General features: G+C 37.5%; 1 protein-coding gene across 2 annotated transcripts; it reads right to left on the bottom strand.

Moving 5' to 3' along the window:
* Window positions 1-9,023: 9,023 nt before the first annotated feature.
* Window positions 9,024-97,856, bottom strand: RNF180 (ring finger protein 180). 2 transcript variants are annotated; one of them, XM_035309977.1, is made up of 7 exons: window positions 97,807-97,856; window positions 92,529-92,660; window positions 88,805-88,900; window positions 81,103-82,053; window positions 41,199-41,424; window positions 36,740-36,865; window positions 9,024-12,320 (listed from the first exon to the last, which is right to left on the bottom strand). In XM_035309977.1, the coding sequence occupies exons 1-7, from the start codon at window positions 97,849-97,851 to the stop codon at window positions 12,118-12,120; spliced, it is 1,779 nt and encodes a 592-aa protein (XP_035165868.1). In that variant the 5' UTR covers window positions 97,852-97,856; the 3' UTR covers window positions 9,024-12,117. The 2 variants fall into 2 exon arrangements, with proteins under 2 accessions (XP_035165868.1, XP_035165869.1); XM_035309978.1 differs by lacking the exon at window positions 97,807-97,856 and adding an exon at window positions 92,913-92,941.
* Window positions 97,857-124,534: the final 26,678 nt, after the last annotated feature.

Below are 124,534 nucleotides of genomic sequence, written 5' to 3'. Positions count from 1 at the left end.
TATTCTATTCTATTCTATTCTATTCTATTCTATTCTATTCTATTCTATTCTTTTATAATGTATATATATATATTACCTTATCACATTTTTTTTTTGAATTTACCAGAGGCTTTTGATGAAAACACAGTTAAAAGAACATCCGAAACTGCAGTGCCTGCTATAGAAGGAAGGATTTGTCATATTTCCCAGAAAATGAAAGAACACCTGTGACAACTCAGAATGGTGAGAGAGGAGGCTTTGCATATGTTCCCTATGGCTCTCAGCAAGGACTGCAACCACTCTGATTCTGACAGAAATGATAAAAGAAACACTAGGGAAAACATGGTCCCTCTCTAGATGCAAATGGCTGACCTGGCCAGCCAGGATATGGAGGAGATTTTTACAGTCCCTTTCTACCCAAATCATTCTATAATTCTATGTTTCCAACATAAACAGCCTCAAGGCCAATATAGTACATAAAAATTGCATCTTCTATAAATTGGTAATGTCAAACACTGATTTAATTTATTTATTATTATTATTATTATTATTATTATTTTTAGCACAAATATATTAGTGTTATTTTGCTTTTTTTTTTTTTAATTAAAATTGAAGTTGAAAAGTTTTGTTGTCACAGACATTTATTTGAAATACACCCTGAACATTTTTTTTTGCATTCACCATATATCTGAAAAGATAAATATATTTTCTTGCATTTCAGAGATTTTTTTTTTTTTTTTTTTTTTTTTAGAATTTGAGATAAAAATGTTCAATTATTTAATAATAAACTATTGGTCATTTTATAAAACTTTTTTTTTTTTTTTCATATTCTCACTAATTTATTATTACGGTAAATTTCAATTGATTTTGAAATCCACTACTTGAAAGTAGTAGCTTATAATAAATTTGTTTAATTTGTTTACGTTATTAGAAATTTGTTCATCAATATAAAAATAAATGAGAAATCTGCTGGTTTCAACTATAAACATAGCTAATATAACAATGCTTATCTAGGTTATAGTAATGAGTGCAGGAGGATGCTGAGACCACTGGCATAAATTGACATAGGAATGGAAACCATTTCATCAAATATTTTTCTTTGTGGCTAGTAATGTGAAAGAGAAGTATTTCCACAGTTTTAATCAGGTATTTGATATGTTAGGATTTTAGTGTGATAAAATATCTATAGCCCTCTCTATATCTATACCTTCTCTCTATAAACTATCTAAAATATCTATACCTTCTATATAAAATATCTATACCTTCTAATATAAAATATCTATACCTTCTCTCTATAAACTAGCATATACAAAAATACAATAATCTTATAAATATTAAATAATACTAAGAGTTCTTGGACAGTGGTTTTAGTTACATTTCACTCACAGAACATACCCAAAGTTGCCTCAAAAAGCTGTTGCTGCTTTTCCAATACTGAAATGGGGTATTTTTCTTAATTACAAACAACACTTGTTTTCTAAGAGCCGGATTCATGAAAGACGAGGATTAAGAGGGCTCAAGGTATTACCATACTCAGATCTTCAAATTAGGTATTTACCAACGGTACTGAAATTCAAAGTTGGACTGAGATTCCCTCTATCTACAAGAGAGATTAGATCCAGAAGGATGTGATACACTACAGTCACATGCTGAATGGGCAGAAACAGCCTCCAAAATGTGAAAGGGGTATCTAAGCTTAGTATTTGCCACTTTTCCTCTTCTCACACATACTCTCAGCTAAAGCATGTATCTTAAACATTGAATTTCTGTGAAAGAGGAACATAGAAATCCCATCTACTGGACTTAATAATGTATGTAAATACAGATATTAATATCTTTCTTTCATTTGACAATAAAGCATTGCTACAACATCATGTGCCTCCATAATCACTTAGTGGTTAGGGCATTTGGTCTGGAAAAGGGAAGCTTTGGTTCCAGAAGGATGTGTTTAAATACTTTTCCTTGAAGTACTCTGGCCAATAAACTGTAGAAAAAAGAATACTGTGATCAGTGATAAGTACATATAGTAGATATTGCTATTAGGGGAGTTAGGTGCCAAGAACCTTCGGAGGATCAAAGTCTAATTCATTCTGCATTACAGTTCCTTCTGGGGAATAAAGGAGGAATATTTGGATAGCTGCAGCCACTGAATTCACACTTTTTGTAGCAGTCACCTCCAGTCTGTTCTGGCAGTGCATGGTCAGTTTGCAATGTCATGTGACGATGCTCCCTGCCATCTGTATGATTTCCTAATGCCAAGTGGTTCTGCATGGAGCCAGCTATGCTGGCTGTCATCCCTGTGAGGATTCCTGTGCTGAAAGGGGGGTGGAGCACAAGTATCAGGTGCAGTACGGCTGTTGCAGTGGTAGAAAAAAAAGATTAGCAAGAGATAGGATTTGTCCATAGTGGCAAGTTAAATACAAGGGCTGTTGACAACTTTTATTACCAAATCAGGACTTAATCCTTTCATTTGGAAGACTTTATTTTCTAGGACTTGACATTTTCTTACTCAGCTTCTTGAATTTAGGTTCACTCTGACTCCTGTTACTGTGTTTTATCTTTCAGGAAGAAACATACAGGAATCGTTGTTGCATCTGAAGATGTAAAAAACAAAACAAAACAAAACAAAAGCATCAATTCCCTTCATTATGTTTGAAATAATGCTACCCTGCTTTTGAAATCTACCCACTCCTAATCTCTAAAAAAGTGAGTCATTTCAATACATTTAAAACATTTTTTTTTTTTTTGTATTCAATTCATATCTCAGTTGCACTGTCTTTCTAAAATAATGCAGTTTTATGCTTATTATGTTTTTCAAAGAAACAGCTCAACAGTATTTACAAGCATTCTTTTGTACAAAAAAAGAATTTTATGGCTGCTATGATCACATTGCAGATCACTGATGATAACGATAATGGAAAGGTTGCTTGACACTGGATTGCTTTGCTATTTGATAAAAAGCCTAGATGTGAAATGAACTGATCTTTCTAGTGAGTAAAATAAAAATAATCAATCAAACAAAATGATAAATCACACTGTAATTTATATTTTGTTGCTCAGTGTAACATACTGTCTACTCCATTTGAAAATTTAGACATTTTTTCTTCTTCCTACTCAGGGTACTTGGCTAATCAATATGTGGAGGAATGCTGTTAGTGGAAATCTTCCAGAAATCTCCTCCCTACCATCATCAAAAAATCCTGATAGACTTTTAATATTAACAGTATATGCTATAAGTTTTTTTATTTTTATTTTTATTTTATTTTATTTTATTTATTTTATTTTATTTTATTTTATTTTATTTTATTTTATTTTATTTTTACTCTATAAAAGGATGTGGTTATTAACTGCATAATACATGTGTAATTGGCGGTACTTTGACTTAAGTTATGATAGTAATCATAACTAGTTACAGTTCCCCAAATATGTTAATTTGAATTTGATATCACCTTGTGCTTATAAATATGCTTTTCACTTAAGAAGCTCCAAGTGCTTTGCACGTTGAGCAATATTACTACTAAAATCCTCACTGGAAATTCTGAAGAACTTGTATTTAGAGATTTAAAATAATGAGAACTCAAGCTGTAAATCACTCTAAAAATCAGGACATTGAAATAATAGGCATTGAATATCAAAATTATAGGTAAGGAAAGTGGAGGGTATAGCAATTTATGCTATTGTTACCATTACACTGTATTTCTGTCTTAAACAGAATTAAGTAACTGTACCAGTACAGCTTTGTAATTTAATGGCATCATGATAGTTTTTATAGTTCAGAATTTAAGTTATTTCTCAGAGGGCAAACAAGAATGGGTCTGTGACTATTAACTCTTAGGTGAGTATAATGCAGATTTATCAAACAATTTTTTAGGTCACGCTATTGTTTTTAATGAAAAAATGAATTATGTTCATGTGTAATATCTGTGCTCTTTAAGACATTATGAATAATTATTAACTTCTATTTTCATTTAACTCACAAGTCTTTAGAATGATAAAAAGTGGGGTACACTTCTTTATTATGGAACCAGATAGGGCTATAAATTGCCTGTAACATTAACTTCTTGCAAACATTTTCTACTAGATAAGATATAAAAGAAAATGAACATATTCTTCCTCCCCTGAAGTCTAATTCAAATTATTTTAGAACTAGTTTAACTTCTGACAGATGAAATGCATACATTAGCTAGCTCGAGCCATCTGCAAGGCAAACACATTCTTACCTCATATGTTTCTAATTGGAACGTGTTGTCTTTCAGGCACCATCAGATGCCATACTATGACTGGTAATGTATTCTGGAATCATGTACATCCCAAAGGATTTATAATCATCAAGGATTAAGAACAGTCTTTTGTGAGTTTATTATTTTTGCACTTGGATTGCAAGTCTAAACACTATTTCTTGAATAGCAACGTAATTATTCAAGGAGTTACTATCCCCCAAACAGGGATTATTTTAGGCAGACTGAGATTACACAGGATTCTTTAAAGTATTATTTTTCACTTATTCATTGAGCAGGATCATTATGTAGATTTTTATGTCAATATCTAATATCCTTTACTTTATACTAATGTAGTGTGGCTACATGCAAAATTCCCTTCTGCTTAGTTTAAATTCACAGAATCACACAGAATCACAGAATCATCTAGGTTGGAAGAGACCTCCAAGATCAAGTCCAACCTCTGACCATCTCAGAAACAGTGGAGTACATTTCACCATTAACATTTTAATATTTTTTTTATGAAAGAGTAAAAGTAATTTTATATAATTAATTTTTAATACTTGTATCAATATCAAATGACTTACTATGATCTTTTTATTGATGGCATTTACTCTTTCTGCTTCATTCTCTTGATTGAGGATAAAAGATTACATGTGCAATATATTTTAAGTGATTGCCTGATTATATTTTAATGCCTTACCAGAAATGTAGAAAAATTTCATCTGGAGAAAATGCTTGATGGAAAATGAAATAAGACTATTCTTAAGTTAAAATAGTATCTAGTAAAGAGTCAGAATGTAATTAGTTCAGTTTTCTCATCCTAAAACCAAGCTGCAGTCTTAAGCCATCACTAATACTGGGTAGCACTGGGTAGCAGCTATCAGTGCTATATCAACTCCCATTGATTCTGTTGGAATCTATATCAATATTGCAGTTTATGATAAATAGGTGTATTTAAGGTTTAACAGGCTTACAAAGATGATCTTTAGTTTTTCTGCTTCAGATTTCTTTTGAAAGAAGGTCTTATGCTGAGAATGCCAAATTAAATAATCCAGAATTGGAAATTTGTATACAAAAACTTTACCTGTAAAAAGTCAGATTTTAGACTTTAACAAATAATAACAAAATGTCAGTTTAAATTATAAATTCTGAATATCTATTCTGACAGTAAGATGAATCATAGTGGAATAATATGACTTGATTTCTTTTGATTCTCTCCTTGTTACTCGTCTGAACTTTACCCTTAGAGAACTGCAGCAGCTACAGATTTCAGTAATTATGTGAAGAAAGATGATATCTGAAAGTTTGAACTGGTACACAAACAGAGATTGATCATATTGACTCAAGATATGAGTGAGAGAAAACAAAAGAATATCATGAGTTATTACAGCTAGAGAATTAAGGGTACAGAAAACAACATAAATGTGGGCCAAATTCTTCCAACTTCATATGTTCTACCCAGAACTGTTTCATTGATTTGTCCATTTTTGAAGGATGCAGTACTGGCCCTCAACCTTATGTAATAACTTCACAGAATTGTTCATGTGTGAGATTCTGCCCTACTTTCACCATCTTCATGGCCTGTTGTTGGACTCTCTCCAGCATGTCCCTGCTTCTCTTGCACTGGGAAGCCCAGAACTGGACAGTCCTCTAGGTGTGGCCTCACCAGAGCTGAGCTGAGGTGAAGGACCTTTCCTGAGTGGCTGGCAACACTTCTCCTAATGCAGCCCACAATACCATGAGCCTTCTTGCTGCAAGGGTGCACTGCTGGCTTATGTTCAATGTGGTGTCCACTAAGAGGACACTCAGGTCATTTTCTGCAGAGCTGCTTTCCACTTGCTCGGTCCCCAGAATGTACTGGAGCCAGGGGTTGTTTCTCACCAGGTGCAGGACTTTGCACTTCCCTTAGGTGAGCTTCATGAGGTTCCTGTTGGTCCATTTTTCTAGTCTGTCCGGGTCCTTCTAGAGAGAAGCATGACACTTTGATACATCAGCCTCCCAGTTTTGTGTCATCATCAAAATTGCTGAGGACGTGCTGGCTCATTATCTTGATCATCACTGGAGATGATGAACAGGATAGGACCTGGTACTGACACTTGGAGTACACTAATAGCTGCTCATCTCTAGGTAAACTTTGTGCCACTGACCACAACCCCATGAGCCTGGCCGTTCAGTTCACCTCATTGCCTATCAATACTGTCTGTCTTACTACTTTTTGCTAAGGGTGTGTTCAAGGAGAGCTTGTTATAATGCTCCAAATCTAGCCCAGACCAATCCACAGCATGACTTGCCTCCTTTCTATGCTGGGCTATGGGGCCGAACACCAGCAGAATACTCTCTCTGCCCTACCTTCACCTTTTCCTGTAGTCTGCATCTCCCCATGTACAGAGCTGAAATTCCCCAGAAGGACCTCTGAAACCTTTGTGGGCAGTCTTCTCTTCTTGATCAAAGCCAAATCACAGGATATTTCTATTCAGCCTGCTGTGTCTTCTCTGAAGGATATGAGACATAACCATGTAAGTAGGACCTGCTGTTTAAACCAAGAAATGGCTCCTGCTACATCTGCTACCCCTGCCAGTGCATGGTGATAGTGCTGTCATGAAGGTAGAAGTGAAACAGGAGCATCTCTGTGTTGTGGTCATAGAATTTTACTTAGGAAACCGCAGCCTTATCACTCTGAAGGCAAGAGTGCTGCATTTAGGCTCTTTCTATCTTATGTTCATACTACCCACTGTGCATTAGTGAAAACAGTCCTGCCATCTAACATAACTGGTACATCCTTGGAGGAGTGTCTTTCAGTTTCCAAAGCAATGCTAAGGTGGGTTCTGTTTTTTGCACCCACTGTAGAACCAGGAAAATAGTAAATGTGTAATTTAAGTCTTCTCTCCTTTTCCCCTCTAACCTTTCCATCTTAGAGGGATTAATGTACTAATTTCATGTACTAATTTCTAAGTTATGAAGTAGTTGGAGTTGTCAAGGACAAAAGATGCTGAATATAAATTCACAAAAGCAGTGCTATGCAATGAGACCATTATCTGTCATGATAGCTACAACAGTTACTCTTTCTCCCAGAGATTCATGTTACCAATGCTACTTTTTTAAAAATTTAAAAATTACAAAATAAAACTAAGCTCTGCTTCTTCATCATCCTTTTTGATCCCAGAATCAATAACTGTGCGGTGGTGGGTTTACATGGCAAGGTTTTGGTAGCAGGGGACCATAGGGATGGCTTCTGTGAGAAGGATCTAGAAGCTGCCCCATGTTAGGTAAGGGCCCTGCTGCTGACCAGAGCTGAGCCAATAAGTGATGTTTTGCGCCTGTGAGAACATATTTAAGACAGGAAAAAAACAAAAAACAAAAAACAAAAAACAAAACACAAACAAACCAAAAAACACCAAAAAAAGCACTGCTCCTCACAGAAGCTGGGAGAGTGAGAGGAGTGAGGAACAGCCTTGCAGGCGCCAAGGTCAGTGAAGAAGGAGGGGGAGAGGTGCTCCAGGCGCCAGAGCAGAAGTCCCCTGCGGCCTGTGGTGAGGACCATGGTGAAGCAGGCTGTCCCCCTGCAGCCCATGGAGTACCATGGTTTGGCAGGGTTCCACGCTGCAGCCCATGGAGGAGACCACGGTGGAGCAGGTGGACCTGCACTGACGGAGGCTGATTCCAGGCCGGACCTGTAGCCCATGGAGAGGAGACCACGCAGGAGCAGGTGACCTGGCAGGAGCTGCTGCCCGTGGGGGACCCAGGTTGGAGCAGTTTGCTCCTGAGGGATGGACCCCGTGGTAAGGAGCCATATCTGCAACTGTTCTTGAAGAGCTGCTGCCTGTGGGAAGCCCATGCTGGATCAGTTCAGCAAGGACTGCATCCCATGGGAGGGACCCCACAGAACAGGGGACGAGAGTGACCGAGAAGGAGCGGCAGAGAAGAAGCGCTATAGACTGACCATAACCCCCGTTCCCAAATTCCCCTGCGCCTCTTGGGGGGAGGAGGTGGAAGAGGGTGGTTGGGGGGAAGGTACTTTTGGTTTCTTTCCTTTGTTTCTCACTTCTCTGGCTTGTTACTAACAGGCAATAAATCTTACTATCTCCCTATGCTGAGTCTGTTTTGCCTGTCATGGTAATTGTTGAGTGATCTCCCTGTCCTTATCTCAACCCTTGAGCCCTTTGCATCATATTTTTCTCCCCCTTTCCCTTTGAGGAGGGGCAGTGAGAGAGTGGTTGTGGTGGAGCTTGGCCACCCACCTGAGTAAAACCACCACACTGTGGTAATACTATCACTGACATACATAAAAATTTCAGGTGTATATGCAGTGTACTGGCAAAGGTTTACCTTAGATCTCAGCTTCTGTGGGAAGGTACATGGCTGTGAAAAGATCTGTTGTGCTTCACAAGTACTACTCCCTGTGCAGATATTGTGCTGAATTTTTTTAAAAAAGCTGTGGATGACCAGGCCTTTGGCAGAGCTACAGATATACCAACTGCTAGGCAAGAAACACACACTTCTGAGTGTGTACACAGTGCCTTTGCCAGTCACAGGCAAATTTATCAGTCTTGTCCTGGATTTATCCTGCCCTCAACAGTTAATCAGTCTGGACTAAGCACCAGCACTGAATACTGTTAACAGAATACTGTTCTGTGTTACCAGAATGTGTAAAGATCCACACTTTGCCCCAAGATAATTTCTGACAAAACCTGACCATTCTCTGGAAAGTACTGAAACAAACAAAAAAAAAAGGCTGCTCGTATGAAAAAAGGTAATCATCATAATAAAAGTTCAACAGACCCCAGCTGCACCCCATATAGAACAGACAGCACAGAAAACCAGAAATTGACTGAAAAAAATATTAAAATTTAATTCCACCAAGCAAAAGCTAGTACATGGCTGCAAAATATTACAAACAACACAAATTTTATTGCAAACATTTTAATACCATTGTAGATAAGAAAGACAAGATTGCAGAGCAGTATCTACTTGACCAGAAAATTGCTTACAGAAGACCTGCTCTTTCTCCCACAGATATCAAGAACATTTTACAGGCAGACTTCAATGAAAACCAGTCTTGAACCTCTGAATTATTATTGTATTTTTACAAAAGGTATGTATCTCAAAAGAGCAGTATAAGACAAAAAATGTACCTCCTTTTGATGCAGTCTAGTTTATTTTTATTTTTATTTTTTGTCCTATGGAGGATGTCTCAAAGTTACAACAGTCTTAACTATGTGCATTAACCCTTTAAAAGTAATTATCCCCTGGAATTAACAACAAGCAATATGAAGTAAAACAGTATAGCCCAAGAAAGAGTTCACTGATTAGGTCTTAAAGAAAGGTACTGCTACACAGTTAGAAATGTCATACAAAACTGTCACTCCTATTAAATGTAGGAAAATGCAGCCACTCCTCAGTCATCAACTCTTGCTCGTACAAAAGGAGCCAATATTACCTTGGATTTTTGACTCTTCATGTTGCCTTTTTCAGAATAAATCCATGGTAACATGCTATTAAATTTTATATAAGTAACTCTTTCTTATATTATTAATTAGCATCTATATTATGTTTCTTATGTCTCAATATATTTCAAAATATTTACTTAAGGATATTTCTTTAGCAGATATCCTGGTTAAATTATTTTAATTTAATTTCAGACTATGTCAGTTAAAGTAATTTTTCATTACACATCTCTTTATTCTAGTATATTCTGAAATCAAAAGGTAGAAGTAATTTTGGCTTAGCAGGTAAATCAGTCCCTCTCTTTGCTGAGATGGGCGCACGAAGTTCGTAAGATTAGAGAGAAACCAAAAATGTAGGTAGAATCTCTGTCCTGGGATAGATGAGAAAACTCTTTAAATTACTGATAACATTAAAGCATACGGGCCTACACATTTGGATATAGCAAAACAGGAACCTACGACCAAGAAAAATCTAGCTTTTTAAAGGCTTGTTTATATCAATACAAAGGGGGAGATTTACTGGGTTCTTTACTACAACCTTAAAGCTTTTAAAATGGTATGCCTAGTGCCACCAGTAATAAAGCCAATCATTTTTAGGTAGAGATCAAACCTTAGGTTAAGATCAAACTAAGGGTACTGCAATTGTAGAAAAATTATTTCTGTGACGACCTTGTCTACATGGTGATGGTTAATTTCAACTATTGTATCTCCTTAAGCTTGCATATAGTGTAGTTAGACTTGTAATTTTTACTTCTACACACATATTCTCGAAGATATGAAGAAATTATTTTATGCATCCTGTAAGAAAACTAAACAGTAGTAGCTGTTAAAGTTTCTGGTCCTGTCAAGGTATAAACTGTAAAAGACCAAGCATGACAGCCCTGCTCCAGCAAAGATGCTTAAGTACATGCTTAATGTTAAGCACACTGATAAAACCTCTGATTTCATTCCATTCCATCACATTTGGCAGATGGCACCTTCCATAACACATTTTTCCTTGTTCTCTGCTAGAACAGGGGAGTACACCACCTACTGAAAAAAACACAGGTCTCCCACACAACTCCTGATACCAGAGCAACAATAAACATGCTTTTCAAAATCAAACTACAGTGTGCTTTGTAGACCATGCCCTTAGAAATAAGAACTTCCTTGTACCTTCCTGAAAAGAAAGCCCTTTAGCTACCTTGTACCATTCTTGGGCACTTGATTCCCACAATAGTTTATAATACCCTCCCTGTAATTTAACAGATGCTCTTTCACTTCCATTTGAAAATATTGTGTAAAGCAGCAAGTACAGAATGACTGCTGAACTCACTGTAGCTTGGTACTGAAAAACAGCAATCTCTACATGGAATAGCTATAAAGTGCTTTATAATTCTTTTACATGAAAGGTGCAAATAAATACTGTGTCCTCTTACATGGTCTCCTTGGAGACACATAGTACTGATGAGCCCACACTTAAAGAGTATCGTGAAGTTGTTACAGTCATTTAATAATGATTCAGTCACACCTGTATTGAATTACAACTGGAGAATGCTCCATTTCCATTATTTCCCCATTATTTACAGGGCATCAAAGTTAGCAGACCTGCTGCTTACCCTCAGTAATTGTCTTGCTTGATCCATATGCACTCATCTGAATGGATACAAAAGGTACTGTGTTACTCTGGGAATCTGCACAAAAAAGGTCCCTTTAATGTGCAGTAGTAGGGTTTGTTAGTCGATTTCTTCCAATTGCCATTTGCTGAAAAGATGAATTGTCAGCATGTGGTGCAGTATCATTTCTCTTTTTGGTTAATAGGCTCAAAATTTCAGGCACTGAGTACATCAGATCCCCACAGCAGAAAGCTGACAGTTCCATCAATTGTCAAAACTTTCTAGAATTTGGATTATGCCAGTGAAATTACTCCAGTAAATATCTAAATAATACATGGTGCAGCACGGCAGTGCTTATCCCCAACAGATCTGACTATAAAAGGCAAACTTTTTTTTTTTTTAATGTATATATATATATATATATAGATATACAATGAATTGAAGCACCAATGAGTGAGAAGACTTACTTATGGTTACAAAGTGTGTTAATATAGAGTCAAACCCCAAAACGACTCTGTGGATCATATTCTGTTATAGTACACAGAACTCTTCTAAGAACAAAAAGTACTGAATACTGAATATTTCTATGGTAATTATTTTATACATTAGCAGTAAAATGCTGTTCCCACCAAAATCAAGGCAAAGCTCCCACTGAATGAAGAATGATCTGGATTTCACATTATTTCTGGAACCAAATGTCTACTTTTTCACACGCAGCTTAAGTATCAAATAGCCTCTCAGCATGCTTGAAGCAGTCTATTACAGTTCTGAATGATGAAAATGCAACATCAAACAAACGTTTTGCCTTTTTCAGTTTTTTTTTCATTTCACATTACTGTGTTCACAGTTGTTGTTTTCCTTAAGTGTGATTTTTACAGACTAGAAAGGAAAAAAGAAATAACAAAGAAAACAGAACACAATAAATCCTATTACCCAGTTGACTGAATAAATGTAGATTATCACCATGTCCATATCAAACCGCCATCCACGGCTATCATCTTCAAAGTCCATGTAGTCCATCCTGTGAGCAGCATGTGGAAAATGCCTCCTTGTTACAGTATCTGAGCGTCTTTGAAAACCTGCTGAAAAATACACCATGAGATAAACATCATTATAAAAGCAACTAGATTCAGTAGGACAAAAATACTCCTGACTGGGAGTATTTGCGACTCCTTCTCCCAGTTATTTACAAATCAAATGGAAGCAGGAAACCTCACACCTCACTGCTAGGTTTTCTCACTTTGTTGGACAAGATGCTCCCCGTGGACTTGATTTTGAAAGATTTAAAAACTGACTCTTGTCTTCCATGTCTGACAAATAATATGTTTGTCTGGATTTGGTGCTCTCTACTATTGTAAGGCTCTATAGGCTTATCTCATCCAGATCTATGAATACCTCTCTTTTGGTGCCTTCTTTCACTGGCTATGATTCAGTGATCTAGAAGTGAAAGGCTCCAAACACTCTAATTCAACTTGAGTTCTCTGGAATCTCTGGATTCCTTAAGTCTACTTCTGAGAATTCTTCAGGAATCTAGACACATCCACATATGTACCCACACAGTTCAACCGTGCAAATATATTTGAATGCCAATTTCTAGTATTTGAATTTATTCTCAGAACACTCTTCAAAGAAATCCTGCCTGCTTTTATACTATGTCTCTGTATGATGCATACAAGAAACTGAGTTTTTACATTTCTGTTTGTGTCCATAGTAAAAATATAGGCGCAGATACAAATGCAGCTTTTCATGTACAATTACAATCCCCATGTGAAAACACAAAACTCAATATACTTAATAAATCTAGACACACACAGTTCTGATTTTAAACTTTTCTGTTGTGAGACCAATATATGCTAAGGAATCCACATAAAGATCAGCATCCAGTATGCCACTAGGAAACCAAACTCCTAATAATAAAATTTTAAGTAAATAAGTCATTTGATTTCATGTTTTTGAGTTAGATTAAACTGCTAAGTCATGTATAACTTTCTTTGTAACCTACACTATTTTTGTAAGCAATTATGATAACTGCACTAGCAGAACTAAAGCAGAGAGGACATCCACAATGAAAACATACAGGGACTGGTATACCACACCAGACCAGTGGTATTTTCCATCCAGGTTTTCTTTGTAACAAGTAACAAATAACACAGAAAGATGTAAAGAAACCTCTGTTCAACAGTTACACAACAATCTGATCTAATCTGCAGAAATCTAATTTGAAGAAAGTTGATTTTTATCCCCAAAACAAAAGGCTTGCTGTGTGCTCAAACAGGATTTCTGTGTAGTTACTCTTGGTTTTTAAAAAGGTTACTTTCAGATATGCAAAGCTGCAATCATAGTTTGAATTCTGTAAAGCTCTTAATGTCAAAGCTCTGAAGAATCAAGGGCTGGATGAGCAGAAAGGGCTAGTTGAGCAGAAAATGTATTTCGCCATTTAAATATTTTTTTTCCTAATATTTTTGAACTTTTTTTGAACTTTACTAAAAAGATATTAAAAACAAAAAGAAAAAAAAAAAAGGCAAGTCATCGTGGCCTATCCATTTTGCAAGTTTCATTATTTTGTCTACAGTGTCAATCACTGCAACTTTTCTCTGAAGGACTTTTCCATGTTTGATCATCTATGTTGCATGTCTCCATGAAAACCCTCAATTTCTCTCTGTAATTTTGGAGGTGTGTGATGAAATCTAAACAGCTGAGTTAGAGAGCTCCCAGTATTTCATAGGCTCCGTGATACTCCAAGAACATCTTCACTGCAGGGCCCTGTCAAATGGTCATTTCTTTCCATTCCTCCCGACTTCCCTTAGTAGTAAGAGAAATACTATTTAAGTGTATTATGTGCATACACCAAGATAAGCTGCTCATGAGGTTAAAGAAGCCTTTAACCATCTGTGTGAGACATCAGCCTGTGGCACAGAAAAGAGTCTAAGATGTGAGTTGTCAAGGCTGAAGAACTGGCCCACCTGTGAAGGACAAGGAGGCAAGGCAGCTCCTGCTTGACTTGTTCTGTTTTCAGTTTGCTCTCAATCATTATGACAGGTCTTTGCTGAGCTGCCCAAACTCTTCTCCTCTAAACAGATGTAATGGCTCTCAAAGTGAGTAGGGAGAAAGAAAATCTGTCTTCCCTTCACTGTGCACCAGTGCCCAAGAGCATGCATCAGAATGTATTCCTGTTTTACCTACTACTGTGCTGCCTTCTAGTCCAGCTTAATCAAGCCCCCTTGAAGTTCCTCATTCTTCTGCTTTGCCTAATATAAATAATTGTGTATAACTGATGTTCACATGACTGTAATTCTCATTTCATAACCTCAGACCTTTTTCAAGATAATTGAGAAATCTATTTTAAAAATGTGTTCTGATACAGAACTTTGCTGGATTTTCACGATTTTTCATTTTTCAGTAGTGGATACTGACCTTGTCTTTGTATTTTTTTTCTCAATTAATATTTTGTCCAGAATATTAGCACAATTGTTTCCACACCCTCCATACAAGAGTTCTTTATCTCTTTCCCATACTTTTTAAGATAGTTCATGACTGCTTTCAGCTCTGGAGCCCCCAGGACAAGAAGGACATGGACATATTTGAACAAGTCCTGAGGGGAGCCACGAGGTTGATCAGGGGCTGGAGCATCTCTCCTATAAAGACAGGCTGAGAGAGATGGGGTTGTTCAACCTGGAGAAGAGAATGCTCAGGGGAGTATAGCATCCTTCCAGTACCTAAAGAGGGCTTGCAGAAAAGCTGGGGAGGGACTCTTTGTTAGAGAGTGCAGGGACTGGACAAGAAGTAATGGTCTTAAACATCAGGATCTCTCTAGTTTCATTATTTTGGAGACTGTACATGAAATCTTCATGCTAGGGAAGGGAGCGATGATGTTTTATGATGATTTTCAGTGACTGCAGGTGGACTAAGATTTACCTCACAGCTAAATATGCTATCCTGATTCTTGAAAAAAATAGTTAAAAAGTGGGATTTAATTCCTAAGAATTTTAGAATACAGCAGTACTAAAATTTATGCATGCGCAAAAGCTAAACATTTGCTTAAAGAGAAGAATAACTGTGCTAGTTTTGGCTGAGATAGAGTTAATTTTCTTCCTACTAGCTGGTGTGGTGCTGTTTTGGATTTAGGATGAGAACAATGCTGAAAACACACCAACGTTCTAGTTGTTGCAGAGCAGCAGAGCCCAGGACATTTCAGCTCCTCATGCTGCCCTGCCAGTGAGGAGGTTGGGGGTGCACAAGGAGATGGGAGGGGACAAAGCCAGGACAGCTGTCCCAGGATGGCCAAAGTGATGTCCTATACCATATGGTGTCAGGATGAAGAATAAAACTGGGGCAGTTGACTGGAGGGGTGCCACTGCTTGGGGACTGCCTGGGCATTGGTCATCTGGTTGTCAGCAATTGCTTTTTGTGCATCACTTGCTCTATATATTCTTTTATCCCTATTATTATTTTACCTTCATTTTCTTTCTTATCATTTCTCTTCATAGCAACACACAAGTTTTATAATTTTAGTGATTCTTTCCCCCATCCCACTCTGGGGGAGTGAGTGTATGACTGTGTGGTGCTTAGATGCCTGCTGGCTTAAACCACAACAGTCCTTTTGGCACCCTATGTGGGGCATGAACAATTGAGATAATGACATATCTGACCAAAGAGTATTAAAACAAAATTTTTATGAACATTGCATTAGTTTAATAATTTCTGGTCACAATGTTGATCTTTTCACTCTCAGAATTGTGTTTGTTCTCAGAGTTGTTTTGTGTAATACCTTACTTGCTGAACTTGTTCCCTGTTGTGCTGTTTATCATCTCTGGGGCTTAGATTAAGGTTATCATTTTGCTATACTGTGTAACGCTGGCTTATGATACGATAAAAGTACCAGTTGTGAGACTAATCTGGTATTTGTACTCAGCATTGCTGTCATCTCTGTACTTCAGGAACTATCTCTTGGAAATTATTGACAATTACACTCTTTACCTTTTCTCCTCAGGGAACCAATCTATGGGGGAAGGGAAGGGTGATACTTTCCTCCACTTCTTTCCCTTCTCTTCCCTTTCTTCTTCCCCTTCCCCTTCTTCACAAGGCTAGTTACAGTATTTCTGCAGAATTTTGAATATAATTGGGATGTTCAAAACAACATGTTCCTATTGCTATCTCCTGAATGTGTTTCAGGTTTTGTTTAAGATTAACAAACTATTTAAGAATATTACCTAGAAATCTGCCCTTACTCAGGATAATTATGAGTGGGAGGGAGTGTGGGAGGATATAGACAGGCATCTAGAACAGTGGGCACCTCCAATGGTTTAGAACTTCACTGAACAAGTGCAGAACTCTGAAAATCTGGTAAAATGTTTGAAAGAGATACGCCATCACCCTGCCAATTGCAAAGAGACATGAAGCACTGCAACATGTTGGGGCCTGGCCTATGCCTACCAAATCACACTCAATACTAAATCAACCCTCCACAACAAGCACTTTGGCTAACCCAACCCCTGTGACAGGCCCTGCAGGTGAATCAGAGAAGCAACCCATGCAGATATCAGTCATCCCTATCCACAAGAAGAAACAATGGATGCATTACTTGTATGACCATGGACAGGACATGAGGAATTGGAATGGAAAATCTACCTCAATCCTAGAGGCACAGGTATGTGTGCTGCAAAGAAAAATAATCGCCAAAGAGGATTCTTCTGGGAAAATTCCTACTTCAGTTTCCAGGGGGCAGTTCTCCAGAGAGAGCAGATGGGTGGATCTTCCTTCTGATCTCAACAAAAGGATGTCTGATTCACATTTATATTAGTGAATAATGAATGCAATGATCAGGACTAGAGGGGCCTTACCTCCAGGCAGGTGGAGGAAAGGTACAACTGGTTTTATTGGACTGTGTAGATTTGATGGCCTGGCGTACCAGACCCATAGGAGTATAAAGCTCTAGTGGATCTGGTGCACAGTGTACCCTAATTCCATCAAGCTGTAACAGGGCAGAATTCATCTGTACTTCTGGAGTGGAAGCGGGATCCCAACAGCTAACAGTATTGGAGGTTGAAGTGAGCCTAACTGGGAATGAGTGGCAAAAGCATCCCATTGTGACTGGCCTGGAAGCTCCGTGCATTCTTGGCATAGACTGCCTCAGGAGAAGGTACTTCAACGACCCAGAAGGGTACAGGTGGGCTTTTGGCATAGCTGCCTTGGAGACAAAGGACATTAAACAGCTGTCTACCTTGCCCAGTCCCTTGGAGGAGTCTTCTGTTGTGGGGTTGCTGAGGGTCAAAGAACAGCAGATGCCAATCATTACCATAATAAGGCACTGTGAGCAACATTGCCCCATCCAAGACTCCCTGATTCCCACCTATAAGTTGATTCATTGACTGGAGAGCCAAGGAGTCTTCAGCAAGACTTTCTTACCCTTCAACAGTCCCTTAAGGCCAGTGCAAAAGTCTAATGGAGGGTGGAGATGAACAGTGGACTATCATGGCCTGAACAGAGTCATGCCACCACTGAGTGCTGCCATGCTGGACATACTAGAACTTCAATACTAACTGGAGTCAAAGGTATCCAGGTGGTATACCACAACTGATATTGCTATTGTGTTTTTCTCCATCCTTTTGGCAGCAAAGGACAGGCTACGGATTGCTTTCACTTGGAGAGATGTCCAGTACAAGTGGAATCAACTGTTCTGCAGGCAGAAACACAGCCCTAACATTTACCATGGAATGGAACAGAGTGAAGCTCCTGAACATCTGCAATATATTGATGACATCATCATGTGAGGCAATACAGAAGTTTTTGGGAAAGAAAAGCAAATAGTCCAAATTCTTTCAAAAGATGGTTTTGCCATGACATAAAGGACTGTTATGACAGACGGATCCCAAAGTCATGAACTAAGTGTACTCAGAAAACATTTTAGAGGGATAGCCCATATTCCCAGACTAAGGGGATGATATCTGTGTGTATATATCAAAGGAAAGGAAGGGTGGTGATTAATTGGGACGTATTATAAAGCATGAGACCTGGGTATGTAATGCCCTTGCATTACATAGATGGTATGGAATAAGGGGTGGATATCGTCCTGGTTTCAGATGGGATTGAGTTAATTTTCTTCCTAGTGGCTGGTACGGTGCCGTTTTGGATTTAGGATGAGAATAATGCTGACAACACACTGATGCTCCAGTGGTTGCAAAGCAGTGCTGAAAAGTCAAGGACTTTTCTGTTTCTTATACTGCCTTGCCAGGGAGGAGACTGGGGATGCACAAGGAGCTGGGAGGGGACACAGCCAGGACAGTTGGCCAAGGGGATGTCCTATACCATACGGTGTCATGATGAAGAACAGAACTGGGGCTGTTGGCTGGGGGGGAGTAAGTGGATGGCTGTGTGGTACTTACCTGTCTACCAGGTTAAACCACAACAGTGTTATAAAATTCCTTGTTTTTTTAATGTTATGATGTAGATTATGTTAATTTCAAATTATGTTAATTTGAAATAATATCTTTGATTACTTAAAAATAATATCAGTAATTCAGTAATTGAATTCTGAAAATGTTAGTCTTCTTTAATTATCTACCAAGATGTAATTCACTTGAAAAATACTCATTAAAAAAACTGTCTTGATTTCAGTTTTCCTTAACTTCTTTTCTCACACTCGTTAAAAATTATTGTAAAATACAAATGCGGATTTATGTTGTTCTATTTTTTTAAATATAATTTGCAAATGACATTAAATTTTAACACTAATGCCTCATCATTCGCTTTCCCTTTTATACATCAATTTTAGTGTATACTGTCCTCTCTGGAGGGTCTTAGTCAAGACTGCTACCCATGATTTCTTTTTATTTATTTCTATACTTACTGTAAAGATAACATAAAATGCTGGAGGCTGTTTTTGGATCAACAGTTTGGGAACATCTACTGATCAGGGAAATTATGTAAACATGTAGCTGCATTAGTTTTGATGAGATATTCCTCACCTTCTAGAGGATTTAAACAAACATTATCCTTGATTTGTATGTCTGTGCAATTCACCTTAAGCAAACATGCCCTTTATGCATGATTTATGCATGAGTTTATCATGGATTAGACTTTGTAATGTAATTATTCTACGTTCAAGAACAGCAGTTTCAGTCTAGGAAACTAACTATTCTCTAATTGCTCTTGCTATAGAAAGCCACAGAAAAACTACTGGTGCTGTAATAAAGATATGTATACAGTCAGGAGCTGCTTAGTGTACAAGATGTGTAATCTCTGCGGTTTCCCTAATTGTGAGTAAAGCTATTGAACGTTGAAGCTGGTTATATGGATAGATTTTAAATCCATTTACCATCTGTTAATTGATTAAACTTCAGGTGAAAATGTAAATAGTACAACTCTTCTGTAAACTGAATTCTTGAACTTAACAGAGGCTAACAAAGGACAAGAACTGTTTCTTTATCCTGAACTCTATTACAAAAAAAAAACACCTTAGGTACAGTACTGGAGCAGGTAAAATTTAGAAACCCTACATGATCAAGTTTACTGCAGACACTATGATCCATACTGTGACTACTGTCTTCAGTAAGTTGTGACACGAAAATTACCTTCAAATGTCTCTCTCCAGCTAGAGTTGAAATATGCTGTTTCTGCATCTCATTCTAGCTATCTGCAGATAAAAACTGAGAGCTGTAAAGTTTCTTATAAACTGTATAGCAACATCTAGTATGGGGTTGAATTAGGAAGCAGAAGAGCTGATAGAGCTCCAAAACACTCCTAACATATTTTCTTCTTTTTTAAAAAGCAAACTCTACCTTATTTGGCAATTACATTCCCTAAATCATTTCTATATAGGCATATGTTTGTTAAAACATATACCTTACTTAGTTTTTTTGTGCATGCCTGTGTTGCTATACCCTGAACAAGAATGTCCAGTCAAATCACGTGCATATGCATGCACAGTGTCAGCAGAGTCTGACAGACTGATAGTGGAAACCTGTTGCTGGATAACAAAAGCAACATTGTGTGCACATCACACTTTTATAATGAAAGTGTGCATATCAAAAAGGATTTTCACCAGAGCATGAACACGCACATCTGTTGCATGTGTCACTGCCAAAGTTTTTGCAGCCTCCTGTTGAGGTACTAGCTCAAAATAAGGCTGCAAACAGTTTAAAATATCCTCCTGATTTTATAAGTTGGCAGAACTCAATTTGCTATGACTGAAGAAGGTAAGATGTGAGAAGGAAAAATTTACTTTAAAAAGTGCATTTATAACCTGCAAGTTACATTAACCATTTATCTTGTAAGTGCTCATATAAGATTAAATTACCTGAGAACAAATGTATCAAATACCAAAGTCATTTTAACCCAGTCTCCTATTTCTGATATAACCAGCAGCAAACAGACAGATCTTCCGATAGGCTAAGAAAAAAGGCAAGAATGGATTGACACCTTCCCCTGGGCATCCTTACAGAAACCAGCAGCTTAGGGCTCCAGTACTTTGGAAGCTGTGCTCAGAGCAATGCATTAAAATATCATTGACAGAACTTTCTTTCCTGAAATGCCTGAAAGCATATGAGTACTTTTCAACCAGATCTCGCATTGACCCCACTTACTGCACATTTTGTCACTTAGTAGAGTAATCTCAGAGCAAGTAATTTGATTTCACTTTGGGTGAAAGTAAACCAGAAGATGAGCTCCAGGAGCTCTGATATGCACCAGTAATGTGCTCCAACCACTAATGGGCATTCATTCCATGGGATCAGAAGTAAGCAATTCCTCTCTTCCCTAAAATGCAAATGTAGATGTATGGTCCTCAGTGACAACTGTTTTGCCCTATCTATTGTGGCTGATTTAATTGCAAATGTAAGAACACTTCTGAGACAGTGAACAAGCTTTCCTAAAACATCTTTATGCCATTCATAATTTTAGAGACCTCTTGAACATTTTCTGTAATATCTTTTCCAAATGAAAAAGTTGAAGACTTCCTCTGCATGGAAAAAGCTTTCAAAATTCAGTGCGTTCTTTCTGTATTACGCCTCACTCTGCATTATCCTTCAAGATAATGGAATTCAAAATTATATCCAAAATTAGAGATGTGGGATCACCACAAATCTAGGTAACAGCACGCTGTTTTCCATTTTGTTATGAATGCAATAATTCCTATTTGCTTTCTGACTATGGCTATGCATTGAATGTTTTCAGAAAACTAACCACAACATTAACCAGATCTCTTAAAAGGCAATACTTTATTTACAGCTCAAGAGACTGCATAGCCTCTGCAGGCAGTTGCTCCACCACTCAAATGTCCTCCTAGTGAAAACATTTGTCTTAATTGCAGTCTGAACTTCTCATGTCCTCATCCTTCTGTCATGCACCACTCTGAAGAGGTGGCTCTGTCCTCATGCTGGCCTTCTTAAAGGTATGGCAGTGTTGCCTTGACATAGCCATGAAAGCCCTCCCTTTTCCAAACTAAACAAGCCCAGTACCCTCAGCATCTCCTTACGGGGCAGGTTGCTCCAGCCCCCTGAACAACCTGGTGTCCCTTTGCTAAGTCTGCTCTAATTCATCAACTTCCTTCCAAGGAAGGTTTTGTGCCCAACTGGGGGCACCAAAATTGCAGTATTGTAGGTGTGGCCTGTTTAATAGCAGGGGATAACAACTTCCCTCATCTATTGGCTATGCTCCTATTAATATAGCTCAGGGTACTGTTGGGCTTCTTTGCTGCTAGGGCACACTGCCAGCTGCTGCTCAGCTTGCTCTCTGACAGGATGACCAGGTCCTTTCCAGAGCACAGCTCCCCAGTGAGTACCCAACCTGTCTCACTGCGAGGGGCTCCTCCCTCGCAGGTGAAGGACAATGCTCTTGTTGAATTTTGCAAGGTTTCTTTCAGCCCATTCCTCCAGCCCATCTAAGTCTCTCTGGATGGCAGCCCTGCCTTTGAATCTGTCAAATGGTCCTTCAATTTACTGTCATATGCAGACCTGAAGACAGGGCATTCTGCTGCCTCCTCCAAGTCACTGATAGAGAAAACTCTTATAAGTCAAGTTCCTCTTTACTTCATTGGTGAACTACACAATTTTGTATCACAAGTAAACTTTATCAATTCACTCTGTATCCATTTTCAAAATCACCGATGAATGTCCTGAACAAACTGCTGTGGGATTCCAACCATCTAGTGCAGTTTGATACACTCTTTTACAGCATATTTTTCATGTTCTGTCTTGCTCTGTTTTCCTTTCTGTGTGTTCTGCCTGAAAGAGGACTTTATTTCATGAAGCATCTGCTTCTCCTTCACCGTTTCCCACATGAAATTTCTCAGTGTTTGCCTTGTACTTTTTTTTTTAAAGGATGCCGTATTGGCATGCCGTACTGGTTATAGCTAGTATAATAGCTAAATTGTAAGAACTACTACTTAACATAAGTGATGACTTCTGTATTTCCAATAAAGAAAATAGCGTGTATTGCTAGAGAGATTTATGAGAAGATGGCAGCCATCCTGTGTAAATGCCCACGTGTCCCACTGACTCCCAATCTCATCTCTCAGACTCTAAGTCAGTCAAACTCAACACAGCATTTAGTTCCTTCTCCAAACCAAGGCCACTCACCTTAATCATCATACTTCTCAGATCCAGAGTTTTAGATTTTTCTGCATGAAAATCTTGAACTTCCATACCTTTCTGCCTCAGATATTTCAGCTCTACACACCTGTTGTCTCAGAGGTCAAAATATCATTATTTTCTACAGCAAGCCCTTGAATTCCAAACTCCTTGTGCCCTAGGATGCACAATGGAACTTTTGACTTCTTACACTGAAATTTCTACCATCCTTCTTCATGGTCTTTTTCACTGCTAAGTCAAATTATCTTCCCCAAACTCATCCCAATCTTACTCCTACCTTCCTCTCACCTTTTATTTGCTGTCTTTTAATACTTCACTGCTCTTGTCCTTCTAATTTCACCTGTGGGCTCTCACTGGCTTCTGCACCTTATGCCTATGTGTGACTGAAATTATATGATGGCCTAAACATCCTGAATCAATCCTGTTCCTCAAAAACCAGGTCCTACTTTCTGCTAGCATCTGGGCGTTAAAAACCTGGACATAAGCTGTACTTAAGCTGGACATAATCCTTATCTGAAACCATTTTTATATTCACTATGATGTCTGTCTAACTGGCTGTAGGGCTTTTATAGAGCTTTTGGTTTAAATGCTGAAATCTGTGACAGTCCTAGACAGATAAATTGTGTGTAAGCAGTTATTTGCACATCCATAAAAGCTGATTTATTGAACTCACTTTGTATGTGATGCACAGTCCTTCTGTTCACAAACAAATCAGCAGCATACAGGCAATTTAGCAGGCAGTATACAGTAACTACTTTTGAAGATGTCCAAAATCTTTGTCTGCCAAGGGTATGGAAAAGCATCCAATTACTATGAAAGTTCAAAAAAGCTGTGGCCTTTCACAAGGGACATAAGATTTCATTGTATACTGAACACTCCTTTTTATAAGTCTGAGTGGTTAGGAACCACTGTTATCTCTCCACTGTTGTAACTAGATTTTTTTTTTTTTTTTTTTCTTGTGACTTTCAAAGTCATTTAGTATAAGAAAAAGAACACCATGTACAGAAAAATTGTGCAGAAATCCCAAGATTATCTGTTGGAGCAAGACATTTATATAAACTGTTGTCCTACAGAATCAATGTCTAGTCAAATAGACTTCTTGCTGATCAGTTACCAATGTAACTACTGACACTGCTATCTAAGAATCATTTGTACTCTCTTAAAACTTTGTAAATCCTACATGGATCTGGAAAAAGAATATACACAAATGAACCCGACATTAGTTAGCACTTAGAAGGAAAAAAAAAAAAAATTATAGAAGTTCTTGTAGCAGTTACATTTCTTATGAGTATTTATTTCATGCTGTTACACCTTGCATTTTTTTTTTTCAAAATTAAAAATATCATAATTTATTCCTTTTTTTTTTCTTTTTTTTTTTTTTTAGCTATTGTCTGACTTTTTATACGGATATATGTAATCTAGATAAATTAGGCTCTAGATAAACCTAGGCTCTAAGCTTGTATACTGCATATTAATTCTCAGAAGCCCTGCTTGAATTCAGCATTTCGTTGGACCATTTATTGTTAATCACTGCAGGTAACACCTCTCAGGCCTGTTGGACAGAAAGGAAGAAATATCTCATTTGGAGTATTTTTTGGGTTTGAAATACTGTAAGTTTCATTCAATCAAAAATTACAAATATTTACACCTCACAAAGAGATCTTACTCTGGATAGGAGTAGGAGAGGAGATTTTTTATTTTATTTTTATTTTTATTTTTATTTTTTTTCTCATTGGAATTTGGTGGAGATTATTTACATTTAAAGTTTTTTTGCATAGCTACTGTTCATACCATTAATTTGAGCTGACATATATAAATATAGTGCCTGTGTCATAAATTAACATAAATATTCTCAACCAAATAAAAAGTCATGAAGACAGTTACCTCTTACTATCTCATAGATAAAGAATTCAGCTCTTACCAATTAAAACACAAACCATAAAGCTAGCTATTATATCTCATCAAATAATCAAGTCATTGGAAAATAAAACAAGAAAAAGCTCTAAAAACTAATAAGAAAATCCATAAAGCCACAATAAATGAAGGCAAACACATTTTCACATTGAGTATTATGCACAAGTAAGATTTTTGTTAATTTATTAATTTATTCTATTTACCAAATTCATGTAAAATATTCAACAACTACTGTGCCCAGTCACTCTCCTAAAAACAAAGCTAGAATAACTTGCATTTTCTATCTTGAGGTGTTTATTTTCCTGGAAGTAAATGAATTAAGAAGCAAGAAGATGGTGGAATGATCTTAGAAAATATAGTCTGTCTCTGTTCAGACATCTGTGATTATTCAGTAATTACCAATACTCACAAATACAAGCTAATTGGCTAGTCTAAGTGCTGGGATGCATACTAAAACAGTGGCAATTGATCTCACACTTCACAATATAAAAGTCATTTGACTGTGAGTTGTGAAGAAATTTTGATAGCCAGTCTGCAAGCAGATTTTTTTTAGTCAATAAATGCTTTATTTACTTGCTTTTTTCCCTTCCCCTAAACCATAACACACTAAGTACCAAACTGGTAGGACATCATACAAACAACAGCTTTTTAAAATGATTTACAGAAAACCCACACTCTTACTTTAAGAACACTTTACTTCAAAATTCAATTAAGGGCAATGCAATAAAAGTAATATGCAGTAATTGAAATGTATGTCCTTGTTTTTCAAGGTGCAACCAAGCTCTGTAAAATGAATCATTGGCTTCTTTAACTCACTTTCCCTTCACCATCCTGGTACTTCTAACTGCAATCCATGCAGTCTTTGTAACCAATACCAAGGAATGAGGGTGCACACTGTCTCTGTGAGATGATGTTATGGATCTAGATACACAGTTTACATATATTCTGGACCAAAACCAACACCTTCCTTTAATTTTAACGGGCACATTTTCAATGTAAGCTTATATGTATAGTTTTAACGTACATATGATAGTCATTGTACTTTTTATATATTTGCCTTTAAGATGGGTATTCTTAATTTTATTTATTTTTTATTTTATTTTATTTTTATTTTTTAATTTTCATGTAAACAAACTGTATCTTAACAGGGAGTTTAACTTGTGGAATGTCAAACAGCAATTTGTAACATTTAATCTTCTGAGCGTATGTATCAGTAAACAATATAAGAAATTTATTAGAAAAAATCAGAATATTCTGATTCAGTATAAATTTTCTTATAAATTCCCTTGTATCTGTTGTTCATTTCTCTTCCCCTGTCTTTTCACAGTCCCAAATGCTGTTCATTGTTGGCACCTTTTTGCACTGCTCCTACTTTCTTATCACTGAACAGCTCTAAAAATCATGTTGCAATTTTTTATTTTATTTTATTTTATTTTATTTTATTTTATTTTATTTTATTTTATTTTATTTTATTTTAATTTAATTTAATTTAATTTATTTTTTTTTTTTCCACTTTTGTCATCTCCCCAACTGATAAAATACTATATTTCAGATATCATCAACTCTTGCTAAATTATTATAAGACTCTTCAACCTTTTACATCATGTTGCTGTAATGACATAACCTTCTGCTAGTTGTATTCCTCTTTCCTCATTAGATATAATACTAAAGATCATTTAATAAAAACTTTGAAAAATTTTGTTACATACTGCTGTCCACAGGCTTTTCAGTGCTTAAGGCTTCAATGTTTTAAGCCAATTTTATTGGAAGACAATGAGGTAACAGTAATGCAAATACTTTCTCAACACAAGTTAATGAATTGGCTCTACTTGTCTAAAGACAGGGTTAATCTGACAGCAAAGGCCAAAGGCAACATAGAGTGTAGGTATTCTGGAGCCTCACCAAACCCTGCTTTAAGACAAAGCTTATATTTATGCAAAGCCTTTAGTTTATGTTTGCAAATCTAGCTGTCTGGCAGCTTGCCTCCCATAATTCCTTCAGACAAACTGGTGAATGACCTATCTTGGAGCCATGCCATTGCCTTGAAACAGATTTATATTCAGTTTTATAGCCAATGTCAATTCAGAAGATTCCTAATTCTCATTTGAGCAAACAAAAGAAATACTAATTTCTACTGAGAAGGAAAACTACACAACACAAGATCATATCTTGAGAAAGCTGGCATAGTTTTCTGGAACTGAAAGTGTTCTGATACTGGCATTACTTAACCATTTTTTAGAAAGCTGGCCAAGGTTTTAAAGAACTAGCTGTCTGAAAAGCCACCATATTTATTCACTGGAAGACTAAAAAAAAATTTTCACAAAGAGAAGTTACCCAAAAGATTATCAAGAAAGAAACTATTTAAATTTAAAACAGATAAACTGTTTATGAACTGTTGAAAAATTCTTCCTTTAATCCTTCACTAAATGTGCAATGGTAGTTATCTCTGACTTTTTCTGATGCCATTTCAAATATCTATCCTTATCTACTCAGAAAAAGTATCTATCATCCTTATCTACTCTATCATCCTTACCTATTCTACATCCTTATCTACTCAGGCTCACCAAAAGTTTCGGAGATATCCCGACTTTACTCTTGCTCCTTCAAGAAGCCACTTATCCCAGCTCTGATATAATCTAAATATGATCACTTTTTTTTCTTTTTTTTTTTTTTTTTTTTTTTTGCTTATTATTCTCACATCACCTTGATTATTTTTGTGTTTCCTCTTTTGTACCTTCAACAAATTCAAACCTCAGCTTTTGTTTTCACTTTTAGGGATCTACAAAACTCTGCCTATCCAAAAACATTTTGTTTCACTTCATATAGTTATGCTATGCAAACACCAAATTCCCCCAGAAATCTTAACAGCTTTCTACCCAGTAAGTGCTCTAGGATCAATTTGAACTCATATTCATGTCCAAATTTTGGAATAGAGTGGAACTGTCTGTCCCACTGTTAGAGATGCATAAAAAAGAAATCAAGAGCATGTTAGGTAGCAGAAAAAGGTACATGTTCATCTTCCTTTGTTCTCTGATAACTGAATGGAACAGGTTGCCCTGAGAAGCTGTGGGTGCCCCATCCCTGGAAGTATTCAAAGTTAGGCTGGATGGGGCTTTGAGCGACCTGGTCTAGTGCAAGCTGTCCCTCTCCATGGCAGGGATTTGGACTACATGATCCTTCAGGGTTCCTTCCAACCCAAAACATTTTGTGAAGCCATTCTTTTGTCAGCCACAAATTCTTCTTTACTCTTTAAATAAACGGGATTTCTGTGTGGTATCAAATCAAAGCTCTGAACAGTGAGCAAACATAACTTTCAAGATGTGTTTACACCAGCAGATCTTAGACTCTTTAGGAGCTACTTCATTACAAACTGCTCTACTATGCAGTACATTTTAGTGCTAACTGAACTAGGGGAATATAGTGGGGAAGCATGTTTGACATAACCGCTACTAAACATAATTAGTTCACAGTTAATTTTGAAGAAAACTAATTTTACTGGTCATTGTTCAGTCGTAACTATTTTTTATCATTCTACAAGGCATGGCTGGCCAGGATCATTCTCCACTTCCAGTAAAATGCACATAAAGATACTCGCTAACTCCTGTTGGTGATGAAGACAGAAGGCATCTTTGGTTGCACTTGTTCACAGAGGCCAGTCATAAACTGAACTGGTCTCAGCAGACTGCTATGCAAGGCATGAAAAATAAGCCCATGAAATATATTATACTCTAAACAGGCTCTGTGATGAAAGAAAACCACTGCAAAAAGCTAGTAGTTCCAAGTTTGGCTAGGGTGGTTTAACCAGGATTATGTACTGTTCTCAATTGTCTTTAAAAGACAAATATTAAATATTTATGTAAACTTATTTGACAAATACATGAAATCATTTTATGACACCTAAATTAAAATTGTAACTGAAGATCCCATTGTCAGCAAATTATAAGATATCTCATAAGAATAGGTGTCCTGGAATAGAATAAAGTTCTATCCTCCTATTATTGTTTCTCTGACTAGGTCAAACTATGAGGAATTAATGAATAGTGATGAAAGAGTATTAGAACAGGGCAAGAATATTGATGCACTTTCCTGGTATATTCTCTCAGCATCCATGGAACTGTGGTTCGATGATCTCTGTGGGCAAATGTGTTATCTTTGAGCTTAATTGACTTTACCGGATTTTTCTTCCAATAATTTGACGTTATTTAAACATACTCTGTTTATTCACTTTTTATGTGGCAACCTGGAACAGTAAGTTCCATTGTCTGATTACAAGTCTATAAGATTATAAGTCTAAAGATTTCCTTGACTTTAAATATGCCACATGATAATTTTATTTAACGTTTCCTAGTTCTTTTATTATGAGACAGTGAATAATAGCAGCCCATTCACTTCTGCCATGTCTCCCATGATTTTAATTCATTCTATTTTTCACAGAATCACAGAATAGTCTAGGTTGGAAGAGACCTCCAAGATCACCGAGTCCAACCTCTGACCTAACACTAACAAGTCCTCCACTAAACCATATCCCTAAGCTCTACATCTAAATGTCTTTTAAAGACCTCCAGGGATGGTGACTCAACCACTTCCCTGGGCAGCCTATTCCAGTGACTAACAACCCGTTCAGTAAAGAAGTTCTTCCTAATATCCAACCTAAACCTCCCCTGGCGCAACTTTAACTCATTCCCCCTCGTCCTGTCACCAGGCACGTGGGAGAATAGACCAACCCCCACCTCACTACAGCCTCCTTTCAGGTACCTGTAGAGTGCAATAAGGTCACCCCTGAGCCCCCTCTTCTCCAGGGTAAACAGTCCCAGCTCCCTCAGCCGCTCCTCGTAAGACTTGTTCTCCAGACCCTTCACCAGCTTCGTTGCCCTTCTCTGGACTCGCTCGAGCACCTCCATGTCCTTCTTGTAGCGGGGGGCCGTAAACTGAATGCAGCACTCGAGGTGCGGCCTCACCAGAACCGAGTACAGGGGGACAATCACTTCCCTGGACCTGCTGGCCACGCTGTTTCTAATGCAAGCCAGGATGCTGCTGGCCTTCTTGGCCACCTGAGCACACTGCTGGCTCATATTCTGCCATCTATCAATCAATACTCCCTGGTCCTTTTCTGCCAGGCAGCTTTCTAACCACACATCTCCCAGCCTCTAGCTCTGCTTGGGGTTGTTGTGCCCCAGGTGCAGGACCTGGCACTTGGCCTTTTTGAACTTCATACCGTTGGCCTCGGCCCATCACTCCAGCCTATCCAGATCCTCCTGCAGAGCCTTCCTACCCTCGAGCAGATCAACACACGCACCTAACTTGGTGTCGTCTGCAAACTTGCTGAGGGTGCACTCGATCCCCTCGTCCAGATCATCGATGAAGATGTTAAAGAGGACTGGTCCCAGTACCAAGCCCTGGGGGACTCCACTAGTGACCGGCCTCCAACTGGATTTGACTCCATTCACCACAACTCTCTGGGCCCGGCCATCCAGCCAGCTCTTAACCCAACAAAGTGTGCACCAGTCCAAGCCATGAGCAGCCAGTTTCCTGAGGAGAATGCTGTGGGGGATGGTGTCAAATGCCTTACTGAAGTCAAGGTAGACCACGTCCACAGCCTTTCCCTCATCCACTAAGCGTGTCACCTTGTCATAGAAGGAGATCAGGTTCGTCAAGCAGGACCTGCCCTTCGTAAACCCATGCTGACTAGGCCTGATCGCCTGCTTGCCCTGCAACTGCCACATGATGACACCCAAGATAATCTGCTCCATGAGCTTCCCTGGCACTGATGTTAAACTAACAGGCCTGTAGTTCCCCGGGTCTACCCTCCGGCCCTTCTTGTAGATGGGCATCACGTTTGCTAGCCGCCAGTCAAGTGGGACCTCCCCCAGTAGCCAGGACTGCCGATAAATGATGGAAAGCGGCTTGGCCAGCTCCTCTGCCAGTTCTCTCAGCACCCTCGGGTGGATCCCATCCGGCCCCATCGACTTGCATACATCGAAATGCTGTAGCAGGTTGCCAACCATTTCCTCGTGGATTGTGGGGGCGACATTCTGCTCCCCATCCCCTTCCACAAGCTCAGGGTACTGGGCGTCCAGAGAACAACTGGTTTTGCTGTTCAAGACTGAGGCAAAGAAGGCGTTAGGAACCTCAGCTTTTTCCTCATCTCTGATTACTAAGTTTCCCCCCACATCCAGTAGAGGGTGGAGATTCTCCTTAGTCCTCCTTTTTGTGTTGATGTATTTATAAAAACATTTTTTGTTGTCCTTAACAGCAGTGGCCAGATTGAGCTCCAGATGAGCTTTGTCTTTCTGATTTTGTCCCTGCACTGCCTCACAGCATCCTTGTAGTCCCCCTGAGTGGCCCACCCTCTTTTCCAAAGATTGTAAACCCTCTCTTTTCTCCTAAGCTCGAGCCAGAGACAACATCTTCAGAACATCTTCAAACATCTTCAAACATCTTCAGAAAAAATCTTACTCATTGTTTGACCTAGTCAGAAAAACAATAGAAGGATAGAACTTCAGTCTATTCCAGTACACCTATTCTTATGAGGTATCTTATAATTTGCTGACAATGGGATTTTCAGTTACAATTTTAATTTAGGTATCATAAAGTGATTTTATGTATTTATCAAATAAATGTAGATAAAGTCTTTTGGAAGTTAAGAGCTGCAAGGTGAAAATCATGATGCCTCTAACTTCATATGAGTTCATCTGGGTACCTCCATTGCAGCTGTGGGACCACAACTGGATAAGACGTCTAACTTCTTAGTTTGTCTTACAGGTGAGTAGAAATACTTGATTTCCTATGCAAAGCCACTCTAACACCCATTCAGAGACATGCCAAGAAATATACGAGGAAAACTAAGGTACGGGATTGTGTTACAGCCATTCTATCACAGTCCTTGGTGTAGAATTATAGCTATCGATATTTCTGGCACAGCAGTCTTTCAATACCCTGGTTATAGGTAAACAAGCAACTCTGATGACACATACAGATGACTTAGAGTTTGATTCTCTTTAATACACTAAGACACCCTCAACCAGCAATGCTTGGATCCTGTGTTTTCTTTCTTGGTGTACTCTAGGCATAGCAGAGGCTCAAAGACAACACTTCCAGTAACATGTGTCTCCTTAAGACAGAAAATTCACTTGCTGTGAAGACTGTACATTGTAAATTCATCTGGTGAGAAATGCATGTATGCAAATTGGCCTTCTGTAATTCCACAAGCTATACTGAAGAATCCGATGGATCCTGGCTAGAAAAGGCAAGCCTTCTGGTCAGGAAGCATTGCATGTTCCCACAGCTGCAGTCGTGAGTAGTATGACAAAGGAACAAACAACTTTAGGAAATGAGGAAGGAAGGGAATTAACAGAAAGAAAACAGTACATTAAGGAAGGACACAGTAGTATGACTGGGGGAAAAATAGCTTCTACGGTTAAGAGGAACAAAGGATTGTATAAGCTGTGCTATCAGACCAGAATAACTCTACAGAGACTACTGAAGTCTAGAATGACAGCATGTTAAAAGCCATCAAAATGAGAATGGATGTGTGATCATTGCTTAAAAACAGAATATACTTTCCTGTCCTGTCCTGTTCTCTCCAGTCCTGTCCTCTCCTCTCCTTTCTGTACTTCAGCAGCAAAGGCAAATAGTTTATGAAAGTCTGAATAGTAATATAAGAATTATTCTAAGATACTTATACTCCAACATTATTATTTCTGGCTAAAATAAATGCTGCACCTCCTATTTTCAATAACATCTATTTTGTTTCTATTCTCTGTAGATATCACAGAATCAGTAACTTGAAAAACAGTATCAATTTTTTCTTCTTCACTTTAAACAGAGAAATATGATGAATTTAAAACCTAGCTGATATAATTTGATGGACATACATTTTTACAGCTGTTTAACATCCTTCCTTTATCGTCTAACTGAAATCACAGTAAGAACCTTGAATCAAGAAAGTAGCTTTTAAAGCATTGTACTCCAGTGTACAGTTTTAAAGATAGAGATAAAAAAAAATCTACCGATAGGTATTATTAAAATATTTCACAATATTTCTATTTTTTTTTTTAAACTACATAGGAAATTGAGCGTCCTTTTCTTTAGAGAATGATTATGTAAGAGGACATGGTAGATGTGACCTGCTGTGGCAATAGGGATTTCCATTGGTATCAGAAGGAGCTGAAAACCTGCTTGATGCAGAAGCTAATAGCTTTTATTATGTTACTGAACAAACTGAGACTAGTAAGGAGATAGCACAGATTTCACTGTACGCAGCACTGGGGGAATATTTTCTAGATTAAGCATTCAAAAATATATTTCTAAATCGGCTTTCCAATTTAATGATTATATTTTAAATAAAAATCTTAGCACAATAACACTTAGAAGGAATTTCCTATTACCTTGGCAAAACCTGTATCTTGAAATAGTCATCAAAGGCTGTAACTTCAGTGGTTTTCTAATTTCCATCTCTCATTCTGAACACTATGTGTGTTCATCTTCATGCTTATCAAAAATATTTTTCTCTAAGCAGGCAGCTTTCATCATTTTACAACATTATCATCACTGTCTTGCTTATATCCTATTTCTCTGGTTTCACTAATGTACTTCTATCTCAGTTCTATGCCAAAGCTTTTGAAATAACCCTTTTAGGCCCCATGCACTAAGTGTCTCAGTCTGATTTTAATATACCTGCTCTTGGCTACAGCAAATTCCCTATGTCGGATTTTCATATCCTCAATTTAAATGAACTTTCTTGCTGATTTTTTAATTCACACTTCTGGAATCAAATTACTTTTGAAGATTTACTAAGTTTAGTTTATAGAGTGAAACTCCAGTTTGGCATTGCCTGCCAAAGGCTGAACTCATGATGCTACTAAACCCTAAGTGTTAGAAAACAAACTCCAGTGAGGCATATTTGCTATCTAACTATCCTATCCAAAATACACCATGTATTTTAAAAGCTATTTAAGGAAACTAATATTTTCAGATGTTATTTTTATTGTGCAATTGCATTTTTATTGTTACCAATATTCAAAATAATAAGTGATGTTTGTTTATTTCATAAAAAAGAAAAGACATTTTACAGGCAGACTTTAAATTGACTTGTTAACTGTCACATATATTAAGTATCTGAAAGGTAAAAGATGATTGGCTTTCATTCTTGAATAGCATGTCTGTTTTATCATTAATGTATCCTTGACCAAACAGAGCAATGAAAAGCAATGGCAAGGTAACATTTATGAAGCAAACGGGCATTCTGCTACTGATTATAATTGTGGAAAAGGAAAAAAAAAAAAAAAAAAAAAGGATAAGCTATTCTGAATTACTTTTCATCAACTGAAAGCAAAGAAGTGCTACTGTGCTGTGGGTTCTTCTTTTCTTTATAAAAACTCAGAAGCTCTGGATTTCTTTTTCTTTTTTTCTTTTTTTTTTTTTTTTTCTTTAATTAGAAGAAAATATTAAATTCCTTGTGGCAATTTTCATAAGAGAGAAGACTCATATTGATTAGAAAATCTGTCTTGAAGAATCAATTTGGAAAGAAATTAAGGAAAAAGAAAAGATGCTTGACTTTATCTAGCAGTCCTACAATATTCAGAAAGACTTACAAATCTTCTAAATAATCTAAGCTTTTCAACAACCATCTTTCTCTGCTTGCATCCAACCTAATTCTGAATTCTAATTTTATCAGGTCTCACACTTCTAATGAGTGGTTTTCATGTTCAATATCTACCATTTTTATGCACAGAATGTTAAAAACAATATTCTGGAAATGTTTTTTTCATGTGGAAAACTTGAATCATATGAAATTTGAAAACACCTATCAGATTCTTAGTGACCACTACACCTGCTGGATATGAACCGGATAAAAGTGGATATGCATTTCTGATAGGGTCATTTTTTTTTTTTTTTTCATTGAAAAAATACGTTATAAAAAAGCAGTTATCCTCACATTTGAAAATTATGTGTTTTCATAACTTTCTAAACACTGTAATAATGCTCTTTTCTCTCCAGTCACTCCATTCATGTCACCTACCTTTTCAGTTCTGTTCTTTCTGTGTAGTATTTTTTGCCTTCAACTCTCATGTTTTACTATGCTGCCACTTTCCTCATGAAGTAAAAATTAATCTAAGTAAGCTCTTTTCCCCTAAGGCTCTCAGTGATGTTAGGGTTTCCAGTTAAAATGGCATCTATTATGGTCTCAGCAGGCTTTTGCTGCCAGTATGCTCAGCTTTCTAAGGCTGTAAAGTCCCCAGGAGCCTCCTGAGGCAGGGATCACAAGCAAAGTTAAGAATACCAAATATGGAGCTTTAGATAGTGCCAAGCAAAATTTAGATGCAAGACCAAAAAAGCTATCCAGTGAGAAAGTATTAGACACTTACTTTTTGAACTAACACAAACCTTGCAGTAGCTTTTAGTCAAATAAAAAGTCAGAGGAAAGCCGTGGTTGTGACAATTGTATTTAAGAAGGCAAAGAAAGTTTCAGAAAGCTACGTGATTTGGGTTTCCTATTAACTAGATCTAACTGTGTTCCTGTTCAGTGTGTGGGATTTCTGGTCTGTCCTTTGGAGACACCTAATTCCAAGCACTCTAAACTACCTCTGTGGAACAAAATGCCTTACATGCAGATAGTACCATATTTAAGCTGTATGACCTCTCCAGATTTTCCTTTTATTTTAAATTATTTTTATTTTGTACAAAGCTCATCACAGTAGCTTTTCACAAATATGAAAGACATAATTCATAGGATGTTATGGCATACGTATCAACTACATCACATATATAAGGGAATACTACAATAAAGCAATAAGTTCAACATGAACATCCAAACTATTTTAACTGCCATTAGAGAAAGCAAACATTGGCTTTTGTTATTTTTCTGCCAGAAACTTCAATTTCTGAATAATATCAAAGATGATCTGCCAGTCCTCAAACTTCTCAAGTCTGATAATTTTGATAGCTGGGAGTATTTATTATTTTCAGCATCAAACTATCACCATGTGTGACCCAGTTTTATAACTGAAGGACATATCAAATTTGACCCACAGAAAGGCCTGAGTAGACTCATAAAAGGAATATAAAAAGAATGTCCTGTTTTATTTTTTATTTTTTCCACGTACTTGTAGAAACAATCCATATTGTTTTAATAAACAGGAAAAATACATGTTATCAAGATGCAGGACTACAGAAAATTCCTATGTAAGTAAACATAGAGGGGCTTAGTGAAAAAAGGCCATTAGATTGAAAACAGTGAAACCTGAGTAAACAGTGAATCCCACATTTGCGTGCTCTAACTTAAACGTTTTTCAGTTAATGATCAGATAATAGCCATAGAAACACTTAAGTCATAAACTATCAAGAATAGGACTAAGCTTCCTTCCTATAATAAACAGAAAATAAAGGAAAGGTAAAAAACCCTCCTTTACTGAATTTTGCATATATAAAGCAAGCAATACATAATAATATATAATATTTTTCAATTTTTCCAACTTTTATATGACTTTATCCATAAAAGGCTGATTCTTTTTTTTTTGTTTTGTTTTTGTTTTGTTTTTTTTTTTTGTTTTTTTTGAGGGGGTGGGAGGGAAGTCTTTATTAACAAGATTCAGAACTGGGAAACTTTTTTTCTAGTCATTTTCTTTCTTCAGCTTTTCAGACACGCACACATATATATATTATTTTTTTTTCTAAACAGTAATATACATGGAATTATCCTGATCATGTGCACAAAATTAAAGACTTGAGTATAAATAAAAAGGTATACACATAAACTGCTTTTTTACAATTTTCAGTTTATGTTTAGATTCAGAGCACTGTGTATGAATCATACAAGGAGAATTTTACTATCTTTTACTCCAATAATCATCCAACTCTGATATCCCATGACATGGACTACCTAGAGACTAGTGTTCTCGAGTACTCAAGATAGAATAAAGTTTAGGAAAAATTTCAATAAATACAAATAATTAAGTCTGAAAATTATTCTTGTCCAAAATATACATAAGTGATTTTCTTACCTTCAAATACTCTGAAAGCTTTCTTGCAGCTTGGTAGAGGCCATTTTGCAGTATTTGATTTTTGAAAACTTTCTTGTAACTTGAAATATTCCGTAGGGAAAAAAGACTTGGTAGAGTTGTTCAATTCTACAATAATTAATGGGAAAGAATGTTTGCATATAATTTGCATATGGCTATACTACTAAATATAGTGCCTATCTACTATACAACACATTTTCTGATTAGAACACCTCTTAATGATTTTTAAAATCACATGAAAATAATCTTTTCCAGATATAGCAAGAACAAGTCTTAAACATGCTCTTTTGATTTTACTCAGAAATAAAGCATTTAGAAAAGATGATGTCAAATGCTAACAAAATGAAGTGCACTATAAATCAGGCTATTTAATTTACAAGCCTGTAATGACCTCTATGAACGAAACAACATCTATCAGTCTGACTGTGGAATTAATTCCAAGTTCATGTTGTTTTTTGTTTTAACACTGTCACTCAATAGAGATAGGAAAAGTCTGACAATTATTTTGGAGTATTTTTTTATACCGTGGATTAACTGGCTTTAAGAACGCATTCATAGAATGATGAATGATAGATTGCAGGAGTTGATAATAACCTATAAATCACAAGAACTCATTAACTCCTCCGGATATAATTTGGGGACATATCTGCATGGACAGCTACTCAAAACTGGGAAAATTAACCTGTCCATAGCAATACAACAATGGCAAACAGAGCTTAAAAGTAACTATATTTTCCTACCACGGAAAAGAATTGATTTGATGGTAACAGGCAGAGTAGCCTAGTTAGCAGTTAGCATGGGAAACTTCAGAAACCCCAGTTTTGCTTGCTTAATAGATTCTTCCTTCTAATTGTCATGGCTCCAGATAAATACTAATAATGTCAGCTGCTACTGCAATTACTTGTATACTTTAAAAGAAAGAAAGAAACCTTCACAGACCTTTGAATAGGTTTAGGTATTATTACTTTACTTGTTTCACTGCAATTTTACATACTTTTTCCATGATCTGGATTTTATGAAAGGGACAAATCTTTTTCTCCAACAAATTTGAGAAAATTCACTTTATATAAAAAATCTCCAGAAGGAAAAAAAAAATGCAAATGCTCTTTGGTTGCTCTATCTTTTTCTGTGTAACAGGAAGACATTAGCAGATTTGAAGTAAAAAAAAAAAAAATATGTTGGCCTCATTCTAAAAAACTATTGGGTGCTTTTTTGTATTTCACCATGTCAGAATGCAGGTGGAAGTAGTCTACAAAAGACATACAAAGCACAGAAATCCCCAAATCCTTTTGTCTCTTGTGAGAACAACACTAATATACCAATAACCCTCTGTTAGTGAATGGAAAAATCTATTTTTTCTCCTAAATGTAAAATGAACAAATTTTGTATTTTTCACTCATGTTTTTTAAGTTTTACCGAAGAACTTCATAAGCTATTGAGCATATTTTGATTAAGTACTGTTTGTATTCAGAAAATAACCTCTGGCCTCTGACATTATCAACAGAGAGTATTTTAGTTTTAGTTTCCTTCTACAGGCCTAAAACTAAACTTGACTCAGCTCTTTCAACTTTATTGTTCAAATTTAAACACTGAATCCTCTGGCATTTATTTATTTATTTATTTATTTTTCTTTCTTTCCTGAAGAAAAGGCAGATGGGAGAAGGTGAGAAGGGCTTTCAAGAGTCTTCAAGAAGGATGGGAAGTTCACTCTCGAGGTAACCAATAGAAAAGGCTCACTTGATACGGGCAACAGGACAGAATAAGTATCCTTGTGGATTATGTTTTGATATATTTTGACATATCCTTTGTGGATAGTTGATCTGTTTGCCTTCATCATTTTTGAGATGTTATGTGGATCCTTCTATTGCAGTTAGGTTCAGTTTGCAAAACTGTACAAACTAAAATGTTATCTTCTTAAATGTTTTGTTTTTCAGATATCCATGTAAAATAAAATGCAATTATACAAAAGGAACATTGCAGAAAGCATACAGAATAAATTAATGAGGGAAATGAGACATCCAGGCTGTAGCTATTAGAGAAGTAAATATAGAATACTAGCAATTCTGCTTCCTTAGCTACCCAAACCTATAACAACAGTGACTTTTGCATAACTTTTAAAAGGATTAATAATCCTCCTTGGTAAAAAAATATTCACTACTTCTTATATTGGTCCAGCATAATCCATCTTCCCTAATGTGTTAATTTTATTAATTTAAGGATAAATTAAGGATTAATTTCAGGATACAGTTAAGGATATGGTATCATCATAGTCGGTGACATTGGTAGTAGGGTGATGGTTGGACCAGATGATCTTGAAGGTCTTTTCTAACCTCAATTACTTTATGATCATCAATATTTCTTGGTTGACTTAAAAGCAGCCTGACATGTTAGGCACTGGGAAATTACAAAATATTTTTCTTAGTATATAGTTAATACTAAACACATCTCATATACTGTTATTACTACTTACATTAGACTCTCTTTGTATAACACTGTATTTACGCTTCAGCTGCACAAATCCATTTCCTCAATAAAACTAATTAAATATTTTGACAGAATGGGTTAGGTTGGAAATCACATCTTGAGATCAACTAGTCCAACCCAACTGCTCAAGAAGGGTCAGCTACAGCAGGTTGCCCAGGTGTGTCTAGTTGGGTTTTGATTCTTTAGGTGGAGTTTCCACAAACTCTCTGAGCAACCTGTTCCAGTGCTTGGTCACCCTCACAGTGGAAAAGTGTTTTCTTGCATTCAGATGGAATTTTATGTGTTTAAGTTTGTGTCCATTGCCTTCTGTCCTGTTGGTGGGCGCTACTGAGAAGAGTCTATTGGTCTCTGCTTTGCTCCCTCCCATCACGTATTTATACACATTGTACATTAAGAACTCAAAGACTATAAATAATCCTTAAATATTTCACTTAAACAAAAATACTTCAAAGATGTTTAAAAGTTTTCCAAATACATTTTAGCAAGTGTCCATTTCGCTCTTTGCACTCTCCCAGTAATATTTTACTGCAGCAGCTCTGTTAAATAGCTTTTCTTAAAATCTCCTCAATAACTAAAAACAATTATCTATTGGTGAAACACAGTTTATCTCTAAATCAATTCCAAAGGACCATAAAACATGCAAGCAAATTAAATGAAATCAGCCTGAAACCTCGGAACACCAGCTAGGCATTTTCTTTTCCCATCTTCTTCTCTGCTGCAGTGCTGGCTTAGTCAGTCCTTATCCATGGCCACCACCAACTCACCAGTGAACTATCTTGTGGCAACTAGTTCATCTGAAAAAATGTCTCCTTCCCATCCAAATAACTTTTTATTGATTTATTTTTCCTTTTTAGTCCAGACAGTTCCTCAAACTCATCTGTCATCAAATTATATAAAATTGTGCCTGTGCAGTGGAGGATTTTGTGTACAACCAGAAATACAAGCTGGGCAGCTCTGCAGATCAATGGAAAATCTCTCTTTAATCTACATCCCAAACCTGTCATCATCACAGCACTCACTCAATTTAAACAGAATAGCTGTGTGATCTCTGAAGCACAGAAACAGTTCTGCATGGCTGAGCTATTTCCATTATTTTGTGACCAGTATATGCACAGTTTTAAGGGCTGTGAAGGGCCTAGCTCCAGTCATCAGTCATATCATAGTGGAATTTTATTGTAGTGGAATTTTATCCATATGGATATCAATATCAATTCAAAATTTTATGAATTTACTTTTTATAGTTCCGGGTATAAAAGACTGACTCATGCTATTCTAGGTAAAACACCTGTGGCACTCTCTCCAATTCCTATATAATTTCTGACATCAAAAAACACTTACAGACCATGTATTCCTACTGCTTAAAGTCAGGAACACTACAGATGAGGGTGGAAGAGGCCAGGAAATGAGAATTTAAAAATAAGATTGGTTAGCAGAATTCTATAGTACTGACAACCTTATTTTCAATTGTAGCTGAATTAAAGTCACAAACCCAAAAGGTTTATTTTTTGCTAATTAAGTTAGCCATTTAAAAAATGCTGTTCTGGTGAGATATTTTGAGAAAATGTATGTTTATAATACTTGGGATTTGTAATTGTTTAGCAAGAGAAAACCAAAAAAAGTACAAAATATCAGAACCTCACTCCAAATATCAAAAAGTTTAAAAGTACTTTCTCAGAATAGTTTCTTACCACTTAAGAAAGCTTGTGTGGCACAGTCCTAGAAAGACTCCTGGCAAAGAATTCCTCACAATGGATAACAAGGCTAAATTTTAATCTCTATGGATATTTGATGTACTTGTTGTACAGTATTATTTCTTGTGAAAAGAAACTAATTTTATGACTGTATTTGATCAGCATGGATTTACTATAGTTTTAACTACATATTTATTCAGAGCAGAAATACAGGAATGAAAAACTAGAAAAAAATGTCTATATTGTAAAAACTTTAATTTTTATACCTGCTTGGAAAAAGACTCTGGCTATTGTAGTACGACATAGTGGACATGGAGTGCTGGCTGGATTGTCTTTGGCAAGCATCCTTAAACAAGGTTCACAAAAGATGTGGTGGCATGGATAGCACATGTAAGGATTGAAATAAACATCCAGGCATACAGCACAGAGATAGCTTTCTTTATCTCCTCTGTGTTCAGGATCATCTTCTGTATGCAGGTTATCATTTGCAGTCTGCAAGAAGAAAAAGAAAAAATCTCTTTACAGTTCACAACAATTTTGGATAAAACAGTATATAGGAAGGTGTTTTAAAATAACACGTAAGTCAGTACACACTGGTGATATTAATTTTTAATACAGGTTACTTTTAATGAGATGATGAAACATACAGGTAAGAGAAGAATGCCACAACAAGCATGGGAAGGAGAACAAATATCATATGAGACAGCAAAAGAAAGAAATAACAAAACCAAAAGAAAGAAATAACAAAACCAAAAAGGTTGATTAAAATGGTACTCTGGTCACAGTTCTTAAAATAAACTTTACAATTTATTTGTAACTTTGTTACCAAAATAACTGGTTACTTTCCTATGAAATGCAGAAGATAATAGCAATCCCTAAAAATAACCTGTGGATTGTTCTTCCTTTGAAAGGTCATTAGTGAAGTACATGTTTCAGCATGAATAATGATTCACAATTTGAAACAAACCACAACTTTATTACAATAATGCAGAACCTTAACCTTAAAGTAGACAGTCTAGGAAATCCTAACACTTTTGGAAAGTGCTTGATTTTGCCAGCATGCATGCTTTGAATTTCTTTGCACTCATATATTTGTAGGAGGATGTAGCTGGACTTCCTGTATGGTGTTCATGCCACATGAACATAAGAATCGGGTTATATTGCCAGGTTCCTGACTTGCTCTTGTAGGATGACTAAAACTTTCCATGCAATCTGAAGATTTTATATGAAAAGCAGCTAGTGTTTTCAGCGTAAAGAAAAAAGTATTCTTTTCATCTCTATGAGAGCCACACAAGACACATTGGCCTTGCTGTAGTTCCTCTATCCCTGCTGTTTCACAGCTAAAAATCAAAACCCAACATATACCAAAATCCAAGAGACCCATCAGTTAAGAACCAAGAAAGAGGAGGGCGTCAAACACTGCTGAGTGACAAACTCTTCCCTTATGCCCGTTGTTCTGAACTCCCAGTCCTTGCCTAATGATCCTAATTTAAGCATCTTATTTCTAAGCTCTTTAGTAGTATCAGTGACTTCTGGCAGGATCCAGCATCCATATTTACTGCCTCTTGCTCAACCACTGCTCTGTATATACCTCCTTGCTAGCCCTGCACAAGTCCTTACATGTTGACATTAAGCAAACCTCATGATGCATTTCTACCCCATAAATACTACTTGTGCTAGAGCAGCTGCTTGATTTGCATATAATTTGCATGACTACCTATATAAGATATATGACTTGTATGTATGTTATGCAGGACATTTTTGACACTTGTAGGCCATGGCAGACAATGACTGCCTGATGCTGGTATGCCAAACATTAATTATAATGTTACTTTGTGCCTACTGTAGAGATGGAAGTCTCTACATCTGTTTCAGGGATTATTACATTTCTAGCATCCTGGCTTGGATTTCTGTTGTCTCTTATTAGTATTAGTCTGCTGCTGCCTGGGATACTAAACACTGCAAATAATGAATAAGCCTTAATATGATAGGTATGGAATGCATTTAAAAACACAGAGCAGAAATATCTTTCCAGAATTTAACGTTTCTGTATCAATGCTTGTCCCACCAGCCTATCTCAGCCCCAGTATCACACTTTCCAGTTGCCAAAAGGGCTTACAGATTCTGGCCTGCTGTGACTCAGGTGCATGCAGACAGCTTGGGTTTAGCACTGTGTCCAAACACAAGCTCTTGTGCAACCCAGATTGTCAATACCTATGTGGCTCTTGTAGCACTTACCTCAGCAGTTTTTACTCCAGCTCAGTTTTCTCCATGCCAGATCTGAGATAAGTCCAGAAAGCTTCAGTGTGTACAGAAATTTATTGCAGAGACATCTAGCTTGTCCTGACACACAGTCAATGTAGTCTGCCTGGGACTAGGAGCTTGTAGCTCCATGCTTCAGGAAAGCAACCATGTAATTTTTTGGGGCAAGCTTGCCCGGGAAAGAGTGTTAGAGCAGCACTGGATTGCAACAGATCAATAATTCTCTTTAATGCTTTCATGCACTGTCTCTACACCTATGGAACAGATAACCCACACCAGCACAACGTGGTAAAAGGTCGCTGGGAGTTGACCTAGGTAACTGTAGGATGAAGGAAGCCTCAAAAAACAAAGAAACAAACAAACAACAACAAAAAAACCTGCACCTGCACAGAAAGCAAGGAAAGTAGTCAGAGCTTGATACATGACTTCAGCAGAAACAGCCAAACCCTACGTTGTAACAAAAACTTCCTCTGCCCCCACCACGCACAACTCAACCATGTAAGGACAAAATCATAATTTAAAAGCCAGCATAAAACCAAAAGACACTGGGTTCAAGCAAGTATTTGCTGACTGGTTTTGATGAGCACTGACTATAAAGAAAATACCTAATGTGCACAGAGGAGCTGCCTCTCTTTCTGGCTGCAAGTTAAACATTTTTCATGAGCCAATTAAGCAAATGAGGGAGCTAGAGGCAAAATGGCTGAGAACTCAAGAGTAATTGTTAGTTCTGAGGTAGGTTTGTAATCAGGATAAGATGAACATACAGGACAATCTCAGAGCCATTTGCAATTAGAAAGTAGATCAAAATTATTCTAATGTGCCAACTAGACTCCAGTTAGGAGTAATTTGATTAGTGGATCAGAGAAAGGCCTGTCATTTCTACAGCTTTGCACCCCTCCTCAAAAGACCTATCTGTGCACACTTCATCATTTAGTACTACAAAGCTGATATCAGTGCAATTCCCTTATGCAATAAGCTAATGCAAAAGATCTTAAACGGGTATTATTTTTCATCTGCAATTAAGCAGTGCCTGAATATTCCAATCAGAAGCAGAGTTTCAGTGCTTCAGAGCTTTACAAACATAAAACAGACTGTTCCTCTTGAAGAATTATAGTACAGACAAAATTGAGAAAGGCCATGCAGACATTGAGGACAGTGACAGGAGAAAAAAATTGTCAAAAACGAACAGCAAAATCTTGAAAGCAAAGCTATACTATTATTACTATGAAATGAAAGAAAGCTGGAGAGTCCTCACAAGGTTTCATCTTTTGAAATCACTTGGAAACTGCTAAAACTGACTTTATCACCTGACTGTAATCACTGATATTTCACTGGGTAGGTGGCAGAAGGATGTTATCAAAACCAACCAACCAACCAAAAAAACAACAAAAACCCAGCACATCAGGGGAACAAAGGATCAACTTTTGCTTGAAAAGTCTATGAATAATGTTAACTAACATAAGGAGTCTAGCGTAGTTTGGCCGGACTACATTAAAGTATTTAATTCAGTTTCGCATTCAGAGAGATCACAGGCACCAATGAATAATATGGCATTTACTATAAGATTTACCTTACGTTATAAATATGTAAAATATCTCAAACTAGTAGATGCAGACATTAACAAGAAAACTTCCATATGCGTACTACAAGTAAAAACAAGTTCAGAGGAAGATCTCGGAGTGTGATCAGAACGGCACACCTAAGATGTGCACCAAGATGCCAAACTATGAAAAAGCCTTGCCAAAAACTTCATGTTAAACTCACCAATTCAAAATGCTTTCTAAGTTGAAAAATGTCCACAATTAGAGGGTTTGATAACCAAGAAAATACCAGTTCTGTAATTCATAAGATTATCTTGCGAAGATAGCTGCCCTGAAAGAAAACTGTACTTCATAGAAATATTAAGCCAGCAAAGTTTAATGATCAAAGGTGGATTTTTTTTTTTTTTGAAGTGCCCTGAAGTTAAGTTAATATTAGAGAATGTTTTCCATATATTTCACTTTTTAATCAGAAGAATGAAAACATAAAGGTACCCGCGTATGCTTTCAGAATGCAAACATAATTCCAAGTTAATTAGTAGCTGACTTATTATTAGGGCATGATAATTGTATCAATACTTTGCCCTGAAATAAGAGCAGAATATGACAATAAATGCCTCATATGGCTGCATTCTCTAAGTCTTCCAGCCAGGTCTTGAAACAGAAGAATGCTGTGGACTCTGCTTTGCAATCTAAATGGAATTGGTGTGAAGGCAGAACCAGGGGTAAGCCGTTCAGCCTTGACATGCCTTTATCAGACAAGTGCTTTGCAGTGCTGCATTGCTAATAATGAGAAATAATTTGTATATGGGATGTAATACACAGCATAGTGCTGTGCAATATGGAGGACTAGAGAAACACCTAGCAGTGTAAAGTGCTGACTTGAGTCTTAGCAATGTGCACTATGAAATAGCTGGGCATTAAACACTGCATGAGATGGTATAGGAAATTGTGTATGAGTGATGGAGAGCCCTGTGGAACAGAGACTGGGAAAATACTACATGTACATTAACACTTTGTGGTCCCTCAAATACATCCAAAAGTTCTTGTGAGTGCTTAAAATGAGAAACATTCTTCATCCTTGCCATAAAACTCTAAAGACCCCATTCCAGACTGCATTTGTAATATAATGGTGCTCGACTGGATAATGATAATCTTTTTCAGTTATTCCTTACTAAAAGATATTGGCATATATGCTGATCAGAATACATATTCTCTTAGATGCTACACAGATTGACTAGGAGGGGAAAAATCTCTTTCTCATCTTGAATGCTTAATGTAAGATCGGATAAACTACTGTCTTTGCAGTCAACACCTTCACTGCTCTTACATGAACAGTACCTCAAACAGCACCTAAAAATTTGAGCAGTGGTGTAGGAGGCTCAAGAATACATAAAGCCACATTTTCACCCTGACAAACCAGGAGGAAGATGTGATTTGCTGCGCATTTGGGTACCTCACATTATGAAAGGGCGCAGTATGCATATTCTCCTTTTTTCTCCTGGAAGCTGCCCCTTGGTAGTCTGTTCCATGCTATTCACAAGCTGTACATAAATGATAGAAAAATTGATTCACAGCTCTAAAATAGAATTTAAGCCTTCACTTATATTATATAGACAGAACCATACACTACAGGTCTGAAATTTTTGAAAGAATGAATACAGATCCTGTTTTGTACAGACATGGATCAGGAAGACATAAGACGTACTTCCTGTTTGCTGCTGGAAAATATCATCAGTGGTTTGAGCCTTATTTCCTTCAGAAATGCAGCTTGTGAGATTGCCATGCCTATCCATCTGTCAGGTGGTCCCACAACAGCTTTGGAACCCATTATTCAATTGTAAACATATCCAACAGGATGGTTGAGAGAATTATATTGGCTTCCTGAAAAATTCATAAAAATTGACAGTTAGATTGAGTAGAGAGACTGAAGTGAGTGCCATCTCTTTAAAACTATTAGAGAGTGTCCAAAGGAGGGCAACAAAGATGGTGAAGGGTCTAAAGGGCAAGACCTATAAAGACCAGCTAGGGTCCCTTGGTTTGCTCATCCCAGAGCAGAGCAGGCCGAGGGGAGGCCTCATGGCAACCTGCAGCTCCCTCACGAGGGGAGCGGAGGGGCAGGCACTGAGCTCTGCTCTCTGGGGACAGCGACAGGACCCGAGGGAACAGCATGGAGCTGGGACAGGGGAGGGTCAGGCTGGGGGTTAGGGAAAAGTTCTGCACCCAGAGGGTGGTCGGGCACTGGGACAGGCTGCCCAGGGCAGTCAGTGGTCATGGCACCGAGCCTGTTGGAATTCCAGAAGCATTTGTACAATGCTCCCAGACATCTGATTTGATTTTGGAGTGGTGCTGTGTGGAGCCAGGAGCTGGACTAGATGATCCTTGTGGGTCCCTTCAAATTCAGGATATTCTGATTCTATAATCACTATGGGAACGTCTGCAGGACTTGGAAGAGGAAACTGGGGATAAGTGGAGTACTGTATGAAACTTTAACATTTTTAAATAACAGCTGGGACAATCAGTGGTAAGGAAAGTAAAGAATGAGAAGAAAATCATAGAATAGGCATATATATGGTAGTTATATGATAGGAAAAAATAGAAAAGCAGGGTCTACTTACTTGCATAAAAACTTTTAGTAATTTTATTTTTCCTTCAGGTTAGTGATACTGATAACTACTGATGATAACAGTAGTAGTATGTTGTTGCTTTGATCAGAAATTATCTAGCCTGATTTCTGCAGACTAAGTTGGTGACTTCTGGAGTTTTACAAGCAAACAGAAAACAAAGTAATGTACAATTTTAAAATGCAGTACAAAAAATCCCAAATCTTTGCTAACTAATCTAGAAGCTTACCCAAATCAGGACATAGGGTCCACTGGGCTTTGTATGCCTTTAAGCACTCTGGTTTTGTTGACTGATACGATGAATGCAAAAGGATTTATTTTCAGGCTTCTGGCAAACCTAAGCTTGAAACATATAAATCATAATACAGCATTGGCACCAATGCCCATGGATTAAATATTTGTACAAATCAATAATTCACTCTGAACTACCTGCACTCTAAATTTCTCTCTATACAACATTTCAAAAAAATCCAAAAGCAATCTAAAAACTAAAAGGCATAGCAAAGCAACTTAAGCAGCTCTCTGGAGCTACCTACTGCTAGGAGCCATGTCCTCCCTTCAGAACCTCTCTGCTGCACTTGGGTTAGATAAATTGCTCAAGGGAAAAACAACTGAAGGACATTTTCTTCCACAGAGAACCTTTGTTTAAAGAGAACAGTGTATTTATTTTTATTTTGTGTCATTTGAGGTAGCTTTAGGCAATAGAGTTATTCAGCTTCTGCGATAAAGTGCTTTGAAGACCACAGCTTCTAAGGCTAGGTACTGATGAGACACCTGTACTTTTACTATATGAGGCTCTAAAGGGACAACAAATGAATAAGCAATAAAAGTGAAAATTAGAATATTCTGAACAGATATTTGCACTCTAACCTCCTGTTATACTCATCCATGTTCCAGAGAAAATAAATTACGTATCTTTCTTCTTTTCAGAAAATATATTCTTCTTACCACCCAAATTCCCCTTCTCTCTCTATTTGTTTTTCTGCGGTTATGTTTATTCATGAAGGCTACTACTATACCGACCTGAAAAGACATTTTGACTCTCCATTTTTTTTGCCATGTTCTAGCAGACTGCCTAATCAAATATGCTTCATTTGATTTGTCTAATCAAATATATGTACACATAAGAACTTTGTCAATCTCAAATTGTTTGTATCTTCAGCTAATGATGACTACAACAGTAGTCATCAAACTTTTCTTATTCATGAATGATCTCATATAGAAAAACACAGGAAAATTAAATTACTTACCTAGTTGAAGTTCACTGAATTATTATGCACAGACTGTGGCTAAGAAACTAAAATATCAGATTTTTAATGCTTACTGTATCCACACTTTATACATCTACAAATAGATCCATGTCAGTAAGTCTAAGTTTTCACTGACATTATCATACCCCTGCCCATGACAATAACCAGTCCAATATTTTGGTACCTGAGTACTTCACCAGTGCAACTCATGAAAGATTGTATGTTTAGCTGAAATTACTTTCTCTAATATGCTTTAACAGTTTTTGTACTTGTTTATTGTGACTTTGAACTATTGTCAGCCTACTCAGCTATGACAAATTCCTGAAGTTCTGCATAGCATTGTTTGGACTTGATCAGGTGACTACCTTTGCACAGGTCACTGGTGAATCTTTGAAAGGTCCAAGTCTGTTAGCCACAAATTAAAACACAAGATGAAAAACTGGATACTGCCCAGAAAAGAAATGGGAGATTAAATCAGGATAGCAGCTTGATGAGCTGTTCCTAGAGAGCAAGTAATATTTGCTAGTTAAGAACCCTAACACATGAGCTGGCACTGGTACACCTCTGCTCAGGTGTACAGTATGACACAATTAGGAGCAAGGATCAAAGGTGCTGACAGGGCTCTGCACAGCGAACAGCTCTTTGAGACATACTCTGAGTTCACTTCTCTTTTCTTGAGTTCAAAGAAGGTCTATTGTGCACCCTGAAATCCAAGTAAGTCTTCTCATATGCTGACCAGGAAACTTGCTATGGTTATAATCTTGCTGGCGTTAGAGAGATGTGGTGTGGAGGTCAGGGGCAGCCTTGGCTGCAGTGAACATGAAATGGTGCTGTTCAGGATCCTGAGGGCATAAAGGATAGAGCATAGCAAGCTTGCTACCCTAGACTTTAGGAGAGCAGACTTAGGCCTCTTGAGGGATCTGCTTGGTAGAGTACCATGGCCCATGAAGACGGGTCCCAATAAAGCTAGTTAATATTGAAGGATCACCTCCTCCAAGCTCAGGAGTGATGCATCCCAACAAAGAAGAAGTCAGCCAAAAATGCCTGGAACCCTGCATGGAAGATCAAGGAGATCCTGGCCAAACTCAGGAAGAAAAAGGCCTACATGGGGTGGAAGCAAGGACAGATAAGCTGGGAGGTATACAGAAAAATTGTACAAGCAGACAGGGATTAGGTTAGGACAGCTGAAGCTCTATAAGAATTAAATTTGACCGGGGATGTCAAGGACAACAAGAAATGCTTCTATAGGTACATTGGTGGTAAAAGGAAGACCAGGAAAATTGGGGCCTTTGCCAGAAGGAAAGAGGAGACCTGGTTACCTGATTTTTTTTTTTTTTTTTTTTTTTTCATCAGTTTTCCATGACAAGAGCTATGGCCACATAGACCAGGTCCCAGAAGGCAGGAACCAGGAGAATGAAGAACTGCTGTAGGAAAAGATCAGCTTTGAGACCAGCTAAGGATCCTAAAGGTGCACAGGTCCATAGAACCTCATGACATGCATACAAGGGTCCTGAAGGAACTGGTGGATGCAGCTGCAAAGCCACTGTCTATCATGAGGTCATGGCAGTCCAGTGAAGTTTGCATTGACTAGAAGAGGGTAAACATAAGCCCCATTTTTAAAAAGGGAAAAAAGGAAGGCCTAGGGATCCACAGGCCAGTCAGTCACACATCTGTGCCTGGCACCCCAGAGCAGATGCCATGGAGCAGATCCTCCAGAAAACTATGCTAAGGAATGTGGACATAAGGAAGTGATTATTGACAGCCATCGTGGCTTCACTAAGGGCTGATTGTGCTTGACAAAACTGGTGGCCTTCTATGATGAGTTTACTTTGGTGGTGGATAGGGTGGATAGGGGAAGAGCTACTGACATCATCTACCTGGACTTGTGCAAAGCATTTGACACTGTCCTTCATGATATCCTTGTCTTTAAATTGGAGAGGTAAGGATTGGTGGGTAACGAATTGGCTGGATGGTCACACTCGACGTGTTGCGGTCAATGATTCAATCAATGTCCAAGTGGAGATCAGTAATGAGTGGTGTTCTTCAGGAGTTGGTATTGGGAATGGTGTTATTTTACATCTTTATCAGCGACATGGACAGAAGGATTGAGTGCACCCTCAGCAAGTTTGCTGATCATGACAAGCTGTGTGGTGCTGTTGACATGCTGGAAGGAAGGGATGCCATCCTGAGGGACCTTTGCAAGTTTGAGAGGTGGCCTATGTGAACCTCATGAAGTTCAACAAGGTCACATGCAAGGTCCTACATCTGGGCTAAGGTAATCCCAAGCATAGATACAGGTTGGACAGAAAATGGATTGAGAGCAGCCCTGAAGAGAAAGACTAGAGCATGTTGGTTGATGAGGAGCTCATTGTGAGCCAGCAGCATATACTTGCAGCCTAGTAAGCCAACTGTAACCTGGGGTTCATCAAAAGAAGCATGGTCAGCAGATCAAGTGAGGCAATTCTTCCCATTTGCTCTTCTCTTGTGAGATCCCGCGTTAAGTAATGTGTTCAGCTCTAGGGCTCCCAGCACAAGAAAGAGGTGGAACTATTAAAATGAGGCCAGAGGAGGGCCACAAAGATGATCAAGGGGCTGGAGCACCTCTCCTATGAAGACAGGCTGAAGGTGTTGGGTTTGTTCAGCCTGGAGAAGAGAAGGCTCTGGAGAAATCTTACAGTGGCCTTCCAGTACCTAAAGTGGGCCTGCAGGAAAGTAGGAGAGGGACTCTTTATCAGGGAGTGTAGAGATAAGAGAAGGAGCAATGGCTTTAAAGTAAAACGAGGGAGATTTAAATTAGATTAAGGAAAAAAAATCATTACTTGGAGGATGGTGAGGCACTGGCAATTCCTACTGACAGTAGGGTTGGAACCAGACAATCTTTAAGGTCCCTACCAACTCAAACCATTCTACGATTTTATGAAAATTCTTCAATTATTTATTGAATATAAGGATGCCTTCATACCTACAGGATAAATGTGCATATAGAAAACTATTTGAAGAAAATAGCTTGTACCTACCCAAAAGGAGTGTCTTCTCTTGTTCCTTACACAAATTGATTTTAAAGGCTCTCCTGAAATTTAGTACAGGTTGTTACTGAGACCTCTTCTGGAATATAATAGCTAAGTCTAAGCATCTACAATTTAAAATTGACATTGAAAACCATAGAGGGCACAACATATCCATTTAACAGCCTAAAATACATTTTACAACAGAAGGCAAAGGAATTCAACCAACCTGAATTTTTAAAATCTACCGTAAGAAGGAATAAATGAGATACCACATCTTATAGATGCAATTAACACCTCAAAGTTAAAATAAAACATAAATTTTAAATGAGAACAGTAACAATTTGAATGAATTATCAACATGTCATTAAACTCTTCTCCAGTTACAGGCTTCATACATGGACTATTTTTTTCCAAAATGGCTAAACTCATGGCCTATAAATTGATGAAGTAAGAATATGACATATCGAGTGCAAAGCTTCTAAGAGGCTGTTTTTCAGTGGATGAACTACAGCCCAGCTGCATTCAGAAGTTAACTAAGAGATAATGCTTGCACTGTAATTAATGGATTAATTCAGCACTCTATGGAACATCAAGCCCATTTACTACAGTCTAAGTAAGTTCAGTCTGCATTTTTCTTTTCTGGAGAAGCAGTTATCTTCAAAAAATATCAAGGTGATCTGGGAGTATCTTGAAGGATGTTGATCATTTAGAACAGATCCAGAGGAGGACCACAAAGATGATCACAGGGCTGGAGCACCTCTCATATGAAGAAAAGTTGAGAGAGCTGAGACTGTTCTCTAGAAACACTCAAGAAAAACTCAAGAAAACAGGGCTTTGGGGGACCTCATTGCAGCTTTTCTGTGCTTAGAGGGTTCTTATAAAAAGATGGAGAGCAACTTTTTGCTCGAGCAGATAATGACAGGGCAAGGGGGACTGGTTTTAAACTAAAAGAGGAGAGATCTGAATTAGAGGTTAGGAGGAAATTCTTCACTCAGGGTTGTGAGGCATTGTCACAGGTTGCCCAGAGATGTTGTGGATGCCCCATCCCTGGAGTTGGTCAAAACCTGGTTGGATGAGGCCCTGGGCAACCTGGTCTAGTGGGTGGCATCCCTGCCCATGGCAGAGGGATGGAACTAGATAATAAGGTCCCTTCCAACCTGAGTGATTCTATGTTTCTGTAATTCTATGTGACTTTCATAGACTTAAAACCATTAGGAAAAAAAACACACAAACCAAACCAAACCAACCAACTAAACAAACAAAAACAACAACAAAAAATCCATGGCTGACCCAGAATAAATTTGAAGTTTTAGAGGGTGTATTTATCTATTCTGATTGTTCAAGGAACTGTGTCCATGTCATTAAATCTTACACTTTCTACCAAAGTAATTAATGAACATTATTTAGACCTTTTAAAAAACTTCAGGTTAGAAATCTGTTTAGAGTTACAGAACCTTAATAACCTCAGTATCTTCTTAATGACAAACATTATGTAATGTTACATAAATGATCTGTGATTTCTTTTAAGTAAAAGAACAATCTGAGGACATGACTAGATTATATTAAGAGAAATAAATTTATAAAATGGCTTGATATGTGAAAAGTTAACCAGTTCGTCTAATTGAAATATTTTTACTTCAGCAGATAATTAGTCTTATTAATATCAGGAGATAGAGGATTATTTTTTGGAAGAAGCGAAAAAAAACCCACCTCACAAATATAGATAAAGGAGGAGAAAAGGATGCAATACCTTCACTTTTTATTCCCGCAAACACCTCACAGAACTAGTAAAGTTATGAATATTTTAATGTATTACTGATTCATACTGTTTTCATCAGGTTGCAGCAAGCCGCACAGGACAGAATAACCCTTGTGCTAGATACTGTGCGTAGATACAGTATACATCTCCCCTTTTTTATCAAACATCATATATATTTCAGTTGCCTGTTATGATGGAATTGAAATTGTTTACACATCTTTTATTAAGCAGCTTGGATGATTTCTACAGTTCTTTTTATGGAATAATTGGGCTGTTAAGCTTTTGGAATATAGATCTACATTGGCAGCTCTAGATATTATTACCCTCTTGGAAATTTCTCCTAGAAGAATCCCATTTATTGTTAAAGGAACACCTGCAAACACAGCTTTTATGAAGATCTCTTGAAGATGATAGCAACTACTTCATTCAAAAAGATTTTTTTCTACTACAATAATTTAATTTCCAAGATGAATTCAGAGATAGACCATGGGAATAAATATTACTCAAAGTACTTGAATGACAATCACTTTAATGCTTGAATATTTATACTCACCCCTGAACTAGTAGAGAAGAAATGTGTTATGTTGCAAGTCTATCTTCATTTTTACTTTGATTTTGCATCTAATGAAATACACACATTACCAATTCAAGCATTTAAGTAAAGAGAATAATGTAGGCATTACAGATAAACTGGCAAACGAAGCTTCACAGCAAAAATTAATATACAGAGAACATCCAGGCACAGCTATTAGTTAGGCTACACCTAACAATAAAGCAAATTTTAATAATAATTCATCATTATAACAGCCAGTATTTCAAACAATAAGGGGGAAAATTAATTCCCAGAGGTCTGCAAAAGCTTCTGTGCATTTCCTAGAGCCTTGATGCAATGAATAAATTACAGATAAAAGATTGGGCTGGACCTTCTGGTATGAATTCCATGCAGAGAAAACACAGACTTTTTTTTTTTTTTTTTTTTTTAACTTTTTACAGAATCCCTTTGCACTTTGAAAATTAAAAAGATACAGAACTGGCAGTAACACGTGCTAAACCTACTGTTGAGGTTTACAGATGCATTTTTGCTGAAAGGTTAAATGATAGACCTGAAACAGTAAAAAGACTGTAAGCACTAAGACTGACTTCTGCTAGATCAAAGCAATCACTATTTACATCTGAAAAGTTCTCCTCTGCTGGTAGTGTTTGTTCTGAAACATGATGAAGAGTCCCATTAATTCACATGTATAAAGAACTAGAACATCAATAAACTATTTTTGTTGATATATTGTTATTCCTGTAAAAACTGTTCTTTTAATAGATTTGCAGCACTGAAAGAACAGACAATTGTATGTGTTTATTCTTCCATTTTAATGGAAGGCTTTGTGGGAATGCATATAGTACTACCCTTTCAGGGAATATGCTCTTAACAAAATGCCTATAAAGGGATGTCCGGAGCAGTGCTGCTATATTTTGACAGTTTTGAATAAATATAATCATTGTATATAAAATAATTCATCTGAAATTCTTCTTCAGCATAAATCTAAAGCAGTTTATTGTGAAGCATGACACAATCCCAGTTTATAGTGTACAAAAGGCCCTTTTCTTCACAACTCCTATTGCTGTCATTAAAGTAGGTCTCTTCTCCAGCGCTGTATGGCAGAACATGGAGAAGACAACATGGAAAGGGATCTGTCTGGATACAGAGTTCCACTTCTGTTCTGAACAGGATTTACAAACTGTTTTTATCTCCAATGTATCTCCACTTTTGGGACATAGCTTTATAAAAAAAAATCAACTGATAGATTTTAGTTTCCTACCAATGTTTCACTGTTCATGGGATTTGTCAGCTCCAAGTGGCCTACGTAGTTGTCTACAGCCTGTAGTCTTTCTCTCTCTCTCTCTAGACTATATATTTTACTGCTTATATAATCTACAGCAACTGCAGAATTGTCTGGAAACAGCTATCAAAATAACAACACAAAGCTACACATATTTTCTGGCTTGTTTATATATAATGTTCACATATATATTAATATATTATATAATGACAGATATTACATGATATATTATATAGAATATATAATATACATTATACAATACATATATATGAATACATGTGATATGGATATAGAAGGCTTACTGAAGTTTTGGTCAGAAAGATGGGTTTGATAAACTTAATTCTCATCACAAGCTCTTTTAACGAATTATTTTAAATAAATTTTACAGAAATTCTACAGTATTTTCATTCTTTTACATAAGCAGGACCTTCCCTTCAGTCATTAATTGCAGTGTCTCTAATTTTATTGTTACAATGATAACACAGACTTCCAACACAGACCAGGGATGGGAGTGAGAAAGTTCTTGCATATAATTAATCAGAGAGAAAGTAATTTAGGTAAGAACCATCACAACACCGACTTGAAATAGAAATTTAACCAATGTACATTAATCCGTGCCTCTGCCTGCATTTACCTGGATGTGCATTATGGTATGCCCCAACCATAACCAGCTGGGCACCTGTTGAAATGTCACATGCTTCCAACTGGGGTGGTAGCCCAGGGTGTCCTTTCCATTGGGCTGGGATATATCTACCTCTCACCCCAAAAGCAAGATACAAACAGGACACCTAGATTTATTTATGTATCTACTAGTACCATTGGTTTCCACAGTCAAGGCATAGCTTGTGACATATTACAGTAAAAGAAAGATTTGCTGAGTGAGATGAATTGATTTAAAATATGTCATCCTAAAATTAGGAACCTATATTTAGACAATTAAATGACTGTTCCAGTTTTCAAATGTTTCCTTACCTGGATGGAGGAACTGGCGATCATTTTGCTTAGAACAATCAGGCCACCTATTTAAAGTGTCTTGCCCGAGTTTCTTAAACTGAATTTAATTATTTATTATATAAATAGATTCCATCTGCAAACAGCGTTTAAAGTAAAACATTCACTTACACTGAGGAAAAATAAAGGCAAGTGAAGCATTTTGTAAAAGACTATATTTAAGAAACTTAGGTGAAATTTAATCAGCTTTCATCACTCTTGGTTAATCCTTTATGCACAGGAAGATCACTACTTTATAATCCTAACTTTAGTAGCCTCGAATCTTTGAATTCACTTCTCATAGTTCAGGAACGAATTGACAAAATTATAAAGAGTTTTTACTTAAAATGCAAACAAACAAATAACTGAAATATAAAAAATATGTTTTTACTTCAACAACATCAGGAAAATTAAGGTAGGTACTCCATTACAGAGCAAGGTCCATATTTATTTGGTCCGGTTATATGCAAGGTCCGTTTATATGCAAGGTCAAATCTCTGTGATTTCCTGCAGACCTTGTATTGCCTTCATGAGATTTTCAGTTGTAAATCATACTTTGAAAAGCATAGTGATTTAGGATTAAGATACTAGGACTCAAAACCAACAAACATACCTTTAAACAGGCCAAGTTTTTAGTTATTTAGTTATCTTTTAGCTATTCCAACTCAGTAAAATTTGAAGTTTATAATCCATCTGAAGTAGACATTTCAATGAAAAATGAAGACAATAAACCACCAAAAATATAAAAGTGTTTTAGATGTCTTCATGTATCAATTTAAAAAAAAAAACACCTCCCTTTTGTTTTTTCTTTTCAAGCATCCTTCTAAGTGACACTGAAATTTGATCCTGCTCTTAAAAAAAAAAAGAAAAAAAAAGATCTAGCTTGATCTGCAGTAACAAAATGCAAATCAAATATTCCATTTATTTCTTTTCTGAAAAATTGAGATCTAGATATTCAGTCTGGTTAACCAATCTCAACTGATTTTTATATAGTATTTGATCAGAAAATGTAAATTATGGCTCTGTGATGGCAGCTGTCAGCAATAAGCACGGTATTTATTCCTTGGAATTTTATTCAGTCATATCCAAAGTCATCCAAACTGTGCAAAAGCTTGATTAACTGTTAAATGTCCCAGTTTGAAAATGATGAACATGGATATCTTTAAAGGGGTCAGTTGTCAGTATGCTGGTACTTAAATAAATCCTCTTTTTAATAAATAAATACTCTATTTAAACAGCTGCTATCCAAATCTTTTCTGTCTGATAAACAGAGCAGAAATTATTGCCTATTTTAATTTCTCAGTATAACTGGAAAATCTTGTATACATTTATGCACATTTCTTGTAATAATTAGTAATTTAATACACAGTTCCATACAGAGGAAACTACACTTCCTGTACAGGTATTACAACATTCATACTTTATTTTATGTAAAGGTGAATCATCTGTGTTGTATAATCAGCATGTTGCATCCTACTTCATTTTCCCCGTAAGTTATTTATAATGATGATAAGAACATTTTATATTTTAGGGTGACAACTCTTCTCTTCTTGTAAGCCTTCCTTCAAAAGCCTTGAGGGGACTGAATAACACACTGTAACAATTTCAATCTTCTCTCTTTGCTGTGATTTAACATTGCAGATTTTTCTTCTAGTGATGTCTCTCACAAAGCTTCTCAGAAACCAAATAGGAAGATCTGCCTTCTCATCCCCCCTCCAGAGAAAAATCTCAGAATTTAAAGCTCTGCTTTGGAGTGACAGAATGATGAAACAGAAAAATGGAGCTGAACATCTGCTATTTCACTATTAATGTTGGTGCAACATACTCATAAACAGAAGGATTTAAGAGTTACTGTGCTAAAGTGTATAACTGACTATAAATAGGATTAGTAGCAAAAAGAAAGTACTACTAGCAACCTCAAAGTAGTTGATAACTATATGAGAGCCTACAGTTAAAAAAAAAAATAATCCAAATAATTTACCTGTGGCCATCTTTTCTCAAGTACCATTTCCTTTACCATAACTTCTTTAAAACATAAACTATACAAAAGGTCTAGCTAGTCCACAAATAGTAGCTTTCCGAATTTTAAGAAAGAGACTGATGACAAGGAGATCTTATAACAAGCACTGCCAGCTGTCCACCTCTCTTGTAGAGATCTCTTCACCTCTCTGCAGTGGGCTAGGCATAACATGCGTCACTTCTGTAACTGGCAAAAAGATGTTACGTGCAGTTTTATTTATGATAAATATGCTACTCTGCTAATTGTCATGTTTTAAGTTTCTGTTTAAACAACACATTGCTACAAGACTGGGAAAGGAAAGTAGCAAAGGAAACAAGCACTTGACTATAGTTGCACAGGAATTATTATTATTATTTTTTTTTAAATCAACATTTCTCTTGACTTAGTGTAAAGGAAACATGGCCCTGAATATGACACAGACATGGCAGAAAAGGTCTTTCAAAGAACCAGATGAATGAAGAAACACAAAAACTTGCCTTGGCTCAACTTTTCAGGGAGGCACTGACAGGCAGTATTTAGGAGGCAGGAGGAGACCTTGCTGTGCTTAGGAGATCTTGAACAGTCAGCTGTGATACAGCTCTTTCAACATAAGTTTCAGTCTTGACAAGATCCACATCTGCAATTCCAGTGACCAAACATAGTTCTTTTTCCCTAAGTCACAGGATATGGAAGAAGCCATTTGGCCCAAGATACGCTCCCAAGTCTCTATCTTCAGAGGGGATGTGATGCACAAAGACATGAGGGTGGAAAAGTAACCAGTGACCACTGCTATTGCAACGCTCAACAAAATTACGTTTCTGGTGGTCTTTTTGTCTAAACAACACTACCTTGCATTCTGATCAGCTGCAGAGGACAGTGGTAAGAAATGTTTATTTATTTTTGAGAAAGTGAGATTAGTGTTAAGTTATGATTCTGCAACCATGTGTGTTCTTTCAATCAGATGCATTTTCTGTCCTTCCTGTAACATTTACACTCTTACTGCACACTAATCTGGAATATCTCTTTCCATTATTAACAAAATATAAAACAGCAGTGCATGTTTTTATTAAAGGAATCTATACAGAAATGCTCCATGTTCTCATTTTGACCTATAAGTTACTTTTTTGATAGTGTAATGAAAGAAAATACAGCTGATACAAAATAGTAATAGACAGAATTTGAAAACAATGCTTGTACTTTTGGCTGTCACAGACAGAGAATTAAAGAAAATAATTTGGTTATTCAGCTAACCAATTATCTAGAATCTACAGAATTTGTTAGTCAAATGAAACTAGCAGCCACACAGAAACTAAGTTAAAAAAATGGAATTATCTTTGGGAAAAACAAACAAAAACCTTCATGGTAGCTATTGCTAAATATAACACCCTTTCCTCTTTCCCGCACCCTCTCAAAGCCCATTAAAAAACAAACAACAACAACAACAACAAAACAAGCAACAAAACAAACAAACAAAACCCAGAAAAGTCAAGTTTCTTTCCACTGCAGAGTGCCCTAATTTGGTCTTCCATATGGAAATGGTAATTAAGGAGCCCAAAGCAGTAATCCATGTTAGCACCCTGCTGCGTACAAACTAATGAACTTTTCCTCTCAACGGAGATAATTAGTGTGGGCAAAAGGCAGTACTAGTACGGCTAGAATAATTGCTGTTCCACAGATAATTTGTGTGTATCTACACTATCCTCCATCATGAATTGCAGTCACAGTCAATGACATTTGCTTATGGTAGCTCCATGAACATTTTTCAAGAACTTTGTAATACAGAAGAAGCTTTTCTTATGTAAGTGAACAGGAATTTAACATAGAAGACTGTATTCAGGCTTTAATAGAAAGCAAACTGCTACAGAAAGTTTCTATCAAATTTTGTAGATTTTTCGCAGCAGTAGAAAAGTTGAGTAATTAGGCATAATATCCCTATTCTTTTTAATTTTTTTAAATTCAGCTTCAGTGGGCCTAGAAATTTGATGAAATCCATTTTAACTGGACAGCTTCTATGATTCAATGGGAGCTAAAGTCAAGTGCAATGGTGACTGTAACTGTCCTGATCAAGAACTCTGACACCAACTTAAAAAATAATTACTGCCAGTCACTCTTATGCCTTGGCTTCTTGTAAAGTCAGCATCTCTAAAGATGCAAGGGACACTCAACAGTGGGAATTTGCTCTGACTTTCTATACTGGTAAAATGATGATACGAAAATGCTGAAAATGCTGTGAAAGTACAGAAAAGTTTGTGTACCAAAAAAAAAAAACAGAGAAAAATACTGTAAGGTGTTTCAATAATAATTTAAAATTACTCCTGTTCTTTCATGAGAATTTAACCTACATCACTGCAGAAAACAGGCAATGACGAGCCACTGCCTGAGAAAGGGATACAATTCACTCTACTGCTGACATTCATTTCACACTTTTATTCTTGTTTGTTTTGTTTTGTTTGTTTTTGTTAATGAATTTACTGGTCTAAAAGCACTTTTTTAGGAATATTCAAAAAATCAGACAATCTCTTAGAGGAAGAATCCACTTCAGAGCCATGTTACAAATGAACATTTTCATAGTTAAGAAGCAGATACCATCCATTGGGATTTTTTACTAATTGCCTATCTTTCAGGGCCCGAGAGGATATGAAGGAAATAATTTATTAGAACAGAAAAAAAAAATCTTTTATTGCAAAATTGAAATGCAATTTAGAATGAGACTACCGGAGACAAAATGATTTAACTCCACCAAACAGCAAACAAGCTCTTCTGTAGTTATAACGATGCATTTTAAAGCCATGATACTTTCGGCACTTTGGTGCCAATAGGGTGAAACCACCTGGACAGGTCTAGGATTTTGTTCTGCTGCATTAGTTAAGATGACATTACCATGAGTTTATTGCAGCAGTATAGTTTGCATAAATTTGGAACTAGTACAAAAATGTGCATTTATAAACATATAGGTAAAAATTTATTATATAGACAGAGGCACACAGTAAGCCTTAGCAGTTAGTGATCTTTTGAAAAAGCAGAATTTTAACATAAAAAATATTTGTGATCATTAGATGCAGGCTACGACTCTTGTTTAAGGATTACAATTTTGCAGAAAGTAGTCCAAGAAAAAACACATTAAACATGACCATCTTCTTTCATCTAGAATGGATCACAAGCTTTTGAAGTTATTTCAGCAGCAGTAAACCTTATCCACAAAGCTTAAATTGTCATGCAGCAACCCCCCCAAATATATATTCACTAAGAGCCTCAAGATATTTGGATTTACAGAAGCGAACACATTGCCCTACAATTCACATATTTGACTCAGCTTAGATATATGACAAAATAGACAGATCTGACTATGGCAGACAATATACAAAACAATTCATCATTAGTAGGCAAGGCATGTCAAAAATTCACTGCTGCCAGGCTAAAATGTTCTTGCCAGACTAACACTAAGAAGGTAAAAGAGAATTTGGAAATTTGTAGAAATATAAACAAACAAAGTAGAAAACAGAGCTTTCAAAATTTTTATTAGAAGAAAATTTCAAAATATGCTCAAGGAAAAAAAAGGAACATCAGAAAGGGTTACTTATGAATCATTGCTATAAATTATACAAAATGAACTTTTATTTTTTTTCTGCAAAGCACTTTATTTTAGTTTGAAATCAGAATACACATAATCCTTTTTGAAAAATTCAATAGATTTCAAATTTGAATGTGATAATCTAATACTGCCCACTAGTATTGACATTAGGTGAAGATGGTTTTATTTTTAATTATCTATACTGAAATGAAGAAGTGACTCTGTTACCTACCTTGCATCTTGTAAAACAGTGGGGTGAAAAGAGAAACAATCAAAATAATCTCATTAAACTTCAGCAGAGGACAGATCTCATGTAAGAGCATCCCACATTATTCAGGACTCTCAAGAGAGGTCTTGCAAACTTTTTAATTTTAGCTAAATATGAGCACTGAGCAGTGTCCCAGGATATATCATGGTTGCCTAGTTATTTTGGATATGACTGCTGTGACACAGCACACTGGGACCTACTACCCACCTCACCCTTCCCCATGTAAGACCCTAAAAATGAGCAATGAAAGAGAACTCTCTGGTGACCAAAAGAGGCATTCAGCTTCAGAAGCAAGGCTTTCACTTAAATAGAAATACCAGGCTCCTGCCTGAGGTATATTTGCTTTTTTTTTTTTTTTTTTTTTTTTGATGAGTAGATGTGTTCAGAGTCTTGGTAGCTGAATGAGACAGGGCTTCCTTTGCTGGGAAAAATCACTCGTTGATGCTGAGGTTAATGCATAAAGTGAACCCGTCTTTACTTTAGCATATTTTAAATATTTTAAATGTTTCTTAAGCCTCCTAGATTTGATACACAAATGTTCTAATTTTTTCTACAGAATACTTTGACTTATGTCATTAATGCAGGCAGCATCCTGTGACCTAGTTTAGTAGAATGGAAGAAATCTTTCCTGGTAAGGAAATGTAACAGTCAAAGACAAAAGACTCAGTACAGCAAAGAACACAAAGTAAACCAATGCCATTTAGTTTGATTGTGATAGGTTGGTTGCCTCCTTAATGTAACTTTGTGACTGATAAACTGTGATCATTTTTAGATGGATTATTATGTCAGTTCCTCAGGCAAAACCAGGGCATGTTTGGAGCAATGAAGTTCACTTTTATATTGTTCAAAGACTCGGCTATCTTGAAAGAATAAAACATGGTAAGCTACATTTTATTTTATGGCTTTCACAGTGAATTCAGTCGGAGGCTGGTACTTTATTTTGGGTTCTTAAAAGCCCTCCAGCAGAAGATCCAACACAAAGCCTTTGTGAAGGGTACAACGAGCATGAATACTTAGACTGCACAGGACAAACTGAAATCCTCTAGCACCCAGTGTTTTGTTACTAAAAAGTAGTTCCTACCCTTGTTCTGCAGAAAAACCTTCAAAAATAATAAAATTTAACTGGTGGAGACAACCTGAAAGAAAAACTCAGTGATGCGAACTCTGCCTCTCTTAAGCCTGACTGCAGTATTAGCTCTGAAGTCCATCAATGTCAACTTAAGTCACTTAATGACTGAAGTATGGGGTATGAAATAGTAACAAATCAGACTCAGATCTCAATTGGAGTTGCTGCTGGGAAGAAAATGCAGAGAAAAGCACAAAGGTGTGTCAAACTACCAATTAGAGAAAAAATGAACTCTCTCTTTCCCCTCTATTGCATTTAGGTTGGGTGTGAGTTTGAGCCTGGGAGAAGACGTAGCCAAAAGAGATGATCCATACCAAAGGTATATTCCACGTTACAAGACATTACCCTTAGTAACAATAGCTCAGGGAGAGGATGAGAAAGTAGTGACATGCATAGTTCTGGCATTTGTTTTTGACAGCAACCATTGTAAGTCCTGAGACCCTGTTTTCCGGGCAGTAGATGGACATCTGCCTGATGATCAGAATTAGTGAGTGAATTCCTCTTCTGCTTTGCTTACATTTGCAGCTTTTATTTCCCTAATTAAACTGGCATTATCTGGTTCTGTACTGGGTCTGGCTGGGATGTTACTTTCCCTGCAGCAGCCCATACAGTGCTGCGCTCTGCACTTGTAGCTAGAACAGCAGTGGTATCACACCGGTGTTGTGTCTGCTGCTGAGCAGTGCTGGCACAGCATCAGGACTCTCTCTGACCCTCCTAGGGGGTGGGCAAAAAGTGAGAAAGAAACATCAGCAGGGCAGCTGACCTAAACCACCCAAAGGGATATTCCATACCATATGATGTCACACTCAGCAATAAAAGGTGGAAAAAGGAAGAAGAGGGGAGGGCTGGGCTCTCGTTGTGAAAACGTCTGCCCTCCTCCCGAACACCGGCTATGTGCGTTGAGGCCCCGCTTCAAGGACGTGGTCAAGCATCGCTCATTTGTGGGAAGTAGAGAGTAATTTCTTTCCTCTGCACTTCCACATAGCCTTTACTTGTTTTGTTTTGTTATTCCCTTTCCCCCTCCCTCTTCCCCTTTCCCTTTTTCCCCTTTAGTTGAATTGTTTAATTAATAATAATATTTCCTTAATAACATATATATATATGTATAAATATTTTTTCTTTTTTCTCTCTTTAATTAAATCATCCTTATCTCAACCTGTGAGTTGCTCTTTCCTTTACTTCTTCCCCTCCTCATCTGAGGAGGGGGAGTGAGAGAGCGGTTGTAGTGTTCAACTGCCTAGCACGGTAAAACCACCACAGGTTCCACGAGTCTTCTTGACTTCCTTGTATTTTCTCCCTGGAGAGGGGAGTGAGAGAGAGGCTATGTGGGTGTTTGGCTTTTGACCAGGGTCAGCCCAAAGTAGCCCTGAAAGTACTAAACAGGTATTACCAAGTAAATATTTAATTATTCTTCCAATGGCAGTACCCTGTCAGGATCAGGAAAGCCTAAAGATCATAAAAAATATATTTAAATATATGTATATATCTATATATACATATATATAAAATCAAACAAAAACATGGCACATTACATAACTGTGGAGGATAACCATACAGAAGATGAGAAGATAAGAAAGCACTATAAATACCACTTTCACACACTGAACCTTACATTACTCTATGCACAGTTCAAGTTTCATCAGATATTTTTTAAATACCAGAAGAGACCACTTAGTATTATGGACAAATGACTTTAAAATATTATTTCAAAAGGTCTTGTAAGAGGCCCAAACAAATCCTAAGATGAAATAAATATAAGCTTTATGCAAAATATTACTGTGAGCTCCCCTCAAATGCTGTTCTTAATTCAGTATCTCATAAACATAATCATCCACCTTTAAAAACTACAAGAAACTGTGAAACCAATTCTTTTGTAGTACCTTTGCACAGCTGCAGCAGAAAACTACAGAGTTAAACTACTTTCACATTCAGGGAAAGGCTGCCAGAAGTGACATACTGTATACTGCTAAAGTAATTTTCCTAAGTGGTAGAAAGCAGTATTTGTTAACTCCTAAGTATAAAGAATGCTTTATTGATTTTCAAGTATTTCTAAAAAAAATATTCGGAGTAGTTAAAACTATACAGCATCTGAATCCTAGTTTGTTAGGGAATACCATACAAATGAAGTCTGTATAGCAGCTCACTTTATACATCCTGTGCTTCCATTTCAAAACACACAAGCTCACTCTGTAAGACTTTATACAGAAATAATCAACATATAATGACTGCATAAAGTTGCCAAACAAAGAAAAAAAAAAAGAAAAAAAATAGACAGCAATTAAGATAGTTAATTGCAAATATGCAAAATTAGTTTAATTCGAAAAATCAGGATATAATAATTTATAATACCGAATGTATTACTTACATATTACCAGTCCTAAAAAGCTCAAATGTTATGGTATCTTCATGTGACAAGTGTTTAGGAGCAGTACATTCTGAATATATATATTAATGATGCCAGAATTAACTTATAGGTAAATAAACAAAAAGCAAATTGCAGGAAAAAAGGTAGTATATTGGGAAGGAGAGAAAGATACACCTTCCTTTACATAATTTAAGGTTTTGCATCCCATATGCTCAGGTCTTACTCTTAGCTATGCACTACCTACTCACAGTTTGATGTTGTAAAAACCACTGCACTGATACGCTGTAGAATCTGTAGTCCTTATATCAGTTCGGAGACTTTGAACTGATTGCATCTTCAGACTGTGGTGCAGCAGTTGGTTCTCTGACCCAGAGCCAAGCGATTTATAGGAAGGACAAGACTAGCATTCCCTGGGAGAAACAAACTCTAAGCAGAGAACACAGGACCATGGCTTTCAGGCTTCACATGCACATTTCCTAAACCACATTTCAATATCCAGAGACAAATTTTACTGAAAGGCAAAAAAAGCACCACCAATGACCAAGCAAACTAAGAAGAAGGAAATCAATGACAGATATAACTGGGCAGTATAAACTTGTCCAGAGATCTATATATACACCTGCATTCACCAGTTCAACATGTGAAATTTTTTTTCCTGGCACCAAATCTAGTGATTAGGTTTACTCCTGAGAATACAAACAGCATGTCAACCAAACATCTGAGAAAAATGCCAAAACACTCTGTTTACATCACCTCTAGCTGTGGCAAGCAATGCTTGGTGACCTTCTAAGAGTCTAAGTCTTATACAAACAAAAGCTAAAATCCAGCGGTATAAAAATTAAATTGTGCAGAATGGTTCTTTCCTACCGCTGCTACGGTAAGAATGATAGTCTGAAAAGACAGGTTAGAATGGTTAGAAGGACCTCAGACATTGCCTTTGATAAAAGGTTTATTTAGCATACAAGATGACTTTACTCTTATTTTTCACTTCACGAATGTTTGATTTTCTGTGTTTACAAGAAAAGCACATAACCTGACATTCTGAATGACACAATATTCTTGCTTTGTATTTCAAAAGGACAATCTTGTAGAAGAGTGAAAGGCACGCACACTAACTTGAAGCAGATGCTAGTGTTTCATTTTTCTTCTTACAGAAAATTACCCTTTTAGAGCACAAATACCACAATTTAGTGCTTTACTTGTTATATCAAAGGAGATTTGAGAGCAAGATCCTGAACATTTTAATGGAAAATAACCCTGAACTATTGGTTTCACAAAATGTGTAGCTGTATACATTATAATTGCTTGAATGGCAATTTAATATATTTCCTTGTAATAGGGCTGTAATTCTTTTGAAAATCCAAAGGCTAACATGATTCTTAAATTAACTATAACCTAAAATTTCTGCTAAAATTGCAACAATTTTTAGAAGGCATCAAGATATTCTGGTCAAAAATCCAGGAAGAGTCTTCAGAGAACACAATAATTACCTCTATTCTCCCAACGACCTGTTTTAACCTCAGTTTTCAGTACAGCAAGAGAAATGTACTTTACCAACAGAAATTGCTTTTCTAGAAAACTGCCGTAAACTGTGAATCTATTTTAACCACCTTGGAAAAGGTTCATTATTTTTCAGTTAGTTAAAGCTTTGTATGTATCTACTTATCCCAAAAATCTGCATCAGAACAATTCACCTCACAATCTCAACTCCATTACCCGAACCAGAGCTCTTAACTACTTCTGATTTTTATGTCAGTTTTCAGACAACTGTCCTTTTGTCAAGCAGGCATTTTGCGTTTCAGATTATGCTCTGTTTTCAAGCATACTGCTTTATTCAGACTTAACATTAAATATTCATTATAATATTTAAAACACAGATAACAGCTCTGTAAAAGCATGTATCACCTTTTATAACAAAATCAATTAAGAACTATTTTACCTGCCAAATGAAAAACAATTAATAATTCAGACTGCTCCATAATACCACAATCAATACAAACAAGCTTTTGACTCAACTTAGAAAAATATAAGACTGTGATCTGTTATATCGGAGATGATCTGTGGTTTGTAACAGGCATACACATGTATATGTATATATATACACATACTTTCACATGTAAAATTTTTGCAATTAGGAAAGATAGTCATGTAAGAAAACAAGAATTACCCACATGCCTTGCAAAGCAAACATGTAACTACTCTATGAAATTTAACCTTTTGTAATATTCTAACACTGGAAATACCTCATGAAAAATCACTTGCCACTGTTTGCTGCCATTCTCATATGGGCTAATCTTGCATTCTGCACTGGCAACCATCTGTTTCTGGAATGTCTGTCTGGGTTGTGATTAATCGTCATCAGTGCAAAGACAACTGGCTCTTTGCACATTCATTTGTATGCAGCAGGTCTCATAGGACGCATCAAGAATCACATGAAAGGTTATCTTAAGCTTTCAGGGCCAATTACACATATGAGCAGTCTAACCACTTTCATATGGTGTGAAGAAATAAAAATAGTATACCAGAAATGTTGTGTGCAGTGTTAGCTCAAATACTTCTGCTCAAAAGTCCCAGAAACAGGAAGGTACGATGAAGAAACGTATGAAGAAACTTAGATGTTCCCATCACATGCACTTTCTTGACAGTGCAAAGTCATGGCATCAACTTGTATGTAGCCCTCACTGCATTCATGCTAATTGTCCTGTGATACAGGAAAGGACAGTAAAGGAACTGAGGAACACTTGCAAAATTCAGCTTGCTCCTGAACAGGCTAACTTCTCCATACTGGAAAAAGTGACATGCTTAGTTTTGCATCAGATTCTATGAAAATCTGAAGGCATGGGGAAGCTCTGACTGCCCCTAGTACACCTAGCCCCATGTATTGTATCCCACAACAGCTGGTTTGTCAGTGTTTCTAGCCTGAACATAGGATGTCTTTTTTTTCACCCACAGGTCTATAAACACTATAAAACACCGCAACCTCCACAAATTATCTAACCATTAATCACCGTAGCACCTACTTCAGCCACAGTAACTAAAGAAAAAACAATTTATTTCTAATGTTGTTAGCTAAATTAATTTGGTCATGTGCTTCTTGATATGCTAGGTTTTTCTGAGAATTTCATTTTATTTCTCCAATTTTCATTTTTTACTTAATCTGATCTTCAGCCTTCTAGCTAACTCTTCCACTGAATCATTTCTGAAGGTAAACTGCACGCCCTTGAGGCAGGGATTATTGATTTTACCTACAATGAAAAGTATCTAACACTTCTCTGAAACAAATAAAGATGTTAGGATACTCCACCTCCTAAAGCCTTTGTTAAAAAATGCTGCAAATCAATTCAATGGAAATGCTACACAACTAAATGGATGTTGTTTACCAACCAAATGATTTAGTATGAACTTAGCAATATTAAAAGTAAATGGTATAGCAGTTCTTACACTTGTAGTCTCTGTAAATGTATATTTAGAATGACTGCACACTGTACACTGGTAAATTTCTACATTTAACTTCATTTCTATCCTTCCAGAATGCAAATTTTCCAGTTTGTAAGAAGCAAATGCATGCTTATGGACCTCAAGAAGCAATGAATTTTGTAGGATACAAATCATGTGTGATGACAGCTAGTGTTTAGATATAGAGCAGTCTTTTCCAAAACACCACTATTGAAAAAAAGAATATGAAATAATTTTATAGTCTTTGGAAAGAATATATAATGCAGTATGAAGAAGCTAAACTAAGACAGGTCCTCCTTATGGAGAGAATGAATCAAGCACACGAATAAGCCTTAATGTACTGGCAAACTTTTTACTTTCAATGGTGTAACTATTGGTATCCATATATTTGGCATCATTATAATTTGACATAATTGCTAGAGCAATATTCTGTGAAAACTATGCTCTATTGAAATAAGTGCTGTATATTTTTTACTAATCTATTAACATTCGTACTGCAGTGGATGATTTTTTTTTTTAATGTGATATTCCTAAGAAGAAAAAACAACAGCAGGAAAAACATTCTTACTGCTTCATATATACAGAATGCTACTATGCAACATAATTAATGAGGCAGTGCAACAGCTGAAGTTACGCTAGTATTCCCAGAACACATTTGTACTTTCAGAGCATATATTTCTTTTTTTGAGATTCCTACATGGCATAAAAAATCTCCTAGAGATAAAACTAAAATGACACTAACTGAATTCCTCTACAACATGTATGGAGTTTTTTTTTTTTCTGTTATCAAATGACCAAAATATAACTCTTGTAATTTCAGGGCCGTTTTACAAATATTGTTAGCAAGTAGTTGATTGTAACTATGTTTATGATGTACTGTCTTATCGAGTCAGGCTACATGTAGCTATCAATATTAATAAGGCCGTGTTTTCATGTTATAGCTCAGCTGACCTACTGGCTACCATTTCTTTACCTCTAACTACACAGTTCTACCTGTCCTCTTATGTTGGCTGTAGCAATCCGCTGAATCCAGTGTGAGCTGACACTGCAGAAAGATCAACAAAGAACCACTCAGTTTTTGTTTTGTTTTCCACTCTGAATAGGGACACTGTAGAATCAGATGAGACAAGAGAAGTAGACAGTTGTGTGCAGAATCATAGGGGGATTCCTTTTCATCCACTGCAACAACTAAGCACTAAGTTGCCAAATCACACTAGCATTTAAAATAAAGATAATTAGATACTGGAATATATTGGTACTGGCATGTGGTTCTTTGTTTGTGTTTTGTACAGAGAACTGTGCAAATTGCCCAGAAAATCATTCATAAAATTATGTGTCAATAGTATATCACTGACATGGTGATTCATATACCTTCCTTGCTGCTCATGCTTGGAAAAAGGAAAGCATGAAAAAAAACTGTAAAATTATGGTTCAGTCACCAATCCAGTATGTCAATCCAGCAGTTCTGACAGGCTGGCGTTCGTAAAACAGACTAAACAAAATCAATAGTAGGAGACCTGCTGAAAGGCATATGACTCCATATTGTACAAGTGTCATACCTTTTGCTTTGTCTTGTGCCAAAAATCTAGCTCAGTTTGTAAGATTGACAAAGGGGCAATCCTATAAAGTAGCAGGTACCTTGAACTCCTAGCAAGTTTCCAGCAGAACATGCTAGAGAAGAGAAGCTGCATCATGCATCAACAGGGTCTAAATCAGGAAAGGTAAACTACTGGCATTGATAAAAAGTTAGAACATCAACAAAAATTTTTGTTGAAACAGTATTTCAACATTGTTGAAATGATATTTCAAACCACCGTGTATGTTTCTCTGAATAAGTCAGGCACCAAATAATAATAAAAAATGTTCAACATTACTGCATTACACTGGATTAGAGGTACTTCTTTAATGAAACTCCTAAGATCATATGAAAATATAAAAGATGTTCTTGTATACACCTTGGAAATTGTTGCAATTTGCTTTTTAACTATATGTCTTAACTCTTTCTTAAAAAGAGAAATGCAAAGGCAAATTAATAAAAATGCTCTCCATTTTGTGTGTTCCACATCCTTATAATCTGCCCTCCTCTACCTCCCCAATTCTTTGCACCTTTCTTCAACATTCAAATTACAAGCATGAGTTGAGAGGCATGGTGAAGGGCCTGGAACATGATGGTGAAGGGCCTGGAACACAAGTCCTATGGGGAGTGGCTGAGGGAACTGGGGTTGTTTAGTCTGGAGGAGAGGAGGCTCAGGGGAGACCTTATTGCTCTCTACAGCTACCTGAAAGGAAGGTGTGGGGAGCTGGGGGTTGGCCTCTTCTTGCAGATAACTAGTGCTAGGACTAGAGGGAATTGCCTCAAGTTGCACCAGGGGAGGTTTAGGTTGGAAATGAGGGGACATTTCTTCTCAGAAAGAGGTCAGGCATTGGAACGGGTTGCCCAAGTGGTGGAGTCACTGTCCCTGGGGGTGTTTAAGGAAACGTTGGATGTGGTGCTTAGGGACATGGTCTAGTGGGTGGCATCAGTAGTAGGGTGATGGTTGGATCAGATCTTGAAGGTCTTTTCCAACTGTAATGATCCTATGACTTTATTTTCTATTTACATTTCACTTCTATGTGTCTATAGAAATAGCCTATAGCATAACAGAAGCAGAGATGTGCATTTGCACTTCAGCTCCATCACCTTTTCTTATGCTTCTCTCACCTCCAGTTACAGTCCTATCCACTAACATGATGAGACAACTGAAGAATAAAACAAAACTTGTATTTTGCCTGCTCTCTTAGAGTAAACAGTTTCTCTCTTGGACTCAAGATTCATAGTCTGTCAGAAGTTCTCACTACACACCAGCCAACTGAGTTGTGCCTGGTCTGTGCCAGGTTTCTTTCCTTTCCATACAAAAAGGGTCCTTACATATTAGTATCTGAGGCACACAGGAGTGCAGAAATCTAGTCATGGGCCACTCCATAGCATGTTTAGTGCATATTCCATTTGTCTAGGTGTATACTGACAAACATTTCTTACACTGTTAATTCCCAAGTTTACCAAATGTTTTCTTCTAATGTGCTCAGAATCCCACTTTCTGCCTGCTTTTCATGAGGAATTACTTGACAGTTGAACTTGCAATACATGATGATAAAAAGCATATAGCATATAAAAATATAGCACGTCTGTTCTCAAAAGACATGCACACCTCTATTTGAAAAGTGAAAAAGACTGATAGAAGATAAATAGGAAAAAATATTTTAGGGTGATGATATGATGATGAGAAAATGCACATGAGAATTCATAAAAAGAACTGTAAAAATCCCAAACCTTTTGATTTGGTAACACGTGGAAGGGCAGAAGAGGCAAAATGCTGTCAAAAGCCCAGGGAAAAGATGAGGTAGAGAAACTTGGGACAGATAAATGGGTAATCTGAATCTCCATCTAACTGGAGCACCGGATTTGTAGAGATTCAAAATGCTGAGCAAACACTGCATTACATGAAAAACGTGTCTTTATAGCTGAAGGTGACGAAAAAGTGGTACAAATGAAGTTAAAAAGAGATCTTGTACAACATGCTGCTAGAGATCAAATCCAGTAATACATTTCATTGCTATTGCCCAAGACAGGCTTAAAAGAAGTAAAGTCATAGACTCATACAATATCCTGACTTGGAAAGGACCCACAAGGATCACCGAGTCCAACTTCTGGTTCCACACAGGTATACTCCAAAATCAAACCAGATGTCTGAGAGCATTGTACAAATGCATCTGGAACTCCAACAGGCTTAGTGCTGTGCCCACTGCCCTGGGGAGCCTGTACCAGTGCCTGACCACCTGCTGGGTGCAGAACCTTTCCCTAACCCCCAGCCTGACCCTCCCCTGTCCCAGCTCCATGCCGTTCCCTGGGGTCCTGTCGCTGTCCCCAGAGAGCAGAGCTCAGCGCCTGCCCCTCCGCTCCCCTCGTGAGGGAGCTGCAGGCCGCCATGAGGCCTCCCCTCGGCCTGCTCTGCTCGGGGCTGAGCAAACCAAGTGATTTGGGGAGAAAAAGTGAAGAACAACTGTGAACCTATCCATAGGAGCCTGTTTGAGCAATTGCCTTCTGCATCAGTTCTTCATTGAAAAGTGAGACTATGCATAGCGTAGTGACAATACCATTACTCCCAGAGACCCCCATCATATTCTTTCCCCACTGTCACAGGTCACATATTGTACTTTCCAGCATACCTCTCTAAAATTCAGTTCTGCTCATATAATTGTATAAAAATAGTTTCAGTCAATGCTACATTTATATTTAAACTAAAGAGAAATAGGATATTTTTAGAACAAAAGAAATACTGAAGACAGACATCTACACAGTGGTTAATACCATCCTAAATATGGATATATATTCCATAGATTAACAGATTTCAATCCAGAAAGATTCATCTAGCAGTAATTCAAATGTATTATTTATATCCTCATAAAACAGCTTACTGTTAGAAACCAGATTGGTCTGTTGTGCTGGAAACAACAACATATTATCACAGTGACTGCAAAAATGATGTTCTGCTTTTCAGTTTAGTGGTTCCCTGTACAAGAGCTTTGATCATCCAGGAAAAGCCTGTTTCTGTTCACTGTTTCTTTTAGTGCATAGAACCAATATTCACTTTGCTAATATGCCAAGATGAGAATTTCTTTTTATTGTAACAAAATTAACATTCTCACTTCGATCTAGATTTTGGACCCACCTCAAGGGGCCATTGCTTAATTGATGTGTCATTATACAGCCAAGAGCAACTACCATGTCTGCCTGTATCTAATCTTCAAATAGTCTCTCTGTATATTTTCACACACGCTTGCTTTTCCTGTAATAAATGAGACTGAACACTGAACCCATTCAAAAACAGGAAAAAAAATAAAAATAAGAATTACATACAATTGCCAATATGCACTGTTACGTTTTTTATCGCCTATTCCAGAAACCTACTTTTCCAATGTTAAATGGACAAAAGATATTAAGGAAATATGCCAAAATGAAAAATGTAAGTTTTGTTTCTATATGAATGATTGGCACACAGTTTTCACCTTTTTCCAGAATCTCAGGTCTAATATTATTTTCTAAACACCTTTTTATTTGTTTTATTTATTTATTTATTTTTTACAACAAACCTTCTGTTACTTCCAACTGGAAAACATTCAGAATGCTCCAAAATAATTTACTTCTGCCAATTCTGGGAACCCACTGAATGTAATACTCCACATTGCATGCTTTCTTTCACTATTCAGTATTTTTTCTTCCCCCACCATGGCTGCAGTCATGCCCTTTTTAGTATTTCAATGAGTATTTTTTGCTCTGATCCTTATGAAATCAGTAGCTTTCTGTTTTTTCTGTTTTATTTATTTATTTATTTATTTTATTTAACAAAGGATTCCTTTGTATGAAAATTAACATGACAAGAATGATAGTGGAGTAAGTATGCAGTTGGAGTTTTGTTTTTCCAGTAAAATGCATTTCAGAGCTGCACTGTATTTTTAACTCTCCTCTTCCTGAGATACACTAATTTTAATCTGCAAATGGAAGCTGACATATTTTAAATCAGATCTAAATTGGATCTACTCCTCATTTTACATTTTGAAAAACTCCACTGAATTGTTTTTTATTTATTTTTTAAATATTTTTTCATCTTCTATACAGCTTTCACCAAAGGATGAATTAGAAATTTTACCTTTATGGAAGAGGTTAAATTAGAAAGGTGAAATACTTAAAATGTAGAAAACTAAATTAAAAAAAAAAAAAAAAAACACCTTAAATTTAGAAAACTTCTTCAACTGTAAAGTAGATGCCATCTTTCCTTACATTTATTTCTGAAATGCAGCTACCAAAAACCATCTCTTCAGTACTATATATAACAATTAATTTCGCTATTTTTACTTTAATTCTTCTATTTCTTAATAAAATCACTGAGAGCTTATCAATTCCAGAAATAGTGAGGTTGTATTAAATCTTTTCTGCTCTATTCTACTTGTGTGATATCTTTGTGATGCTTAGAGTGACTTCCCAGTGCATGCCTACAGTTTTACCTAAAATAGTTGAAAAACTGTAGAAAAAAAAAAATCAGATAACATTATTTTCTTCCAAATTGAGATATGTGAAAAACAAGAACAAAACAAACAAGCAAACAAACAACCCACTTAGGTGCTAGATAGCATAAAATTGAAGAGGGGTTTTGAATGAGAAAAATTCATCGATACCTTGACCACTACATAGCATGAAGCATTAGATCTTTTAAAAACAAGCTAACAAGCAATTTTATAATAATAAAAAGCAAGCAAACAAACAAACAAACAAAAAACAACTGTATGGAGATTTAATATTCCCAGATGTGAGGAACTTCTTTCCTGAAAAAAAATATTTCTGCATTTCTAGACCTAAGCCCTGCTCTCTACTGAAAAATTCTACTTAAAAATGCAAGCCTCTATTTAAATTTGCCTCCATTTATATGTATAACATTTAGTAACATTTATATGTTACCATGTGTTATGTTATATGTGTTTATATGTTAACATATGTTATATGTTATATTGTTTATATGTTATTAACATTTATATGTTATACATTTATATGTATAACATTAGTAACATTTTCATGTTACTAAACTCTCTGAGAGAGTTTAGTAACATGAAAACCAATTAGAAATACAAAACTGACTCAAATGCATAGTCAGCAAGTCATTACCAGAACAATTTGTAGAAGTGAAGGATTACAGGTCTAGGGCACAAATAACAATTCATTCTTTTCCAATACAAAAACTAATCTTAAACTCTCTCCTTACTGTGCATGTGATATGGTCCTTCTGGTAATCCACAGTAAATCTCATAAATATGAAAGTACTCCTATGTTCTTGTTCATACCATTGTTGAACTCTGATAAGTAATTTTATACAGAGAGCACAACTGCAATTTAAAGAAGGGAAGTTACAGATTTTGGCATGAATCCAACATTGTCAATATGTCCTTGTTACTCCGGTTTATAATCTGTGACAGAATAAAACTCCTAATTACAAAAATCACCAGATAACAGTTACAACCAAATCAAAAGCAAAGATAGACACGCTTTGGCTCAGAAGCTACTCAGGTCTAAAATTTCCTAGCTAAATAAAGATATCGCCTCATGCTTAAAACCATGTAGCCCTGTAACACAGTATTGTCACTGTTAGAAACAGACCATCAGCTTTACACTTAACCTGCAAGGCCTCAGGGCTGAGGCTTGCTCTGCCTGAACTTTTCTTGACCTGCCTGCAGCTTTCCTGTACTTGGTTTAGCAATTTCTCTAACTGACCAGGTATCTGCAGCCCAATATGATTTTTTTTTTTTTTTTTTAACCTTTGTTATCTTTTATATTTTTTTGTTATCTTTGTATGGTGCCATCACAGATAGCCATAACAAGCAGTTATTCAAAGAATCACAGAATCACAGAATAGTCTAGGTTGGAAGAGACCTCCAAGATCACCGAGTCCAACCTCTGACCTAACACTAACAAGTCCTCCACTAAACCATATCCCTAAGCTCTACATCTAAACGTCTTTTAAAGACCTCCAGGGATGGTGACTCAACCACTTCCCTGGGCAGCCTATTCCAGTGACTAACAACCCTTTCAGTAAAGAAGTTCTTCCTAATTTCCAACCTAAACCTCCCCTGGCGCAATTTTAGCCCATTCCCCCTTGTACTGTTACCAGGCATGTGGGAGAATAAGCCAACCCCCACCTCGCTACAGCCTCCTTTCAGGTACCTGTAGAGTACAATAAGGTCACCCCTGAGCCTCCTCTTCTCCAGGCTAAACAGTCCCAGCTCCCTCAGCCGCTCCTCGTTAGACTTGTTCTCCAGACCCTTCACCAGCTTTGTAGCCCTTCTCTGGACTCGCTCAAGCACCTTGATGTCCTTCTTGTAGCGAGGGGCCCAAAACTGAATTCAGTACTCAAGGTACGGCCTCACCAGAGCCGAGTACAGGGGGACAATCACTTCCCTGGACCTGCTGGCCACGCTGTTTCTTACGCAAGCCAGGATGCTGCTGGCCTTCTTGGCCACCTGAGCACACTGCTGGCTCATATTCAGCCAACTGTCAACCAACACTCCCAGGTCCTTCTCTGCCAGGCAGCTTTCTAACCACACACCTCCCAGTTTCACACATTTCTATTCCATAGAAAATGTGATATTTACATTAAATTACAGTTGTAGTGTAAAGAAATACAAGCCTGGTAAGATAGCAGAGACCTTGAGAAAGAGACATATAATGCAGTTGGGATGCCCAGTAGTATGTTTTCTGGATGGATCAGTGTCATGGTTTTGGCTGGGACAGTGTTACCTTCTTCGTGGAGGCTCACACAATGCTGTGTTTTGGATTTTTGATGAAAATAGTGGTAATAACACTCCAGTGTTTTTAGCTGTTGCAAAGCCATGCTCGCACAGAGCCCAGGATGTTTCAGCTTCTCGTGCTGCCCTGCCAGCGAGGAGGCTGGGGGTGCACCAGGAGCTGGGAGGGGACACAGCCAGGAGAGCTAGCCCAGGATGGCCATAGGGATATCCCACACCATGTGGTGCTGTGATCAGCAATAACAACTGGGGTAAAGAAGGAGAAAGGGAGGGGCATTTGATGATGTTTTTGATGGTGTTCGTCTTCCCAATAAACTGTTACCTGTGATGAGCCCTGCTTTCCACGAAGGGGCTGAACACCTGTTTTGCTTTGTCTGCATGTGTGGCTTACCTACGATGCTGTTATATCTCAACACATGAGTTCCTGCACTTTTACCTTTCTGATTCTCTCCCCCTTTCCACCTGGGGAGTGAGAAAGCAGCTGAGTGGTACTCAACTGTCTGCTGGGATGAAACCCCAATAATCAGGATGATTTCCAAGAGGATATCACTGTTTTGAAGCTAGCTACGTAGACTTCCTCTATGTAAAATGATTGTGAAGAGAAACAAAATAAAACAGGAGGAGCAACAAATTATATTTCTGCCTTTCATGTTTGAGAAAATTCACATGAGCTTTAGACCCTAATAAACAATGCAAATGTAACAAGATGGACACAAAAGAGAGTTTGTAATGAATATCTTTTTAGCTATAGCAGCAATTACAAAAATGCTTATTAACACTGGCAATTCCTAGACCTACTTACTATTCTACCCTACCAGTATACCATACAGCTAGAAATCCCCCACAAACACAAGCATGCATACATGTGCACACAAAACATAGGTATCCTCTCCAGACTTTAAGAGCTTTCTCTTGCAGAGCAGTCAGAGGAAGCTTGGGTCCCTCTGCTGTCAGCAGGGTATCTCATCTCAGTCCTGCACCTACTTCACATAGACAGCGTAAGTGCAAGGTCAAATGCAGGTAAGGAGCTCATAGAACTGTTCCTATTTACTATTTGAGGCTTATATATTTCACTACAGTGCACATTCTGTCATGACACAACATTCATAGGCATATTTTAGCTTACTTAAAGATGGAAGAACAACTTGACAGAGAGTTAGCATGCTACAAAATAAACTGGGCTTTGCATTTGCAAAGCAAGTCCAAAGTCTGAAAAGGTCTCTCAAACTGCTCTTCAGAAAGGCTTTAGTTAAGGATAAAAATGAGTATTACAGTACCTTTAACAGAGAGAGCTCAGAAGAGATTTACTCCACATCAGGATTCTGCTGTGTTGAACTGTCTCTTGAAAGAGCACGTAAATAAAACACTCCCCAGTGTCATTTATCAAAACTCTTTCACTTCATCCAATCAGACTTTTAAGCTTCCTAGCTTTTTTTTTTTTTTTTTTTTTTTTTTTTTTTTTTTTTTTTTTTTTTTAAGGTTTTACTGTCTGATTACTGAAACACAGATGATTAGTATATTGGAAATCATGGTTACAATGAGTCCCATAGCTCATCTTCCCATTCCCAGCCAAAGAAAAATGGAGACAAAAGGAACTGGCAAGAGAAGGGAGGATACCTAGGCTGGAAAAGCAGCAAGAAGTCTGTGGCAAACTAAGCATCACATCCTGTGACACTGTCAGACTGTAGAGGGGATGTGATTTTCTGGTCCACATTCTCGTGGGAAGATATTTACAGTGATGGGAATTGAAACTGCTGATGACAGACAGTCTGAAAAGTATGGGTTTTTATGCTCTTTTTAATATTCCATGCCATGGTCATAGACTTTCAGCACAAGTAAAGAAATAAATTCCCTTTGGGGAAACCAAACTGAAAGAACTACCCCTCAAAACTACTATTTAAACCTGATTATTTATTTCACATACTTCTTAAACATATTCTGAATGTGTAAATTGTATGCTTGCTGATTAGATATACCAGATTTAACAACCATATTCATTTTTAAAGTTTAATATAGCAAATTAAGGAATAGGTAAGGCATTATTTAACAAGACGAACATTTGAAAGTATATTTTTTCTTTCATCAGCTACCACAAATTAGGAAAATTTGTACAACATTTTACTCTTGCAAGTAGCATCTGGAGAGACTGCAGATGACGTGACTGTGCAAATGCTCATAAGCCAGGCTTTTGCATCCTTATTTAATTCAAGAAAAGTAATATAGACCTGGAATTTTTAAAGCCATTGTAGGGACTCTGCCATCTAATAATCTTTAAACTTAGTAGAAAATAGGCATTCAATATTATGACATGCAGGTCTTGGAAAGGCTCTTTATTCTCAGTATCAGCGAGGTATTTTACAAATCAGATTTCCAAATATGACAAGGCCAATTAAAACCTCTATCTAAATTAAACAAAAAACCTTCCCAAAGACAAAAAAAAAAAAAGAGTCTGGTATACTAAAAAGTCTTATGATACGTCCCCAGACCCAGCACATTCTCAAGTTGGTTCTTAAATCTAATTAAGAGAGACAGCCTCCAGGTAACTATCTCTCAATCCTGAATCCAGTGCTCTGCCTTTATTCCATACTATATTCTTTTTTCTACTGGCAGTATGTAGGAAAGAGCCCAAGTCACTCAATGTCTGAGCATACTGGAACTGTAGGAGGTCAGTGGAATATTAAGGGTGAAAACCATTTATGTACCACAGACTAATGCAAGATTCATACATGAACCATTGGTCCCAGATATCCTATTTTATTAAATGTAAACCAAAAAAAAACAGTTTAATACCTAAACTAAGCATAGTCTGTTAAAACAAGTTTGGGATTTCTCAATAAAGCATTAATATCAAATTAAACTTTACGGATACCAAATGCAAAACAATCACATAAAAAAATGTATCTGTGAAATAAGGCTTACTGGAGCTTTGCATGTCACTGCACTTCACAATGACATACCTCCCCAAAGTGGGAATGATTTCTGGAGGAGATATTACTTCTCTGATGAGAGTTAGTATGTTTGCTGTCTCTAGTCACGCAGTATTTTATAGCAGGAATTGTATGAGGAGGAATTTTCTTTTAAAGGTATACATATTATCAACCTTTCTAATTAATTTCTGAGCAACCTATAACTGTTATTCATTTAAGATATACTCCCAGTCTCTGCCCCCCTCACCCTTCCAAATTTGGATGACCATCTATAATCTTCAATTTTGTTTAATTCTGTTCTTCTTTAATGGAATGAAGAGGGGAAGCATAGCTGTATAACTGAGCTGTATAAAAGCTTTACAAAAATATGTAAGCTTTTTTTTTTCTAGATTTGTAGACAAAGTATTTAGCTACTAAAGCAACAATCAGTTCTTTACTCAAAGAAAAAAATATTTGTTTTACAATAAATCATAAATATTTATTTATTTTTTTTTTAATGCAAAGATAACCCCAAATCTCATTACTTAATAGCTAAGAAATTCTGAAATACTATGGTTTCTGATTTAAAAGATTTGTATATTTAGGCCTCCTTTAATCACATTGATTAAATTTTACCTTCCATTTCAGATTTGTTGTTACATCACAACAAAAAGGTCAACAGAAATGAGTTATGTATATCTACCAATATCTGATTTTAATACAGCAAAAAAAAAAAAAAAAAAAAAAAAAAAGATTGGGTTGAATTAGAAAAATTACATGCAGGAAGAAGTTGCAATACCTTATGAGACAGCATCAAAAACTAAAAATTATAAAAGCAGGCGAAACAAAAAAAAATTAGCACAATTCACTTTAAACACCTACTTGCTTCTGTAGCCACTGTTCTCGCCTCCTTTGTTTTCTCCTTAAGCTTTTCAACTTGTTTCTTTCTCTCTTACTCAGTTTTTGGTTGATGGAAGTATTTGTAGGCTGCACAAGACCAACGGGTGCAATGTATTGTTCCTCTTCTACAGCACTTGCAGATGAAGAAATGTTCATCACAAAAGATGACCCGTCAGCAATGGCACTCCCAGAAGATTGTCCAGCAGCTTCAAAATCATATTCACTCTCTGTGCCTCTATGCACCAACGTGGTAAAGGAAGTATCTCGAATCCTCTTCTGTAGTTTGTCAGCATGTGACCTATATTGTTCCTGAAAAGCACTACTGTTGGACTCTAACTGCAAGCCACTTTGTGTGTAAACAGGTGGATTTTCATTTTGTCCATTCGACCATTTCATATGGTAAATAGTTCCTGTACTGGAAGTTTCAAATGAAGGTGACAAAGCAAGTCTCTTTCTGACATTTAAATCCCAACTATGTGATCTTCTGTGGAAAGGTTTTAGAGTGCATGCATAATTCAGAAGACAGGAATCAGAAAGATTTCCTTTTTGATTTAATGCCTTTAAGGGAAGTTTTTTACTTTTCATCTCCATTCTGGGAGATCTTGCTTCGAGACAAAGTGCTTCTGTTAATCTTTCAGTATTATTATTTCTGGCCGTGTATGAAAGCCTTTGTGGTTTGATTTCCGAAGTTGCTGTTACCACTTCTTGGTGGGTATCTGTGCTAAAACCAGACTTAATTTTGCAGAGAAGTAAGTGATTTCCTGGTGATTTTGCCAATTTAAGAGAGAAAGCTGGCTGATAGTCAGTTCGACTTTTGCAGAAATGTATGTTTACTAACTGTCCACAGGAACACTTTGTGTTGCAGACAAAGTTAAAGCCCCCTAAACGGGCCTCACAAAACGGACAATGCAGTTTTCCAATTGTCCACTGTGCCTATTAACAAAAAAAAGAAAACAAATTGACATCCAACACATTCATTATAAATCAACGATTAAGAATCATTACCAGATTTACTTTTCTCCTTTAATAAAAGGGCTTGTCTTTTGTTTTTCAAACACAAGAAAAGAGACTGCACAGCAAAAAGAAAATCCACCACAGAAAATGTTCCAGTGAAAACTCCGCTTGATGAAGTGAAAATTAGATATAAGTGATAACTATCCTAAATCTAAGAAATCTAGAACTAACACACATTTCAAAATGTAGAGGCTTTAAAGTATTCTAATTATTTGTCCACAGATAAAATAATGCTGCAATGCCAATGAAAACATTAGATCCTTTAAAATAGTGAAATTAATTTACCATGTTAATCTGGAATTGGCAAGCACAGTTTCTCAGCTGAGTTTTCTGAGTGCTAATACATTTCTTGCATACTAAGTACAGTGGAAGGAGATTTCTCACAAAGAGAATATAGCTCTTTACTTTGCTTACCCACAAAAGGCTTGAAATGGTACTGGCATTTTGATTTATGTAGTATTACAACATAATCTGTGTGCAAATGCCATCACAAATCTTTAATACCGTATCATTAGGGACACACTTATTTACATTATCTGCCATTTTACATTTTTTTTCAATCCTAAAGTCACTCTTTGAAAATAAAATACATATCAGACAACTATAAGCTCCTACATACTTGCACAACTATTAGTGTTTTTACTAAATATATTAATCTGTTCAACAGAAATTTTTCTGAGGATTAAAGTCATGCTAGTGTTCTCATGATCACAGCCCATAGGAAAGACAACATTATAAACTCCAGTCACACATTACTCACTAGTGTGCCCAATGTGGGGTTAAGGCATGAATACAGAAGCTATCCAACATTTCTAGCATTGCTTTCAGTTGCAAATGTCTTTGCAAGGTAGTTTGGGAAAATGATTCTATGACTGATGCTTGTCTGAGTGAATGGTCTGGAAAGTTTCAGTAAAACCACTTTTGCAGTTTCAGAAAAATGCTGATGTGGATGAACGGTTATATTCCACATGCAATACTAGAAAAAGTTCTGGAAGTGCTTGTTTGAGAAGCTCAAGTGTGCGTTGTCGGTTAAAAACACAAAATTTCACAAAGTATCAAAGATGTGCCTCTCACGGCAATTATGAGAATCTGTTCAAATCTGGACATGCTATTAACTTAGAGAAAAATAAATCTGTTTACATATGCCCCAAACACTTTAAAATCCCTGAAAACTCCTTAAACACACACAGTCTTAGTTCCTAAGGCTAACAAACCTGTGTCTATGCCATTCCCTAAGAAATATTAAGCTGGCACAGAGGTTTACTCTAAATCTGCCACACTCCATTTCTCAGATGTTATGCACTAGGTACTAAAATTCAGGAATAAGCACTTAGTGTCTTTAGTGAGTCTTGCAGGCACTCAGCCACTACGGAATAATAACCTAGATTGCCAAAGGGGGAGGAAAAAATGTCCAGAAAGGTTAGGGAAGAAGGCTAACAGTCTGGTAAACTGGAACACAGAACGTTCCTCCTGAACATCAGGAAGCACTTCTTTAGTGCACAGGTGATGGAGTACTGGCACAGGTTGCCCAGAGATGTTGCAGAGTCTCCCTCCTTGGAGATTTTCAAAAGCTGCCTGGACATTGTCCTGGGCAACCTGCTCTGGGTGACCCTGCTTCAGCAGGAGGGTTGGACCAGAAGGACCCTGAGGTTCCTCCCAACCTCAGCCATTCTGTGATTCTGGCAAAAATGAGAAAGCAAGAGTTTTTAGGGAAGAAAAAGGACAATGCTACACCCTATGTGCAGAGAGACCGGGAGATGAGCTGCAGTACAAGGAAGTCTGGGATTGATTTAATATGAGCTTGGCAATGGAGTGTGGAAGCACTGACTCAGGATAAGAAGTAACAGCCTACTAGTGGAGGCGGTGGCAGCGGGAAAATCAGCAAGATCTGAAAAGAAGCTGAAGGTACACAGATCTAATGATGGTGTGCATAAAGAGGAAAAACTAGAAAGGGTTAGCTAAAGAAGCTAAACCAAATGATGAGTAACGGGGCAAAGAGAGTGCAAGTCAATAAAGGTCACTAACAGCGCTAACTAGGTATTTATAATTATCGAAGATTCTCTATACACCAATTTGTGCATGAAACCCAATGAGATTGGTTAAGAACAGGGACAGATGGCAAAAAAGAACTGGCTGGGAAGCAGTGGGCTGTTACAGACTGCAAATAGACTTTGTGCTTATGTAAAATCTTTTAGCCTTTGATTCAGGAGTCATACAGGAGAAAATAACACATGATCACAAAATTATTCAGAGCCCAGGAGGATCTGGGGACAAGCCAAAATTGTTTAAAAATGCCACACATTTATCTGTAAACCTGCAGCATCTTTCCAGACAAGTCAGAAGTGAATGAGACAAGAGTTCCCAGGACATGAAAGGATGAAAAAAACATTATGACACTGAAGGCTTTCAAAGAGTATTGTACTTTCTGCCTTGGCCACCAGAGGAGCATTGGTCTTCTGCAATCTTGAGAAATACGCTAAGCCTTTTCTTAGCAGTCACTGTCTATAGGTTTTTTTATCTTGCAGGTCTCCAACTTGACCTTTTAGGCTTTCAAATGCATTAAGGCTGGGCATTTACAGCTAAAGGTGAAAAGAGATATACTAATATCAACATTAACTCCAATTGTAGTGAAATAATGTAACAAACTACTATAAAAACTGTGTATTCATGATCAGGAATTCAAGATTCTGCAATTCTGTAAAGCAGGAAAATAACTCATCACCCCTAATTTATTTCTGAAACCTATACACAATTCTGTCATACACTGTTGTAGTCTCCATGAGATCATTAATTTTCAGAAGGGCTTAATTAATGTTTAACAAAATAAAATATACAGCAAAACTTTGAAGGAAGATGAATTAAATTTTCTTAATTTTTGAATGATTAGTTTTACAGTCATATTTTTTTTATTTGTGTTGTCATTTTCAGAGTGGATTTGCTTAGATCAGAAGTTATTTGCAGTATATAATAGAACAGAATAAAACAGAACAGAACAGTTGAAAGAGACCCACAAAGATGAGTTCCAACTGGCTGACCACTTTGACCACTTCACAGCAAATCTAAAGTACATATATATACATATATATATATGCATATTCTTGTATATAGTAAAACTTAGACACTTAACCCTAATTAGAAAGCAATGCAAAGAGCATTTGCTTCTCAAAATCAAACGCTAATCAGAGGAAATCTGTAAGGCAAACATTAACCACTGTCGCTGCTTATTATATTCATGCCATAACATTAACTTAGCCCTAAAATATATACTCAATAGAAGCAATAATTTCAACAGAAAAGTTGTGAGATGCTTTTTGTAATTTAAAATGGACAGTTAAAGCTCAAAAGTAGGGACACTAGCTTGTCATCAGATGTTTGAATCTGCAAGAAAGCAACTATTTTCTATCCATGTGCCAAAATCATCATAGAATCATAGAATATCCTGAGTTGGAAGGGACCCACAAGGATCATTGATTCCAGCTCCTGGCTTCACACAGGAACAAGCCAAAATCAGACCATGTGTCTGAGAGCGTTGCCTAAATGCTTCTGGAACTCCAGCAATTTGGTGCCGTGACCACTGCCCTGGGAAGCCTGTCCCAGTGCCTGACCACCCTCTGGGTGCAGAACCTTTCCCTAACCCCCAGCCTGACCCTCCCCTGTCCCAGCTCCATGCCGTTCCTTTGGGTCCTGTCGCTGTCCCCAGAGAGCAGAGCTCAGTGCCTGCCCTTCCGCTCCCCTTGTGAGGAAGCTGCAGGCTGCCATGAAGCTTTAGCAAGGCTTTCGATACTGTCTCCCATGACATCCTGCTAGCAAAGCTGAGAAATTGTGGGATAGATGAGTGCATGGTGAGGTGGGTTGAGAACTGGCTGAGCTCAGAGGGTGGTGATTGGCGACACAGAGTCCGGCTGGAGACCTGTGACTAGCTAGACCTGTGACTGACCTGTGACAACCCCAGGGGTTGGTGCTGGGTCTGGTCTTGTTCAACATTTTCATCAACAACCTTGATGAGGGAATAGTGTCTGCCCTCAGCAAGTACGCCGTTGACACAAAGGTGGGAGGAGTGACTGACACACCAGAAGGCTGTGCTGCCATTCAGCGAGACCTGGACTGGCTGGAGAGCTGGGCAGGAAGTAACAAAATGAGGTTTAACAAGAGCAAGTGTAGAGTCCTGCACTTGGGTAGGAACAACCGGACATGTCAGTACAGGCTGGGGGACGACCTGCTGGAGAGGAGCTCTGAGGAGAAGGACCTGGGAGTCCTGGTGGACGACAGGTTGGCCATGAGCCAGCACTGTGCCCTCGGGGCCAAGAGGGCTAATGGGATCCTGGTGTGCATACAAAGGAGCGTGGCCAGCAGGTCAGGTGAGGTGATCCTCCCCCTCTACTCTGCCCTGGTCAGGCCTCACCTGGAGTACTGTGTCCAGTTCTGGGCTCCCCGGTACAAAAAAGACAGGGATCTCCTGGAAAGAGTGCAGCGGAGGGCCACAAAGATGGTACAGGGCCTGGAGCATCTTCCCTATGAAGAAACGCTGAGAGACCTGGGTCTGTTCAGCCTGGAGAAAAGAAGACTGAGAGGGGATCTCATCAATGTGTATAAATACCTGAGGCGTGGGAGACAGAGGGATTTGGCCAACCTCTTTTCAGTGGTTTGTGGGGACAGGACAAGGGGCAATGGCCACAAAATGGAGCACAGGAAGTTCCACACCAACATGTGAAAGAACTTCTTCACAGTGAGGGTGATGGAGCACTGGAACCGGCTGCCCAGGGAAGTTGTGGAGTCTCCTCTGGAGATATTCAAGGCCCGTCTTGATGCCTACCTGGGCAACCTGCTCTAAGGAACCTGGTTTGGCAGGAGGGTTGAACCTGATGATCTTTTTGGACCCTTCCAACCCCTTCAATTCTGTGATACTGTGATTCTGTGATTTCCCCTCAGCCTGCTCTGCCCTGGGCTGAAGAAATTAAGGGACCTAGGCTGCTACTCAGATGTCTTCTCCTCCAGACCCTTCACTATCTTTGTAGCCCTCCTTTGGAAACTAATAGTTTTATGTATTTCTTATATTCTGGCACCTAAAACTGCATGCAGTACTCAAGGTGAGTCTGCGCCACTGCAGAGCAAAGCAGAGCAATTCCTTCCCTCCACCAGCAACCAGTGCCGTGCCTGATGCACCCCAGGGTACAGTTGGCCCTTTTGGCTGCTAGGGCTCACTGCTGACTCATGTTCAACTTGCTATCAACCAGAACACTCAGATCCCTTCCCACGAGGTTGTTCTCTGCCCCTCGACCCCCAGTCTATATGCACATCCTGTGTTGACCCATCTCAGATACAGAATCAAGCACTCGCTCTTGTTAAACTTCATATTATTGATGACTGCCCAACCCTCTAATTTGTCAAGATCTCTCTGCAATGTCTCTCTACCCTTGAGGGAGTCAACAGCTCCTTCCAATTTAGTGTTGGCTGCAAACTTACTTTGTATGCTTTCAAGTTCTGCATCCAAGTCATTTATGAAAATGCTAAAGAGAACTGGCTCTAAAATGGAGGACTGCAAAACCCATCTAAAGATTGGCCACCAGCCTGACGTTAGTAGGACCCTCAGCCAATTGTTCACCCATCATATTATGAATTTGTCTAGCTGTATGCTGTACATTTTGTCCAGAAGGATGCTGTGAAAGACAGGATAAAGTTTTGCTGAAGTGCTAAAAGGTTACATTAACTGGCTTCCCTTGGTCAACTAGCAGGGTGACCTTGTAATAAAAGGAAACTAAGTTTGTTTAGCAGGTCTTTCTGCTCATAAACCCATTCTGACTGCTACCAATGAGTGCACTGTCTTTCAGGTGATTTTCAGTAACTCCCAGAATAATCTTCTCCACAATTTCACCAGGCACTGAAGTGACTGACAGGCCAGGGTCTTCTTTCTTACCCTTCTTGAAAATTGGAATGTTTGTCAGGTTTCATTTGACTGTGACCTCTCCAGACTCCTGTGACCATTGTGAGAGAGGTTTCACAATGACATCTGTCAGCTTTCTGAGTACCTTGGGAGGAGTCCCATGAAGCCCCATACACTTCTATGCACCCAGCTGAAGCACCAAATCCTGCACAAGTTTGGGACTGTGCAGTGTATACCTAGAGGCTTTCAACTGTTTAATTGCCATCTGCAACCTCTGTACATTCAGGCCCTACTTTACATACAGTGCCACCCATATCATGATACGTAAAAGAAAGACATCACATTGTATTCTAGCAACCGATCTCTAATAAACCTTCACTCCAGTCTTATAGAGAAGCATTTTCTTTACTGTTAGTGTCAACATATGTATTAATACTGCAAGATGAAATACTCAAGACAAACCAACACCCAAAGCCTTGATAATTTATGTACTTTTAAGTATTGTCAGGATATGCAGTGTTGCCCATAACAGTCATTTTGACATTCATCTATAAATGGGCAAGAACAGAATTTATCAATTCTAGGTTTTGGACACACATTTAAAAAAAATAATCAAAAAGGGATAATGATTCTATGAACGGTAAATAAAACCTACTGACAAAAAATCTCTCAATTACAAGGTCTCTGTAATATATATGGACTTTGTCAGAAAGGTATCCTTGAAATTTGTTCCCCTTACTAATTTCACATTTGCTTGAATGATAAAGATGTAAGGCAAAAAAAATCTACCTTCTCAATGACGCATTTCACCCACTCGGGAATGGCTTCTAAGTTCACATGCCATACGTTGCAAGACTCCTGAGCAGCAGCTGAAGGTTGTGATGTCTGTTAAAAAAAGAAATGTTGTATTGATATTCAACATTTATGTAAACTTCTGTTGTTTGAACATATCTAGAAATCAATCTCCCAAATTCAGTAAATATTTTTATTAATAAATGGTAAATCTCAATGTTGTTGGTGCATTCTTTAAGCCAAAAATCAGGTAGCTGCTGTCAATAATACTCTTATTTCTGCATCTAAGGGCATTGGACAGACTCCACTGTGGAGATGGAGGCGTTTGGAGGTGTTTTTGTTTTGTTTGCAAGAACAGAAAGTATGCAATGGCTGATCTTCAAGTATATTAGGAAACTGATTTCACAAGCACTATCAGCTGGCACAATTTTCCAGTAAAGACAGTAAAAATTCAAGTTCTAATTTATATGAAGACTGTGGTCAGTACTAGATAACCATTCTGTGAATAGTTTTAAATTCATTTTCTAAAATGTCTGATAGAAAAACAATCTTAGAAACCAGGGACTTTTAGGAATATTTCAATTTTGTGACCAAATGAAGACAAAATAAATCTGAAAAAGTTGTTAATTAAGAATAGCATAGCATTTCAGTAATTGATACTAAGTTAAATAAAAATATCTAACTTCCCTTTAGCACAGAAGTGATACAAGTGTAATTAAAACCTTTTAATATAGTCTAGAATGTCAGTAAAGTTATAAGGATGGCTAAAACATAAGAAAACTCTGTTGAGTGTAAAAGTCTTAAAATCAGTTGTAAAATGTGATGAACATCAAAAACAACAACAACAACAACAAAAAACACAAACACTGACCCATATGTTATGAAACTCACTGTAGGAAAAAAAATATTATTATGAAAATTGAAATGGGGGCTATATACAGAAGACAGAAACTTTCAAAAATTTTCCACTTACTGAATGAAGAACTTAAAATACACAGATAGATTCATTTATCATGCTCATGCCACATCTTCCTCCTGTCTATGGAGACTGCCCATACTCCAAATTAGATATAATTCTGATATAAATTTTTGATAGTGCATTCATAACTTCAACATTTGTCTTTTACATTTCTTCTAAGAACCTTCTTTTACTCATAGTCCAGCTACATCTTCGATTGCAAGTGAAAAATCCAACATGGAAAAAAATATACTAAAAACATTACTCTAATCATCTGAGTACATTCTTGCCTCCCACTGCCTTCAAAAGCAGCACTAATTTACATTTTTTATCTGCTATCTACGTAATTAGAGAAAGAGCGCTTTCAGTCCTGTGCACAAGGAAGGTGGCCCTCTGCTAGCAATTGAACATTCAACCACATTCTTCCATGAAAGGACTGAAAATCCTCCCCAATAAAAAACAAACAAACAAAATTAAATCATACATAAAACAAACAAACAAAAGCTTTATGTATGAAAAATATTCCAGAAACACAAGCTCTGTAAGCAAAGAGAGTGCACTGTTAGAAAATTAATCATTAAAAAATAGCAAGGAATTCATCTTCTATTTAACAGCATATATAGTTTTGGACATTGAGATCACATCTGTTATTATGGGTAGCTAGCTCCACCTATGTTAACCATAGATCCTGAAATACAGGATAACAGAGCAGTGACAACAGAGTCACATTGGACCTACAATATCATATTAATGTTGGTACTGAATGTACAGCTCTGTTTGACAGGTGTGTCTTACTACTTTGATAGTGTGCCACAGGACCCCTTAGAACCAACTGAATGTGTCTGCAGAGCTATGATGGTTTAGGAAATCTACACTAGACTTGATTTCCCAAAGATACCCCTCCTACAAAACAACATAGAAGGTGAAAAAAAATGCAACATGAACTGAAATTGAAAATACAATTTGTGTACTTTGCAATGGGAGGAAGACAAGAGCATATTATGTGAGCTTTTTTAATGACAGTATGTCCCCATAGCCTGTACAGAAAAGTAGAGATTTCTCATATGTGTGCAACAGGTCAGTCTTTGCCTACCCTCTAGTAGGTACCTTCTCACATGCAGGCATGACATCCACTGACATGTATGATCTCTGTAAGAACAGTGATGTATTGGAACTGCAGTGTTTTTGACAGGGGGCTTTCATTTTACAAATGGAGAAACTCCAGTAATAAAGCACTTAGCAATTATAGTACAAGTTCAAGTACAAGTTCAAGTACAAGTAAGTACAAGTTCAAACAAAAAAATTAAATGCATTAAATGTGAAAGATTTTAGTTTAAATAAAGTTATTCTTGTCAAGAAATATCTGTAGTTTCAGATACTTAAGTTTTCAGTTGGTGTCTAAGACTTAGTATTTGTTAGGTCCAAATATTGCTGACTTTGATTGCATTATTTATTCAAAAGAAATAATATTACTAATAAACGTTTGCTTCAGAAATTTTATAAAACCATATAAAAGCTTTACTTTATATTGTAAGAGAGTTACATAATAAGTAGGGGCACTACATTTTAAGAAAATTGAGCTTTTAACTTTAAAGTAAATACCAAAAGCAGAACCTAGAAGCAATGCAAGAATAGTTTTTTTGTTGTTGTTGTTTTGTTTTTATTTTTAATGTTACTGTCTTTTATGTTTATGTCTTTCTTTCAATTATTTGAAGAAAAGCTACGGCAATATTAGATAAAAGTGAATGTACCTGGTAGCCTAAAATTCCAATTCAGCTAACAAACCACCTTAAACCTCCAGAAGCTTAACAACAGAAAGATGTAGTCAATGGTAAGAAAAGATACTGCTTTTAATAGGTGGCCTACTGAAAATACTCCTTGTTGCAGATGTACATCAAGTGAGAGCATGTCCCACTCTCCTGCAAATATGTGTTGAAAACATTTGATTTCTGACTACTGATCTGAATACATACAGATGGATAAAATGGAGATTATTTTTAATATTAACTGTATCAAGATCTTAAAAAAAATACTTAAAAGATCTTTAAAAAAATTAATTTTGTGTTTAACTCCACTGGCTATGGCCTTCTCCAGTGCTAAAAAGAATATTGCTATGTTTCTAGTGTGTGAAAAAAAATAAACACATTGCCTTCTTACTTTTTTTCTTTGATTCAACAGCAGAGGATGTAAGCACTTGGTGTATTTGGAGAAAAACTCCTAACACTTTATGATAACTAAGTGCCATTATGAAGCAGCAGGAAATACTCTGTCACTCTTTTATTCTGTATGATCATTTTTCTCTTTATTTTAATGGTAATGACGTGAGTCACTAAGTCCTATTTTAACCTGGCAGGGCATCCCCCTTCATGGCAGGCAATTACGTGCACAGATTATCTCCACTTTTAAAAAATAAGTAGCAAGAGTATCTGAGGTAGGTAACACTGTACATAGTACAGGAGTTAGTAGACAAATTTATCATGAATACCAGCCTTCATGTTGCAGAACGTAAAGGTGAATGTTTCTTACTTGGCTTCAATAGCATTACTGCTTACATTCTTCTCGACATTTTAACTACATATATTTTAATATATCCACAGGAAAAATTAAGTGAAGGCAAATCTAATAGTTCTCCTTTATTTAAAACCAATGGCACTGGAAAAAAAGTTAAAAACAAAACAAACAAAAACAAACAAAACAACAATAACAAAAACAAATGAACAAACAAACAAAACAACAGCAACCAACAACAGACATTATACTTACATCAGATGGTTCTTTTCCATTACATTTTGCAAGGCAGTTAGAATTTGCTATGTATTTTCTACATCTCCAGCAACGTAGCACGTCAGTCTCTTGGCTACTCATTTCCACTTCTGATTCTTCAGCTCTGTATATCTATTTGAAAAGACCACAAAAATGCACAATTCAGTCACCTATTAAAATTACATATGGTTTCGTCTTGCAACCTCAAAGTCATCTCTTCACAATGGACGAGACCAATACTTCGTTTATAAGCATTCCCTGATCATTTACAGCACACCATCTAAACACTTCAAAGAGCAAACAGAAACATCCGTTTTTATTTTCAGGCTGCATGTGAAACTGGAAAAAAAACAAAACAAAACAAACTACAAAAAAAACACCAACTTCCTCAGTGTTTACACAAAAGACAAGAACTTCCCATTTAAATTGCCTCTTCCACAACATACTACTTCCCAGCCTATGCCCATAGAAACAAGTCATTGTTATCCCACACATTTAATACACACACATACACATTTATGCAATGCCACATAACAAAAGTGAATGCTGGCATAAAAACAAAGGTTGTTTACTCAGTATGTCCCAGGAGGCTTGCTACAGGGAGGTGGGAGGATCAGTGCTACAGCTGTAACAGAGCTTTTCACAGACCAGAATCAACCTTCTTGTAAAACAGATTCAAATTAAGACTTAAATTAAGAAGGGCAAGACGAGTATTTTTCTTACTTTGTGCCTTGCTATGTTCCAATGTTTCTCTGGTCTACTCTAATCTTTTTCCAAAGCCTTCTCTTTTGCTCCATTTGCTTATTCTCCAACTTCTTTCTGTTCCACCCTCTTGTGCTAGCTAAATGGAAAAAAGCTAAAAATATCTTTACATATACACACTCAACTGGATGGTTATGCCAACTCACCATGCTAAATTGCACCGTCCTTACTAACAAGGAGGCAGTAGCATAAAACTCAAACCAGTATTAAAAGAATCTCTATTCTTCTATAGTCCAAACATCTGGTTTAGCAGTTCTTTCAACAATTTCATTTTAGTATATTTTTCACTGAGGTCATCAACACCAGTGGCCTGTACAGCTATGTGGCTTATACATATAAATCCGTGCCATTCCCCGTTTCTGTCTTGCCTTCTCCTCCCTTGTTTTCTGAATGGAAGACTACGAAATGAACATACGCATTGGTTATTCATTGTTTCTCATTTATATCTGAGTTCTTCTCTCATGGGATATCCTACTATTTCTAACTATGTAGGCGGTCTAAGTATGGTTTGACAAGGAAGAGCTAAAACATTACATGCATTCAGTAGACATAACTCAATGTACACGCAACTTTTTGTAAGCAGATCCACACTAAGCTTAGAAAGTGAAACGAAGGCAATCATTACGTCTTTTCTCACGTCAAAATAAATTAAGATGAAATTTTATCAAGATCCCACTTTTTTTCCTTTCCAGATAAGTAAACATAAGTAGTTAATGTAAGTTAAGATGGCTAAGCAAAAGATCATGGAAGAGACACCTGCAGAAAAGGCAGAATTTATGCTAGAAGCCTGTGTTGTTCATGACAAAAAATTGATGATTCAAATGCCTTAAGCAGAATCTCAACTTTTTAACCTTGCTCTGTGAAACACTGTGAAAGTGAGTAACATTAAAAAAAAAATAATGACAAATTTAGGCTCTGAAAGATTTTACAGGTAGTGTGCATCACTTTACAGTGATAAATGCAGCATTAGACTTCACAGGTTACTGAAGAAGTGATTACCAGTTATGAGCGTGTATCACTCCCACACCTGTAAAGCTGTTGTAATTAATTTATTCTTGGCAGTTTTTACTTCTAAAATTCATTTAATCTTATAACAGCTCAGTGGGAACCTCAGATCTAAGACAAACCAGGAAGGCCGGACAGACTTTTTTTTGCTTAAGGCTTGCTCGAATTGGCATTTCAGGTACAGCCATATCCCCATATGACAATAAAGATACATTCTTGAAACATACTGCAGTTAGTGACATCCATCTTGTATACCATATATCCTGTATCTGTGTATTCAAATGGTATACATTTAAGTCTCTGTATATAGCCTGTTCTCCTTATCATAACTGTTCTAGAAACAAACAAACAAACAAATAGAAAACCCTGCTTTGCTAACTATTCAACAGCTGCTTCATTTGAGGTTAGTGATGCTTCCTAGGTGAAGACATCTGTAGTGATGTAAACATCTCCCTTTCCTGAACAGTATCTAGCAAGCAATCACTGTTATACTGCAAAATGAAAGCTCCTGTGTTTTTTTGATAAACACTTTAAAAGTATTTTCTTAGTTCTGCGTAAGGCTTTTATTTAAAAATACACTTTAGTAAGAGAAATGAATATATAATGTATTATAGATACAATAATCTGCATACCACAGTTGCATTTTGTGTGACCAAAAATGCCGACAGTGAACTATATGAGAAAAAAAATCCTTAAAGTGCAAATACTTTTTAATACAATATTACAGTAGGCTTAGGTATTCTTCTGGCCTAGCTGAATTTAAAAGGGAAAATTCCTGATGGTCTGTTAAAATTGTGCATGTATGTGCCCTTTCGCAGGTGTTACCGAGGGCAGAAGAAATGCTATAATTGTACATTAACACATTACAGAGGTTTCTACAAGCCCCATATTAGAAAACAGCAAACAAGACATTTCTGATTTTTTACATGAGTGTTCATTCCTCTTTTGATTTGCATATAACTTAAACTGGAACTCAAATGAAAGCACACACACAAAGAATTGTGAAGTGTTTTTTATTATTCATATGCAGTTTAACCATGGTGTTCTGGATGTATTTTAACAAATTTTTATCTCTCGCAGTTTGCATTTAGAACTGTGAAAAGGCATATGGTTCTCACTTTGCGTCGTCTTTCAGCAAAAATGCCGACATAAAGGCCAGAGATTCCATTCTGAGAGGCAGGCACGCAGAGACTAGATAGTGTCACTCTCAGCAGGCCTTTTCAGCTTGGCACAGGGCCATGTTTGTTGTGGCTGTACTGCTTTCAGATCAGTTGCCTTGTGCAAGCTCATGTTTTCCTCCAAAATAGCATGCAGACATATACAAGAGTAAAAAAGCCTACACTCCTCCGTGGCTTGTTTTATGTCCTTCAAACTTTTTTTGCTGTGACTCAGTCCCAGAAAAGCCAAGAGCAGACGGTTCCTTCCCAAGTCAGGGACTCAGTCCTCTTTCTTGAGAAATGTCTGTCTAACCTTCTCTTGCAGATTTTGATGGAGATTTCTCAGCCTTCCCAAACTATTTCATTACCTTGTTATCTCCTTTCATTATAGCCTTTCCCCTTACATCTAACCTGACTTTTTGTGCAATTTAAATCTTACTCTTTCTCTTATTTGCTGTGAATGCAGATGAAAAAATGTTGCCTTTTCTTCTGTGCAACAACATTTTACAACTTGAAGCACTCACGTTTCAGCTTCTCTTCAAGCTTGTCTTTGGGATAAATAAATTTAATTCTTTTACTTTCTCCTCACAGATCATGATTTCTTGATCTATGTCACTACTATTCAGCTATTCAGTGAACTCTTCCAAATGGGTCAGCTATTCTTGCACAGCAGTGTTCAAATCTGGCTGCAGAACACAAAATGAAGTAGTACTAGCCCTGAATTGATCAGAATGATGATAAAAATTTCCATGAGGATAAAAAGAAAAGAATGCTCTTTTAGGGTTGAAAATAATACAAAATTCACTAGATCTTTTTTAAAATGTTGTTTCTTACATTTATAAGGACAGGAAATATTGTAAGATTACATAACTATTCCAATCGCAAGTAAATTTCACATGCAATCTCTGCATAAGATCTTCAAGATTTTCAGATTCATACATGCTCATTAATATAGTAAGGGAAGAAGAAACACTAATCACATTTTTTCTTTCTCTCCTTCCATCTGGAAAACTTATGAGCAACAACACTGAAGCTAGTGGGACTATTTACAAAGAAAACACTGAAAATGAGGTGAAGGATCAAGTGGCAGACAGCAATCAAAGAAATGGCACAGAGCTGATCTGCTTCCTGTTTGCTTATCATTTCTTGAACAGGATGCATTCCCTTTTGGCATCTTCTCATAAGTAGGATATCCCTTTGATATCTATATCTATACAATTTGGATTGTGTTAAGAAACAATGTATTAAGCTCTGACCATTTGTAACCAAAAAGATTTCTGAAAAACATGAAGGAAAGCCCCGCACCACAGTTCTTCAAATGTGCAAAGTATACATAACATAAAAACAAACAAACAAACAACAACAAAACAAAAAACAAACAAACAAAAACATAAAAATATATTTCTGTTGAAAGCCTGTTCAAGGATTTCTCTGCAACTAGCTTCACTCTCCTCTCAAAAACATAAAACTAAAAGAAGGGGTAGAACAGAACGTATGTTTCTTGATGCTTTTTTTCTTCAAAAGTCATATATGACCCCTTCAGGATGCCACAGCCACAAGGATGACAATAATAATTAGGGTGCAGCAAGGAATTAGGGCACAGAAACTTGAGCGTTGGTTACAGGGAGCATTGTAAAAAATAGTAGATGCACGCCAGCTTTGAGGTAGGGTGACGAAGAAAAGCCAGATGAGCTGTCCTGGCCAACAAGTGCCCAGAACCAGAAGTTCCTGCTCCCAGGAAGGCAGGAACGGACACTTTGCTAAACAGGGAAACAATCCTGGAAGGCATTCAGGCACATTTGAAAACTGCAAACTTCCAATGTCTGAAGTTTTTCAGTTTTGAGGAGACACATCTAAAAGGACACTTAAAGAGCATTTCTCAATAAAGTAACAGTTATACAGGGAGAAAGAAAATAATGTTTAAGGAACTGCTTCCAGGCTGCCAGAGAAGTGAAGCAGCATAGTGGGTTTAGTGTCATCCAGGCTGCTCCTGTGTCTGCTCCTGCTGGACTGTGAACTGTTTTGCCAGTTCAGCTATTGTTGAGGGATCAGCTCCCATATCATGGTCCACTGGTTGACGAGACAGGGTGACCAGACTCTCTCTTGCTGCAAGAGTAGCCCACATAAATCAGAAATCAGTTAAAGTAAAAATGGGAAAGAGCATGTTACTCGCAAGGTGCTAATTGCTAATATATCCTACTGCATGCTGGCTAAGTGGATGGGTGTAAAGGATACAGCAAGAGAACACAGAGTGCTTAAATCGCTTTGACAGGGAACAGACAAAACAGGTCAACGGGAAGCCAGGGATCAGCGCGTACGCTCTTTCTCTCATGCGATCCCACAGGCTGTCTCACGACTGCTCTCTGCTTTTGCACGCACAAACACCAGCCTCTGCACATAACCACGGACCAAACAAACACGCACACTGGCGCGAGGCTAGCAGCACCCGGCCACAAGCCGCCGGCCGCCACGCGTGGCCCGGCCCAGGCCTGGTCACAGGGCAGCGGGGCACAGACCGCAGGGCACCGGCCTCAGGGCAGCGGGACACCGGCCGCCTCCAGGCCGCCCTCCGGGCGCTTCTGGTGCTGACAGGCGGCGGCAGCGCCGCTAAGTTCACTGCGAGGAGAAGCCGGGGCTCCCCGCGGCTCGCAGCGCCCCCCGCCCCGCCGCCCCGCGGGCAGGTGTCGGCCCCGCGGCCCGCGCCCCACTCCCCCGAGGCGCCGCTTACCGGGGCCTCGCCGGGCGAGGGAGGCTGCGAGGAGGAGGAGGAGGCGGGGAAGGGGTTGCGCAGCGGCAGCTGCTCCTGCGAACGGGAAGAGACGGGAGACAAACGGCAGCGGAAAGCGCTCGGCGAGCGCCGAGACCGGCCCCCTCCCGGCGGCCCTGCCCGCCGTGGAAGTCGCCCTGCGGCCGGCCGGTTCCCCTGGGCGGCTGCCTTGCCCCGTCCCTGCCGCGGGGGACCGGGGAGGGAGGCGGCGGCCGGCGGCCGGGGCGGCCCGCGCCGTGCCGAGGCCTGAGGGTGGCGCGGCCTCTCGGCTCCTGACTGGCGGAGGGGGAGCCGGGGTGGGGTCGGCCCCGGCAGCAGGGTGTGACCGAGGCGGTTCGGAGAAGTGAACGGGAACTTTTCAATAAAAATCGGAAGATTTGAGCGTGTGTGTGTGGGCGTGTGTGCGCTGGGGGGACGCGGTCGCTGTCCGTAAAGGGGGGAGTGCAGGTACTCCCTGACGAGTCAGGCTGCTGCTTCAGGTGCGCAGCGCAGTGCTCGCCGTGCTTGGGGCTCTTCAGGGCCAAGGAACAAGCCCTGGCCGAGCTCACAGCCAGGGAGGGGGGCCAGGGCGATCAGAGGACACACAACTACCAGCAAGCAGTCAGTACTGCTGCCTGCCAGCTCATCAGCAGCCCCTGAGTATTTTAATAGGCACCGAAGGAAAGAGGAAGTTTTAAACTAAATACGGAACAACAACAATGTAAAGTCATGTACTTTTACACAGAGGTGCTGTAATCATGTAGGGCAGCATGGGAGAGAACCCAGACACAAAAGAGTCTGTAGATGTAGCAGGTGCACCAGAGGGTCATGCTGCCATCCAGGGGAACATTGACAAGGTGGAGAAGCAGGCTGACAAGAATCCCATGAAAATCAACAAGAAATGCAGAATCTTGCACCTGGGGAGGAACAACCCCAGGCACCAGGACAGGCTGGGGGCCACCCAGGTGGGAAACAGCTCTGCAGGAAGGGACCTGGGGATTCTGGTGGGCACCAAGCTGAACATGAACCAGCAATGCAGCCTTGCAACAGGAAGGTTCATAGCATCGTGGGCTGCATTAGGAGAAGTGTGGCTGGCTGGGCAAGGGAGGTGATCCTTCTCCTCTATTCAGTACTGGTAAGGCTACACCTAGAGAAGTCCTGCATCCAGTTCTGCGCTAACCAATGCAAGAGAAACATGGATGTACTGGAGAGAGCCCAACAAAGGGCCACAAAGATGATGAAGGAACTGGAGCATCTCTCCCATGAGGACAGACTGAGACAACTGGGACTGCTCAACCAGGAGATGTTTAACATCTCTGGCTTGGGGGAATCTTCTCAATGTGTATAAACAGCTCTGCAGTGTGCCAGGCTCTTTTCAGTGGTGCCTAGTGGCAGAAGAGTCAATGAGCAGAAACTGGAACACAGGTGGCTCTGTCTGAACATCAGGAAGCACTTCACTGTGTGGGTGATCAAGCATTGGTAGAGGTTGCCCAGAGAATTAGAATTAGAATAGTTCAATTGCTAGGGACCTACAAAGATTATTGAGTCCAACTGCCAGACCTATTCATATCTAATCAAAAGTTAAAGCATATTCCTAAAGCCTTTATCTTGAGCATGGGTGGGCAAAGAGATTATGGAGTGTTCCTGCTTGGAGATACTCAAAAGCTGACATGGTCCTCAGCAAACACCTCTAAGGTGGTCCTGCTTGAGCAGGGTGTTGGACCAGAAGACATCCAGAGGTCCCTTTCATTCTTAGCCATTCTGTGATTCTGCAATGCCATTGATGTTTGCTCTTTGCTATGCTGTTGTTCTAATAGACTGCCTTCTAACAGAGGAGTTATTTAGTCTGTTGTTTCTTGGCAGAGTGTATAGATTTACTCAGTTCCAACTATCTAAAGTCTTATGCATGTGAAGAGATTTCAAAGAATAGCACGATACAAATAACAATAAACATTCATTCAGAAAGTCTTATGGTTTTCAATAACTACAGTTAACAAAAATACTTTCTGTTTTTTGGTTTTGTGGTTAAACACTATAATTGCTTGTGTTTGTTAAACAAACAACAACAAAACACACAACCCCCTCCCCACCCAAAATTACCCTGGATTATGTTCAACTGTTTACCTGTTTTATTATTTTCTTTCTCCATGGTTAGAAAAGCTGTTTATATTTTCAAGAAAAGCATTGTTAGGATTAATCACTAAATCTGTTTAGTGAGTAATACATTTGGTGAGATGTTGTGCTAATTGCTTCTTTTTCCTGTTTTATGTAGACCCAGTAAAGAGGGTCTACATAAAGATGTTCACAGGTAGGATGCTCACAATAATTAAGTTCTGTTGTGCTCTGCCATGATTGCCCAGTAATCTTATGTAGAATAGAGAGACTTATTTTGAAGTAATTTCCAGTGTGGTACAGTATGTTCAATTTTTAACTAAAAGTACCATTTAGAAAAAGCAGTGTTTATCAGTAATGAATAGGTATAAGGCATTGTATAGCAGACAATTGGTAAAGGTATGTAGATCAAGCAAAATAAGGAAATGAATGGAGTAAATAAAAGAGCTGCTAATTTAGGGCTTCATCTTCAGAGTTAAAAGAATATTAAATCAGATCAGAAAGCTTTTGCTATTTTAAAAGTTTGTTATCTCATTTGATTCTTCTTAAGGAAGATGTAGAGTTGGACTAAGGGGATTTATTGGCATCCCATGCTTGCAGAGAAATATTAAAGATGGCACTGGGGAAAGAAATGAAAGACACTGTATGGCTTATTTCATAGAAATAGCAAATAAAATGAGGAAAGATAAAACTTTTCTTCTGCTTATGAGATTATATTTTGAGAATTTTTGTTCAGCATCTTTGATTTTATTGAGCAAAGGGAAAGTGCACTCAGCTGTGTGGTTAGCTGTATTTATTGTCTTACAGGTAGTTTTTGTCTGTCACAGGATGAGGACAGGGCAGCTGGCCTGTATGAGGTTAGAGAGGGTAAAGTGATCAGTAAGAAGGTTAATGGATATTGCTTGTGTTGTGGCTTTGACATGACAGCCTGGTACAGAAGTTAGCTCTCAAATTTGTATAGGTATGAAGTGCTTTTTTTTTGCTGGGATGACCCCTTAGGTCTACAGTGGGCAATGCAAGGAGCAGCACCAGTACCGAACTGAGAGACAATAAAACAGAAAACAGAATATTTTTGACCTACTGTTGAGACAAGGATGGGATATCAGGAAGACTATAATGAAGGCTGTATGCAGTGAATTATTGAACACTGCAGAGTGCATTCCAGTGGTGCCATGCTTTCTGCATGTCTGGTGTCACATACTGCTTTCACCTCCATGGTACATGGATAGTATGTCCAGCTCACAAGTGCTGTAGGAACATTGCCCTGGCTTCTAGCAAGTGGCGGTAGCCACAACAGGGACATGTTCTCCTTGCCAACAACGATGCTGAACTGGAAAAAAAAAATCTCAGCTACTCAGGAAAATGGATTACTACATTTTTATTCCTGTAGTGTTCATTTCTTTACCAAAATAAATCTACAATAGAAGAAATTACATTTTGTCCAAATATTCAGCAGTGAACTAAAGATTACCCTAGGCATCAACCCAGTTCTGTAATACCTGGCCCTTTGACACATTATGAGAACGATCCCAGACATGAGTAGACTGGGAGAAGAATTTATTAAAAGCAGTCTTGCAGAGAAGGATTTGTGGGTTTTGGTGTACAAAAAACTTGACATGAGCAAGAAGTATTCACTTGCAGTTAAGAAAGCCTTCTTCATCCTGGGCTGCATCACCAGAGGAGTGGGCAGCAGGTCAAGGGAGGTGACTGGGGAGGTGATTGTCCTCCACTCATTTGTCCTTGTGAGGCTTCACCTGGAGTTCTGTGTCCTGGTCTGGGGCACCCAGCACTAGAAAGGCATGTGCCTGTTAGAGCGGGTCCAAGAGTACCATGAATCCTCTTGGTCAGAGAGCTGGAGTGCCTCTCCTATGAAGACTGACTGAAAAAGCTAGGGAGCTTTGCTTTTCCACACTTGTGCAGCCTGGAAAAAAGAAGGATCTGGGGAGACATTCTTGTGCCTTTTGGTACTTAAAAGGGGATTACAGAAAAGATGGAGAACAACTTTTGCTACGGGCAGATAGTGATAAGACAAGGGGTAATGGCTTTAAATTAAAAGAGATTATTCTATTTCATTTAGATTAGTTATTCAAAAGGAATTTTTGAAACTGTGAGGGTGGTGAGGCACTGGAACAAGTTGCCCAGATAAGCTGTGGAAGTCCCATCCCTCCAAGTGCTCAAGGCCAGGCTGGATGGGGCTTTGGGCAACCTGGTCTGGTGGGAGGTGTCCCTGCCCATGGCAGGGGTTTGGAATGGGGTGATCTTTTATATCCCTTCCAACCCAAGCCATTGTATGATTCTGTGTGATTATACTGTCCCCATCAGCTGGGTATGTCTCTAACATCTGCATATCTATTATTTGATTAATTGTGCTGGAAGAAATTATCTTAGGAAATGGCCAGAGAGTTAGCATTAGGAAACATGAGTGAAGAAATAGAATCTGTTATGCAGAACTTTCAGGACTTGATGCTGAGCACAGGAAGAAATTTATTGTTGCCCTTAACTTTTTTTTTTTTTTTTTTTTTTTTCTTATCCTAAGCAGCCTGCATATTTGAATATCATTATATTAGCAGAACAGCATTATATTAGCAGAACCCCAGTGAGAAAACCCCTGTTTCACTCTTCACCATAGGATTCATTGTTAGAAAAACTTAGGTGACTCTAGGCATTTCAATAACCATAAAGCACAACATTTCACCGTGTGGAGATTACCATCTTGCTCTTTATAGTTCTTTTAAAAATACACCCTGGTTTTCAATCTGATTTACCATTGAAGAAATCTTACTATTACAAAGTAAATTGTAAGAAAATGACATTTCTTTCCCTTTCTCTTGAAGATAATGGTTTATATTTGCAGTTAAATTTCCAAATCTGATTTGTGAAGCTCATCATAGTCCTATATGAAATCTCTAGACTATACAGAAAATCTGTCTTTTAACAAAACATAAGCTTTATTTTTGCTTCCCTTCAAAGAACAATCAGATCAGCCTAAAATTGCTGTGTATGGTCATAGGCCATGTTAGAGCGAGGGTAAACATTTTTAAAGCATCTAAATCACTCAGGGCTAGATCTAATAAACCAATTCTCGATACCATTTTCTTTCCTGGTAGTCACTTGTTCACTGGAATGAAATCTTTAACAGTGTTAGATGCAGGAATCTCCTCAGTGCTTCAGAATCCTGATGATCTAGGAATCTTGTTGTCCTGAGGTAGGGAAAAGAAAATGCCGTAAAGATTACATGTTCTGAAAGCTGTTCAGGCTGTTGGAGATTATTAGTTTGTGTTCTGTTTATTACCTGTTGGGATCTAGTTCCCACAACAGAAGGCATTTACACAGAAATAGAACTAAGATTAGTACTCTCCATAGCCTGTTCATTCATCCCACATTTCCTACAACCTAGGAGAACATACTAATTAACCAGGTATAGATAAAAACATTCTGTCTTTATCTCTGGTGTCCCAGCTTCAAAGATTTTAAGATCTGTGGGACTATACACAATGGAAGAGAACATGCCTGTGCCCAAAGGATTGTAGTACTCACATGGGAAAGTGAATTTCAGTGATCTTCAAGGACCAACTTATATGTTTTACTCTAAGCAGACATGTCAAAATTAATTAACAACCCTTTGAAGAGGGTTCTGTGCTATTTTATATTTAGTTAGGTAACCAGGTAAAAAAATAGTGATACTACCAATAAGCCTGTCATTGTAAATTTTGATAAGGGTTTTTGATTAAGTTGTTTAATTTTAAGTTAAAAGGAAAGATAAACAAAACTATATTTTCAAATTAAGCGCTTGACTTGAAGAGTGAGCTTAGATAAGCTAAAGAAACTGCTATCAAACTGCAGTTTCATTAGCTCAGCTGGTCTGAAATGCTCAGGAATTTGAATGGAGAGGTTATCTGGGATTAAAATTTGTTTCAGCTACCAAGAATATATATCCAAGTAAGGAAAAGACTTCCAGAATTATTGCTAGACCTAAATGGACAGTTACTCAAAGAAGTATTTAGAAAAATATGGATACCTACAAGCAACAGGAAAGAACAGAAATGAGTAAAAAAAATACTGATAAACAAAATTATTCCTTAAAATGTAGAGTAAGAATAAAAATTGTTTAAGCCACAGCTGAGTTAGAACTTGCAAAAATATAAGGCAATTGAAAACATACGAGATTCAGGTGAATAATATGCAAGATTATGTGCTTGAAATCTGCTAGCAAGAGTTTTTTCCCATTGATGGAGGACTAATTAATAACAAGAAGTCTCAGAGTATAATAATTGGTCACAGGATGTCAATGCCTGGAAAAGGCAAATTGTGACCTGGACTTTGGATGTGTTTCCAGTACATAGAGAGGAATATCAGTGCTTTGGTAATTCTTGATTTGAAATCAGGCAGATAGTTGTAATCACCTATTTTTAAGAAAGAAATTAAAGATAGAGTAGATACAAAGAAGTACTAATAGAAAGACCAAAATGGAGAGAGCCAGTCTTATAGGAAGACAAAATTAGCTTTGATTCAGCAAAACAAATGTTGAGAAAGTTTTTTCTTGCTAGGGCATCCTGGCTTGGATCAGGAATAGTGCAACCAACAGGACCAGGGAGGAGATTGTCCACTTGTGCTTGGCGCTGGTGAGGCCGTACCTCGAGTACTGTGTTCATTTTGGGCCCCTCTCCACAAGAAGGACACAAAGGTACTCAAGCGAGTCCAGAGGATGGCAATGAAGCTGGTGAGGGATCTGGAGAACAAGTCTCACGAGGAGCAGCTGAGGGAGTTGGGACTGTTCATCCTGGAGAAGAGAAGGCTCAGGGGCGACCTCATCGCACTGTACAGGTACCTAAAGGGAGGCTGTAGCGAGGTGGGGGTTGGTCCATTCTCCCACGTGCCTGGTGATGGGATGAGAGGGAATGGGCTAAAGTTCAGCCAGGGGAGGTTTAGGTTGGAAATTAGGAAGAACTTCTTTACTGAAAGGGTTGTTAGTCACTGGAATAGGCTGCCCAGGGAAGTGGTTGAGTCACCATCCCTGGAGGTCTTTAAAAGACATTGAGATGTAGAGCTTAGGGATATGGTTTAGTGGAGGACTTGTTAGTGTTAGGTCAGAGGTTGAACTCGATGATCTTGGAGGTCTCTTCCAACCTAGAAATTCTGTGATTCTGTAATCAGTGAGAAAATAAAAGAGATTACAACAGCTCGGAGAAGTAAGTAAAAAAACAAAGTTATGAATTGGCTGAATTGGCTGTTAAGAAATATAGGGTGGAAATTAAAAAGTTGTAGCTGTCTCAGTAGGGAAACAAATGGATTTTTTTCATGGAAGTATTATGGAAGTATTACAGGAAAACAGTAACTAATGTGAAGATGAAGTACAGCTGTATGAAATCAAGATTACATCAGTTGGTTGGACTTTAAGATCTGGAAGATTCTTTCCCGTCCTCTTTCTCTCTTTACTCTCTCTCTCTCTTTCTCTTTATTGATTTATTTACTTTTGATAATCTTATGCTTTCTGGAAAAAGATTGTCTTTGGTAATTTGCTACCAGGTGATGGACTGTGTTTCTGTGCACTTAGATGTGATTTTCCTGTCCTGTAAAAGATAGTGCCTTATCCGTTCTTGAATATAAAACCAAAATTTCTAAACAAATGTAAAAATATATCTTATATAATTTAGAATGGATATAAAGGCTATTTTATTTTATTTTATTTTATTTTATTATCATTTTTTTTTCCAATGCTGCTCTTATTCAAAAACACTGAACAGTTCTCTGCACACTAATTTTGATTTGGTGAAGTTTAAGCTTTCATGAGAGTCCACAATCACATGCTGTTTTACCATTTCCTAAATTATTTTTATTTTTTAATTATTTATTAAAGTGTTATATAGCTTGTAAGAACACCCTGGGATTCACTACATTTCTAGAACTGTCAATTTCACTTTTTTTAGTAGGAATCATTAGAAAGCAGTGAAAATTTCTTTCCTTCATTATTGCTAATATGTGCATGTAACAGGCTTGCTCTAAGGCTGAGATACAAGTAAATGAATCGCTCTATTAAGCTGAAAATTGTTTTTAGTGTATAGTATCATCAAAACAGTTCAGCCTTTAAACAATTTTTTTCTTTTATATAGATTTACATATGCATGATGCATTTGATCTTATATTTTATGAATATTAAATAGAGAGAAGCAAGTTGTCTGACTGCTGAAGAAAACAATGTGATCTGTTTTTCTTTTTAGAAATCAGACTAGGTTAAAATATCTCATCTTCCTTGAAAATAGTTTAATGTATTAATTTTATAGGACTTCTTTAAATGGACATATACTGTGAACAAGATATTTTTGCATAAATAATGATTTACAATGATTTTGCAGTTGTTTTATATCATTTTTCCTTTTCTATTAATGTAATTCTCAGCTCTCATTTAGGCCTATTAAATTGCTGGAATTTATCAACTGAAAAATCTTGGTATATAATAAGAAATCACCGAGCAATAAATTCACCTACACATTACTTCAGAGTTAGCTTGTTTACGTACATGTTCCAGTTATGTTCCATAATTAAAATGTTCAGTTATGAAAAACTTATTTGTTTTACACTCAGTGGAAGATATTCTCATTCAGATACCAATTTTAATTGACATAAAAAATTCTAAGATATTTTCTGCCTTTCCTTTTTTGAAAATGTTGTTGATTCTTTATATTTCATGGTTTCTGAATCAAGAATTGTGGTCTGATGTATGCTATTTTGTGCTTGGGATAGGCATGTCGAAGGTGTAATAAAATATAGGACTTTGAAGCTTTATCTTTCAACATGATACTGTGTTCAAATATTCTTCTGTTGTAGTCAAAAGAACCACCTACTCTCATGCCTGATTATGCATAATATTTTCACTATTACTGAAATATGCCTGTGAATTCTGCTGCCAGATCTTACAGATCCAAAATTCTCTTCCTGTCATATAATCATCTAAAATGTGTAATATAATAAGTCACTACATTAAACAATGTTTTCATTTTAGTTATGTATCTGTTACCAGTCTTTATCTAAATTGAGGGTTACTGTGCTGCTTTTGCTGTAGAAGCCAATCTGTAATCCTTAAATGTAAACTTTGGTTTATCCCAACAAAGGTACCTGCTAAAGCAGCTATTTCAGATGCCAGAAATAAGTATTGATTGGCTGAAAGGAAACTCCCTGCTTTAGTGAGATGATTCAGGGCAACTGCATGCCTCACAGAGACAGTGAAGGGAGAGATCCCCAAAGGGTGATTTTCTGTTCCAGCACTGAGCAGAATGCTGCCAGAGCTAGTGAGTAAGAACTCACGCCCATGCAATCATGATGCTCAGCTCTCTTCAGGTCAAAGCACTGATGCTATGAGCTAACAGAGCAGTCACTTTTATGGCCTTTGATATGGTTTAGTCACATCCCCATCTATTGCTCAAGGTGCAGTGGACTTAAGGACAAAGCTATGGACCTGTCTTGCTTCTGAGCAAGACATTAGGCTTAAATGTTTAAACAACAGTGTGGTTCATAATGTGGACATTTATAAACTGCAGACACTTAAAGGGCTAGTTGGCCATCAAAAATTAGTATTCTGAGTGCTTTTTATGATTTTGGCACAAAGCTTGGTTTAGATACCCACATGACTTCAGTGCTACTTAAAATGCTCACATCTTTATAATAATAGTAAGTATCACATGGCCTTCCAGAGCAGACCAGGTTAAATACCTGAGAGCATCTCAAATGTCAATAAAAACTTTGTTACTCACAGCTGAAATGAGTCATAACAGTCCATTAAAATGTACCTGAGATGCCCCTCAAAGTAGCTGTTCCACTCCCCCCCCCCCCCAAAAAAAAACATATTTCAGTTTAAAAGGTCTTTAAATTCTGATGCTAAAGACAGATAGACAGTGTAATGCTTAATGCATTGCATCTGATCTAGAATTAGGTTCTTAATTACTTGTTTGCTATAGTTGCTAGTATGTCCAATTAGGTTCATGTGTTCACCTTCATAATTATGCTAAGATGTTCATACATGTTTATAAATGTTTGATTTGTGTAGCATTTTATTATCTTCTCTATGTGGTTTATTACAAGGGACATAGAATGATATTATTTCAACGGAGAACTGATTAAAATGTTAAATTCATTGTTTATGAATATCTAAAGATTTTAATCATACAGTACATAGCTTCAGAGTAGCTTTTAATCTGAACAAGAAGAAGGCTTGGAGAGAAATTCTAGATGATTAAACACTGAATATGTGCCACTTTATGGAAAACACCATATATAAAGAGAAGACTCCTTGAGAAAGATGGAAGAAATTACCATATTAAGACATGGAGCTGATCTACACTTATAGTAAAGTTGTCATCCAGGTGAAAGATGCTTATAGTTTAAATTGAGTGTAATGGAAAAGGATATATATGTAGAAATAGATAGTACAAATTATAATTCAAGCTGTGACAGGGGAGGTTCAGGTTGGAGATCAGGAAAATGTTCTTCATCAAGAGGGTGGTCATGCACTGGAACAGGCTCCCCAGGGACCAAGCCTGTCGGAGCTTAAGAAGTGTTTGCACCGTGCACTTAGTCACATGGTCTGATTTTTTGGGTAGACCTGTGTGAAGTCAGAAGTTGGAATTGATGATCCTTGTGGGTCCCTTCCAACTCGGGATATTCTATGATTCTATGATTCTATGATAGTGTGTGGAACAGTATGTATGTTTGTATATATTTATTTATAGGTTGTGATTCAGTTTACAGCTGGATAAAGGACAGATACAATCTTGTTAAAGCTCTACGAAGTCAGCAGTACTTTGTACATTGAGTTATAGGATCAAGGCATAAGATGGTGTTTTACAGACAGATATAAAGATTTAAGATGAAGTAAAATCAGTAAAAAGGATAAAATTGTGATATTTATATTTTTCTATTTATAGAGAGCATATTAATTTTAGAAGCCTGTATGCATCCGTCCAGGCTTGGGTGGTGGTTGTGAAACACTCAACCTTTGCAACATAACCTTTTCAATCAACATAATCGTTACAATCTTTATAACATGATAGTACAAATGACATCTCCCACTTCCCACACCTACTCAGATGATCCACTTGCATTCCTCAAACTGAAAATCCTTAGGGAAGGTGCAGTGGATTTTTGTATATCTTCAGGGATTAGCATGAAAGAGACTAGATCTGTGATCTGTGACTGCAAGTCTTAAATGATGTCACAGTGTAACATGACAATGCAACATACAGTTGGCATGTAATTGTAAATTTTACATTAAGCAGCAGTTTTCTGCCAATGCTTTGTCCTTTGTTCCATGATATCACAGTTTCAGAATGTCTGAAATACTAGCTGCAGCAGCGGTTGTTCTCTTCTTAAGAAATCTAAGGTCTGTGATTGTGTGTGTTTCAGGTTTCTGTTTAGATGCATCTCACCCTCCTCCTCCCCCCCCCTGCCCCCCCAGTTAGGTCATTAATATTAAAGACATATGAGAAACAATAGTACAATAGTGTGTTGATTTCTATGTTAGCACTGTTGTACTTTACAGGAGAACCTGTGGCTCCTCATGCTAACTGCAGCAATGCAAAATCACTGTAAATTTATATACAGTAGAAATAATGAAAGATTATAAGAAGCTGTTTTTTAATTTTAATGAGTGGTAAAATCCATCTATACCTCTGCAAAAATACTTAATTGTTATTACCCATTCAAAGATAAGTTGAAGTGGTAGGATCTATTAGTACTTTGCAAGCAAATTTAGTTTACTTCAAGAATCTCTGTCCCATTGGTGGGGCTACAGAAATGTATGTAGTGAAATTTTACTATCTTTTAAAGCTGAATTTTTAAAAGTGTAATTCTTGTTAATAAAAAGGAGGAATGAAATATTTCTGTATTAGGTTGCAAACAGAATTTCATTTACAATACCAGAAAAAAATATACATCTGTAAAAACTTCTAAATATAAGGCTAAAGGAATCTGAATAATGTCATAAAGTGTTTGTGTTCTGCATGTTCTCACAGCCAGGTAATGTGCCAAGGAGAAGCACGTGTGGGTCATAGAATGACATTCCCCACCTGGAGTATTTACTGTCATTCATGGTGGGAGCCTACCTGGGCTAGTGTTTGGAGAACTCCAGGGAGAACAGTTGGAGACATCTATGGGTTGGAGTTCTCCCTCCTGGGCACACACTTGCTCTTCATTTTTCTGCTTCTTGTCAGTCAGTGTGTGTAGACCTGTCAGTGCTGTGTCTGTTTCTGTATGGTCCATGGACAAAGGAATCTGCCAGAGTAACTTACCTGTGGTGGGGCATTAAAGTGTCTCATCACTGACCAAATGAACTAAAGATACTATTTCTGCCTCCGAGAGAAGGAACAACTAGACATCATTAGCAGACTCATGTCCACAATGATATTCTCCCGTCTTCCAACCCAAGAAATCAGATTCATGCTCTGCCAGCTTTTTAAGATGACATTTTAAATATAAAGCAGAAATGTCAGGAAGATTATATTTTCAGCTACCCACAAGAGGTTAAACTGTCAGTAATCAGGAACAGTATTGCCTTGATTTAAACTGATGGTCCTGCACAGGAACAATCCCACACTATGGAGGATGAGCGCATTTGTCACTGTATCTTCTAGAAAGTGCATGACTAGGATAGTTACAGAATCCAGGTCTAGGTATCTACCCTTGTATTTGTTTTTGCAATATGTTCCATGTTTCTCCTAACTGCATAGTTTATATACTTGTTGGTACCTGCTTAGCCTCTGTAAATTTTCTGCAATAACAAGTTTAAAAAATTTTCTGTCTCCTTTTCAATCTTTTATCTCTCTATCTTGTTAAAGGATTTTTTTTTTTTTTTTTTTTTTTTTTTTTATCCTTGTCTTATTTGCATTTAGTATTTTTTCATCTGGAACTCTATTTCTTCTTTGTGTTTTTATTGAACATTGCATTTTTCCATTAAATCTCTCTCAATTTTCTGATTTCAAAAGAAACGTTCAACAAGTACATATGAGACTGCTTTATATCAAGCAAAAGTACGGACTGTGCTTCTAGACAATGGGACACCAAACAGATAGGAGAAGATAAAACCACAGGTTAGATCTGTCTGGTAGATGCTGAATTGATGTTGTGAACTGCAAAAGCAAAAGGCTCAAATAACCAGTAGAGGGAGCGATTTCCACAGTCAATGCCCCTATGTTAGCGATGCCCTCCCTGACTTCGGCCCCAAAGAGCAAGTGTCAGAGTATCAGCAGATTCACAAGCATAAAGTTTATGACGAGATGTGCCACAAAACGAGATGGCCAGTTAGTGCAGAATACGTCAACTATCTAAACAGAAGGCTCTATCTTGAAATGGTTGCAATTCTTAGTTAACTAGTTAAAAGCTTGAGAAATTTAGGAAGTAAAAATACAGGAATAATGGTTAGCTGACTAGAAGTGTGAGACTTCAGGGAAACATTTTAATTAATGATGGTGACATTTATCTTCAAGATTGCTACAAATAAAATATTGATGAAGTGAGATTAGGTCTTTATCAGGGAAATTTATTTCATTACTGGAATAAGTAATTTTTCAAATCTATTCATTAGAGTAAACTGAAATGATACATCTTGCTGAAACGGTTACTGGTTAACATGAATTTCATCACTAACTATGGAAAATATGTAAATAAATGATTAAAAGAAAAAAAGCTCATAAAGGCTGACCTATGTAAAGAGCAATTAATTCACTGGTTGTATCTGTGACTTTAAGAATCTAATTTCAATCACTATGTTCTGAGCAAGTAACAAGGTAGAAATCTTGATGTTTTTGCAGAAGGCTTGTTCTTAATTATTCTAAAGATTTTTCTGAATTACATTCCTGGGATTGAATGGGGAAAGCTGGTTGACTTATCCATGAGCCATCAGCATTTTGCAGGCCGTCATTTATCTTTAGGTATAACAAGCCCTGAGAAAAGTGTGGACTGTGTTGAAGTACTTAGCTGCTGGTTTCTCTAACTTTTTACTGACACCAGAAAAGGAGGTGGGATATAGACAAAGTGGACTGACCTGAATAACAGTCCAGGAGGAATGAAACTGACTCAAACCCCAACTTGTAGTTAGGTTTGGTATAAGCCCTTTCTTCCATAGTTTACTGAAATTTTTAGTTCCATTAAAAATAGCACTGTTGGGGAAGAGCCTTCTTCTTTTTAGATTAGAAACAAAATTAATGGGCTTCATTATTATGTGCTAAAGAATATTTGCTCAAACTAATTCTGAGGATGTTAATGTCAGGATTCAACAAAAAAGTCTGTATTTGGGACAGTATCAGTTACTGTGCCTTGTTAATGATTCAAGTATCATTTTAATAAATGATCTGTCATGCTTTTAGGATATCATTTTAGATCAAAGCATAAGATAAGGGGAAATTATAGACTAGTTTGTAGTTTTCAGAAAGCATACTGTGATAAAAAGTATTAGCAATAGGAAAAACTAAAGCACAATTTAAGAGACACCCAAAGGAAAGACACCAAAGTTCTGGGCAACTAATCCAATCTGTAGTATGTAGAATAAATAAGCTTGCTTGAAATTTAGGTGAAGTAAGGAAGCTTACTGTTGTTGGTCTTTAGGCCATAACAAACACCGGAGTACTATTTACCTTACATGTTTTCATTGGGATGGGTAGTGAAAGGTTACTTTGTTTGTTTGTTTCTTTGTTTTTGTTAAGGGTGGTTTGTTTTGTTATGATAGCATTTTCTCAATATATAGAAGCCATACTATGAACTCTGCACGTAGACTCTGCACATTTTATACAATCTAATATTCACTAGAAAGATGGAAAAAAATGCAGCAGCTATCTGAAAATTATAAACTTTACTTGATTACTTACTGTAATTTGTACAGCACCTGCCACAATAGGCCTCAGCATGGCTTTGGTCATTAGGAACTGTTTTAAGAATATCTAGTAATAACATCCAAAGGGAGACTACACAAAAATCTTCCTCACAAAAATTAATTGCAAAATATTATGCTAATTTCCCAGTAATTGAAGCTGAGGGAGGGGGGAATATTGTGCTAAGTACCATATGGAGATAGAAGGCTTCTTGTAAAAATCCCATATCAAGCAGGGAACCAACAATGAATAAAAACCTACTGATATTCTCATCTAATAAAATAGAAACTTTAAATCAGTCATTATTGTCAAAGGTGATGGACACTTGTGATATATCTGAACAGTCTGTTACAGTCTGAAATTCAGGCACTGAATTTGCACTTTGATATACCAGCCGAATTTATATTCTTCTCAGAAAGGGAGGTGACACTGGTAATATTTCCATCACATTTTATTTTATTTTATTTTATTTTATTTTATTTTATTTTATTTTATTTTATTTTATTTTATTTTCTTGACTGGAATACACGTAATTCAGTTCTTAACAGAAAGAGAAAATATCAGAAGATAAAGATTTAAGTTGTTGATAGTGAAGAACTAACACTGAAGTATTAAGGGATGGCAAATGCTGTATACGTTCGCACTATTAAAAGAAAACTAAGAGTAACATAAAGATTTCTACATTATGTCAACATATTGTGTTTGTTCAACATGATATCCACAAGAGGCAACTTAAGCATTGGAAGGGAGATGATCAAGGAGTGACCTACTAACTATTTTTGGCTCTGGCTGTTGTCATTATTTTCATATAGAATTAGAGAAGTCAATTCTTGTGAATAGTTTATATAGATAAAATAGGATTTGAAAGACATATTATGATATTAAATATACGAAAAAGTATTTCTGACTGCCTGAGTGTTCAGAAATGTTTTGGGGGTAGTGTTTTATTGTTGACTGACAGGATTTGAAAAAAAAGCAAGCAGTGTTTCAGAAGGAATACAATATCACAATGTCACGATATAAATGGCCTTAAGCATTTGTGAGAGCAGTCACAGAATCATGGAGTGTTTTGGGTTGGAAGGGACCTTAAAGACCATCATGTTATGGAACATGTCATCTTGAATGTAATCACACTACATGTGCAAGACAGCCAGGGGATCAGGCCCAGTTAGCATGGATGGGTTCATGAAAGGCAAATCCAGCCTGACCAACCTCTTTTCCTTCTATTACTGGGTCACCCACCTGGTGGATGAGGCTCTTGACATAGTCTACCTAGACTTCAGCAAGGCCTTTGACACAGTTTCCCACAGACTTCTGGACAAGCTGGCAGCCCATGGATTGGAAAGCACACTCTATGTTGGATTAAAAACTGACTGGATGGCTAGGCCCAGAGAGTGGTAGTGAATGGATTTAAATCCAGCTGGTGACTGGTCATGAGTGGTGTTCCCCAGTGGTCAATACTGGGGCCTATCCTCATTAAGATCTTTATTGATGACTTGGACAAGGGAATTGAATACACCCTCAGTAAGTTTGCAGATGACATCAAGCTGGGGATATGTGTTGATCTGCAGTGCTACAAGCTTGGGGCAGAGTGGCTGGAAAGCTCTGCAGAGAAAAAGGATCTGGAAGTGTAGGTCAATGCTCACCTGAACATGAGCTGGCAGGGTTCCCAGTTGGCCAAGAAGGCCAACTGCATCCTGGCTTGTATCAGGTATAGTGTAGCCAGCAGGACCAGGGAGGTGATCATCCCCCTGTACTCTGCTCTGGTGAAGCTGCACCTCAAGTGCTGTGTTCAGTTTTGGGCCCCCCACTACAAGGACGTCGAGGCCCTGAAACATGTCAAGATAAGGGCTACAAAGCTGGTGAAGGGCCTGGAACACAAGTCCCATGGGGAGCAGCTGAGGGGAGTGTTTTTTTTTTTTTTAGTCTGGAGAACTCAGTGATCTTGGAGGTCTCTTCCAACCTAGATGATTCTGTGATTCTGAGAAGAGGAGGTTCAGGGGAGACCTTATTGCTCTCTACAACTACCTCAAAGGAAGGTGTGGGGATCTGGGGGTTGACCTCTTCTCACAGATAACTAGTGATAGGACTAGAAAGAATGGTCTCAAGTTGCACCAGGGGAGGTTTAGGTTGGAAATGAGGGGACATTTCTTCTCAGAAAGAGTAGTCATTCATTGGAATGGGTTGTCCAGGGAGGTGGTGGAGTCACTGTCCCTGGGGGTGTTTAAGGAAACGTTGGATATGGTACTTAGGGACATGCTTTACTGTAGGGGGATGATCGGTCCAGATGATCCTGAAGGTCTTTTCTAACCTTAATGATTCTATGATTCTTTGATTCCACCCCCTTGCCATGGGCAGATTTGAGCAACACTAGATTGTGTTGCTCAAAGCCCCACAATATTTGGCCTCAAACACTTCCTGGGATGGGATATCCACAGCTTCTCTGGGCAACTTGTTCCAGTGCCTCACCACACTCTCTGTAAAGAATTTCCTCCTATTTTCTAATCTAAATCTACTCTTTTTGTTTAAAAAACATTGTTTAAATTCTACAAGACCAAGACAGAGACTTTATTCAAACATGTTTCTACACTTAATTGGTTCATCCTCACCCACGGAAGTATTTTCATCTGTGTTACTAATTTTCTGTGACTTTGATCAATAAAAAGCATATACTACATGGACTGCACCAAAGATAATAGCCTTTTAGGTAATTATCTAATGAAATGTCTTTTTTATCAGTGATGCAATGATGCTTTAATCATGTATAGTAACTCCCATCATTCTCTCATCATCAGACTGTCCTCAAAAATAAATATCCAAAATAAGGGGTTCACCTGGTTTTATTTGTATTCTGGAGACATTTCTCCATGGAAAATAATGTACGGTGGGAGAGACAGCTAATGCAAATTCACTCAAAAGCATAAATTCAACATTTTCTTTTGTTGAAAGGACATTGGGTTTAAGATAACGGAACAGTCAAAGTGACTGTCACATAGTTATTCTGTCCTTCTTCCTGTCCTCAGTGAAACTAAACCATTTTTTTTTTTATAAAAAAAAGATTTTTGTAGGTCAGCCTGTGACACTTTATTGCTCGACACAGGGGACAACACAACTATAACTGTTTTTTAACTCTATATGCTGGCCATCCTTTTCCTCATTATAAAGGTATGCAGGAGAATGCTGAGTCATACAGGATGTCAAACAGATCCTCTTGTCAAACTTCTAGAATTGATGCTGGACTCTCAGATCTCTTCTGGACTGCTTTTATCTGGAAAATATTTCTGACTTTTAAGTAGAAGATACTAATTCTCTTTCTTATGAAGGTGTGTTTGACTTCATCTTTGAATGTTTTTACCTTTCTGTGACTCCTCTCCCATCTGTTCAAGTCAGCTACCTGAAAGACAAAAAGGGGATGAGGACATGGAGGAGAAATACAAGTAATGGTACTGCAGCTTGGAATGAGGAAACACAAAGTAGGCCCCTGTCTAGCAGTCCACCCAAAGAGGCTTCCAGAAGTTCCCAGATGCCTTATTAGCCAAATGCTAATAATAGTGTAAATTAATACTAATTAAGCACTGATGTTCTTAAAAGCATATGCAGGCCTTTATCCCCTCCTTACAGTGTTTAAAACACAGAGTACAGCATATAAAAAAACAGTTAACCATCAAACTGACAATTTCTTTCATATAATTTTATTTTGTGATCTAGTACCATTTTTACATTAAAGATGAGTGTGATGCTTATTGCTCTTTTGGAACCTGACTTGGTTTCATTACACAGAGCCCTAATCCTCCTTGCATTCAAATAGAGTTGTATCAGTAATCAAAACAGAAGGATGGTAAAATAGAAGCAGCACATATGGTAATAAATCCCACAAAAAGAACACAGACTGTAGCATAAATCTACCATCTGCTGTAAGATTTACAGACTCCCTTTTTGCTTACTAGATGACAAACAGATAGATCATCCACCCTGTTAGCCCACACTGAAAGGGATTTTTCTACTGTCTAGTAATACAATCAGCTTGGGCTGAAATGTCCTTCATGCCTAGAGTTGCCCATTTGAAACTCCTAAGTGTATGGAAGAATTCTAACATTCTGCAAACAGTCTCCCTTCCCCAAAACTGAGATATTACTCAAGAGTCATTGTAACACCTAGTGATCCCTCAAAGCATGGTGAAAGGGAAGGCCACACATTTCTACCTATATAAAGCAAAGAAGCTGTAAATCTGCATTTACAATTTAGAAAGACAACAGGATACAAGCACAACAATATCTTCTATAGCTGAAAGCCTCACCTTGCCATGTTTTTTTTTGTAACTACACAGTGGTGCCCTTTTTTCCCAGGGGTTATCCTGTACTTAGTTGCCTCTACATATAAATAAGGTTTACCTCTGTGTAAAAAGGGGTCAATCAGGACTTTGTATTTTCCAAAACTCCAGTTTAAAGTCTTTGCTTTTGAACTGGAGCTTCAGGAAGCAGAGCAAGACTGGAAGGAAGCTATTTTCCACTTCCAGAAGTTGCAGTGATTTTCTTGCCTTTCACAGAAGTCTGCTCCATGCCCATGCATTTGCTGCCAGGATTCCTGCAAACATGTGGAAGAATCTCAGTTTCTGTGGGAAGAATCTGAATCAATATTGCAAAGGCTAAACTCTTCTGTTCCTGCCCACTGTTGTCATTAACTTGAGGACAAGAGTCCCCAGTGGGAAGCAAGAACAACAGTTTAATATCTATACTACCTCATGTTCTGGAACTAACAATTGTGCTCCCAGAAATGCATAACACCCTCAAATCCTCATGCTTTGTCATCCTTTTTGAATGCCATTTTAGATGAATTTTTCACCTCTGAATATAACATAATTGACGGTATTGTTATTTCAAATGTCTACATTTGACTCCAGTGTTAAGACCTCAGACATAAATGAGGCACTTATTTTCTCAGAACTCTTGTTCCACATCACTGATCTGCATTCTCGTTAGGATCATACATAGGTTTCAAGCACAGAGCCACAGCTGCAGATAGAGGAATTAGAATCTGAAAAGCCCAATCTGCAAAACTGCTGAACACACAAACTTAAGCAAGTCCTGACAGAAATCTCTGAAACTCAGAATACACAGGGAAAATTGTACACCTCCAGAAAGAAAGCTAAAAATCAAAAGAAAACAGAAAAGAGAAAGAGAGAAGGTTTAGGTCATAAATAAAATTTTAAAAGATATTTAAAAAAATCATGTAGAGCATTAATCTGTTGAGATGAACTGGATTTCCATAACATTTTATGCTTTTCTTTCTTATAGTGTGGTCTCACTTAACAAGTCTTCTACACTTCCAAAATGAAAGCATCTTATGTAACTAAGTATGTCATTTGTTCTTCTGCCTTATTGCAGATTCCTGTTAGAAAGCACATTTCTTCTACTCTTTCCTGTTTGATAATTCTCAGGCTGGCATGAAGCTGGAATATGTTCAAGAAGATTGATGGGAATAAATGTTTTCCATTCTGAATACAACCTTTTGTTTTCAAAGATACATTTTATTAATGCAGATTTAGCACTAATGCTCCAAATACTTTTAACTTCTAGATACACTTCTCCTTTGAAGTCGGGCTGAGGGAGTTGGGGTTGTTCAGCTTGGGGAAAAGAAGGCTCTGGTGAAACCTTATACCAGTCTTCTAGTACCTAAAGGGAGCCTACAGAAAAGCTGGGAAGGGACCCTTTGTCAGGGAGTGCAGGGATAGGACAAGGAGTAATGGCTTTAGACTAAAACAGGGGAGATTTAGATTGGATATAAGGAAGAAATTCTTTACTGTGAGGTTGGTGAGGCACTGGAATAGGCTGCCCAGAGAAGCTGTGGATGCCCCAATCCTGGAAGTGCTCAAGGCCTGGCTGGATGGGCCTTTGGGCAACCCAGTCTGGTGGGAGGTGTCCCTGCCCACGACAGGGAGTTGGAACCAGATGATCTTTAAGGTTCCTTCCAATCCAAACCATTCTATGATCCTATGGTTCTATAAACAGCAAGGCCATAGATATCAGACACTGTTAAGTTGTCTTCTCTTAAGTTAGTCTTCTCTACTTTCTTTTGGTCAGAATTTCCTTGAGATTTTTTTTTCCTTCTCTTTCCTGTAAACTTTGAGGAAACTCAGAAAATTTCTGTGGCATCACAGGCTGGTTTACTCTGTGAAACTTTTAAGAAGTGTGAATAGGAATATTAGAAAAAAATTCTTGATGGGGTTTACTATTCTTATTGTTGCACAGAAATGGCAGGGAACTGCTTACACATGGGTTAAAATTATACATACATTTTCTTGTAGAGAAAAACAATTAGCAATTCAATTTTTCTTTCGTTGTAATGACTACTTAATGCATCTCTTCTTTTAACAACTGATCTTTTGTTCCAGGAAGTCAATGTATGCTTCATGTACACAGACTTTTATGTCACTTTCTAGATTATACAAATGCTTTAATGAGCAAACTACCTTAAGCAGTCCTAAGGGGCAAACTGAAACCTGCTAGCAAATTGAACTGTGCAAGGGAATGTCCTTGGCACTGAAATTCAATTGTACATGCTGTGAAATTTTTAATGTGGTTCCTAGTGGCCCACATGAGCTCTTCCAAACAATTTTCAAACTCAGTTTGTTATACACTGTGGACCATTTCCACTAGTCAATTTGCATGTGCCCATGCTGCTTTAAAATATGAGATAATTCAATAACAAGGAAGTGAGCCGTTCTCTCCTGGTTGATATCAGAAACAGCAAATGGTCTCAGAAACATGTATTAAACTTATTTTAGGTCTATCAAGTGACATAAGAGAAATTACATAATTTTGTTCCTTGGCATACTGAAGACCTATTAACAAACCTCACTTTGTAAGGCTATCCTAGTCCCTTTTTCAGAGTAGCCATCCAACATGTTCTTGGTTTCTTAACATCTTGATGGACTTACTGACCGATACCCAAGTCTGCTTATCTCCTTGTCTCAAATCTCAACCAGAAGTGACGATGCTCACTGTAACAGAATCTTTGCATACTAATGCATAGAAAGTCTTGCCAGCTCTCAGTCACAGGATTTACTAGTGTGAAATCATTGATCCTGGTTTTCAAAATGCCTCTGCAAATGCATTTTCGCACTCAAACTAGGCAGGAAAAAAACAAGCTGAAAGTGCAAAAGCACACTAAAAATCATAGGCAATATATGCTATTGCAGAAAACTTTGTTAGGCATTAAGAGATAAAAGAGAAATCCCAAAGACATAAACCAGGCAGAGTACAATCTGTGTTTCTGAAAATCACTTTAAAACAGATGCCTGTTCTGTGTGTACCCATCCAGTTTAGGCCAACTAGAACAGATGCTAAAAGTGCCGAATCCTCTGTCTTGATGTACTACCAGAAGATAATTTAACTTTGCTTGAAAACAATTACTAATACAGTGATGCAGTTGAAGGAAAATGATTAACTCATATTCTCAAAGGCAATTTCCTACTTGTTTAATTATAAAGATATCAAAGAAATGCTTGAACACATAGAAGGTAAGACACCAAATTTTAAATCACACTTGTCTAAGTTAAATAGATTCTGCAGAAGACAGAGGTAAGTAGTCAAATATTTCATGTCCTCACTAGTGATGGAAATGGAATTCCCTGTTTAAAAACAATTGAAATATATTCTGCATGAAATTCTAGGCACTGAAGCACAGACTGAAGTCTTGGGTTTCATATCATAATTGCTAATTGTTAGACATTCATTATCCATTATATTGATGTCTTCTTACACTCTGGAGTGGCCTCATTCTTCTTCCTGGATAACGCAGTATGCTGCTTGTCACATACTGCATCTGTGGTGCTGCAGATTCTAGCTGAAAGAATCAAGAAGCCAAATAATGAGGGTACAGAATCAAGAGCAGATGAAAGTTTATTGTCATAAATGTGGAAAGATCTGGTAGTACTTCTGCATGGTAGTTCTTACTCTTGTCAGGAAAGCAGTTTTGAAGATTTATGTCATTTCAAGGACTCTCTATTTTAAGACTTCAGTTTCAAAGTTTCAAAGTTCTCTTTCATTCCTGCTAAAGGTAATTAGTACAAAAATAAATCCTGAATATGTATTGTGTATTAGTATACTGTCTGTCCATTGATAGTATCTGTGTTTGCTTTTAGGCTGCTAATTATTTTTAAAGCTGCACATAGTTCCTTCACACAACTGTAGTAATGCCACACAATTGTACAGGGATGATATATAAAAACACCTGTACATTGCAATCAATTTTTGCAAATTTGATAAATGGGGAGATAAAAATTTCTAACTGCAAGTCATGTGTTCAACAAAGAATACATGTGATGAAAACCTCAGAAAACATGTACTTTTCTTAAACAGCCTTGTTTTTTCCATAATACCTCTTGCAATCTTTTCTTGATTACATTTTCCCATCACCCCCAAATTGGTGTGCCCTGAACAGAAGCTATGAGCAAAAACAGTTGGAGTCACAGAGAATAAAGACTTCAGAGATTTAGAATGTAAGGAGAGCTCTTTTGATCCTTCTCCTCATATAAAGTGTGCTATATGGCTCTGGAAAGGTGCACAGAAAGCTGATCACCACAGGCTCAAAGTCTTAGTAAGAGATATGAGAATTGCCAGACTAAAAACTTTCAGTATGAATGTAAATAAAGGGCAGTGGATAGAGAAAGGGAATATTGTATAAAATCACAAATCATAATTTCTGTATTTGGCTGTATGGATTATGAATTGTAATAAGAAGGATAGCAAGTTTGTCTCACTGCTGAATTTTAACTGATGTCTTAAAAGCTGACCTTGGTCCCATCAAAATCATTTTTAAAAATTTATTTTATTTTATTATTTATTATTTATTTATTTTTATTGACATCTGCAGGAGTCAGACTGGATATATGGTCTATGGTCTATGAAGTCTAATTAAAAAAAAAAGATAGAAAGCAAATATCCTCTTTTGCTTTTTTCTTGTAGTTAAATAAGGAAGCAGTAGCAATTATTAGCAGAATCCTAAGAACTATACAACACTCTCACACAGAGCAGCAACAAGAGCAGGTCTCTAATAAAAGTAGTATTTTGACAGTTTTCTTGGAGCTGGGCTATGAATTTTTATATGAATTCTGATATTTTTTAAATGGATTTCCAGAGTGGACTGTTCAAGCAGTTAAATCCAGGCACCACATTATGGCCTCCAAATTTATTATTTAAACCAAATTTATTATTAAAACCTTAACTTAGAACCACCTTATTTAAAAACCTCTTTGAAGGTCAAATAATGAAGTCACGTGTAAAAAAATAAATCCCTATTCAACTTGGTTACAGTCTTAATGTGTTGGCGTTGAATTGTCCTTTTTGTTATTCCATTTAAGAGATTATCTCTGAGGACATTACAGATAATGAGCAACACCATTCCACCAATGTTGCTAATTTCTGATGAGTTAACTACAAAGGAGACAAAAAAAAAAAAAAAAAAAGTAGAATGAAATAAATCATTAGAAAAAGAATGTACAATATTTGTAAATAGTGAAAATGTCAACCATCCAAAACCAAAAATGGTGTGAGAAAGAAAAACAATAACAACAATCTGTTAGCTTATATCAGTTAATTATAAATGTTTATCTGTATCAATCCACATTTTTTTTCTTTTAATAGTAAAAGCAAGATTTTTTTTTTTTTTCAGAGTTCTTTTCATACACATTTGATGGCGTTTTTCCCCTCTTTTGATAAAAAAATATGTTTTCTCACCCTCAGTTTGTTTCACTTAAAAATAACATTTAAGGAAATGGAAATGGTAAGTAAACTGTAAAACGCTAATTTCAGGGAATGTATACTTGCCTAGGGCAAATCCTCTTCCACTTGCTCAGAATACCAATCTTCAGTACTTCAGCAGAATTCCTTCTGAAAAACAAGGAAAGCAGGATTCACTTTTTTTGAAGTGGTTGCATTCTAATATGAAGATGCTCTTTGGTAAGACTCTGTACGTGATCCTCTGTAGAACCATTAGGATTTTCATATAAGCTACTGTACTTGACTATTCTACTATCAGGAGGTGTAATTACAGCCCAGCTAGATATATCCAATCTAGCTTTAAGAGTAACACAATGACACACTTCTGTAGGCTGCTAACAGTACAGTTGGTCAGCTTGCACTGAACCCTACAAACTCCTGTCTTCTTTGGAGCTGTCACCTAAGCTAGCTACATTTCTTCATTCAGACCAGGTCTCTACCTCCACTGTATGAGTATTCTTTCCATAACTACAGATATCCTTCTTCTGCATTATATATGATCTCCATTTATGCAAGCTTAGCAGTAAGATACTCTGCTTCTGCAAATTTCACATTGTTTCATGGCAGAGAGCTATAGACAATAATGAAGTGGGCAGCTCTTTTGAACTTTGAATATCACTCATTTCTCTTAGCTGAGCTAAAGACTGATTCCATGTTTTCTTCACACTATTTTAATGTCAGGCTCCTGTATGTACAGTAGCATAAACATACCATTAATATCCATGTTTTAATGTTTGATAGTGATATTTCAGTAGTGGAATAGTGCCAGAACTACATAAAAGTGTTTGAAGTTGGTAGGGTCCTCTGGAGGTCATTTGGTCTAACCCCCTACTCAAGAAGGGACACCCAGAGCAGGTTGTCCCCGACCATACCGAGGCAGCTTTTTAGAATCTCCAAGGAGAGACACTCCACAGCCCCTCTAGGCAAGCTGTGCCAGTGCTCAGTAAACACCACAGTAGTCAGAGTGTCTCCCGTGTTCCAGCTTGAGCCCATTGCCTTTTGTCCTTGCATGGGGCACCACTGAAAAGCTATAGCTGAGCAGCTCCATTCCAGTAACAAACACAGGAGAGACTTATTATCCTTTCCTGTATGTCAGGTTTTCCAGTACTTCAGTGAACATGACACTGAGCAAGGAGGACAGAATTTAGATATCAGACTAATAAAATTTTTGCATTGTACACATCAGACACTGAAGGAGCTATGTTCTTTTAACAGTGATGAAATAATATGGAATTGTAAAAGAGTGGTCTGTAGTTGATTACAGAAGTTTACTTTCAGAAACTTTCTACAAAGCTGTCCTGAAATAAAATCTGACTTTTGATAGTTTCAGTTGAGTTGGTACAAGCTAACAACAAGTACCACAAGATCCCTGCATAGAGCCTCTTGAATGAACTCATTCTAGATCCGAATTCAATGCCAATGTAATAAAGAGGGTACACTAGGTTGCATGGAAGTGCTTTCCTTGCAAGGAAGGAAGAAGGAAGAAAGGAAGAAGGAGGGAAGGAGGGAAGGAGGGAAGGAGGGAAGGAGGGAAGGAGGGAAGGAGGGAAGGAAGGAAGGAAGGAAGGAAGGAAGGAAGGAAGGAAGGAAG

The sequence above is a fragment of the Oxyura jamaicensis genome, chromosome Z (genome assembly GCF_011077185.1).
Source record: "Oxyura jamaicensis isolate SHBP4307 breed ruddy duck chromosome Z, BPBGC_Ojam_1.0, whole genome shotgun sequence".
In the NCBI taxonomy this organism is placed as follows: Eukaryota; Metazoa; Chordata; class Aves; order Anseriformes; family Anatidae; genus Oxyura; species Oxyura jamaicensis.
This window is presented reverse-complemented; position numbering and strand designations above follow the sequence as displayed.

What these genes read in the sequence shown, in the direction of transcription:
- RNF180 (XM_035309977.1), bottom strand. Translation starts at nt 97,851, where the DNA reads ATGTGCAGAGGCTGGTGTTTGTGCGTGCAAAAGCAGAGAGCAGTC. An exon ending in TGAAATGCGTCATTGAGAAG is followed by an intron (nt 82,054 to 88,804) that starts GTAGATTTTTTT and finishes TTTTGTTAATAG; the next exon opens with GCACAGTGGACAATTGGAAA. An exon ending in AGCTTTCAGAGTATTTGAAG is followed by an intron (nt 12,321 to 36,739) that starts GTAAGAAAATCA and finishes TGTATTTTTCAG; the next exon opens with CAGGTTTTCAAAGACGCTCA.